General features: G+C 44.2%; 1 protein-coding gene across 5 annotated transcripts; it reads right to left on the bottom strand.

Moving 5' to 3' along the window:
• Positions 1–25,595: 25,595 nt before the first annotated feature.
• On the bottom strand, positions 25,596–123,949 carry csnk1a1 (casein kinase 1, alpha 1). Of its 5 annotated transcripts, none has more exons than XM_084331918.1 (10): positions 123,159–123,949; positions 122,647–122,753; positions 88,269–88,395; positions 87,147–87,245; positions 60,441–60,580; positions 56,283–56,361; positions 55,622–55,696; positions 54,792–54,898; positions 50,567–50,715; positions 25,596–26,323 (listed from the first exon to the last, which is right to left on the bottom strand). In XM_084331918.1, the coding sequence occupies exons 1-10, from the start codon at positions 123,279–123,281 to the stop codon at positions 26,316–26,318; spliced, it is 1,014 nt and encodes a 337-aa protein (XP_084188044.1). In that variant the 5' UTR covers positions 123,282–123,949; the 3' UTR covers positions 25,596–26,315. The 5 variants fall into 5 exon arrangements, with proteins under 5 accessions (XP_084188044.1, XP_084188045.1, XP_084188041.1 ...); XM_084331919.1 differs by having other exon boundaries at positions 50,603–50,715; XM_084331915.1 differs by lacking the exon at positions 25,596–26,323 and adding an exon at positions 46,281–48,443.
• Between the last annotated feature and the right edge of the window lie 20,230 nt (positions 123,950–144,179).

Raw genomic sequence — 144,179 nt, 5'->3', positions numbered from 1 at the left:
AGAGCGCCTAAGCTTAACCAGTGTAAAAACTTGCGGTCCCACGATTGGGCGTACATGTCACATGACCTGGCCAATCAGAGACGCGGAAACACGAACGCGTTGGAGAAAGGCTTCAAGCAGCCTGTCACGCTACATGCCCACTTCTCCCAATCCATTCACAAAACCACACATTCAGTTTTCACAAGGGCCCACCCCTCTACAACAATCAATAATTTTTTTTGATCCACTTTTTCTCCCATTTTCTATATTTTCTCCCATCCCAATTTCGTATCATCCAATTCAACCCTCCCCTGTCACGAACGCTGTTTCTTGCCTCCCACAAGCCGGCTGCAATGTGGACTAAGTCATACATAGCACGAGTCCCCTCCGGTACTTGAGGTAACAGCAGTCGCATCTTTTCACCTGCGCAGCTCGATCTCTCAGTGGCGAGGAGTAACGCGTGATTCTACTGCGCAGGCGCACCAACCGACCTGTAGGAGTCGCTGTCCACAACGCCCGATCCCCACCCATCAGTTTCCCACCCCCTAATACGCCCAATGTGTATTAGTACGGACGACCAGCTAAACTGAAAGCAAATGTGGAGCGCTGGGCTCGAACAGCCGAGCCCAGCGTCTCCAGATTTCGTGGCGAGTGCCTTGCCCACTACGCCACGTAGCCGCCCCAATCAATCAATCATTTAAGCAATCAATCAATCATTCAATCAATCAATCAATCAATCAATCAATCAATGTATTTGTATAGCCCGAGATCACATGGAATTGCTCCCATGGGCTTTACAAGTCAAGATAAGAAACATCACAATAGATCCAGAACAAAAAACACCATCAATTCCAAATATGCAACAATCCCAGACTTTCCCCAATGAAGATGAGGAACGGCTCACTAAAAACCTGGCAATACGAAGAAAAAGCGCCACAGGCGGCGTGTGGGAGAGAAACCTCAGATGGGCTGTTCAAAGGGGGGATCCCCCAACAGGACGTCGGTGATCATGTAGTGTTGCAATGGATGATAGATGGATGGAGAATAGAACATGAGAATAATTGGTATGAAACACAAGACACAACACATATATACATACATGGTAGCAATAGTATCTAAAGTACATACGAACATTTAAAAATAAACAGAGCTAAGAACAAAAGAAGCATAGGAATACGAGTGCTGGTCAAACTGAACGGCCCCTCACATGTGAGCACTCTGCCTGGTGTCTGTTCTGTCTTCCATATTTCTATGCTGCAGGATTCCCCGGCGGAGGGTTGCTGCATGAGCTCTGATTGGTGGATCAGAAAAGCCACGACGTCTTTGCTCTCTCTCATTACTCCTCTGGAGTCTGGACATGTTTCATACAACAGCTGCTTCAGTGTTTCATACAGCTGCTTCAGTGTTTCATAAAGCTGCTTCAATACATACATCTGCTTCAATACAACAGCTTGAAAAATGCCTGAGCAAACTAAAATCACTTAGATCATTTAGTTGTCATTTTGAAATGATAAACGAGCCTTAGAGGCTTCCTGACTGCACACAAGCCTCTGTGAGCCAGGTAACTCGCCTGTAAATGCCCATTAAAGAGTTAACACCTATGCTGAAATATGAAAGACACAAAATGATGACGTTATTTAGATATCTGGGTCAACGGAATCTCTGCAGCCACCCACAGCGCCACAGTGCCCTCTACTGTCAGTATCAGATACTGCAGCTTGCCACAGCCCATTTGGCCACCAGGTGTCGCAGTTGAGCGAGATAGAGGCGGAGGAGAGGGTAGGTAGACTCTCATTCTGTGATGCAGCATGCAGTGTGCACCAAAGTGATTAAATTAAAGTTCCTATCTACACAGTACAAATAGATTAAAGCTAGAGGGGGTAGTTCCTATCTACACAGTACAAAGAGATTAAAGCTATAGGGGATAGTTCCTATTTGCACAGTACAAAGAGATTAAAGCTAGAGGGTGTAGTTTCTATCTACACAGTACATGTTATGTGTATTGATAACATAGTGCTGTAATACAATTTTCTAATAAATATGCATGATCAAGTTCAAGTTCAGTGCTTTTATTTGTGATATTCCTTAATTCCACGTTGAAATTACATTATGTGTGGGGTCGCCAAACAAAAAAATCCTAAATAAAATGGGGTCCTGCCTCTGGTATATTAAAAAAAAAGTTTGAGAACCCCTGACCTAGAGGCTCTGATCTATTCTGTAATGAGGTTAGCGAACCGCACCACTCTTTGCCACTGGGTGGCGGTAATGCATAGAAGTTCAGATTCCAACCGCCACTGAATTTCGAATGAGGAAGAGGCAGTGTTGCGTCTTCTGGGTAGAAAACAAGGCGGGCTGCATTCTGTTTTCCAGATGAGCGCTGCCCTCGTTTCCTTCCCTGCAGCGAGCCCTCTGGTGACAAGGTGGAATAGATAGTTAGGACACTGCTGCCTTTCAAGTGAATGTTCTACAGGCAAGTCAGCTTGTGAAGCTTGTTAAGCTGGACGCCTGCCCACAGCGTTTGTTTCCACCGCGTTGTTCTGCTGTCCCACCGCATTCTCAGTCTGTATCGCAGGCAGTTGATAATAAACACTTGCAGTTCATTGTCGATTTTTTTTTGTGGTTTTACAGATTTCACAGCCTTAGAAGTTAGAGTAGGACACATTTTACGTGATTTTTGTATGTTTTGGTACCATGACAAGGCAAAACATAGTCACTCAGCCCCTATACTACTAGTGACTAGTCTGCCCTGAAGTGTATTACCGGTGATACCTACATCACGTATTGAGCCGTACTGTATTGTACCCATTCTGCAATCTGTTAAATAAAGTTTTCATTCATTCATTCACTCACCACTGTATTTTGTATAATACGGTTGGTTGGTCTTCACTAACGGGCAGACGTGATCAAATAATTGATAAAAAAAAGCTCTGCTCTGTAAACTACCATCCTATATCTCATCTATGTTGCCCTGGAATACTGGTTCACGCATAACACGCTCCAGTGGTCACCAAAGAAGAGCCAGAGTCCGAGTCGAGTCCCCATTAGCCTAGTCCGAGACCGAGTCCAAGTCATCAAGGTTGAGTCCACTCCACTCTGGCAGTCAAAGAGCTGACATACAAATACAAAAAAAGGTTTACGTTAAACATAAATGACAGCGGTCACCTTAATTTACTTTGTGACACGTACAATAGCCAAACAAATGCACTAGCCATCAATATCTCATGCCAAATGATTAGAGCCTATTACAAAAAAAAAAAAAAAAAAAAAAGCAACAACTGTATTTATCAATTAACAAGTCTGAGTCCTCGTCTGCACCTTCCGAGTCCGAATGCAGTCAATGCTCGAGTTCCAGTCCAAGTCGGAGTCATCAGTGCTCAAGTCCAAGTCGAGTCACGAGTCCTGAAAATCAGTCCCTGGACTCTGACTCGAGTCCTACAACACTGGCTAGGAGCTAGGACTCAGCATGTAAAGACTCATCGTCGAGTGAGCATGTAAAGACTCCTTTTAGAGAACTTTTCAGAGAACGTTGAGAGTTGTTTAACCAGTTTGGCTCTTGTTTCCATTTCTTTTCAAAAACATACCAGGAATGTAAGAGCAGAATTGGGGCTTGAGCCTGTGAAGTCAAGGACTTTGTGTACATTTGTTTAACTAAGTGATAAACTGCATTGTACTGCACTGTAAACAAGACTAACGTCTTTCTCTGGTCTGCATCCCCTTAACAATTGTGTGTATTGAGCTGTAATGTATTGTACCCATTCTGCAATGTTAATAAAGTTTTCAATTAATCAATCAATCAGCATCTTATATCTCCTGATCATGTTTTAAGGCTTTCAATATCCCTCTGGACACAGCATTTCAAAACATGGTCGACACTTAAGAGTGGAATATGGCTCAGGTAGTTGTTTTTCTCTCAATCATCTGCTGGGTATGATGGTTTTCAAAACATACTGGGTATGATGGTTAGATATATAAGAAAGATAGGATAGATGGGTATGATGGTCTTCAAAACATACTAGGAAGTGGAAACAGGGTTTGAACCCATAACTTCCTTCCTCTGTCTGCCTGTCTGTGCCCCCCCCCCCCCCCCACACACACACACATTTTAGATGCTTTATTTATGTCCACATAAATACAGAGTACATTAAGGACATAAACACTAAGCTCATTGGGAGTCATTCAATTACGTTTGTGACTGTGCAGCATTCATCGTACACATACAATATAACAAATACTTTAAGTTTTAAGTTTATTTATTTATTTTTTATTCAGGGACAGTGAACATTAATCAACAACATCAGTTTCCACATCAATGTAAATGTGCCAGAATTAGCTAATGAGCTAGTTTTCATCTGTAGTCCCTGCCTACCATGCATGTCTTTATATGGTAATTGATTCTTTGTAATCAATGAAAGTGTAAGAGTAGGACTTTTGAGGGAAGAAGCCCCCATTGTCTTCCATGGGAAACTTTATTGTTTGGCCATAGCCCACGCCATTCAACTACACACATTGGTTCGCTAGGCTAAGCTACCCATGAGTACGCCATGCTGCTCAGTTCCCTCCCAGGTGTGCTGCTCTCTCAACCCCTTAGCCCCGCCCCTCACCCATGAACCCACCAACCCCAGGGCACCTTCATCAAACACACAAGGAGCCCCGAGCTTAGTGGGCCATGAATGATTGACGGTTAAACCCCCCACTCAGTACCCACTTATCCACCCGTTGGTCCTAACTAGGGTTGCTACAATACATATTGTGTACATATTTTATTCATATTCAAATTATATGTATTTTAAAATAGACATCATTCTATTGGCTGGGTGTCTTACCCCGGTTTACCCAATTAAATAAGAATGTGTTAACTAGCCTGGAGTGAGTGAGTGAGTGATTGAGTGAGAGAGAGAGCGAGAGAGAGTGATTGAGTGAGTGAGTGAGTGAGTGATTGAGTGAGAGAGAGAGGGAGAGAGCGAGAGAGGGAGAGAGAGGGGGAGATAGAGGGAGAGATAGAGGGAGAGAGAGAAATGGAGAGAGAGAGAGAGACCTTCTGGTGATTTTCCACTGAAACTATCTGACTATCACAACTGGTCTGTCTGGTTAGACTTGGGAGGGGTTAGTGTGTGTGTGTGTGTGTGTGTGTGTGTGTGTGTGTGTGTGTGTGTGTGTGTGTGTGTGTGTGTGTATATTTCTACTTAAGTTGAGTTTGGGAACTAATAAGTGAGGACTTTTTGACCTATACAGGTAACAACATGTTTGCTATTTGCTGCATGTAACAAAAACCTACATACACCAGAGACATACACACACACACATACAGTATATACATATACACACACACACACGCACATACACAGACTTTTACACACACACACACACACACCTGGGGGTGAACCTGCTGAAACATAATATAATGATTCAGAGAAAGGGAGCGGCTCAGACACACACACACACACACACACACAGTAATCATTCGTACCTGAGCATTAAGCCAACAGAGACACACCTTAGTTGGGTGCAGCTCCAATAAACTCTTTACTGACTCACTATACTTTCAGGAATGCACACACACACAGACATGCAGCGATAGACAAGCACAACGTATATGTGTGTGTGTGTGTGTGTGTGTGAGTGTAGGTGTGTGTGTGTGCAACGTATGTAAACTGTATGCGTGATCCAGCAGATGTCAGCCAGCTGTTAGGCCCAGTGCATGCTGGGTAGTTTATATACGGTGTAAGGTGAGAGGTCACCAGATGACATCACAGACCAGTTGACATCCTGCCCCCACTGGGTCTGATGTCTGGCTGGACGTCCATGGGAACCCAGTCTGAGTCTGTCCCTAACTTCTACATGTCCAGAAAGTTACAAAAAAAAAAGAAAAGACAATTAGCCCTTTCACTACCACACTACAGAAGGTTAACCTTTCACTACCACACCACAGACGGTTAACCTTTCACTACCACACTACAGAAGGTTAAATAAGGGTTAACCTTCTGTAGTGTGGTAGTGAAAGGTTAACCGTCTGTAGTGGTAGTGAAAGGTTAAGCTTCTGTAGTGTGGTAGTGAAAGGTTAACCGTCTGTAGTGTGGTAGTGATGGGTTAAGCTTCTGTAGTGTGGTAGTGATGGGTTAAGCTTCTGTAGTGTGTCGTAGTGTTGGGTTAAGCTTCTGTAGTGTGGTAGTGATGGGTTAAGCTTCTGTAGTGTGGTAGTGAAAGGTTAACCGTCTGTAGTGTGGTAGTGATGGGTTAAGCTTCTGTAGTGTGGTAGTGATGGGTTAAGCTTCTGTAGTGTGGTAGTGATGGGTTAAGCTTCTGTAGTGTGGTAGTGAAAGGTTAACCGTCTGTAGTGTGGTAGTGATGGGTTAAGCTTCTGTAGTGTGGTAGTGAAAGGTTAACCGTCTGTAGTGTGGTAGTGAAAGGTTAACCGTCTGTAGTGTGGTAGTGATGGGTTAAGCTTCTGTAGTGTGGTAGTGATGGGTTAAGCTTCTGTAGTGTGGTAGTGATGGGTTAAGCTTCTGTAGTGTGGTAGTGATGGGTTAAGCTTCTGTAGTGTGGTAGTGATGGGTTAAGCTTCTGTAGTGTGGTAGTGAAAGGTTAACCTTCTGTATTGTCACAGTGAAAGGGTTAACCCTTTGGTAGTGTGGTAGTGAAAGGGTTAATGCCAGTCGCTAGGCAGAGCTTTGAGTTCATAAGGGCATGTTTAGCCCTGTGGCTGTCAAACCTGAGTGGCTCATAGTTAAGAGCGTGAGTGTGAGTAGTTTGTCTTGTCTTACACCCTGAACAATTATCCGACAATTTACTACTATTGTGTGTGCTGCCATTTTGGCGCCTCCATTACTCTCGCTCAGTGCTGGTAGGTCAGGGTGCCGCCCAAACCATCCTACTGGCTGCTACGACCAAACCAACCTACTGGCTGCTACGACCAAACCATCCTACTGGCCGCTACGACCAAACCATCCTACTGGCTGTGTTCAGACCACCAGGCTGTGCTGCGTTCAGACCATGATATGGCCTCGCTTTGTGATACTAAAAATACAATAAACAGCTTTCTGCATCAAGTCCTGGGCTCTTGCTTCACAAATGTACCTTCGCTAGAAAGACAATCATATACTGTATAGACTAGGATCAGTCTGGTGGACTGGGTGTGTTGCCAGACAGGTGGACTGTGTGTGTTGACAGACAGGTTGACAGACTGTGTGTGTTGACAGACAGGTTGACAGACTGTGTGTGTTGACAGACAGGTTGACAGACTGTGTGTGTTGACAGACAGGTTGACAGACTGTGTGTGTTGACAGGAAACCCTTCTTCCTCCATGTCTGTATGTTTAAGCTATTTCTCTGTGCAATAGATTAGAAGAGAAGCGCAGCCCAAAGAGCCACGTGAGTCACAGAGAAGCTGGAGTCGTATCGATGGTATGGTATGGTATTTATTTTAGACAGCAAAACATATACAGATCATTACTCACATATTTGCTTTTGTCAAGGATAGGAACGAAAAAGGTGCAATTGATTGTTGATTGATTTTATTGATGGATTAAAAACACACAACAAGGATCCAAAGGATAACATGAGAAAGAGTAAAACCCTTATTTCCGTCATGGTCCCAGGGCTGTTAGGCCACAACAAAAACACGACAATAACACAAAACACATACATTTAAAACATTAGAAGACTAACCTATCGCTAAAATTGTATACCCCACAATAACTAAAAACGGATTGGAAACCCATTCAAACTATAGGGGGCTATTCCTCTATTCTGTCCATGAGCCACTTCCTGACGCTTCTCTTGAAGCTGTGGAGGCTCGAGCTCTGCTTGATGGGGATAGGCAGCTTGTTCCAATCCTGGGCTCCAGAGAAAGTAAGGGAGCACTGGCCCAGTTTGGATCGGAAAGAAGCAGGCTTCAGGTTTGCTATGCTTGCTCTAGTTCTGTGGTTGTGGGATTCGTTGACCGGGGTGAAGTAGTTCTGGAGGTATCTAGGGGACCTTTGGTTTATAATATTGTGCACTATGTTCAGTCTGAGCTGGGTAAGCCAGTTTAGCTCCTGAAAGTGACTCCTCCCTATGTGGGTGCGAGGGCCAAGACCCATTACCACCCTTACCAGCTTATTTTGGGAAACCTGAAGCTTCTTTTTTATGGTCACTGACAGGCCCTCGAACCACGACACGCTACCATAGTCAAAGTGGCAGAGTACTAGGCTATTTGCTAGTAGCCTGAGGCTATCTCTGCCAAGGAGGTTGGCTTTCCTAGCTAGGTACCTGGTGCGGGCGTTGACTTTGCCCAGTACTTGGGAGGCCATAGCCTCCCCATCTAGGCTCCCGTCTATCATACAGCCTAGATACTTCGCTTTTTTTTTTGCTGTTTTAGGGTTACAGCTCCTAACTGGATGTTAAACTCCCGTGCTTTCCTGAGCTTGGGCTTGGAGCCTAATAGTACTGCCTCTGTCTTACCTAGGTGAAGAGAAAGCCTGTTGTCCGAAAGCCAACTGCTGACCCCTGCAAGTTCTTCACCTAGCATCTGTTCTAGTGTGTTCTGATCCTTGTGTGAGACTAGCAGGGCTGAGTCGTCTGCAAATAAAAACAAGTTACATGAGCATGCTGCTGACATGTCATTTATGTACAGTAAAAAAAGGAGAGGTCCTAGCACGCTTCCTTGTGGGACCCCACATACAATGGGCTTGGCCTCTGACATAGTGCCACTGACCTCAACCCGCTGCACCCTGTCAGAAAGGTAGGAAGAGAACCATCTGACCACTGTCTCAGACATACCCAAGGCCTTAAAGGGGAACTCCACTTTTTTTGGAAATTAGCTTATTTAACATCTTCCCTGGAGTTAGACAAGAAGATGCATACCTTTTTTGTCTCTGTGCGTGCATTTTAGCTTTGGGAATAGACGCTCCGTTAGCATAGCTTAGCTTCATCACTGGAAGTGAGGCAGGACAGTAGCCTTACAGTGCCTTACAGTGTATTGCAAGGTCTGACATTGACCAAACTTGATATGCATGACCTTGGTGGGCTCTAGGTCAACTCCTGAAAAGGGGGTCAATGTCAGACCTTGCAATCAAAAGTTAGGGGGCGCACTGAAATTATGGCAAGGGTTATTAGCCCCCTAACTTTTGATTGCAAAGTCTGACATTGACCCCCTTTTCAGGAGTTGACCTAGAGCCCACCAAGGTCATGCATATCAAGTTTGGTCAATGTCAGACCTTGCAATACACTGTAAGGCACTGTAAGGCTACTGTCCTGCCTCACTTCCAGTGATGAAGCTAAGCTATGCTAACGGAGCGTCTATTCCCAAAGCTAAAATGCACGCACAGAGACAAAAAAGGTATGCATCTTCTTGTCTAACTCCAGGGAAGATGTTAAATAAGCTAATTTCCAAAAAAAAGTGGAGTTCCCCTTTAAGCTTGGAGAGCAGTAGGTCATGGTTCACTGTGTCGAAAGCCTTCTGTAGGTCTAGAAGAACTAGCCCACACAGCTTACCTGAATCTATCTCCTTCCTGATACTGTCTGTAAGATAAAGAAGACATGTTTCAGTAGAGTAGGACTTCCTAAAGCCGGATTGGAGGTCATACAGGAGGTCATGGCTTCTTGCATATTCCTGGACTTGTTCATGGACTACCTTCTCTAGGACTTTGGATAACACACTTAAAATTGAGACTGGTCTATAATTGCTGGGGTCAGATTTGCTCCCTTTTTTATATATAGGGATGACTTTGGCATTCTTGAAGTCGGTGGGTACCTTGCCTAGGTTCAGGGAGAGGTTAATAATATGGGTTACTGATGGAGCTATAACTCCGGCTGCATCCCTCAGAAACCTGGCACTGATGCCATCTACACCGAGGACACGACCCCGAGTCAGACGCCTCTGGTTTTAGCTCCGCAACGATGTACACACTTTTAGTTATTATGTTTGTTTTTTCTACTTTTTTATTTAAAGCAACACTGGCGGGTACGTCATACGACCGTCAGACACTTATGGACCTAAACCCCGGGCTCAAAGAGGAGTTTGGAGACACTTTAGACCTAGAATGGCCAGCAGAAATCAGACGGGAGAATGGCGGCAAGGAAAAGAACAAAGGGTACGGCAGGAAGAGACACAGAGGGAGACGTGGAGGTATTAGGCTGAGACTAAAAAGAGCTGCTTACCGCCCAGAAATTCCATCCATCTTTCTGGCGAATGCCCGTTCGTTGGAGGGTAGGATGGATGACCTTAGGGCGAGGGTCCGGTTCCAACGGGAGATGAGAGACATCAACATCATGTGTCTCACGGAGACATGGCTCACGTTGGCGACTCCGGATCATAGCTTTGGGAATAGACGCTCCGTTAGCATAGCTTAGCTTCATCACTGGAAGTGAGGCAGGACAGTAGCCTTACAGTGCCTTACAGTGTATTGCAAGGTCTGACATTGACCAAACTTGATATGCATGACCTTGGTGGGCTCTAGGTCAACTCCTGAAAAGGGGGTCAATGTCAGACCTTGCAATCAAAAGTTAGGGGGCGCACTGAAATTATGGCAAGGGTTATTAGCCCCCTAACTTTTGATTGCAAAGTCTGACATTGACCCCCTTTTCAGGAGTTGACCTAGAGCCCACCAAGGTCATGCATATCAAGTTTGGTCAATGTCAGACCTTGCAATACACTGTAAGGCACTGTAAGGCTACTGTCCTGCCTCACTTCCAGTGATGAAGCTAAGCTATGCTAACGGAGCGTCTATTCCCAAAGCTAAAATGCACGCACAGAGACAAAAAAGGTATGCATCTTCTTGTCTAACTCCAGGGAAGATGTTAAATAAGCTAAGACACTTATGGACCTAAACCCCGGGCTCAAAGAGGAGTTTGGAGACACTTTAGACCTAGAATGGCCAGCAGAAATCAGACGGGAGAATGGCGGCAAGGAAAAGAACAAAGGGTACGGCAGGAAGAGACACAGAGGGAGACGTGGAGGTATTAGGCTGAGACTAAAAAGAGCTGCTTACCGCCCAGCAATTCCATCCATCTTTCTGGCGAATGCCCGTTCGTTGGAGGGTAGGATGGATGACCTTAGGGCGAGGGTCCGGTTCCAACGGGAGATGAGAGACATCAACATCATGTGTCTCACGGAGACATGGCTCACGTCGGCGACTCCGGATCATAGCATCTCTCCCTCGGACGCCTTCACCGTACTACGTGCAGATCGAACGGCTGCCTCAGGAAAGAGCATCGGCGGCGGGGTCTGCCTCCTCACGAACAATTCCTGGGTTAATCCCGAAGGGGTGCATGTTCTCTCGAACTCGTGTTCCCCGGACATGGAACACCTTTCTATCCTGTGCCGTCCGTTTCACCTCCCCAGGGAGTTCACCGCGGTCATCATGACCGCCGTATATATTCCCCCACACGCGAATACGGGCAAAGCGCTGGGAGAACTACACAATCACCTCAACAGACACCAGATCAAACATCCAGACGCAGCGATGGTAGTGGCCGGCGATTTCAACCAGGCAAACCTGAAGAAAGTGATGCCGTCCTTTTTTCAGCACATCGCTTGCTCCACCAGAGGGAAGAACACACTCGACCACTGTTATTCCCCGTTCAGAGCCGGCTACAAGGCAGTAGCCGCTCCGCCATTAACGGGGTCCTCAAGCTCGAGCGACCACGACTCCATCTTGCTATTTCCGGCATATCAACAAAGATCACGTGACGCCGTCGTGTCACGTGAGACAAAGAAGTGGACCGACGAATCAGAGGCCACGCTCCAGGGCGTGTTTACAGACACGGATTGGGATATGTTCAAAGGAAGCGCCAGTGACGTCAGCGAGCTCGCAGACACAGTGGTGAGCTACATAACAACAATAGCTGATGGTATTGTCCTCAGGAAAATGGTGCGGGTTTTCCCAAACCAGAAACCGTGGGTGGACAGCACTATTAGAGCAGCTCTGAACTCTCGCACCACCGCCTACAACCTGGGTAGAGAGTCAGGAAACATGGAGGAGTATAAGGCTTCAGTCTATACTCTACGCAAGGCTGTTAAACTTGCTAAGAGGACATATGCTGACAAACTGGAGACACAAATGGCACAAAACGACACAAGAGGATTATGGCAGGGACTGAAGACAATAACTGACTATAAAGTCAGCGCCCCCTCAATGGGGAGCGACGACGCCTCCCTCGCGGACAAGCTCAACACCTTCTACGCTCGGTTTGGTGTAGACAGTGGCGCTGCTGGCTCTCCGGCTAGTGACGTCACTGGCGCGCCGGCTGTTGTGGAGGGGGGGGGGGCAACCGCGGGGGGGCGGGGACGCTCTCTCGTTGTCGGAACACAGTGTGAGAAGAGCATTTATGCAGGTGAACACCAGGAAGGCTGCTGGCCCAGATGGCATAACAGGACGCATACTCAAGTCCTGTGCCAACCAGCTGGCCCCAGTGTTCACCGCCATATTTAATCAATCCCTGGCGGAGTCAGTGGTCCCTGCCTGCTTCAAGATGTCTACCATCATCCCTGTACCGAAGAAACCCTCCCCAACATGTCCAAATGACTACAGACCGGTGGCACTCACCTCTGTGGTCATGAAATGTTTCGAGAGGCTGGTCAAGGACCACATTTGTGCCTCCCTCCCCAGTGATATGGACCCTATGCAATTTGCATACAGGACAAACAGGTCCACCGACGACGCGGTCTCCCAGGTACTGCACAGCACCCTCTCACACCTTGACCGTCAGAAGGGGGGCTATGTGAGACTGTTGTTCATTGACTACAGCTCAGCGTTCAACACCATAGTCCCCACCAGACTGGTGGACAAGCTGATCGAGCTAGGTCTGAGCTCCGCCCTGAGCGCCTGGGTACTGGACTTTCTGAGCGAAAGACCCCAGGCGGTCAGGGTGGGGGGTCAGACCTCCAACACCATCACCCTGAGCATCGGGTCCCCCCAGGGCTGTGTTCTGAGCCCCCTGCTGTACTCACTCTACACACACGATTGTGTGGCCAAGTTCAGCTCCAACTCCATAGTGAAGTTCGCAGACGACACGGTGGTGGGGCTGATCTCGGACAACGACGAGAAGGCCTACCGGGAGGAGGTTGAGGTACTGGAACGCTGGTGCCAGGACAACAGCCTGCTGCTGAACATTGGTAAAACCAAGGAGCTGATCGTGGATTATAGGAGAGGACAGCAGGAGACGCACACACCACTGATGATTAACGGGGCTACCGTGGACAGGGTGAGCAGCTTTAAGTACCTGGGGGTCCACATCTCAGAGGACCTGACATGGTCAACACACATAGACACAGTAGTAAAGAAGGCGAAACAGCGCCTCTACCACCTGAGACAGTTAAGGAAGTTCAGAGTATCGGGGAAGATACTCCAGTCCTTCTACTCAGGAGCTGTAGAGAGCATCCTGACCGGAAACATCACTGCCTGGTATGGAAACAGCACGGCACAGGACAAGAAGGCCCTACAGAGAGTGGTGCGATCAGCCGAGCGTACCACGGGTATTGCACTACCTCCCCTGCAGGTTCTATACAACAAGAGGTGCAAATCCAGAGCCTGCAGAATAATGAAAGACCCCCACCACCCCAATAACAGCCTGTTTCAGCTGCTGAGGTCAGGCAGACGCCTGCGAACCCCAGCTACTAGGACAGAGAGGCTTAGGCTTAGCTTCTTCCCCCAGGCCATCAGAGTCCTGAACAATGAACATTGAGTACCACAGAACACTGAACTATCTACACATAAGCACACATGAGCACACACACGACACGCACGCTGTGCACGCTCACACACTAGCAGCCACTTCAACATGAGCGGGCACACACTCATGCGCACACACTCACACTTATTGCCAAAAGGAAAAGCCACTTTAAATCAGTATTAGCAACAGTAACAGTGTATTGCACTACCAAAGCTACCTAGCATGTCCTATATGCTCTGTAAATAACTATGTACAGATACCGATTTTGATGTCACACCATGTTACCTGTTACCTGTTATTGCAAAAAAAAAATTGTATTGGATTCTATTATATGTTGTACCCACTGTATTGCACATCGTTGCGGGCAAGACCACCCGCATTTCATTGTATACTCGTATGCCGAGACAAATAAAACTCTTGACTTGACCTGTGGCCTTCTTGATTTTGAGCTCACCCAGCATCGCAGCCACTTTGACTACTGACACCTTGCTTAAGGAGAACGAGTTTGCCTTAACCCCTCGTTGGCTATAGTAGTTGGTAACAAAGTCATCACCAAACTGCTCTGTCTTGGGAGGTAGGTTAGAGACAAGCTTACCTGCTACCGATGTAAAGAAGTTATTAAAGATTGTGGCTACATTCTTTTTTATCAAACTCCATTCCCTTGTCTGTGGACAGGCCTATGTTGGACTCAGTAGTCCTTTGGTTGGCATCGCCCCCACAGCCTAGCTGCTTGAGGGTTTTCCACAGTTTAGTTGGGTCATTGCTTCTCTCCTTGATGGTTTATGCAAAGTATTCTCTCTTAGCTATCCTGATCTTTTCCTGAGTCTGGTTCCTGAGTTTTTTGAAGTGATCAAAGTCAGCCTGATCGTGAGAACGGTTAAACTTGGCTAGAGCAGAGTCCCTCCGTTTGATACTATCACCTATGGTGTGGTCAAGGTGTGGTCAACTTATTTACATCGTTGTCCTTGGATGTCAAGGATGCTTGAAAAACAACACATACAACTCATTACAGTAAATCATTCACAATTATCACTTTTGCATAGTAATAATGGCACAACCCTTAATTAATACAAACATGCACATTTGTTGATACATGTTCATTCTAGCCTTGAGTCTATGAGTCTTTGAAGCACCCCGACGGAGGGGGTAAGGGGAGGGAGGGAGGGCGGTAAGAGATTCCGGTTTTGACTGATTACATTTGCCATCAGCTAGTGCCGGTGGGAGGGATTATTTTGACTACAGTTGCCGTCAAGGGAAGGTATTAATGGCTTGGGAGGTAGGTGACGAGACAGCCTTGGGTTACGCCCCTCCTGCTCGTGCACATCGCCAGGCGTGGGGGGGGGGGGGGTTGGGTTGGGATTGGGGGTGGGGGGGCCTGCCATCCATCTTATCTTCTCCAGACAGCTGCACCTCGTTCCTGGCACGGCTCCGCTGAGCTCCATACTCCCGTCCTGACCTCGTCCTTGATTTCACAGCAGAAGGGGATGGGGGGGGGGGGGGGGGGGGGGGTGATACTTGCAGCCTGAGCCAGATTTCTGCCATATGATTAAAATTGGGTTAATTTAGATTAATCATACCCAATGGTATGACCTATTGATCATATCTATTCTCACGTCCCTAATTTCCTTCGTGATGTCCAGAATGGTCTGAGACCGTGACTGTTCGTCTGCATGGTTGGCACATTGCAGAGTGTTGTGGTCACCGATCTTTTTGAACAGTCCCACCTGGTTGGCTTTTATCCCAGCCATGTCACTAGCCATAGGATCAAGCTTCCTCCGAATTAGATTGAAGCAGTACCAGATCCAGCTGCTGACGGCGCCCAATCCGATCAGCATGACAATGAGTAGATATACGTCCTCTATCGTGTATCCCGCCTGATAGCTCCCGAGTGGGCAGAGTGGATCTTCCGCATTCTGCCTCCTCGTGGAGAATATGCGATCAATCGCTGTAAAAGCCCAGCTTACTAGATCCATATTACGGTTAAAAGTTGAGTCGCTTCTGTTGCAAAAAGAAAAGGTTTTTAGTCAGCACGGCCGAATGGTTCCAGGGAGGAATGGTTCCAGGGAGGAATGGGAGCTGTAGGAGGCCGGCACGGAGACTGAGACGGCCGCAGGGGAGGACAAGAGAAAGGCCTTGAGTAGGTCTTGGAGAGGGAGGGAGAGGGAATAAAAAATGCGACTGTCTCTGGGAAGGGCTGGAAAGGATACCGGTTCATGAGAATACGTGCCTAGTGCCTCAAAGACTGCTCTACCTCTACCACCTCATGACCTCAAAGACTGCTCCACCTCTACCACCTCATGACCTCAAAGACTGCTCCACCTCTACCACCTCATGACCTCAAAGACTGCTCCACCTCTACCACCTCATGGCCTCAAAGACTGCTCCACCTCTACCACCTCATGACCTCAAAGACTGCTCTACCACCTCAGAGGACCTGACAACACCAACCCCAGGGTGCTCAAGGGGTGCACTGGACAACTGGCGGCACCATTCCAGCACCTTTTCAACCTCTCCCTGAGGCTGGAGAGGGTGCCCCAGCTATGGAAAACCTCCTGCATTGTCCCGGTTCCCAAAAAGGGGGCGCCCAAGTTCCCTCAATGACTACAGGCCGGTCGCTCTGACGTCACACGTCATGAAGACCTTTGAGCGGCTGGTCCTTCAGCACCTCAAGCCCCTGGTGAGTGACTCCCTGGACCCCCTGCAGTTTGCTTACCAGGAAAACATTGGTGTGGAGGATGCCATCACCTACATGCTCCACAGGGCCTATACACACCTGGAGAGACCATCACCTACATGCTCCACAGGGCCTATACACACCTGGAGAGACCATCACCTACATGCTCCACAGAGCCTATACACACCTGGAGAGACCATCACCTACATGCTCCACAGGGCCTATACACACCTGGAGAGCCCATCACCTACATGCTCCACAGGGCCTATACACACACCTGGAGAGACCATCACCTACATGCTCCACAGGGCCTATACACACCTGGAGAGACCATCACCTACATGCTCCACAGAGCCTATACACACCTGGAGAGACCATCACCTACATGCTCCACAGAGCCTATACACACCTGGAGAGACCATCACCTACATGCTCCACAGAGCCTACACACACCTGGAGAGACCATCACCTACATGCTCCACAGGGCCTATACACACCTGGAGAGACCATCACCTACATGCTCCACAGGGCCTACACACACCTGGAGAGACCATCACCTACATGCTCCACAGGGCCTATACACACCTGGAGAGACCATCACCTACATGCTCCACAGAGCCTACACACACCTGGAGAGACCATCACCTACATGCTCCACAGGGCCTATACACACCTGGAGAGACCATCACCTACATGCTCCACAGGGCCTACACACACCTGGAGAGACCATCACCTACATGCTCCACAGGGCCTATACACACCTGGAGACGCCATCACCTACATGCTCCACAGGGCCTACACACACCTGGAGAGACCATCACCTACATGCTCCACAGGGCCTACACACACCTGGAGAGACCATCACCTACATGCTCCACAGGGCCTACACACACCTGGAGAGACCATCACCTACATGCTCCACAGGGCCTATACACACCTGGAGACGCCATCACCTACATGCTCCACAGGGCCTACACACACCTGGAGAGACCATCACCTACATGCTCCACAGGGCCTACACACACCTGGAGAGACCATCACCTACATGCTCCACAGGGCCTACACACCTGGAGAGACCATCACCTACATGCTCCAAAGGGCCTACACACACCTGGAGAGACCATCACCTACATGCTCCAAAGGGCCTGGACTCAGGTCGTTTGACGTGTGCAACCGACTGCTGCTATCTTTCTACCAGTCGGTTGTAGCCAGCGTCCTCTTTTTTGCTGTGGTGTGCTGGGGGGGGCAACATCAACTCGAGGGACTCCAGCAAGCTGAACAAGCTGGTGAAGAAGGCTAGCTCAGTAGTGGGTGGTGAGCTGGATAACCTAGAGGTGGTGGCTGAGAGGAGGATGAGAAAAAAGCTAGAAGCCATCCTGGAGAACCCCTCTCACCCCCCTCTACGAAGAGCTAGCCAGAATCAAGAGCACGTTCAGCCTAAGACTCATCCCCCCCGACACACCACAAACCGCCTGGGCCGGTCCTTTATACCGGCAGCCATCAGGCTCTACAACAAGGGGCTCGTGCAGCCGGATCTGTTGCCAGAACTATCACTGTCACAACTCGGGACTTGAGGACTAGAGACTCACATCACCGTACTGACTACCTTGTATTTTGCACTAGAGACTAATATCACTGGACTCTCATCACTGGACTATCTTGTGTTTGTACTTTTTTATATTATATTATATTGTATTTGTATCTATACTTTAAGTGTACATATAGTGTATATAGGACTGTGAATCTATGTGTAGTATCGTATCCTTAAGAATATGTGCATATTGGTTGTGCGTGGGGTGGGGGGCTTGGTGGCATGGGAGGTAGCGGGCTTGGCTCGGTGGGGGGGAGTATTGCCCCTCGCCCCTCTACTGGGTCGGGCCCAATCAGATTCAAGATGCCTGTGTCGCTGAGTGCTGGACCCCGCGTGGGACGGACCTGGGATGCGGGGGAGCCCGGTTTCTAGGGGGGGGAGGGTGGGGGTTCCTCTCGCGGGGGTCTAGGAGGATGAGCGCAGCCGAGTTCAAGGGGCCTACATCATTGTACTGTTGTGTTATTGATGTTATTGTATATGTTGTGTTGTATGTTTAAAAAAAAATATATATATGTGCATAATCTTGTGTCATTTTTGCAATTGTACATATCTAATTTACATGATTAGAAAAATTATGGTCAACTTTATATTACCAGCTATACGTTAATATAATTAACGAAGTTCACATTGACTGTGAGATGGAGTTGATTAGACAGGAAGTTAAGAGCGGAACCATGTAGTTCAGGTGATGCGCCAGGTCCCCCTAGGTGACGGTTTCCGCCCTCTCACGCCAGAGGAGTTTCTGGAGTAAACTGAGCAACACGTGTCTTCACTCCTCTTGATCATATCCTATGCTTTCAGGTCAGTACACTGTGAAAAGTACCGAAAACACTATCGTTAGAAGTCATAAGGTGAAATGAGTAACAAGAATTGTGAAATGAGTTGAATGTTTAACGTCAGTAAGAATATAAAATATGTTATGCACGCACATTGTGATATGCATTGGCCGCGAGGGAAGATGGCGTTTTCCACGTTATCAGATACTAGCAGCGCATACCTGCCGCTGGGGTATAAAAGACGTTATATTATTAAGGTACATTGTGACTTGTTTATTCAATGCTGAAACCTGAGCGCTTGATTATAATGTGAAGTAAGGTCGTTTGACTATAATGTGAAATAAGGTGAACGAACGAAAATATGGAATAAGGGTAACCACTATCCCTGAAAATGTGTCTGAAGGCCGCAGTATGCATACGTCACCAGGACGCACATGTCATTATACACCTCCAGTCAGAGCTGAATGCTAATGAGACACCATTTTGTGAAGTTTTAATAAAAGCAAATGATTCAAGGAAAGGAATATTTCCCATGAAGTTTAAGAGCAGTCTTAAACTACCCCAACTAGGTTACGGTAAAAGTAGGTTTGACTTTAGTGCTCTCTGACCTATGGACATTGGTGACATGTGGCGACCTGTTGTTTCAATAGCACATTGTAATAGTATTTAAATTACTGTTCAAGCCTTTGGCTAAAAGCGGAATAGTTAAGCTATTTCCCCCGCTCTCTCTCTCCCTCCCTCTGTCTTTCCTATCCCCTCGCCCCCCTCGTTTAAAGGTGTGATCTTACATTGTGAGTTATCCTAAAAGCTCACACATGCACGTGTAGAGTGAATGTTTGGTATTACAGTAAAGAGAAGTGTGAATATGTCGCTTATGATTTGAGTGAATATCTGAACAACTATCGACATTGAACCAACAGGAGAAATGTAAATGAACAAATATGATTGAACTGAAGGTTTTGATAATGTACATGTAAATAATGAAAATACGATGTTTCTGATAAAGAATGTTGAATTGAGAGCTATTTTGTTGAAATAAAGTTTCTGGAGTAAACTGAGCAACACGTGTCTTCACTCCTCTGGATCATATCCTCTGCTTTCAGGGAGTGAATGGAGACCGGCTGCGAACATGATTTGTTCCGGTACCCAGTAGCCCATTGGGACCGGTAACATATGCATCCCCCCCACGCTGCTTTGATACCCGAATTTCCCCAAGGGGATCAATAAAGGATCATCTTATCTTATGTCAGCTCTTTGACTGCCAGAGTGGAGTGGACTCAACCTTGATGACTTGGACTCAGACTAGGCCGGGTAATGGGGACTCAAGACTCGACTTGGAGTGACTACTTCAATTACTAGTTTAACTACAATTTGTAGTAGTTGGGTGGTAGTACATTCAAATCTCATTCGCTTTTTCAGTAGTTAACTACTTTGGGTCATGTACTGTAGTTTAGGTAGTTCATTACAAACTACATATTTACATAGAAATTAAAGGGGCACTTCGCCAAAAAACAATGCTGATTTATCTTGCATAATTTCACACATCGAAAAACTCTAAACGGCTATGCACAGATTAATTTAGTTTATTGAGAGTAAATTACTTTGAATATAGCCACTAGTGATGTCATCAGGGACATTGAATCCTTGTCGTATTAATTACAGCTCAATTAATTTATAAGGTAGCAGTCCCTATAAGACAAGGTATTGATTTTTTTTTCATTCATGGGGCTGTAATTAACACAACACACGGATTCAATGTCCCTGATGAAATCACCGGTGGCCATATTGAAACTCTCAATAACTGTCAAACTAAATGTGAGATTATGTGTGAAATAAATCTGCAGTTTTTTGGTGAAGTGGCCCTTTAAGCATTTTCCTGCTTCCAGTCCTTAGAACTCAGTCAGAACAAGTCAGGTTTTACCTTAGACACCAAGTCTGCATCACTTCAGTTGTGCTACCTGTAAATGAGATCCCAGACTCAGATTGTGATATTATTCAACCATGTAGTTGAACTACTTATTGAAAGCAGTTTTAGTTTTACAATCTAGTTTCTTAACACTTTGGATGCTACTGGTGAACATGGTTGAATGCCAGCACCCACTTCAATGATAGCGCTGTGAACGCATAATCTATGTCTTAAATTATGTGTCAAAACATTGTCAAAACGGATTGTTTTTTTTAATCGGTTCATTTCAGTTTGATAGCATTTTGAAAAGCCCTCGTTTTCTTGAAAGTTTCAGGAAAATATAAAGATTCCGTGATAAACGGCATTTACTGGAATATTCTGGAATACACAAAAAACGTAATTTTTCGGCAATTTATTAATCGTTTTCAAATAAACGCTAGATTATCGATAGTATATGTGTACTTATGCACGCTAGAGACACGAGCTAAAAAAGCTATTGTCTCATTTCCTGATCAGCGCACACACACACATAGGGCAAACGCTGATATCTGTGAAAACAGATCCGATTATCCTGGTAAAATAGATTCCTTACCTCAGATCAATGTTCTCCAAAAAGATTATTCCAATTCCTGATTGCCATTCCAAATATCGATCGCGTTTATTGATTCAGCGCTGGGTACTGTAAATATGTATTCCACGCTGTTTTCCGGCTCGGCAATCACTTCGATCTCTTCGGATGGCTTGCCGGAAAAGTAAAATGAGGAAACTGGATTCCCCCCCCCCCCCCCATCAGTCTAATCCAATGGGGTGCAGTTACACAGGGAGAGACGATAGGGGGCGGTATTTTCCCAATGGAGCTCAGAGAGAGGTTGCTGCACTAGCGTGAGGCTAGATTGATGAAATATGAATTCAAATCGCTAATAAAAAAAAAGACAAACAAACGCTATATTGCGTTGCTGGCATAAAACGGTCAGCATGAACTAACGTCATATAGAGTCGCTGGCACTCAAAGTGTTAAGAGTACTTAACATGTTCGCTGTTTAGTAGCTCGTTTGGCAAACTCGTTTTCCCTAAACAGTCTATGTGAGATGAAGACCCCACCTCCCCAGGTTAGCTCGTAAACACGTCATACCATGATTTATTTGTAACTATAGAATGAGTTTGACGGTTCCTACCATCATCTGTCAACACAGAACCGCGCAAACCTTCACTTAAACACAAAGGACGTTTTGAAAAAGCAGTCAGTCTACATGGATTTTCTATTGTTATATAGTGCTGTGTGAACAAATCCAAACAACCAGTGTCATACATGTATCAATAAAACACGCCTGTATTTCTGAATACCTATTAATTTCCTTACACCACCTACAATATACGACTAATGAATTTACAAGTCGTTCTTATCCTTTGATGTCACTCTTATTTGACAAGATGTCGTCTCAGGGAGTTTGGTTGTTACAGTAGATACGAGGTCTTCCCAAAACAATCCTTCATTCTATGATTGACACCAAATTGGCAATCTTATGTATTACGACTTTTATATATTTTGTTATCAATATACTCACTTTTGTATGCAAGTTTTCATAAAAAGAATGTATTGTCAAATGTGATGAATAGTTGGTCATTTAGATTCAAGTTTTTTTTATCACAAGAAATAAAAAATAAATATAGGCTATATATAGGACGAAGACATACATTTATTATGTTTTCACGTAAAATGAAAAGAAAATGTATTTTTCAATGCCGTTAATTACCAGCTAATTTTGCACCAGGTCAGATATAGCGGCAGTTAAGGAGAAACATGCAATTTTGAGATAGTAACATTTTACTATCGAGACAATTATTGTAGTTGAGAAAACAGAGAGAATGGATCCTAGAATCAGAAGTCACTCATAACTTCTAGTGAATGAAATAGTGACTATTCCCCGTTTCTCTGGAGACCGGCTGGGGGTCCATGGACCGCATGTTGAGAAGCACTATAGTGTAGCCAGTCAGTGGTTCCTGCTGTTTGGACATGAAGGGTCGCTACACTTAAACTCCATGAGCTGAGTGGATGAGAGGATAATGGAACAAATACAATAACATGATCATCAACACCAGGTCCACAAACTGCCATTTGAAGCCATTTTTTAATATGTACAGATAGAAATCCTGGAAGAATTTTTTTTTGTTTTGTTATTCATTTCATAGTTATTTTTGTTAGTTTAAAAACACCACCACAAACACCTACAACTAGCCGTCACCACCCCAACCTTTCCACCACGACCACGGCACGGATGTCTTCCGTTGGTACAGACTCGACACAAACACCGGCCGAGGAACTACCAGACCTTTTGAGGATGAAAAACCTTTAGCCCATGAACACGCTGCGTGGAGTTTCTGGAGTGGGAGGGAACAGGTGGGAGTCTGGCAGGTGAAAAGGCCAGAATACACAGGCTACATGTTCAGAAAATGTAGATGGTCATTTTACATGTAACAACTATGACCAACAGTATTTAATTTTTTTTTAACACGATACTTTCATTTAGTGCTTTTTATCACACTATGTTAGCACTAGAGATGCAGGTAGGAATACTGGTACTGGATACCAGACCAAAATAAAAAGTAGCGGAGAAATTCCCCCAAACCAGACACCAAGAGTGAAGTGTGACAGGTCAGAAATAAAAATCAAAGAAAAACAAATTCTCTGCATTTTTGACTCCGATGTTGAGATGTTTTAAACAGACGGTAAAAAGTGTGTTCTGCTAAATGCAGCATCGGCGCCAAACCCTCCAGGTTGCCCTGGTTACCACTGCATTTAGAGCCCTCTATCCGACAGGTGTGTCACAAGAGACCAGTAAAGCCCCATATTTAATGAGGTTGTTAGGCAACCACTACAATAAAAGCAGACATTTGGAGAACGTAACTTTCAAATGGAAGGTTCCCACTTCCTGCTCTCCAAGCTAGGAGGAGAAACAAGGAGAGGGCGGTGTCGTCACCAGATAGAAGGCTGTGGCCGGGACACACTTCCTGCTCTCCGAGCTAGGAGGAGAAACAAGGAGAGGGCCGTGTCGTCACTAGATAGAAGGCTGTGGCCGGGACACTTCCTGCTCTCCGAGCTAGGAGGAAAAACAAGGAGAGGATTGTGTGTCGTCACCAGAGTCTGGAACGGGGAGCGATTGTTATTCCCAGGATGTGTTCTACGATCCCAGTTCAGTTTCTCATGACATCTCCTCATCCTCTAACCAGATCCCAGCTGACCGGTCGACGCGTCCGTGTGGTGGCGGCGATGGTTGGAAAACCAGGAAGGAAAAACGAGGACAGTGACCTCAGGGAAGGTCGAGAACTAGGCGCATGTACGGCAGAAGCTCATAGGATTGTGAAGAGACTGGCTTCTCCACATTAAAGGGATAAAACATGCTGCCCTACAGGTTATTCTCAACTCATTCTCAAGTAGTTTGGGACAAAACCTGTTACTCCTCGACATGTTGAAGGTGTGTTATTAGCAGGGCAGGGCGACACGACGGTGCCGTTAACACACAGGGTGTTGAAAAGCGGCGCCACACCTGGCCATGTGTTGAAGTGGATATACTTCCTGGCATTGTAATAGTCCCAGTTCTGGGGCTCCTCCTGTGATGCGTGTGTGTCCAGTCCTCGTTGTTCCCTCTGAGAAGTGGGAGAATGAGAGCCTCAGCCACAGCCAGCATCAGCAGGTCGTCTTCAAATCATAGTCAGGGGACAAGCTGTGTCTGACAAGTCATAGGCATTTATTCTGACATGCTAATCGGGAATAAATTACACTGTGTAGAGGAGAAGAGGAGCCCTGCTGTAGCAACCCACTCAGGAGGAGGAGAGAGGAGGAGGGAGAGGGGAGAGAGGAGAGGGGAGAGGGCAGAGAGGAGACAGCTGGAACAGGAACAAGACACCTTAGCTCTGAGACGGTCTCTGTCCCCCATCAGTGCCGTCAACACACCTGGGAGCTGGGAAGCTTCTGCTCTCCAAAACAAGGAGAGGACGCCGTCACCATGAGAGTTATTCTACCTCTCCGTTGACATCACTGTCCTCTCCTCGGCTGACGAGCCTCCACAGCTCCCAGGCGGCAAGAGGACAGAGAGGCTCTTCATTCAAACATGTTTTTAGAAGATAAGACTCCAGGTGAGATCTCTGACGTCGTTTGTCGTCACGGTGACAAAATGAGAAAAATAAATCAATAAAAAAAACAACCTCCAGAATGGTTTGGTCCTGGAGACAATACTTTGCGTCTCTGCCATTAAAACATTAAATAAACCAGAGGGGGGGTCAGCACAGGTGAGGTTTCCCAGAGTTTTTCTTAGCAGGGTAGAAAGCAACCAGCAAGGGGGGGAAAATATTAAATAAAAAAAAAAAAAAAACATTCCCCCTCCCTCCCCGAAAACATCGGCCAATGCAACGACAGGGAGACAAAATTATACAAATGAAAAGTTAGTTATCCGATAAAATACATATATAATATAATGTATAAATATATATTACATATATTTATATGTAATATAAAAACCTTTAACGGGGGGGGGGGGGGAGGGAGGCAGGGGGAGGAGGGAGCATGTCTGTTTAGTAACTAAATGACTGAAATAAAACCAGGTGAAAAGGCGACACAGAACTCTCCGGAGAGAAGAACAGGAAGCTAAAAGCTCCTGATGCCAGGTGTTCCAGGTGTTATGTTCAGGTGCTCGGCGGAGAATGACTTGTGCTTGGTGGTTTGTTGTGGTATTCCATGTTTTTTTTTATTGGTTGGTTGGTAGACTGTTCCATACCATTAGATTTTACAATAGATTTAATAAGAATAATGCAACGCTCTAAAAGAGAGAGGGAGAGAGAGAGAGAGAGAGGGAGAGAGCCAGTAAGAACTGAACTATCATCATATAGACTGCTGTGGGCGGTTGCCATGGTAACACAGCCACTTCTATCAACAGGCACACGCCTAATCACCATAGGAAAAAAAAATTTAAAAGAAAACAAAATTAAAGAAAAAAATAAACAACAAAATGAAATAGAGAAATCCAACATTTTTGCGTTTTTAGTAAATAATACCCAAGGTTTCCATCGTCCATTCATTCGTTTTCAGAAACAACAAAAAAAGGAGAAACATTTTTTTTTTCATTTTCTTTTTCAGTTTTACATTTCATTTCTGCTTGGAGGGGGGGGGGGGGGGGGTAAAATCAGAGGAGTGGAGCGAGGGAAGACAGACGTTTCTCATTGGGAATGGGGGGAGAGACGGGGAGATGGAGAGGGGAAGGATAGAGAGTGGGGGTGAGACAGAGAGAGGGGGGAGAGGCGGGGGGGGGAGATAGGAGATAGAGAGAGAGGGTCAGCCAACCATTCGCCTTTTTAACTTTTCTGTTTCTGGGGAAACCAAACAAAAAGACAAAATGTCGGGGGGGGGGGTTCTACAGCTTCCACATCCCAAAAAAATTAAATAAAAAAACACCTGCCTTTTAATTTTTCGTTCTTTCACCGAGAGGAGAGTTTGATAGTATATACATACCGATATATAGATATCGCTGTGTATCTATATATATATATCCATTACATAGATAGTAATTATGCAAGGAGAGAGAGCGAAGAGTGTCTGTCTGTCGGGTTTTGGAGGGAGAGAGAGATAGATAGATAAGAGAGAGAGATAAGAGAAAGAATGGCGAGTGAGTGGTGGTCCTGGTTGCCATGGTTACGCTGCCGCGGGGGGCCACTCTGCTCCGCCTCCACTTCAGACACACACACCTCTTCAGAAACCTGGAGAGAGAGAGAGAGAATCCATCAGCATCAGCATCACAAGCAGAGCGACTAGTCGTCCAGCCTTCCTGTAGGACAGGGACGGTGTTAATACAGAGGAAGGAGGAGGAGAACGAGAGGCTGTTACAGACCTGGGACGGTGTTAATACAGAGGAAGGAGGAGGAGAACGAGAGGCTGTTACAGACCTGGGACGGTGTTAATACAGAGGAAGGAGGAGGAGAACGAGAGGCTGTTACAGACCTGGGACAGTGTTAATACAGAGGAGCGAGGAGGAGAACCAGAGGCTGTTACAGACCTGCATATAGTTAGTTTATCACTTGAACCTGGAAGTCGGGTAGGAACAGATTTGTATAGAAAGGAAAGTAGTGTTCAGTGGTGAGTGACCTCACAGGGGGAAGGAGTGGTGAGTGACCTCACAGGGGGAAGGAGTGGTGAGTGACCTCACAGGAGGAAGGAGTGGTGAGTGACCTCACAGGGGGAAGGAGTGGTGAGTGACCTCACAGGAGGAAGGAGTGGTGAGTGACCTCACAGGGGGAAGGAGTGGTGAGTGACCTCACAGGAGGAAGGAGTGGTGAGTGACCTCACAGGAGGAAGGAGTGGTGAGTGACCTCACAGGAGGAAGGAGTGGTGAGTGACCTCACAGGAGGAAGGAGTGGTGAGTGACCTCACAGGAGGAAGGAGTGGTGAGTGACCTCACAGGAGGAAGGAGTGGTGAGTGACCTCACAGGGGGAAGGAGTGGTGAGTGACCTCACAGGAGGAAGGAGTGGTGAGTGACCTCACAGGGGGAAGGAGTGGTGAGTGACCTCACAGGGGGAAGGAGTGGTGAGTGACCTCACAGGGGGAAGGAGTGGTGAGTGACGTCACAGGGGGAAGGAACAATGAAAGGTGATACATGACTGACATTATTATGATAAATACATAACACATTTTAAATCTATTATATCCATCAGGCTAGCAGGTGTGGCCAACAATAGAAACGCCTCCCCTATCCCCACTCAAATTCAACCCACACATCAGACCACAAACTAAATAAATGTAGACAAAGTAGAATACCAAGCGGGGCTCTTTTGGCATCACAGATTCTACCTTTAAGATTCCAAGGACAGATCAATGATCAAATCAACAACCAAAACACACTGTGGTAACTACTAACTAGCCGACTCCAGATAGTTCTACACCTCCATAGTTGTCCTGCTTTGAAGTAATACTGTATGATTAGCCTCCTGCTACATGTATGCAGAGATAATCTAAGAAAACTGCTCATATGAAAATGAACCATGACAATTCTCTGCACCTTTCACCTTTTTTATAATCTTGACGATTCAATGAAGATGGATTGAAGGTGAATAAAGCAGGGAGGTTGTGTGTCTGTAGAGCGGTTGTGTGTCAGGGAAAATGCCACGTCATCCTTTAGCCCTGCTCTCCCTCACCCTCCTCTTTTTGCTTTATCATCCCCCCCCCCCCTACCCCTTTTCTCACATTTATGCTTCCTAACAGTGGAAGAGTGAAGTGCAAGTCATACGCCTGGGTTAAAAGGTGCATGGTGTAGTTCTGGGGGTGTGCAGATGACAAGAGGCTGCTCCCACCTGGTCCGGTCTGGGTGATCACATCACTAGTCACTCTGAGTGCAGGTGTGAACGCATCCAAGACGCATTGAGATCCGATCACTCGGGCCACATGTGGAGGTGGTCTAGGCATCATATGACCACGTTCTATTAATGTGGGCCACATTGAAGGCCCGCCTAGTCAACTGTGTGTCACATCCTCTGGGTCTTTCTGTATAGTTCTGCTAGAAGGTGAAACTACCTGCTCTCTTTCTGCCTCCTTTTTCTCATCTCCAGTTGCTTTTCAAGTTGCACAAGCCGACTTTATCCATGATGTCTGAATTTTTCTAAACACCCACATATAGTCCTGTTCGCTGTATACAAATATACCGTGTTCGAGCCAATGGATCGGATTGTTTAGATCAGGGGTTCTCAAAACTTTTTTATACCACGATCCCATTTAATTTAGGATTTTCTTTGGCGACCCCACACTTAAAGGGGAACTATTTTACTATTTCTTTCACTATTTGGGCACTTTTACACAATTCCTGTGAGTCTATGGAACACCTCTGTAATATATATATATTTTTTATTCATTGTTTTGTATTTCTAATCAAGTCCTCAAAAACAGCATTTTTCTACCTCAAGATCTCGAGCCGTTTTGAGCCTGGGCTCCAACCACTGTGTGCAGCTGTTCTTGTATCTCAACATTAACATGCAGCGGTGTCTTTCTGACATCACATATCGCGCACATTTTCAAATGACTCAGTTCAGTGAGGGTGAATATTGTGAGAGGAGAATTGGAAGAATGCACCATTTTGAGAATTTTGAGACATAGATCATATTAATATAAGTTCACATAGCTAGGAAACAATGCTAAACACTCAAAAAGGCCATTTATAAGATAGTTCCCCTTTAATGTATTGCGTAATTTCAACGTGGAATTAAAGAATATCAAAATAAAAGCACACGTTGTTGAACTTGATCATGCATATTTATTAGAAACTTTAATTACAGCACTATGTTATCAATACACATTTATAAAACGAGGCATATTTAGCCAAAATATGTTGCCAGAACATTAAATTATTCACCTACCCATGACCCCACTTTGGGTTGCGACCCGTAGTTTGAGAACCGCTGATTTAGATCACTAGCATGGCTAACAAATGCAAATATACTGTAGTCTGCCCCGTTGTTCTGACCAGGATTATGTTCCTTTTGCTCCCTTGATGCGCGCGCACGCCAAGTCTGACGTGGACAGCGAACAGGTCTATAGGCTGTATTAGGAGGACAGCCACTCTTTCAAAACTTCCTGTTGAACAAACCTAAAGTATAAGAATTCTTTATGTTATCAGAATGTGGGCTCATCCTGCGCTTTCAGCAGACTCTGCTATATTAGGTTCTACATGGAAAACAATTTAATTACCAATAATTTCCCTCCGGTCATTAACACTTTGATTGCCCAACCCGAGTTTTCTCTGGTTTACCCCCCCGCGGGTTGAATGCCGATCACGAGAATATTCTTTTTTTCTTGTTTTTTTATTTATTATCTGAATTGATATTTCATCAACCGAGTCTACCGTTGGAAAATCAGCCACACCAGGCGCTCAGATGTGAAAAAAGCGCCCCCTATCGTCTCCCAGATGGTAATTCACCCTTTTGGATTGGACTCAATGAAAATGAATGAGAAAAAAAGACCCGGACTCTTCACTCTGGAGCCTCAGAGCAGCGGGGATTACCGTACTTTTCGGACTATAAGCCGCGGCTTTTTCCCCCATTTTTCTACCCTGCGGCTTATATAACGGTGCGGCTTATATGTGGACAAAACCCGAAAATCGAAATATTGCTTTTTTTTACTGCATTGAAATGTTATTTATCTGTTCCCTTATTTACTTAATACAATTTGTAAATGAGTTAATTCTTGTTATTTGTCCGACAGTATTGTGTCCGAATGGGAGTCATTCTCTGTAGAGGTGGGAACTTAAAGCTCAATATAAGAACGGCCATGCACCACCACCCACAGAATCGAGAGAGCAATCAATCTGTCAATCCTTTCCGTGTCCGGGCCGGGTGAGGTTTCCCGTGTTGAGTCAAATTAAGCCGCAGGCTCCACTCCTTACATATGGTAATTAAACATTAAAACACATGCAGCTTATAGTCCAGTGCAGCTTATATATGTACACATCATTCAATTTAGCTGCTGCGGCTTATAGTGCGAAAAGTACGGTATGTGTTTTTACAGTATACGCGTGAGATCAATAAAAAGAGATTTTTTTCTAATGGCGATCAGGCATTGGAATAATCCATTTGGATACCATCTGATCTCAGGTAAGGAATCTATGTTACCAGTCTTAGGATAATCAGACCTGTTTTCACGGATATATAAGCGTTTCCCATATGTGTCCCCCAGGCTGTTTGACTGTGCGAGCGGTCAGGAACTAGGAGAAACGATTTTCAGCTCGCGGCACGAGCGTGCATGCGTACACATATACTATCGATAATCTAGCGTTTATTTGAAAACGATTCATATAAATAGGCAGAAAAATTACAATGTTAGAATATTCCAGTAAAGGGTGATTATCATGGAATGTCTTATTTTTTCCGTGAAAACGAGTGCTTTTCAAAATGCTAGAAAACGGAAATGAACCGATAAAACAATCTGCTTTGACAATGTTGACTGGAAAATGAGTCTTTGATAAGCGACGGGCAGATTAGACACATAGCCATAATTTAAAACATAGATTAGGCGATATTAACATTAGAGTGGTGCTGGGCATTCAAGGGGGTAAAAAGGAATTAAGCTTGGGCTCTGAAAGTGTTAAAAGGTCTCCTCCTGAAGGTTATCAATATCTCTCCTGTGTGTTGCCCTGGTTCATCTCTCCTGAAGGTTATCAATATCTCTCCTGTGTGCTGCCCTGGTTCATCTCTCCTGAAGGTTATCAATATCTCTCCTGTGTGTTGCCCTGGTTCATCTCTCCTGAAGGTTATCAATATCTCTCCTGTGTGTTGCCCTGGTTCATCTCTCCTGAAGGTTATCAATATCTCTCCTGTGTGCTGCCCTGGTTCATCTCTCCTGAAGGTTATCAATATCTCTCCTGTGTGTTGCCCTGGTTCATCTCTCCTGAAGGTTATCAATATCTCTCCTGTGTGTTGCCCTGGTTCATCTCTCCTGAAGGTTATCAATATCTCTCCTGTGTGCTGCCCTGGTTCATCTCTCCTGAAGGTTATCAATATCTCTCCTGTGTGTTGCCCTGGTTCATCTCTCCTGAAGGTTATCAATATCTCTCCTGTGTGCTGCCCTGGTTCATCTCTCCTGAAGGTTATCAATATCTCTCCTGTGTGTTGCCCTGGTTCATCTCTCCTGAAGGTTATCAATATCTCTCCTGTGTGCTGCCCTGGTTCATCTCTCCTGAAGGTTATCAATATCTCTCCTGTGTGTTGCCCTGGTTCATCTCTCCTGAAGGTTATCAATATCTCTCCTGTGTGCTGCCCTGGTTCATCTCTCCTGAAGGTTATCAATATCTCTCCTGTGTGTTGCCCTGGTTCATCTCTCCTGAAGGTTATCAATATCTCTCCTGTGTGCTGCCCTGGTTCATCTCTCCTGAAGGTTATCAATATCTCTCCTGTGTGTTGCCCTGGTTCATCTCTCCTGAAGGTTATCAATATCTCTCCTGTGTGTTGCCCTGGTTCATCTCTCCTGAAGGTTATCCAGTATCGTCTCCAGATTGTTGCTCCACAGACACTTCTTTTAATTGTCGTTTGTTGAGAAAACGTCACTGATACAAATCAACCACTTGTACAACTGATACAAGGCAACCAAACCTGTTTTAGGCCCAAATCAATGGCTACAACCTTCTTTTCTCGAGTTATGGTAGGGCTACGAGTTATAGCCCATTTGGTTTTCGAATGTTGATTAACAACATTAATGGTGTTCCTTTGCCATAATAATTATGAATATAACACCAAATAATGGTGTCAGGTTGGGAAACAGTTTAATTTAGGCGTGCTTACTGAATTATGACAATTTTGACTGGTAGCTGAAGTTAAGCCTTAAAAGCAAATACATTTTCAGAGAATTGTCTATTCACAGGACATAACATTCAGGAAAAATATGAATCCCTAGTATGGAATGAATATGCAAGTTAAGTGCTGTGAGACTTTATGAGATAGGCCCATCAGCTAGAGTCAGATCAAGTCTTAACAAGCCCTAACAGAACACAGTGGTGTAATTAGCCATTGTTTTAATCTCTATAAACCAGAGACTATTATCATCACCGTCACAGAGAGCCGTCCTCTGGACTCAGACACCAGTGGAGGTCTTGACCTTGAACCAAACTTCTTCTCAAGTCTCTCTTGGTCCTGGCCAGTCAGGAGGACAGTGTCTCTCTTGGTCCTGGCCAGTCAGGAGGACAGTGTCTCTCTTGGTCCTGGCCAGTCAGGAGGACAGTGTCTCTCTTGGTCCTGGCCAGTCAGGAGGACAGTGTCTCTCTTGGTCCTGGCCAGTCAGGAGGACAATGTCTCTCTTGGTCCTGGCCAGTCAGGAGGACAGTGTCTCTCTTGGTCCTGGCCAGTCAGGAGGACAGTGTCTCTCTTGGTCCTGGCCAGTCAGGAGGACGATGTCTCTCTTGGTCCTGGCCAGTCAGGAGGACACTGTCTCTCTTGGTCCTGGCCAGTCAGGAGGACACTGTCTAACAGTATCAGTCGCTCTTGGTCCTGGCCAGTCAGGAGGACAGTGTCTCTCTTGGTCCTGGCCAGTCAGGAGGACAGTGTCTCTCTTGGTCCTGGCCAGTCAGGAGGACACTGTCTCTCTTGGTCCTGGCCAGTCAGGAGGACAGTGTCTCTCTTGGTCCTGGCCAGTCAGGAGGACAGTGTCTCTCTTGGTCCTGGCCAGTCAGGAGGACAGTGTCTCTCTTGGTCCTGGCCAGTCAGGAGGACAGTGTCTCTCTTGGTCCTGGCCAGTCAGGAGGACAGTGTCTCTCTTGGTCCTGGCCAGTCAGGAGGACAGTGTCTCTCTTGGTCCTGGCCAGTCAGGAGGACAGTGTCTCTCTTGGTCCTGGCCAGTCAGGAGGACAGTGTCTCTCTTGGTCCTGGCCAGTCAGGAGGACAGTGTCTCTCTTGGTCCTGGCCAGTCAGGAGGACAGTGTCTCTCTTGGTCCTGGCCAGTCAGGAGGACAGTGTCTCTCTTGGTCCTGGCCAGTCAGGAGGACAGTGTCTCTCTTGGTCCTGGCCAGTCAGGAGGACAGTGTCTCTCTTGGTCCTGGCCAGTCAGGAGGACACTGTCTAACAGTATCAGCTACAGTCAATAAGTGTTGATAAGATCTTAACTCTTTCACTACCACACTACAGAAGGTTAACCTTTCACTACCACACTAACAGAAGGGTTGTAGTGCGTTAGTGAAAAGGTTAACCCTTTGTCGTGTGGCAGTGAAAGGGTTAACAGTCTGTAGTGTGGTAGTGAAAGGGTTAACAGTCTGTAGTGTGGTAGTGAAAGGTTAACCATTCGGTAGTGTGGTAGTAAAAGGTTAACCATTTGGTAGTGTGGTAGTGAAAGGGTTAACCTTCTGTAGTGTGGTAGTGAAAGGGTTAACACTTTGTTGTGTGGCAGTGAAAGGGTTAAATGTCTGTGGTATGGTAGTGAAAGGGTTAACCGTCTGTAGTGTGGTAATGAAAGGGTTAACCTTCTGTAGTGTGGTAGTGAAAGGGTTAACACTTTGTTGTGTGGCAGTGAAAGGGTTAAATGTATGTGGTATGGTAGTGAAAGGGTTAACCGTCTGTAGTGTGGTAGTGAAAGGGTTAACCTTCTGTAGTGTGGTAGTGAAAGGGTTAACACTTTGTTGTGTGGCAGTGAAAGGGTTAAATGTCTGTGGTATGGTAGTGAAAGGGTTAACCTTCTGTAGTGTGGTAGTGAAAGGGTTAACAGTGGAACACTGAAAATAGGCAGCAGTCAAAGTCTGGGTAGAGAATCCGGTGGAGTGGGTTTGCATCAGGCAAGGCACACATAAAGTCTGGGTAGAGAATCCGGTGGAGTGGGTTTGAATCAGGCAAGGCACACATAAAGTCTGGGTAGAGAATCCGGTGGAGTGGGTTTGCATCAGGCAAGGCACACATAAAGTCTGGGTAGAGAATCCGGTGGAGTGGGTTTGCATCAGGCAAGGCACACATAAAGTCTGGGTAGAGAATCCGGTGGAGTGGGTTTGCATCAGGCAAGGCACACATAAAGTCTGGGTAGAGAATCCGGTGGAGTGGGTTTGCATCAGGCAAGGCACACATAATAGTATGTAGGTCATCATAGAATGGACAAAGAATGCAGGCATTATGCTGCATTGGTTTCTGGTCCGAGGTGGGAAATACGTCACCTCTGAACAACATGCGTTCAAGCTACAAAGCCAGATAAACATGGACGCTCACGCTAAACTTTTGTGCCAATTGCTTCTTGCATCAACTACAACAGCAGTTCTCAAACTACGGGTTGTGGGTAGGTGGCAAGCAAAAGAAATAAATATATATATATATATCAATATTTATTTTAGTATTTTTTTCCTGGCAAAATATTTTGGCTAAATATGCCTCGTTTTATAAATGTGTATTGATAACAGTGCTGTAATTAAATGTTCTAATAAATATGCATGATCAAGTTCAACAACGGGTGCTTTTATTTTGATATTCCTTAATACATTTAAGTGTGGGGTCGCCAAAAGAAATTCCTAAATAAAATGGGGTCGTGGTATAAAAAAGTTTGAGAACCCCTGAACAGCGAAAACATTAAAGTTCATCCATGTGAGTGGACACGTCACATGACACTGAGGTGGGGGTTGAAGACTAGGAACTCAGAGTTTGTTTTATTTAGCAAGTAAGGACTAAGGAGGTCGACATTTATGACCGGAGTCATAATCTAATGCAACATTATGTTTATATAGGAAGATGGTAGCAAGTCTGGACTGAGAACAGAACATCAGGTCCTATTCTTCACATGGCCTGTGACCCCAGCAGATACAGACACCTATCGGGGCGACAGTGGCTCTGGGAGGTAGAGCAGTCGTCTGGTAATCCGGAGGTTCCCGGTTTGATTCCCGCTCCTTCCGGGCAGCGTGTCAAAGTGTCCTTGAGCAAGACACTTAACCCCTAATTGCTCCCGATGAGCAGGTTGGCACCCTGCATGGTCGCCTCCGCCGTCGGTGTGTGAATGTGTGAGTGAATGGGTAAAATGTGAGGAACAAATTGTAAAGCGCTTTGGATAAAAGCTGCTATATAAATGCACCATTTACTTATCCCTTACTTACACCTCAAATGTTGACGGCGTAAACAAATACGATTATCTTGTGTGACGGGACAGACAGATATGGACTATTGAAATATGCAGTTCCTAAACGACTCCATGACCTCCAGTTAGCAGGGGTGATGCAGTGCTACGTATGCTAACCCCTAACAACACAACCTCGCTTCTCCATCCTAACAACACAACCTCGCTTCTCCATCCTAACACAACCTCGTTTCTCCATCCTAACTGCACGACCGGCCTCTCTCTCTGACTCATTATATTTCTCTCAATCCCTGACTCATTCGCTCTCTCTCTCTCTTTGTCTCACTCTCTTTCTAGCTGAGTCATTTAGGCTTGAGGCCAACATCCAGACAGTACAGAGAGTTCAGGTCTCAACATGATCATGACAGACAGACACAGAAAGACAGTGACAGAGAAGAGAGAGGGACACATGCTGACAGAACGACACAGACAGACAGGGACCAGTTGATTTAACAAGAACAACCAATCACACTCCGTGGACAATGTGGTATTGTTTTGTTTATCGTTGCAGAGGTAAATTTGGTAATACACTGTAATATGGATTTCAGGCAGACGGAGTGAGCACTTCCTGTTCCGTCACGGCCGGACGCCAACTGAGTCAGGTGATCTTCTACAACATGTGCAGGAGAAAATGTACTATTCTCTTTTTTTTTATCCACTTTTTCTCCCATTTTCTATTTTTCTCCCATCCCAATTTCGTATTTCCAATTCTCCCCTCCCCTGTCTCGAACGCTGCTAGACCATGCCTCCCACTGGTCGGCTGCAGTGAGGACCAAGCCTTGCATCACGTGTCCCCTCCGGTACACGAGGAGGCAGCCGTCGCATCTTTTCACCTGCACAGCGCGATCTCTCAGTGGCGAGGAGTAACGCGTGGGAGGCTCACGCTGCCCCCGATACTTCCTGATTCTGCTGTACAGGCGCACCAACCGACATGTAGGAGTCGCCGTCCACAACGTCCAATCCCCCACCCACCGGCTTTCCCACCCTCATTGTGTTAGTACGACGACCGGCCAAGCCGGTAGCAACGCAGAGAACTGGGCTCGATACCAGCATCTCCTGCGTTAAGGCCTCTACATGCTACAGCAACTTCAAAGCAACTGCAACACAACATCGGCGCGATTTCAGCGCGGTTGTTTTAGAGGGTCTTGTAGACTGTGTTGCTTGGACGTTGCGTACATGTCCCCAGAATCTAATCTGAACAACCGTTGCGTTGATATTGCGTAGCAGTGATTGGTTGGTTAGCGAATGGGGGCGGGGCTGTCATAGAATAATATTAGTCCCGCAGAGAATAATATCCTCCATTGTTGAAGCCAGCGTTGACGCTAAATAATCAGCGTCACATAGCTCGCCTTTTTCTGAAAACCCAAGCACATATTGTTCCATAGCATACGCCTTCAGTTGATCATGACAAATCCTCTTACCTTGACGATTAAAAAGCCTCCATAATTTAGTAAATAAAGATGTAGCCAGCCAGCTAGCATTGGGTCTATTCAAAATGCTATCCACATTAGCTACATTAGCTAACCAAGTAAATACAATGGTATCCGTCCTGAGGTAACGTTAAATACAACGTTTGCTAGTCGAAATGACTGGACACACACAGGGACAAGTTAAACATCAATCAAGTAATTTATTCCAATAGGTAGTTTGAGCTGCATGTGAGCCGAGGTCCTCTCCATTGGAAACTAATGATGTTACGGTAACGTTAGCTCGAAAAGCACAGAAAGTCAAGCTGCTAGCAACAGACACTATAACACTTCCGGTCGGGGGTTTTCAAAATAAAAGAGCGACGTCTAAAATCACCGGAAATACGTTTATTTTGTACATTATCCAAAGTTAACACGAACCTAAACTAACTTTAGATTAGTTTAGGTTCGTGTAACGTTAGATATTGTAAAAAATAAACGTATTTACGGTGCTTTTAGACTCGCTCTTTTATTTTGAAACCCCCCGCCCGGAAGTAAAAATTATACTTATTTTTCTGCTTTTATCAATGGGTTGGTTGAGAAGGGAAGCGTCATCTATCTAGGGAACCTAGCTACATACGGGGTACAATGTTACATAGGCTGCGCGTTGATTTTGCAGAAGCATAAAGGTAGAGTGTCTGCAACACCGTTGCTTTGTCGATGTTGTGTCGAAGTTGCTTTGAATTTGCTGTAGCATGCAGAGGCCTTTAGTGGCGAGCGCCTTGCCCACTGCGCCACTCAGTGGCCTAAAATGTACTATTCTCAATGTCAAGGCTCTGACACCTACCACCTAGACACTCTACCAGACTACTGACACTCTACCAGACTACTGACACTCTACCAGACTACTGACACTCTACCAGACTACTGACACTCTACTAGACTACTGACACTCTACCAGACTACTGACACCAGACTACTGACACTCTACCAGACTACTGACACTCTACCAGACTACTGACACCAGACTACTGACACTCTACCAGACTACTGACACTCTACCAGACTACTGACACTCTACCAGACTACTGACACTCTACCAGACTACTGACACTCTACCAGACTACTGACACTCTACCAGACTACTGACACTAGACTACTGACACTCAACCAGACTACTGACACCAGACTACTGACACTCTACCAGACTACTGACACTCTACCAGACTACTGACACCAGACTACTGACACTCTACCAGACTACTGACACCAGACTACTGACACTCTACCAGACTACTGACACTCTACCAGACTACTGACACTCTACCAGACTACTGACACTCTACCAGACTACTGACACTCTACCAGACTACTGACACCAGACTACTGACACTCTACCAGACTACTGACACCAGACTACTGACACTCTACCAGACTACTGACACCAGACTACTGACACTCTACCAGACTACTGACACTCTACCAGACTACTGACACCAGACTACTGACACTCTACCAGACTACTGACACTCTACCAGACTACTGACACTCTACCAGACTACTGACACTCTACCAGACTACTGACACTCTACCAGACTACTGACACTCTACCAGACTACTGACACCAGACTACTGACACTCTACCAGACTACTGACACTCTACCAGACTACTGACACCAGACTACTGACACTCTACCAGACTACCGACACTCTACCAGACTACTGACACTCTACCAGACTACTGACACTCTACCAGACTACTGACACCAGACTACTGACACTCTACCAGACTACTGACACTCTACCAGACTACTGACACCAGACTACTGACACTCTACCAGACTACTGACACACTCTACCAGACTACTGACACTCTACCAGACTACTGACACTCTACCAGACTACTGACACTCTACCAGACTACTGACACTCTACCAGACTACTGACACTCTACCAGATGAGCGCATCAAACCCCCCCCCCCCCCTTTCATGCATTCATGATGGAACATAATACCTATCATATGCATTTGATGTTTTAATTGTAGCGTGTGTAGGGACGGAACGCCAATACATTTAGTATAATACACGTTGAGGTCTATTACCAGCCTCCCAGGAATTACCCGAGACCGCTCTGAAACGTACTTATATTCACCACGGTATTTAACAGGAACGTATGGATGGATTATTTTTTTAATTTTTTGCATCTTGACCGGAAGAAACTCAGTGTCAAATGACCATATTATTGTATCCATAGCTATAATATAGAATATAGTTATAGCTCTGCAAACAAGGTGAAGGACTCCTATCGTTTACAGCGTGGCACTGAATAGATGGGCCCCGAAAACAACGCAGGTGTTAAAGTGTTAAGTGTGGGGTTGCCAAAAAAAAATCCTAAATAAAATGGGCTTGTGGTATAAAAAAGTTTGAGAACCCCCGATCTAGACACTCTACCTGACTACCGACACACTACCAGACTACCGACACACCCTGACTAATGAAATCCTACCCGACTACTGACAAGAGGCCATTGAGTTATGCGTTGGGTTTCACATGTCGATAGTTAAGAGTAATTTGACTGAATAGTAGGCAGAGTGTAGCATCAGCTTTTCAGACCAAGTGTCCTCTCCTAGTGAGCAGGGGGAGAGGGGCAGACCCAGGTCAAAGGGCAACATGTGAACCCCTCCATCTGCCAGTTAAACATAGAACCAGCACACACACACACACGTCACTGCTACAAGACACTGACATGTACAGACACACAGCAGTCAGACAGATAGTGCACGTAAGTCTAAGGCCCTGTCCACACGAGCGTTTGGATTTAATATGACCGAAGTTTGAAAAAATAAAACTCCGTCCACACGGTGAACACAGGTGAAGAACCGTGTATAACTGCGTACTCACGGCAGAGCTGGGAACCCAGCAACCGATACATTTAGTACAATGCCAAAACAGTAGGCAGCGATGTTGTTCAGACATGAAGGCCATTTCAACCAATCAGAAAAGGCTGAACGCTCACTAAACTTCCTGTTGGGTCGCGATCTGCCATTAATTCACTGAAGAAGAAGAAGTAAACTTCCTGTTTAGAAGCACAGCTGGACCCTATTGATCATTTTGCCAACGGAACATATATTTTCAGCAAAGAAAGAAACTGCAATAAACAAACGGATACATTCACTGTGTTCTGCCTCTCATTTTGTTGATGAAACAAAACCATCAGCAACACAATTTACCACCAAGAGCGGATAGTTTAGTCTCACAAAAGACCGCCGGTGTTGTTAGCTACATGCTAATGTGAATGGCTATATCCATGTATAGTATATAGCTTAAATGCTAACGTAATGTGGTAACGTTACCGATATGAAATGGATGTAAACGTTATTTAACACATTGCAGAATGGGTATAATACAATACGGCTCATTATACAACGGCATGCAAATTTCTCGATTCTGATTGGCCATTTACACGTCTTTATTGGCAACAATCCACGGTCCTGGGCTCAGGACCCGCCCACAACCGAATCACATATCACTCCCCGGCTCACTCCGGGAGAAAACAAGATCGCGGACAACAAATGGTTATGTTGAAAGCACCATAACGACTAAATATGAAGCGATTCTGTCAAGGGGAATGTGTTAGTCCTTTAAACAATGTTGGATGATGTAATTGATGGGTCTTGAGTCAATCTAGAACAAAAGAAAAATCGCAGATTGATTGATTGATTAATTGATTGATTTAAATTTCTTCCTTCCTACTTTCTACTGACTGCAGCGTTCTCTCTCACACTGTCCGACGCTGGCGTACCCACAAACACACACACACATACACACACACACACACACACACGCACGCACACACACACACACTGTGACACACACACACACACACTCCTGTCTGCAACAGCGGGGGAGTCAGACTGAGAGAGAAGCAGCGCTGTTTTAAGTGAGCATGGTCTATTGAATTGATTGATTGGTTGATTGCTAATTTTATTACTGTACCCCTGGTTTCCAACTGGTTAAGTTTAGGCTAAAAGAAATAAATAAAAAAATAGGGCGAAGAAAACGTTTTTTTCCTATAGGGCAAAGAAAACGTTTTAATTTGTTTTACCTACTTTATATAGAAGCATCTAAGAATGAAGTTCTATGGAAAGTAGGTCTGCATTCCCTTAACAATTGTGTGTATTGAGCCGTACTGTATTGTACCCATTCTGCATCTGGTAATAAAATTTTCAATCAATCATTCCAATAATACACAGTTGGATGTGTTAGTTGGTTGGATGCACTTCAAGCTGCTTCCACATGAGGCAACTTCTCTCAATCATTCCAATAATACACAGTTGGATGTGTTAGTTTGGTTGGATGCACTTCAAGCTGCTTCCACATGGAGGCAACTTGTCTTTTTTGTAGTTGTGGGAACTACTTTTTCTGGCGGATGGTTTTTTCAATAAATCTTCGATTAATGTGTGTTTATTGTATAGAAATAAGGTTGGATGAATCTGGCAGTTGTATAAAAGCTTTACACCACTTGTAGTCGTGATTTGTGACCAATAAACCATGCCTAGGGGGGTCTAACGACCACCCCTAGGCATGGTTTATTGGTCACAAACCACTCCTGCGCGTGATGTAATGCTTAAATACAAACAATTGTTAAGGGGATGCAGTCTGGACTGGGTTCCTTATAACAATAACTTGACAACACATGAGTTTAGTTTAGCTGCAGCTACATGTTTACTCTCAGCGTCAGGTCAGGAATGCGACAAGACATCAGTCGATCACAACACTCTTCAACACAGACGATACGTTTCGAACAAAAGTTTGTTACAATCATTTTCATATAACGCTACTTGGGACAGCTCTGCTGTAAACACTGGTGTAGTTGGCTCTGCTATAATCTCTCTACCCCGCGGTCTGCCGTGAACATGGGAAATAATTGCGACAGCTCTGCTGTAAACACTGGGAATAACCTCGGTTGCTATGCCCACACGCAACTGCAAAACCGCACAACTTCACCCTGGCCACCGGTTTCAAAGACCGCGGTTGCAGTGTAGCAAATCCCCGGTTGTGTGTGGCCGAACAGTGCAACTGCGCACATACAATCATGGTTATATTAAAACCAGCGTTCGTGTGGACGGGGCCTAAATGTCAGTCCAACAGTCAGCATGTTAGTGTCATGTAAACAGAGCCGGGTGCAACAGACCACTCAGCAGCTGTGTGTGACATGTGTGTGTGTGTGTCACTGTCCGCCCAGAGTAGAAATGGTAGAGCACCACAGTAAGCGCGTGCATGTGTGTGTCACGACCCAGAGTAGTAATGCTAGAGCACCACAGTAAGTGTGTGCACGTGTGTGTGTGTGAGAGAGGGAGGGAGAGTGTTGTTCCTATTGTGCCTTTTTGGCCCTTCTATTTTTCTCCCATCTCCCAATTTAGTCGTTATGCCAATTCCCTTCCTGGTCATTGCATTGCCCCACTGTCTCGGTCTGGGGAGGGTGTAGACTACGACATGCTGCCCTACTGTCGGTCTGGGGAGGGTGTAGACTACTACATGCTGCCCTACTCTCGGTCTGGGGAGGGTGTAGACTACCACATGCTGCCCTACTGTCGGTCTGGGGAGGGTGTAGACTACCACATGTTGCCCTACTGTTGGTCTGGGGAGGGTGTAGACTACCACATGTCTCCTCCGATACATGTGGAGTCACCGACAGCGAGGAGTTTCACTGGGGGAACGTAACGACCAGGACGCGTGAATACTTTCGGCAGCCAACATGCCCTTCCGCGTTGCTCCGATTGGCCGAGCGCGTGCATGCGCATGAGCCGCGACACGCTCTCCTCTGCTAGGCAGGAATACTAAGCTCCGCTTAACACAATTTATACAAATGGAAGTATTGATTTCGCCGTAACAAATCATTAAAAAAATATACCGTTAACTGGAATATGTTGTGCCTTTACACATATGTTGGATTATGTCATTGGTTTGTCATGACAAACCAATAAAAAAAATTGCGAATTAACCGGTGGCTACAACAACACACAGTAACTACATGCATCATTGTTTACAATGAACGGTGGGGCTAATCGAAAGGACTGGACACGGACGCGTTAAACAGCAATCAATTAATTTAATATAACAGTCCGGTTCTGTGTTTGTTTGTGTCTCTAGATTGTTGGTGAACAACTAACACGTCCGTGTCCAGTCCTTTCGATTAGCCCCACCGTTCATTGTAAACAATAAAAATTGTATGGTTGAAACATGCAAACGTTCAAACGCACGCACACACACTAATAAGCATTGGAGGCTTTTAACCAGGGCCGGACTGGGGAAATCATTCAGGCCAGGAAATAGTGCAAAATATAGCCCCAGTCAGGCGACTTTTTAACACATCTGGCACCAATAACGTCGTACAACGTGTTTCAAGGTCATACTAATTCTGCCAAACCACGCCATGGTATTCATAATTCCCTCACCCAGCCTCGGCTGATACAGCGAGAGCCTGCACAACTCTGCAACGCTTCAATACTGCCGCCTGGTTGATGATCGGCGAGTTACAACCGGAAATGGATCTCTGGTGATCTCCATGCATCTGGCAAATGCGTCCGGCACTCACATATTGTTGCGGGACTCTAGACACACATCCTTGTATATCGATCGCTGCCATAACTCAATAATCGATATGATTTGGGCGTTTATTATTATACAAACCGGAAATGGATCTAGTAGATCGCCGTCAAATAAGTGGGATCTTTTTCCTCCAGTCTAATCGGCGAACGGTAAGAGGACGCTGACGTCATTTTCAGCGTGTTTGTTTATTATTATTAATGCAAACTGCTCTGATCAATATATCACCCATACCACATAAAGCATTTACTGGCGATCACGCAAATCACGCAACAACCAGGAAGGGGGTTGGGAATTGGCATAACGACTAACAGTGGGATGGGAGAAAAATCGGAAAAAAGGAGGGGGGAAAGATATATATATAAAAAAAAACAGGGGGTCTGGGCGTCCCCCACCAGGAAATTTTTTGTTACAAATACTTAATTTCCTGCATTCTGGTGCAGGAATCTATTTTATTTGTACCCTTTAAATGCCAGTGTTTGTGATGTCATCACAAATTATTGTTAAAAAACAGGCTAGCATATGTATGATTAGCAACAACACAGATTTTTATGGATTTTCTGTTTTTTTGTAATTGATAAAAAATACAATCTTTTATTCAACTTCAGCCCTGATCATAACACCACATATTCATTTTATAATTCTAACCCTTTAAATGCCAGTGTGTGTGATGGCATATATTTGCAATATATCAAATGCAAAGTAGATTTTTCTGGGAGGGATTATTACAGGCTAGCATGCGTCAATGATTAGCAGTTTTTTGTAAGGGTCCTGCCTCCACCAATCACATGCGGCTCCCTTTGTGTGTGTGTGAGAGCAAGAAAGAGAGAGAGAGATAGTTCTCCAACTTGTGTGAGTTGCAGTGATCTCCTGGTTGTTCCCCACCTAGGTTATCTAACTATTGCGCTGGTGCAACTAGAAACACTGGCCTGGCCTGCTTCTAAGTTCAGTGGCCTGTCTGCATAAAAAAATATATTTATATATTTTTTTTTTATCATCCGACGACCCCCCCCCCCCCCCCCCGCGGCGGCTCGCGACCCCCACTTTGGGAACCCCTGCTCTACGCTACCCAGCCGCTCCTAGTGCTTAGTCCTCTACGCCAGGGGTTCCCAAACTTTTCAGGCCGTGACCCCCAAATAACGGTGTCAGAGAGCCGCGACCCCCACTATTATAAGAGGTAAAAAAAAGATTTTTTTTAATAAATGGAAATGTATGGTTGAAACATGCAAACGTTCAAACGCACACACACTAATAAGCATTGGAGGCTTTTAACCAGGGCCGGACTGGGGAAATCATTCAGGCCAGGAAATAGTGCAAAATATAGCCCCAGTCAGGCCACTTTTTAAGCAGGGGGTCCCCCACCAGGAACATTTTTGTTACAAAGACTTAATTTCCTGCATTCTGGTGCAGGAATTATTTTATTTGTACCCTTTAAATGCCAGTGTTTGTGATGGCATCACAAATTATTGTTAAAAACAGGCTAGCATATGTATGATTAGCAACAACACAGATTTTTATGGATTGTATTTTATGGAGAGAGATAGATATATATAGTGAGTGAGAGCATGGCAGAGAGAGAGATAGTGAGTGAGAGCATGGCAGAGAGAGAGAGAAATAGATAGTGAGTGAGAGCATGGCAGAGAGATAGAGATAGATAGTGAGTGAGAGCATGGCAGAGAGAGATATATGGTGAGTGAGAGCATGGCAGAGAGAGAGTGATAGATAGTGAGTGAGAGCATGGCAGAGAGAGAGATAGATAGTGAGTGAGAGCATGGCAGAGAGAGAGATGGAGATATATGGTGAGTGAGAGCATGACAGAGAGAGAGACAGAGATATATGGTGAGTGAGAGCATGACAGAGAGATAGTGATAGATAGTGAGTGAGAGCATGGCAGAGAGAGAGATAGATAGTGAGTGAGAGCATGGCAGAGAGAGAGATAGATAGAGTGAGAGCATGGCAGAGAGAGGCAGAGAGCGATGGTAAATGAGAGAGAATGACCGAGATAAGAGAGAGAGCACGTCATTAGTAAATCCTATTTATAAGTGTTACCGGTGCCAATACTGGGCATCAGGAGAGAGAGATCGAGTGGGAGATGGTGAGAGGACTGGGGGGGGGGGGGGGGGGGGGTCATAATGGTGCAGCCCTTTGTCAGGGCCGTGTAGCTCAACCTACCACTTACTATTGTATTGTGTAGCTCAATCTACCACTTACTATTGTATTGTGTAGCTCAATCTACCACTTACTATTGTACTGTAGCTCAATCTACCACTTACTATTGTACTGTGTAGCTCAACCTACCACTTACTATTGTACTGTAGCTCAACCTACCACTTACTATTGTACTGTAGCTCAATCTACCACTTACTATTGCACTGTGTAGCGCAACCTACCACTTACTATTGCACTGAATGTGGTCCTTAATTACGTCCTCATTTCAGCTGACCTATATTTGCGTGTATCATATGATTTTGTCGACACCATCTTCAAATGCGTCCTCATTCCTGAGAGGATAGAGCAATGCCCTCTTTGTATAGTAGGTTTTCTTAACTGGGGCTGGGAAAGCCTCTTTAGTAGTGAAAAGTGAAAATGGCCAGATCTCTGGCTAAAATTAACTGATTGGAAGACTTTTGTATCTTCTCTGTAGAGCCTCAACATTATGAAGGAGTAACGCAACATTGAATAACTCCTTTAAGACTTATTTTTTACCCTCAGGAGGCAAATGGATTAAATTAAATCTATCACTGACATATCTTGGTCCTGACTTCTAGATGAATAAACATTTCTATTCAGCATTTAGTTAGTAAGTATTGAGGTCTAGATTAATACATTTCTATTCAGTATTAAGTTAGTAAGAAGTATTGTCTTCTAGATGAATAAACATTTCTATTCAGTATTTAGTTAGTAAGAACTAAGAAGTATTGACTTCTAGACGAATAAACATTTCTATTCAGTATTTAGTTAGTAAGAAGTATTGACTTCTAGATTAATACATTTCTATTCAGTATTAAGTTAGTAAGAAGTATTGACTTCTTTATGAATAAACATTTCTATTCAGTATTTAGTTAGTAAGAAGTATTGACTCAGGAAACCATCATTAGGCAGTGGGTTGTGCTTAACACCCATTTATTGGCTTGTAATTACAGGCAAATTTTTCCAAAATCACGAAAAAAAAAGACAATAACCAGTTATTTGTTTTCAGTTCACCACCACCTTGTATCAATAATGTTTATTTATTTATTTTTATAAATAAATGTTATTATTTTTAATAAACATTCAGACTGTTTGGTATTCAAATTCCTATAATGTTCATTCCAACAGCCTGAGTATTTGCTAATACAATAGCTGAGATATAGGTCCAAGCAGTTTCCTAGCAACAAAATTTCATTGAAAAAGGTCAATATGGATGAATCGTTGGCAAGTACATGCAAAACATGCAGCATGTCTAACAAAGCACACCAGAGGATGTATGCAGCAGGTCTGTAACAAACCAGAGGATGTGTCTTCTATGTAGGTCTGTGGAGCCAGCAGGGACATCCTGTCTTTATTTTTCTGTTACACTATCCAGAGTGTGGTGCAGTATGGTACGACTGTCTAGTATGGTCTAGTATGACTATTTCAGTATGGTATGACTACATTTCAGTATGGTACGACTGTCTAGTATGACTGTATTTCAGTATGGTACGACTGTAGTATGACTATTTCGGTATGGTATGACTATTTCAGTATGGTACGACTTAGTATGACTATTTCAGTATGGTATGACTGTATTTCAGTATGGTATGACTGTATTTCAGTATGGTATGACTGTATTTCAGTATGGTATAAGTGTATTTCAGTATGGTATAAGTGTATCTCAGTATGGTATAACTGTATCTCAGTATGGTAGGACTGTATTTCAGTATGGTATGACTGTATTTCAGTATGGTATTTCAGTATGGTATGACTGTATTTCAGTATGGTATAACTGTATTTCAGTATGGTATAAGTGTATCTCAGTATGGTATAACTATCTCAGTATGGTATAAGTGTATCTCAGTATGGTATAACTGTATCTCAGTATGGTATGACTATTTCAGTATGGTATGACTGTATTTCAGTATGGTATAACTGTATTTCAGTATGGTATGACTATTTCAGTATGGTATGACTGTATTTCAGTATGGTATGACTGTATTTCAGTATGGTATAACTGTATTTCAGTATGGTATGACTGGACTGTATTTCAGTATGGTATGACTGTATTTCAGTATGGTATTTCAGTATGGTATGACTGTATTTCAGTATGGTATTTCAGTATGGTATGACTATTTCAGTATGGTATAAGTGTATTTCAGTATGGTATAAGTGTATTTCAGTATGGTATGACTGTATTTCAGTATGGTATTTCAGTATGGTATGACTGTATCTCAGTATGGTATAACTGTATCTCAGTATGGTATAAGTGTATCTCAGTATGGTATAACTATCTCAGTATGGTATGACTGTATTTCAGTACGGTATAACTATATCAGTATGGTATAAGTGTATTTCAGTATGGTATAAGTGTATTTCAGTATGGTATAAGTGTATTTCAGTATGGTATAAGTGTATTTCAGTATGGTACAACTGTATTTCAGTATGGTATAACTGTATCTCAGTATGGTATGACTGTATCTCAGTATGGTATGACTGTATCTCAGTATGGTATGACTGTATTTCAGTATGGTATGACTGTATCTCAGTATGGTATAAGTGTATTTCAGTATGGTATAACTGTATCTCAGTACGGTATAACTGTATCTCAGTATGGTACGACTGTCTGGACATGTTGCGTTGAACTGAACTACTGTTGTACCAGACATCTCTGAACTGCTCCAGGATTGTTTGGCAGCCACTTAGGCAGCAGGTACACGTTGAGACTGGTGCATAAGATCTGATCTGACACCAGCCACGCTCTAAATGGAGAGAACACACTTATGTGCTTTAGGCTCCCGGTTACAAAGTCAATGACATTTTAAGCCGCTGAATAGAGTCTATGCCATGTGCAATAACCAAGTAGGTGCAAAAACAATCTGTATTGATGTGTTGTATTGGTATATATGGATTTGCTACTATTGTTTTGTAATGTTATATATTGTGGGACCCAAAATAAACAGGCCTGGGGTTTCCATTTTGGGTCCAGAGTCCTAGCTTAAGAAACCAGGCTTCCATCCCCTCTACGTGCCCTGGCCCCACTCCCAGCCACTGCTGTAGGGCTTTCTCCACCCGCCTGCGCTGCTGAAGGGGGGGAATCAAACAACTCTGTTAAATCACTCATCAACAACAACACCACATGATAAAACATCATGGACATGACATCAACTTTAATTAAAAAGGAAAAATGTAGTGTTTTCATTGACTAGGGCACCGATCATATTGTGGTGAAAAAGTTTCTACTTTGACATTCAAGTTCATATCGAAGAATGTCATGTTGGCGTTCCTCGTTGAAACCAAGGTAGCTAGCTTGTGGCTTCGCCCCCTGGCTTCAACGAGAAAAGACGCGTGTCTGTTCATTTGAGTACTAACCCAGAATCTCTTTTCCCTTACATTTTAGACAGCCACAGTGAATTATCCCTTTTTATCATTATTTACCAATGGAGCCCCATTCTTAAGCTTGGCAGACAGGGTTGGACCATGACAGAACACGGTTCTAATGTTAGTCAGACGTTGGTTAGAACCTCTTGCTTCTCCCTCCACAAGAGCGTTCCACCAAGTACAGAGCAGAGCCATACGAGACAAGAGTTCAGCAAACCTAGCAACAGGACGCCACGTTGACACCTACGTAACAGAACGGTAGTGTATGCAATTATCTTCTGTCTCAGGAAGGTGTTCATATTTTCTAAACAACTTCTGGACAACATAAGTTGATAAAAGCAGGGCTTGAAATTAAAGGCATTACAGTACAATAGAGTTTTAGAGACAGTCCCAGGGGGCATCACAGTACAATAGAGTTTTAGAGACAGTCCCAGGGGGCATCACAGTACAATAGAGTTTTAGAGACAGTCCCAGGGGGCATCACAGTACAATAGAGTTTTAGAGACAGTGCCAGTGGGCATCACAGTACAATAGAGTTTTAGAGACAGTCCCAGTGGGCATCACAGTACAATAGTTTTAGAGACAGTGCCAGGACAGTCAAAGGTCTGGTGTCATGTTGACTTCTTGCCATTACAGGGAGGTTTGTCCCGGTCTTCAACTGATCTTGTGTTCAAACGGTGTGTGTTTTAGCTGATCCCAGCGTACCTTACTAAACACCATTTTCGCGCGGCCATTGATGTTGAAAAGGGGTGGGGGAAATTTCAAGACATTGCGTAACTTGCAAGAGGAGTTCTCAAGGGACAACATCAATCGCAGGGCGGAATATCTTGAGGTGGATGTCTCGGCTTCTAAAATTCCTACGGGTTAGAAATTCTCCACTTGGAAACCGTGTACGTTTTCTAACCGCAGTTGTGGTGAAACCGGTTCATCCTGACACGATCCCCAATGGCAGTGTGAACAGCGTTTAGTAAGGTAGGCTGAGATATGCTGAAAGACACTGTACACGTCTATAAATACACAAATAGTTAAAGATGGGGACAATGCCCACTAGAAGTCAAAATGACACCGGCACGGTCCTCGAGGACGTCGAGAAGAAAGGCCTTCAATGTGGCCTCCTTTTATCACCCGTCGTTACAAAGCAGGTTTGCCCAACTCTCGCCCAACGTATGACTCTGGTAAAGATTGACAAGTGTTAAAAAGTTCAGGAACGTTTAGAATGTTGGAGCGGAATCAACAGGGTCAATCATGGAGAGGGGAAGAAAACAAAGAAACCCATCATCATCATCGGCATAAACCCGTGTGGAAAGGGGAGGGTTAATAATGATAGATGATTGTAGAATCAGTGTGTGATGATTGTAGAATCAGTGTGTGATTTCAGACAGTGTAAGAAGAGCAGAGAGCGGGACAGATATCAGGGCAGCAAAGTTAGTAGTCACATTGCCCAAGGACGTCTTTGCTTCGGCAAGACAGACCAATTGAATCCATTCTCTCTCTTTTTTATTTTCCATTATTCTACTTTAGTGTTGGAGAGGCGCCTCGCCTCCTCCGGGAGCTAAACACAACGTAGTTCTGTTTCACTACATGTTTCTGATGAGAGGGAATGTTTTCCAAATCTTTTTCTTAATACTTAGGGGGTGGAGCTGCTTTGGGTGTGAGGCTTGATGGGATGTTTGTTTGGATAGAACAATAACAATAACAATAATAATAATAATAATAATAATAATAATAATAATAATAATAATAATAAATACAAAATCATCAATAAATAGTTGTAATGAGCAATTGGTGTCTCTGTAAAAAACGTCGCTTGGCTGTTGGCTACTAACCTTTCATGTTAGGCTTGGGTTTGTCAGTTTGCTTGCCTGTGGGGGTTTGCGCCTGCTGGCCCTGGCCCCCGGAAGAGGCTGCCTGCTGGGCCGCTTTCTGCTTCAGCATCGTCCAGTCGAACGTGTAGTCGTACTGGTGGTTCAGAGTCCTGCAGGGAGACAAGAGGTTAAACACAGTGTAGTCGTACTGGTGGTTCAGAGTCCTGCAGGGAGACAAGAGGTTAAACACAGTGTAGTCGTACTGGTGGTTCAGAGTCCTGCAGGGAGACAAGAGGTTAAACACAGTGTAGTCGTACTGGTGGTTCAGAGTCCTGCAGGGAGACAAGAGGTTAAACACAGTGTAGTCGTACTGGTGGTTCAGAGTCCTGCAGGGAGACAAGAGGTTAAACACAGTGTAGTCGTACTGGTGGTTCAGAGTCCTGCAGGGAGACAAGAGGTTAAACACAGTGTAGTCGTACTGGTGGTTCAGAGTCCTGCAGGGAGACAAGAGGTTAAACACAGTGTAGTCGTACTGGTGGTTCAGAGTCCTGCAGGGAGACAAGAGGTTAAACACAGTGTAGTCGTACTGGTGGTTCAGAGTCCTGCAGGGAGACAAGAGGTTAAACACAGTGTAGTCGTACTGGTGGTTCAGAGTCCTGCAGGGAGACAAGAGGTTAAACACAGTGTAGTCGTACTGGTGGTTAAACACAGTGTAGTCGTACTGGTGGTTAAACACAGTGTAGTCGTTCTGGTGGTTAAACACAGTGTAGTCGTACTGGTGGTTAAACACAGTGTAGTCGTTCTGGTGGTTAAACACAGTGTAGTCGTACTGGTGGTTAAACACAGTGTAGTCGTACTGGTGGTTAAACACAGTGTAGTGTAGTCGTACTGGTGGTTAAACACAGTGTAGTCGTACTGGTGGTTAAACACAGTGTAGTCGTACTGGTGGTTAAACACAGTGTAGTCGTACTGGTGGTTAAACACAGTGTAGTGTAGTCGTACTGGTGGTTAAACACAGTGTAGTCGTACTGGTGGTTAAACACAGTGTAGTCGTACTGGTGGTTAAACACAGTGTAGTCGTACTGGTGGTTAAACACAGTGTAGTCGTACTGGTGGTTAAACACAGTGTAGTCGTTCTGGTGGTTAAACACAGTGTAGTCGTACTGGTGGTTAAACACAGTGTAGTCGTACTGGTGGTTAAACACAGTGTAGTCGTACTGGTGGTTAAACACAGTGTAGTCGTACTGGTGGTTAAACACAGTGTAGTCGTACTGGTGGTTAAACACAGTGTAGTCGTACTGGTGGTTAAACACAGTGTAGTCGTACTGGTGGTTAAACACAGTGTAGTGTAGTCGTACTGGTGGTTAAACACAGTGTAGTCGTACTGGTGGTTAAACACAGTGTAGTCGTACTGGTGGTTAAACACAGTGTAGTCGTACTGGTGGTTAAACACAGTGTAGTCGTACTGGTGGTTAAACACAGTGTAGTCGTACTGGTGGTTAAACACAGTGTAGTGTAGTCGTACTGGTGGTTAAACACAGTGTAGTCGTACTGGTGGTTAAACACAGTGTAGTCGTACTGGTGGTTAAACACAGTGTAGTCGTACTGGTGGTTAAACACAGTGTAGTCGTACTGGTGGTTAAACACAGTGTAGTCGTACTGGTGGTTAAACACAGTGTAGTCGTACTGGTGGTTAAACACAGTGTAGTCGTACTGGTGGTTAAACACAGTGTAGTCGTACTGGTGGTTAAACACAGTGTAGTCGTACTGGTGGTTAAACACAGTGTAGTCGTACTGGTGGTTAAACACAGTGTAGTGTAGTCGTACTGGTGGTTAAACACAGTGTAGTCGTACTGGTGGTTAAACACAGTGTAGTCGTACTGGTGGTTAAACACAGTGTAGTCGTACTGGTGGTTAAACACAGTGTAGTGTAGTCGTACTGGTGGTTAAACACAGTGTAGTCGTACTGGTGGTTAAACACAGTGTAGTCGTACTGGTGGTTAAACACAGTGTAGTCGTACTGGTGGTTAAACACAGTGTAGTGTAGTCGTACTGGTGGTTAAACACAGTGTAGTCGTACTGGTGGTTAAACACAGTGTAGTCGTACTGGTGCTGAAACACAGTGTAGTCGTACTGGTGGTGAAACACAGTGTAGTCGTACTGGTGGTTAAACACAGTGTAGTCGTACTGGTGGTTAAACACAGTGTAGTCATACTGGTGGTTAAACACAGTGTAGTCGTACTGGTGGTTAAACACAGTGTAGTCGTACTGGTGGTTAAACACAGTGTAGTCGTACTGGTGGTTAAACACAGTGTAGTCGTACTGGTGGTTAAACACAGTGTAGTCGTACTGGTGGTTAAACACAGTGTAGTCGTACTGGTGGTTACTGGTGGTTAAACACAGTGTAGTCGTACTGGTGGTTAAACACAGTGTAGTCGTACTGGTGGTTCAGAGTCCTGCAGAGAGACGGAGTTGCCAGACTAAACTGAACTAGTCCAGACCGTGGAGCCTGGTGGACAGACGGAGACAGACACACAGGTGGGAGGAGACAAGAGGGGAGAGGAGAAGAGGAGAGAGGGTACAAGGATAGGAGAGGTGGTAGGACATAGGAGAGGTTCTTGTTCCTGAAGATGATATATTTCTATGTGTTCTTGTACCTGAAGAGAATATATATTTCTATGTGTTCTTGTACTGGAAGGATATATATTTCTAAGTGTTCTTGTACCTGAAGAGGATATATATTTCCAAGTGTTCTTGTACCTGAAGAGGATATATTTATACGTGTTCTTGTACTGGAAAAGGATATATATTTCTATGTGTTCTTGTACCTGAAGAGAATATATATTTCTACGTGTTCTTGTACTGGAAAAGGATATATATTTCTATGTGTTCTTGTACCTGAAGAGGATATATATTTCCAAGTGTTCTTGTACTGGAAAAGGATATATATTTCTAAGTGCTCTTGTACCTGAAGAGGATATATATTTCTAAGTGTTCTTGTACTGGAAAATGATATACAGTGAAGGAAATAATTATTTGACCCCTTGCCAATTTTGTAAGTTTGCCCACTGACAAAAAAATTAACAGTCTATCATTTTAATTAGGGATGCTCGATATTGGCTTTTTTACCGATACCGATATACCGATATTGTCCAACTCTTAATTTCCGATACCGATATCAACCGATACCGATATATGCAGGGTTTCCCCCCCCCCAAAAATGGAATAATTTCAGGTAATTAACATTACATCTCTTGTTGTGGAATTAACACAACATTATGCATACTTTTGACAATAAATAAAATCAGAATCTGTTCTTACTTGCTTGCCTGGGTAAATAAAGGTTATAGAAATGTATAATTTTTATTTTTATTTTTTTTAAACCGATACCGATATTTTCCGATATCACATTTTAATGCCGATATCGGAAATCGGACATCCCTCATTTTAATGGTTTATTTTAACAGTTTGAAATAGAATATATATTTTTAAAGAAATGCTGAAAATCACATTATATAAAAAGATATAAATTGATTTGCATTAGATTGAGTGAAATAAGTATTTGATCCCCTACCAAGCAGCAAGAATTCTGGCTCTACAGAGCCGTTAGATCAGTCCTCTCACGCCTTGAGGGATCAGCCCAGAACATGGGAGAAGCTGGTTAACGATCTCAAGGCAGCTGGGACCACAGTCACCAAGATGACCGTTGGTAACACACTACACCATGATGGATTAGCCTCATAACGTATAAGGCCCGTTTTGCACGCCACGGCACTTTGCGAGCTTCTACCGGCTCGGGCTGCATTTTTTGCCGAACATATAATATACCGTTCTGAACATATAATATACCACTCGGAACATATAATATACCGTTCTGAACATATAATATACCACTCGGAACATATAATATACCGTTCTGAACATACAATATACCGTTCTGAACATACAATATACCGTTCTGAACATATAATATACCACTCGGAACATATAATATACCGTTCGGAACATAATATACCGTTCTGAACATATAATATACCGTTCTGAACATATAATATACCGTTCGAAGCGAGAGACCGGCGAGCATCTTTTTACAGGCCGCGCGTCAAATGACCACGTCGGACAGTATACGCTCGAGAACTGACCAATCACTGCTGATGTTATAGTGATTCATCAGTGGGCAAACTTACAAAATCGGCAAGGGATCAAATAATTATTTCCTTTATATTACTACGTGCTGCTCTTGTACCTGAAGAGGATGCGGAACAGTTGGCGCAGGTACATGTAGTCAGGCGCCTCCTCGAAGCGCAGGCCGCGGCAGTAGTTCAGATACATGGCAAACTCTGCTGGGAAACCCTGGAGACAGAGAGACAGGAAGGAACATAAGACTACACCTCACTTTGACTGGACGACGATCATCATAACAGGTAAAGGATGCTAAAGATAAAAGGATACTAAAGGCTAAAGGATACTAAAGGCTAAAGGATACTAAAGATAAAGGGATACTAAAGGCTAAGGATACTAAAGGCTAAATGATACTAAAGGCTAAATGATACTAAAGGCTAAAGGATGCTAAAGATAAAAGGATACTAAAGGCTAAAGGATACTAAAGGCTAAAGGATACTAAAGATAAAGGGATACTAAAGGCTAAGGATACTAAAGGCTAAATGATACTAAAGGCTAAATGATACTAAAGGCTAAAGGATGCTAAAGATAAAGGGATACTAAAGGCTAAATGATACTAACGGCTAAATGATACTAAAGGCTAAAGGATACTAAAGGCTAAATGATACTAAAGGCTAAATGATAGTAAAGGCTAAAGCATACTAAATGCTAAAGGATAGTAAAGGCTAAAGCATACTAAATGCTAAAGGATTCTAAAGGAAAAAGGATTGTAAAAAAAAGGGTGCAGCTACATTGATCTGACATAAACATGACATAATAAATAATGTATCTATGTAATAATAATGTATCTTCTGTTACGGAACCTCTATGTAATAATAATGTATATTTTCTATGTGATAATAATACATGTTCTTACCTTACAGAGAAGCTCTAAGTGATGATACATGTTCTTACCTTACAGAGGATCTCGACAGGGGTGGACATCTTTTTCTCTGAGATCTTCTCGTACTTCTGCTTCTTGGTGGCAGCCTGGTGAAAATACAGACCATGATAATCAAATTAATTCAACAATGATGTGGACACTAGTACTGTTAGCACACCACTAAACATACACACACACCTACCTCAACACACATGTACTGTTAGCACACCACTAAACACACACACACACACCTACCTCAACACACATATACTGCTAGAACACCACTAAACACACACACACACTATTCAACACATGTACTACTAGCAGCACACCACTAAACACACATGTACTGCTAGCACACCACTAAACACACACTACTCACACACATGTACTGCTAGCACACCACTAAACATACACACTCCTACTCAACACACATGCCAACTACTACTACTACTCAACATGTTATTAGCACACATGGAAACTACTACTCCTCAACATCCAACATGCTATTGCTAACTACTACTCAACATGTTAGCACAAATGTTAACTACTACGACTTGTCCTCAACATTGTGTTCATTCTAAGCGCTCTATGTCCTGCTCTCTTAGTAGAATTATAACTACAAGTCTTAGGGACAAGACATGTTTAGGGGCATACCACACACCCACACCCACACACACACACTAGGTGTACCTTTAATCCCTGCCAGGGAAGGCTGGTTCTGTTGAAGTACATCAGCACGTAGCCTAGCGACTCCATGTCGTCACGACGACTGGGGAGAAAAACAAACAGCAGGTTTAGTTGAGGAACACATGGAAATATGGATACAATATGCTTCAGTACACTTAAGATGGCTGCCGTCAAGAGCATCTTGCACAGAAACAGCATGGATACAGTCGGCCTCGGTACACCCAAGATGGCTGCCGCAACATGCTTGATAATGTTGTCATGGAAACCAGCATAAACACCCCACCTGCCAGTCTCTCTAACATAAACACCCCACCTGCCAGTCTCTAACATAAACACCCCACCTGCCAGTCTCTAACATAAACACCCCACCTGCCAGTCTCTAACATAAACACCCCACCTGCCAGTCTCTAACATAAACACCCCACCTGCCAGTCTCTCTAACATAAACACCCCACCTGCCAGTCTCTCTAACATAAACACCCCACCTGCCAGGGTCTAACATAAACACCCCACCTGCCAGTCTCTAACATAAACACCCCACCTGCCAGTCTCTCTAACATAAACACCCCACCTGCCAGTCTCTCTAACATAAACACCCCACCTGCCAGTCTCTCTAACATAAACACCCCACCTGCCAGTCTCTAACATAAACACCCCACCTGCCAGTCTCTAACATAAACACCCCACCTGCCAGTCTCTAACATAAACACCCCACTTGGCAGTCTCTAAAACATAAACACCCCACCTGCCAGTCTCTAACATAAACACCCCACTTGCCAGTCTCTCTAACATAAACACCCCACCTGCCAGGGTCTAACATAAACACCCCACCTGCCAGTCTCTAACATAAACACCCCACCTGCCAGTCTCTCTAACATAAACACCCCACCTGCCAGTCTCTCTAACATAAACACCCCACCTGCCAGTCTCTCTAACATAAACACCCCACCTGCCAGTCTCTCTAACATAAACACCCCACCTGCCAGTCTCTAACATAAACACCCCACCTGCCAGTCTCTAACATAAACACCCCACCTGCCAGTCTCTCTAACATAAACACCCCACCTGCCAGTCTCTAAAACATAAACACCCCACCTGCCAGTCTCTAACATAAACACCCCACCTGCCAGTCTCTAACATAAACACCCCACCTGCCAGTCTCTCTAACATAAACACCCCACCTGCCAGTCTCTAACATAAACACCCCACCTGCCAGTCTCTAACATAAACACCCCACCTGCCAGTCTCTCTAACATAAACACCCCACCTGCCAGTCTCTCTAACATAAACACCCCACCTGCCAGTCTCTAACATAAACACCCCACCTGCCAGGGTCTAACATAAACACCCCACCTGCCAGTCTCTCTAACATAAACACCCCACCTGCCAGTCTCTCTAACATAAACACCCCACCTGCCAGTCTCTAACATAAACACCCCACCTGCCAGGGTCTAACATAAACACCCCACCTGCCAGTCTCTCTAACATAAACACCCCACCTGCCAGTCTCTCTAACATAAACACCCCACCTGCCAGTCTCTCTAACATAAACACCCCACCTGCCAGGGTCTAACATAAACACCCCACTTGGCAGTGTCTATCAAACATAAACACAAATTTTACATGGCAGTTATATGATCCGTATTGTGTAACTCTATATAATATAATAAATAAAAGATAAAAACAAGACTAGGCCACATTAGTTAAGGCAGACCCAGCCAACACACTCAGCATGTGTGTTTCCACAGTGAAGAGCCAGCCACCCGGCCAGTCTGGGACATCGTCCTCCGCTATTGTAGGCTGGCCCTTCGGGTGAAGCCTGAAGGCGGCTGGTCCAGTGGCTGTCCAGGTTAACGTTACTAGACTAGGTGGTAGTAAGTTAACCGTCTACTGAACAACTCTTATACACCCAACAGATGGAGACATGCATCATCTAAATCACAAATGTATAAAAATGAACGGGGTTAGGCCCATCTGAAAATGACAGACCATCACAATATTAATTGCTCATAAAGGTAAAGACCTCTTCTATACCACTGACCACTAAATGAGATCTGATCACAATGCAGACAAAGGAAAAGGCATAAATGGAGTCCATCTGCCTCTCAGCCCAAATACTGGCCTCATAGAATAGAATGGTTAAGTACTCGGCCTCCCTCTTAGCCTTCCTATAGTCCTATAGTCTCAATAAAGTTGTAAAAACAAAGTAGTAAAAAACATGAGACAAAGGTCATGAGACTGACTCAACCCGTCTCCCCGTAGGTCTGTCCCAGAGCAGGTTTCTAGGTCACTGGGAAGAGAAGCTTTGAGTGACAAGGCCACTGACTAATGACGGCCGTGTGCTCTGGGGGGATAGACCAACGACAGAGCAGCCTGATCCCCCTGTGACACGCCCCCCTGGGGAATCATCAGTGGAGGACTGTGTGTATGTCTGACCAAGCGAGAACGAGCGTGTCTCAGTGTGTGTGTGTTTGCATGTACATGTGTGTGTATTCCTGTGTGTGTGTGTGTGTGTGTGTGTGCCACCTCGTTGCCGTCAGCAGTGACTGTAGGCCAGTGGCCAGTGTTGCAGTGACCCAGATATGAAGCTCTAGGAATCTCATCTCTCTCCGTCTCCGACAGTCTCAGTTATGTACATCTGTGTGTGTGTGTGTACGTCTGTGTGTGTGTGTGTCCCTCACCCTCTTTCACAAACAGAATATGTAATATGAGCGGACAGTCATTTTGTGTTAAAAGTAGGGTTGGGTACCATTCACATTTGAACAGATACCTGTGAATCGATACAGATACCCAACGGTACCTTTTTTTCTGTACTTTAGTCTCTAAAAATGTAATCTACCTACCTCAGTTGTAAAAAAAAATGTCCAAACTTCAAATAATTATGTATTGTGCGTGTGAATGTTGACGTGAACGTGCGGCACACTTCATAGGTTTCGTTTCGCTGTAAACTAAACGTTGACGTCATCGGATAAAAAAATATATATATAATTATAATACTTTTTTTTACAGTACCGAAATGTGGCACCGGTGGATCTCACGTGAATTGGTACTCTGTAGAACCTACGTGATTCAGTCGGTACCCTTAAAAGTACCGGATTCGGTACCCATCCCTAGTTAAAAGGTTCAGGATTATTCATACAGCCGCTGCGTTTACATGCTCTGGTTATCGTGTTTAAGGCACGTAGGGCTGAACGACCACTTGGCGAAAAGAATATCTAAACTGCGATGATTTTGACTGCTTTTGCAACAGAGACCTTTCTCCGAGTGTTCAGAGGCCCATTTGTCCAGCCCTGAAAACCATGTGTCCGACAGAAAACACCTTACTTGCCATTTATTCCTTGCCTGCTAAAAGGAGGTGTGCTGCGTTGTCATAAATAACTGCATTGAGTGTGTCTGTGTGTGTACCTTTGTTTAATGCAGAGGTGTGCGTTAATAGATGCATTGTGTGTGTGTGTGGTCACCTCCGTTCGATGCCAAGGTGTGCGTTAATAGATGCATAGTGTGCGTGTGGTCACCTCCGTTCGATGCCAAGGTGTGCGTTAATAGATGCATAGTGTGCGTGTGGTCACCTCCGTTCGATGCCAAGGAGTGCGTTAATAGATGCATAGTGTGTGTACCTCTGTTCGATGCAGAGGAGTGCGTTAATAGATGCATAGTGTGTGTACCTCTGTTCGATGCAGAGGAGTGCGTTAATAGATGCATAGTGTGTGTACCTCTGTTCGATGCAGAGGAGTGCGTTAATAGATGCATAGTGTGTGTACCTCTGTTCGATGCAGAGGTGTGCGTTAATAGATGCATAGTGTGTGTACCTCTGTTCGATGCAGAGGAGTGCGTTAATAGATGCATAGTGTGTGTACCTCTGTTCGATGCAGAGGAGTGCGTTAATAGATGCATAGTGTGTGTACCTCTGTTCGATGCAGAGGAGTGCGTTAATAGATGCATTGTGTGTGTGTGTACCTCCGTTCGATGCCAAGGTGTGCGTTAATAGATGCATTGTGTGTGTGTGTGTACCTCCGTTCGATGCAGAGGAGTGCGTTAATAGATGCATTGTGTGTGTGTACCTCCGTTCGATGCCAAGGTGTGCGTTAATAGATGCATTGTGTGTGTGTACCTCCGTTCGATGCCAAGGTGTGTGTTAATAGATGCATAGTGTGTGTGTACCTCTGTTCGATGCCAAGGTGTGCGTTAATAGATGCGTAGCGTGCCGTGCCCGTCAGGTTCTTGTCTTCTCTGTAAGGGATGTGCTGCCGCGTCCGGTTGTCACGGTACTTCTTAGCCAAACCGAAGTCAATGAGGAACAACTAGAGAGAGAGAGAGAGAGAGAGAGAGAGAGAGAGAGAAACGGAGATCTGGTCAATGTTACATTCATCACACTAAAACTAAATGTTCATGTACAAAATCAGATCTCCTCAGAAATATGGAAACAATTTATTGCTAGGTATGTGTGGGAACGCCATTGATAACGCCAGGTACGTATATGGGAAACATTCATTACCAGGTTCGTCATGTATCATTGATGATCGATGATGTCATTAATAACCTAGTAATCTGTGTCATATGATCAGGGACTGTGGCTCTTATCTGGTCTTATGTGTTTCACAAAAGGGGGTATGCGTTTAACAAACGGGGGTAAGTGTTCCGCTAGAGGTATGTGGGAACAGTGCACGGGGTACACAAGACGATTTCTTTAATAAATACAAAAAGAAATAAAGCCTTGGTCAACCCCCAATCATTTTGACAGGTTCTCTTTCCGGCTTCTAAATCTACTTTGCAGTACGAGAGCAGTGTGTGACGTGACAGACTGGACAGTATCCATGGTGATTCTAGTGGGATATGGGTACATTTCCTGATTCAGAATAGCAAGCGCCATATTTAAATAAAAATAACCTTGATGTAATAGCTGAAACAAAAATTCTATGAGCCCACAAAGTGAGTCACTAATTAATTGTCAATGGACCAACGCCAAAAAGTGTCACTTGACTCGATGCTTGATTTTAAGCGTAGGGGGACAGTTGACCGTGTTTAAAAGACAATTGACTGAACTGTCCAAGATCATTGGAAGAGCATAATGTAATTTCTGTTTTAGGGCAGATTATGACTTTAGAGAGCAGATCTGTGGGAATAACTGAGAATACCCATCTCTGTTTCTCTGCTTTGAATCACAAGTTGCACATGTGCTACTTTTTCCAGTGTTCCAATGTGGTTTTAGTTTATTTTTAGGGGCACATGATAGTAAAATAGTATCACTGCAAAAGCACAACACTATGTGTAGGAGAGACAGGAGGACAGAGCAGAGGCTCACTAGACAACACGTCTCCCGTTAGTCACACTGTTGTTGTAGCAGCTCCAAAGCTTCTCTACATATATACCAATACATCGTGTTTATTGGTAATTTTTTGTGTATATTCTGGTATATAGTCCTCCTCTAGTTGTTCATCAAGCTCTAAAACAACATTATTTTGTTCTGCCTCTGCTTGATGATGACCGTCTGTTTTGTCGTCCCAGTTAGGTCCTAGTTCTACTGGTCTGTTTTGTTGTCACCATAACTGGAGACACGAGGGGCGGGATCCACAAAGAATGGATTGCACGGTGCTAATTGCACCCTTACTTACAATTCATTATGAATTGAAAATGGGGGACCCTGATGTAAACAAGACGAAAGTCTCTCTCTGGTCTGCATCCCCTTAACAATTGTGTGTATTGAGCCGTACTGTATTGTACCCATTCTGAAATCTGTTAATACAATTTTCAATCAATCAATCACCTGCGCGGTCATTCAGGGGTTCAGCCATTTCAACATTTTGTTGTTCGGTTGAAATTATGTTTGACATAACAATTGACATTTCGAAGGGGCGGCTGGGTGGCGCAGCGGACTAAGCGCTCGTCACCAACGCGAGAGACACTGGTATTGAATCCGGCTGTCAGCGTTGCCTTCGGCTTGGGCCGGCCGTCATACTGGCTCAATTGGCAGAGTCAGCGGGAGGGAAGCCGGTGGGGTGGTATTCTGGTCGTTGTAAACAGCGACTCCTACAGGTCGGTCAGGGCGCCTGCACAGCGAGGAAAGGAGATGGTGAGGGTAGTGTGAGCCTCCCACACATTACACCTCACCAATGAGAGTCCGCGCTGGCAGGTGAAAAGAAGTGGCTGGCTGACTCCGCATGTATTGGAGGAGACATGTGATAGTATCCATCAACCCTCCCTAGACCGACCAGTGGGGGGCACATGTGAGCAACGACCGTCGACCAGGAAGGGGAGGGGGGAATTGGCATGATGACTAAAATTGGGATGGGAGAAAAACACGGAACAGGAGAAAAAGTGGATAAAAAAAAATTGACGTTTCGAGGGGCCATGTTGAAACAACTAAGCTCATTGAATGATTCCACAACTAATTCAGCAGTCATACAGATTATTATTTTTGGGAGACTATTGAGAAGGGGGTGAGCAGGATGGCCCTGCCAGGCAGGTGTAGCTTCTCACTGCCCACGTCTTTATTCCACTATCCAGTTCAGACCTCCGCTACTGAGCCAGGGATTCAGATGTCTCCACTTCTCTATATGTCAGGACAATTAACTCTGCCAGCCGTCATGTACTCCTCTCTTCCAATCGTCCACTTCCTCCCAAAGAAATCCTCCCACTTAGGGCTGAGTGACATGGAGGGAATTAACATCACAATAAACACAGGTCTTAATCTATTAGCTCTCAAGGTGCCGAAATGTGGCACCGACTGATCTAACGTGAATCGGTACTCGTAATTCGGTCGGCACCCTTAAAAGTACAGAGTTCGGTACCCAACCCTAGTTGCAAACATCATCAACTATCTACCACTATGAACCCCGTCTGTATCTTCAAACCTAAAGGCTACCGATACACCGAACATGCATGGCGTGTGTGTGTGAGAGCGAGAACACGTATAGGTCTGAGTGTGTATTCATATTACATGTTGTGAAATACTGTTGTCTTGTATCCAAAAACTGTTTGTGTACCCAATAGAGGGAGAGAGAGAAGAGAGGAGAGAGTCACTAAACAAGCCTGTGTGTGTGTGTGTGTGGGGGGGGGGGGGGCTCTATAAATAAAGCATGTTTGCAGCGTCACTCTAAATAGCGACAACCAGCCAGAGAGACTGTATGGCCACAGCTGACAGCAGCCACACAGACACACACCATTGATGCCCTGAAGCGCGTAATGCAGGCAGCTCTAACCACGCGGTGGGCGGGTTTCTGCAGCTCTAACCACACGGTGGGCAGGTTTCTGGAGCTCTAACCACGAGGTGGGCGGGTTTCTGCAGCTCTAACCACGAGGTGGGCAGGTTTCTGGAGCTCTAACCACGAGGTGGGCCGGTGTCTGGAGCTCTAACCACGAGGTGGGCAGGTTTCTGGAGCTCTAACCACGAGGTGGGCAGGTTTCTGGAGCTCTAACCACGAGGTGGGCAGGTTTCTGGAGCTCTAACCACGAGGTGGGCAGGTTTCTGGAGCTCTAACCACGAGGTGGGCAGGTTTCTGGAGCTCTAACTACGAGGTGGGCAGGTTTCTGGAGCTCTAACCACGAGGTGGGCAGGTTTCTGGAGCTCTAACCACGAGGTGGGCAGGTTTCTGGAGCTCTAACCACGAGGTGGGCAGGTTTCTGGAGCTCTAACCACGAGGTGGGCGGGTTTCTGGAGCTCTAACCACGAGGTGGGCAGGTTTCTGGAGCTCTAACCACGAGGTGGGCAGGTTTCTGGAGCTCTAACCACGAGGTGGGCAGGTTTCTGGAGCTCTAACCACGAGGTGGGCAGGTTTCTGGAGCTCTAACCACGAGGTGGGCAGGTTTCTGGAGCTCTAACCACGAGGTGGGCAGGTTTCTGGAGCTCTAACCACGAGGTGGGCAGGTTTCTGCAGCTCTAACTACGAGGTGGGCAGGTTTCTGGAGCTCTAACCACGAGGTGGGCAGGTTTCTGCAGCTCTAACCACGAGGTGGGCAGGTTTCTGGAGCTCTAACCACGAGGTGGGTAGGTTTCTGGAGCTCTAACCACGAGGTGGGCAGGTTTCTGGAGCTCTAACCACGAGGTGGGCAGGTTTCTGGAGCTCTAACCACGAGGTGGACAGGTTTCTGGAGCTCTAACCACGAGGTGGACAGGTTTCTGCAACTCTAACCACGAGGTGGACAGGTTTCTGGAGCTCTAACCACGAGGTGGGCAGGTTTCTGGAGCTCTAACCACGAGGTGGACAGGTTTCTGGAGCTCTAACCACGAGGTGGGCAGGTTTCTGGAGCTCTAACCACGAGGTGGACAGGTTTCTGCAACTCTAACCACGAGGTGGGCAGGTTTCTGGAGCTCTAACCATGAGGTGGGTGTGTTTCTGCACGTACTGCCCTGCGGGATGAAGGCTGAACAGCTGGCAGGTAGGTTGAGAAGAAAATGCATTCATAAATAATGTTCTGTGGAACTCAAATCTATAACTTTGTGTAACTGCACGCAAACATACTGCAGGACTACTGGAGAAGATTTACACCATGTTGGAGGCGATATCATCCTGTATTCAGTAAGGCTGACCCCAGATTAGTCGAATAGTCGACTAATTGATTGAAAGGAGCCGTAGTCAACTGCCAACCTCTTACTCGAATGCAAAAACATTAAAAAAAATGTTTATCATTCCAAAGCAAAGAGGCCTAGAAGCGTGGCTAACGCTAATGGTGCGCATACCAGCGAGGCTAACTGCCTAAGAAAACGGACACAGAGGCACTGAGAGGATTTCACCCGTCTAATGAACACACTAGACAAATGTCAAGATGTATCCATCAGTGGACCAATTGCATGCTTTCGCAGAGGACAAGAAGCCTTCAGTCGACACCTTCAGACATTAACACTTTCTGTGCCGTTCACGTAGTTCTACGTTTCTGTGGCCCGACCGTTGAGTGCCAGAAACGCAGATCTACGTTTCTGTTGAGTAGTTTCTTTTATTCGCTATCGCCATTCATAATCCATCGAGGCACCTTGTGCATGCTCTCCTGAATGTGTCTGAGATCGCAGACGGTCAATACCACCGCCTAACGCCCTCAGGCCGCTATTGCACTCCATTTGAAACGATGTGGTTTGTTTTCTCTGCCGAGCTGCGGCGGGTTCTAAACACTCGGGAAAAACAAGCGCTTATATGGATGGCATGGACAACTGACCCCGCCCGCCCGTTCATGTGCAATGCTGGATAACGTCGGAGACAGGATCGCTGTGGATATCTGGAATGGCGATCAGATAATTGGATTCTTCTTTTTGCAGTACATCAGAGACAAGGTAAGGACTCTATATTACCAATCTTGCGTTGATCCGATATTTTTTTCCCCCGCGATCGAAGAGTGTCTGTGTGGTATGTGTGTGTGCTGTGTACCGTTGGTCACATCACGGCACGGATGGGCGCCCCGCTCCAAACCACCTTTCATGCGTGCATGATGAAAGATAATACCGATAATCTAGCGTTGATTACAGATTGATTGTTGATCCAAGCGAGGAATGGCAACGTGTTTATTGAATTACACAAACACTGTTTTCGCGTCTTTTCCTGGGATTACTCAGAATCACTCAAACTATACTCATATTCACCATGGTATAATAAAACGGAAATGTACGGATGAAAAAAAAAAAATCCGTTTTTTGCACGTTGACCGGAAGAAACCCACTGACAATCGACGGCGTTATTATAGCTATAATATAAAATATAGGTTTAGCTCTACAAACAAGGTGAGCGCTTACATGGGGTTAATGGGTGGCAAGGCCTATGCACTTCCCGGAAGGGGCGTGGCACCCAATGTGTTAAGCACCCACACAGCCCAAATGGAAAAAAATTATAATAATAAAAATATATATATATATATATTTGCATTCAGGGGGGTAGTCGACTACCAGTTGACTATCGACAAATGTTGGCAAATCAAAGTAGACTATACAAACCCTTAGTCGGGGACATGCCTAGTATTCAGATAAGCTTGAGAAGGGCGAATTCAGGGTAAAAGAAAATCAACCAGTGACTCCAGACACAAGTGAGAAGGAGGACAGAGCCAGCACTGCCTCAGGAGAACAACCAGTGAGGAGGAGGACAGAGCCAGCACTGCCTCAGGAGGAGAACAACCAGTGAGGAGGAGGACAGAGCCAGCACTGCCTCAGGAGAACCACCAGTGAGGATGAGGACAGAGCCAGCACTGCCTCAGGAGGAGAACAACCAGTGAGGAGGAGGACAGAGCCAGCACTGCCTCAGGAGAACCACCAGTGAGGAGGAGGACAGAGCCAGCACTGCCTCAGGAGAACCACCAGTGAGGAGGAGGACAGAGCCAGCACTGCCTCAGGAGAACAACCAGTGAGGAGGAGGACAGAGCCAGCACTGCCTCAGGAGAACAACCAGTGAGGAGGAGGACAGAGCCAGCACTGCCTCAGGAGAACAACCAGTGAGGAGGAGGACAGAGCCAGCACTGCCTCAGGAGAACAACCAGTGAGGAGGAGGACAGAGCCAGCACTGCCTCAGGAGAACAACCAGGGAGGAGGAGGACAGAGCCAGCACTGCCTCAGGAGAACAACCAGTGAGGAGGACAGAGCCAGCACTGCCTCAGGAGAACAACCAGTGAGGACAGAGCCAGCACTGCCTCAGGAGAACAACATGTGAGGAGGAGGACAGAGCCAGCACTGCCTCAGGAGAACAACCAGTGAGGACAGAGCCAGCACTGCCTCAGGAGAACAACCAGTGAGGAGGAGGACAGAGCCAGCGCTGCCTCAGGAGAACAACCAGTGAGGACAGAGCCAGCACTGCCTCAGGAGAACAACCAGTGAGGAGGAGGACAGAGCCAGCGCTGCCTCAGGAGAACAACCAGTGAGGACAGAGCCAGCACTGCCTCAGGAGAACAACCAGTGAGGACAGAGCCAGCACTGCCTCAGGAGAAGAACAACCAGTGAGGAGGAGGACAGAGCCAGCACTGCCTCAGGAGAAGAACAACCAGTGAGGAGGACAGAGCCAGCACTGCCTCAGGAGAAGAACAACCAGTGAGGATGAGGACAGAGCCAGCACTGCCTCAGGAGAAGAACAACCAGTGAGGAGGAGGACAGAGCCAGCACTGCCTCAGGAGAAGAACAACCAGGGAGGAGGAGGACAGAGCCAGCACTGCCTCAGGAGAAGAACAACCAGTGAGGAGGAGGACAGAGCCAGCACTGCCTCAGGAGAACAACCAGTGAGGAGGAGGACAGAGCCAGCACTGCCTCAGGAGAACAGCCTTCACATCAGTCAGTAAGAAGAAGCAAAGCCTCCAGACACAGGATGGGAAGAACTTGACTAGGCGAGCTACGCTTTTGCCGAGAACAAAGACTGAAGAACGCCAGAGAACACAGGGCTTCTATTGTCTCATATCTCAATACAGAACCACTGATGCTCAACTTTCCTCGTTGCCGCTGTCAAATCGTCCCAAGTTATTAGCGGTTACTGTTGTATTATTCAGATCTACCCATTTATGCCTACTACTGAACCACACATCCTCCCAATAGGAGTTCACTAGAACAGCGGTTCTCAAACTACGGGTCGCGACCCAAAGTGGGGGTGTGGGTAGGTGACAGTTGCGCATTCGCAAGTAAATAATAATAAAAAAAAAAATCTATAAATTTTTTATTTATGTTCTGGCAACATATTTTTGCTAAATATGCCTTGTTTTACAAATGTGTATTGATAACATAGTGATGTAATAAAGTTTTCTAATAAATATGCATGATCACAACAACGTGCGCTTTTATTTTGATATTCCTTAATTCCACGTTGAAATTATGGGATACATTAAGTGTGGGGTCGCCAAAGAAATCCTAAATAAAATGGGGTTGTGGTATAAAAAAGTTTGAGAACCCCGCACTAGAAGATATATATTACATCGACAGCAGATGTAAAAGCTGTATACTTGACAGGTAACCTAACTTACTGGTGGGATTCAGGCCATGGTTACACTGGTGTAAAACAGCAATGTTCTATTTTCGAATGATTACGCTTGCATGTCAAAGTTAAAAAGAAACGCAGTTTTGGCAGGAAAACACGCTTTCCTAGTGGCAACGCTCAAAAGGTGTTTTCGTTTTGGAAACTCGCCGACAATGGTGCCATGTAATTTGCGCGAGCTGGATACGGAGCCGTTCTGCCCAATGCCCATGCGCAGTAGAGACCCGCACGGTTATTTCCAGTGTTTACAGCAGAGCTGTCCCAAGTAGCTGCGGCTACCAACGTGTTGTCAAGTTATTGTTATAAGGAACCCAGTACTCCAAACTACAACAGTCTGCATTCCCTTAACAATCGTTTGTATTGAGCCGTATTGTACCCATTCTGCAATCTGTTAAATAAAGTTTCATCCATTTCTACTAGCGTTAACGTTACTATGTTAATAGCCTCGATGCTAACTATATACATGCTAACAACTAGCTAACAACATCGGAGATCTTTTTGTGAGACTAAACTATCCGCTCTTGGTGGTAAATTGTGTTGATGTTGGTTTTGTTTCATCAACAAATGAGAGGCAGAACACAGTGAATGTATCCGTTTTGTTTATTGCACTTTCTTTGCTGAAAAATAAATGCTATGTTGGCTAAATGGCTCACGCGGTTATTTAAAGATGGTGGATTGTTGTTTTTTAGCAGGAAGTGTGGTGGCACGTTCAACCTTTCTGATTGGTTGAAAATGGCCTTCATGCTTGAACTACATCGCCACCTACTGCTTTGGCATTGTACTACATGTATATACATCACTGTGCGCAGGAGGCCAAACGATGTCTAACTTGCCTGCCATTATGTAGCGTTCTGAAAAACGAAACTGAAACTGAAAACGAAAATGACCCTAGTGTAACCGCAGCCTCAAAGTAATGCAGACTATCTTTTTAACTAGCCATGTTCCAACTGAGAAATGTAAAAACAACCTTGACCATCAACCAGCCAGCCAGTAAGCCAACCATTAAACCAGCCAGCTAGTCAGCCAGCCAATCAGCCAGCCAGTTGTTCAGTCTTCGAAACATTCCCTCTCGAGACACAGTATACATCTACCCCACTCCCTCCCTCTCTCTCTAACGGTAGACATCTGCCCCCGCCCCTCTCTCCTTATCCCTTGCTTTCAGCCTGCCATTCACACATTGCTCGACTCTGCTACTCTCATTCCAGTTCCCTGGAAGCTTGTTCTCTTCTCTCTCTCTCTCTCTCTCTCTCTCTCTGCCCTATTGTTTGGCCAGCTGCCAGAGCACTTAGCTTGACCGTTAGATCCAACATGTCTGCCAGCTGCACTCCGTAAGTGGAGGATTTCCACATAGAGCAGCTGTCACCGTAGGGTCCAACATGGCTGCATTGGCTCTGTGTATGTTTTGAAGAGGGACCAAGTGTGCACACATCCAGGCGGAATTATTCAGGTGCAAGACAAATAATCTTTCATTGCACGGTACAAATGAGGTGTGCAAGCTCCCAATAAATACTGCTCTTTTTTTAGTTAATCATGTTAGTTTCAAGGGTAGGAATGGATCTTATCCCAGCACAAGATTGGGAGAGGAGAGTCCTACCCCCTTGGGATTTCCCTAGCAGCTGTCACAGTAAGATCCAACATGGCTGCCAGTTGCCCTCCGAGTGGAGGACTCCGAGTGGAGGACTCCATGCGGCAGACGTAACCGTGGAGATGTGTAGCTTTGTGTCGACACTAGGGAAATCCTAGATTGCAATTTCTCACATGAGCCCATTTGGTATTTGTCAAAATGTTCCACACCGGCTCAAACTGGACAACACCCAAGCTTTTAATTAGCTTTAGTATTGTCTACCTATATCCAAACCACAATGTTTAAATTTTTTTTTATAAACACTGGTGGGAAATTAGGCTTCTAAGGAAATAGTTTGTTTTATAGCCTAACAGGAAAATCCTGACTGTAACTGCTACATCTGGAGGTGATGGACCAAAGCGATTTGATGCGAGATTCTGGAAGCTTAAGTTTGATCTGAATCCAGATTTTGCCCGTTCACCATGTTTCCCACAGGTACCACAGACTCAAGCAACGGAACAAACTGAACACATGCAACACAGAACAGCTCGCTGTGGTACTTGTGTGGTGGGCTGATTTGACATTTTGGTGGGATGCCATGAATTAAGTCCATGAATGTGAACCAAGGCAGACACAAATCCATAATTTCTTAATGTGGATGTCTGCTTACCGTAGTAACAGAATACTCTTTACAGATGACCAGATTCACTAGTCAAAGCAGTAGACAAGATAGAAACCATGAGCCATGTGAACTGAACCCAGCGGTCTACAGCTGGTCTCACGTCAGCCCACAACTGGTCTCAACTGTCTGCCTTGGGCTACACGCTCTCCACAGAGGCAGACCATGTTTTACCAGAGTGTCTTCAGGGACCCAGGACTCCAGAGAACCCAGAGAGAAGACCTCGGCACTGGGGTGTCCTCGAGGGAACTTCCATGAACAGAAGGCCCACTCCTGTCGAGTCTAAAAGCCCCAGTGGCCACGCAGCCCCCAAAATGATGTTTGAGAACCAGGAGTTTATAGACTACCACTGATTAGACTAGGCGACACAGGGACCCTGGAGGTAGAGCAGTCGTCAGGCAATCCGGAGGTTCCCGGTTCGATTCCCGCTCCTCCCGTGCAGCGTGTCGATGTGTCCTTGAGCAAGACACTTAACCCCTAATTGCTCCCGATGAGCAGGTTGGCACCTTGCATGGTTGCCTCCGCCATCGGTGTGTGAGAATGTGTGAGTGAATGGGTAAAATGTGAGTAACAAATTGTGAAGCGCTTTGGCTAAAAGCGGTATATAAAAAAAAAGCAGCCATATCCTCAAACAAGTCAGTGTGACATCTACTGGTGCAATCTGACATTAGTGCCGGTGCTTTGGCCTACAGAAAATTATCATAGCAGAGTCAAAGAAGCAGGGCGACGTGTCCTAAACCAAGACCGACGGGTAGCGTAGCCTCTGTGCCTCAGGAAGCACTCTGGCCATGTTAACTTAAGCTGTTAGCGTCACAGTCTAGTCTAACAACGTCCTGGCAGCTTGGCCAGAATGTGCTCCCAATCTCAATATACATTTATCGTGTACTACTTGCCTTCATGTAGGACAGTACGATGTTTACCGTGTAGTACTTGCCTTTATGTAGATATTTACCGTGTAGTACTTGCCTTCGAGTAGGATAGATCGCCCTGCTTCTTCTTTGACTCCACTATGCCATTTTTCCCAATGGTATGTGGCGTCAGCGCCGAAGCTCTGACACTGCCATGTTAAAAGCTAGCTGGCTCAAGTCCCAACCTGCAGTCTGTTCTTCTTCTCGCGGTGTTGTGTTGGTTCTGGTGTCTAGCGCCACCCTGTGGTGGTTAAGTGAACGAGGCAGCCTGCAGGCTTTACTACTCGCTCAAAGTGATCCAACGTTTCCATTCCTAGGGCCCCTCGCTAGTGGGACTAAATATATATTGAATAGTTCCATTTGAAATCAAATGGATTCTTAAAATAGCTAAATCAATCATTTAATCTACGCTTTCTTTCAGTGGATGTGTGAAGACCTTTGCTAAATGTTATTTCGACCGCGCCTCCCGGCCTGCAGATCTCTCTAGGTTCGGTTGGAACTACTACAGAAACTCAATTGACATCTTTTGACAACAATGGCAAGTGCTGCCCCTCTGAAACCAGTGCCATCAACCATAATCAGTGCTGATACCCCAGGGCTATCATTCAGATCTACATTCATGAAGGATGGTTCACCATCTTTTACTGCCTGATACATAACTAGTTATATATCTACTACTTTTCAGAAGGGTATCATTCATCAGTTACATTACCTCAGTTATAAATCAACTACTTTTCATAAGGGTATCATTCATCAATTACATTACCTCAGTTATAAATCAACTACTTTTCAGAAGGGTATCATTAATCAATTACATTAGCGCAGTTATAAATCAACTACTTTTCAGAAGGGTATCATTCATCAGTTACATTACCTCAGTTATAAATCAACTACTTTTCAGAAGGGTATAAGCTCTTGATAGCTCTGCAATATTATGATGAACGTCTCCATAATTGCAGGGAAGGTTAAAGGAACATTATGTGAAATCTGCTTGCCTTTTCCAGAGTCAGAAATACCTATTTCCTCTCAGTGCGTTCAGTAGAAAGCTATCCGGATGCAAGCTAGCCTAGCTTAGCACAAATGAAGAGGATATGGACCACTAGCCTAGCTTAGCACAAATGAAGAGGATATGGACCACTAGCCTAGCTTAGCACTAATGAAGAGGATATGGACCACTAGCCTAGCTTAGCACAAATGAAGAAGATATGGACCACTAGCCTAGCTTAGCACAAATGAAGAAGATATGGACCCCTAGCCTAGCTTAGCACAAATGAAGAGGATATGGACCACTAGCCTAGCTTAGCACTAATGAAGAGGATATGGACCACTAGCCTAGCTTAGCACAAATGAAGAAGATATGGACCACTAGCCTAGCTTAGCACAAATGAAGAAGATATGGACCCCTAGCCTAGCTTAGCACAAATGAAGAGGATATGGACCACTAGCCTAGCTTAGCACTAATGAAGAGGATATGACCACTAGCCTAGCTTAGCACAAATGAAGAGGATATGGACCACTAGCCTAGCTTAGCACAAATGAAGAGGATATGGACCACTAGCCTAGCTTAGCACTAATGAAGAGGATATGGACCACTAGCCTAGCTTAGCACAAATGAAGAGGATATGACCACTAGCCTAGCTTAGCACAAATGAAGAGGATATGGACCACTAGCCTAGCTTAGCACAAATGAAGAGGATATGACCACTAGCCTAGCTTAGCACAAATGAAGAGGATATGGACCACTAGCCTAGCTTAGCACAAATGAAGAAGATATGGACCACTAGCCTAGCTTAGCACAAATGAAGAGGATATGGACCACTAGCCTAGCTTAGCACAAATGAAGAGGATATGGACCACTAGCCTAGCTTAGCACAAATGAAGAGGATATGGACCACTAGCCTAGCTTAGCACAAATGAAGAAGATATGGACCACTAGCCTAGCTTAGCACAAATGAAGAAGATATGGACCCCTAGCCTAGCTTAGCACAAATGAAGAGGATATGGACCACTAGCCTAGCTTAGCACAAATGAAGAGGATATGGACCACTAGCCTAGCTTAGCACTAATGAAGAGGATATGGACCACTAGCCTAGCTTAGCACAAATGAAGAGGATATGACCACTAGCTTAGCACTAATGAAGAGGATATGGACCACTAGCCTAGCTTAGCACAAATTAAGAGGATATGGACCACTAGCCTAGCTTAGCACAAATGAAGAGGATATGGACCACTAGCCTAGCTTAGCACAAATGAAGAGGATATGACCACTAGCCTAGCTTAGCACAAATGAAGAGGATATGACCACTAGCCTAGCTTAGCACAAATGAAGAGGATATGGACCACTAGCCTAGCTTAGCACAAATGAAGAGGATATGGACCACTAGCCTAGCTTAGCACAAATGAAGAGGATATGGACCACTAGCCTAGCTTAGCACAAATGAAGAGGATATGGACCACTAGCCTAGCTTAGCACAAATGAAGAGGATATGGACCACTAGCCTAGCTTAGCACTAATGAAGAGGATATGGACCACTAGCCTAGCTTAGCACAAATGAAGAGGATATGGACCACTAGCCTAGCTTAGCACAAATGAAGAGGATATGGACCACTAGCCTAGCTTAGCACAAATGAAGAGGATATGGACCACTAGCCTAGCTTAGCACAAATGAAGAGGATATGGACCACTAGCCTAGCTTAGCACAAATGAAGAGGATATGGACCACTAGCCTAGCTTAGCACAAATGAAGAGGATATGGACCACTAGCCTAGCTTAGCACTAATGAAGAGGATATGACCACTAGCCTAGCTTAGCACAAATGAAGAGGATATGGACCACTAGCCTAGCTTAGCACAAATGAAGAGGATATGGACCACTAGCCTAGCTTAGCACAAATGAAGAGGATATGGACCACTAGCCTAGCTTAGCACAAATGAAGAGGATATGGACCACTAGCCTAGCTTAGCACAAATGAAGAGGATATGGACCACTAGCCTAGCTTAGCACAAATGAAGAGGATATGGACCACTAGCCTAGCTTAGCACAAATGAAGAGGATATGGACCACTAGCCTAGCTTAGCACAAATGAAGAGGATATGGACCACTAGCCTAGCTTAGCACAAATGAAGAGGATATGGACCACTAGCCTAGCTTAGCACAAATGAAGAGGATATGACCACTAGCTTAGCTTAGCACAAATGAAGAGGATATGGACCACTAGCCTAGCTTAGCACAAATGAAGAGGATATGACCACTAGCCTAGCTTAGCACTAATGAAGAGGATATGGACCACTAGCCTAGCTTAGCACAAATGAAGAGGATATGGACCACTAGCCTAGCTTAGCACAAATGAAGAGGATATGGACCACTAGCCTAGCTTAGCACAAATGAAGAGGATATGACCACTAGCCTAGCTTAGCACAAATGAAGAGGATATGGACCACTAGCCTAGCTTAGCACAAATGAAGAGGATATGGACCACTAGCCTAAAACTCTGGTGTTTTTGGCCAACAGCTAGGCTAGCTGTATCTGCATTGGATTCCATTTATTTGGTAAGCGAATTTCCCATAATGGTGACGTGTTCTGTTCCGTGTGGTTGTAATTGTATTTCTTGTCACACAACATGCAGTGTACCTTGCCGTGGCGATGCCTCTGTATCTCAGGGTGCTGCCGTGACAACAGAGTCCCAGGTGTCTTTGTTATGGATAATCCCTTTTAAAATGTATCTCTATGAGAAAAAAAACCTCAGCACTAAGAACAGTCCCCTAATTTTACTCATCTTTCCATCAACTTACATCTTAACTTTTAAGTAACTAATTATTTTAGTGTGCGTTCCAAAGTGTGTCAACGTGTGCGTCTGCTTCAATGTTTCTGTCTACATGTGTGTCTGCTTCAATGTTTCCGTCAACATGTGTCTGCTTCAATGTTTCTGTCAACACGTGTGTCTGCTTCAATGTTTCTGTCAACATGTGTGTCTGCTTCAATGTTTCTGTCAACACGTGTGTCTGCTTCAATGTTTCTGTCAACACGTGTGTCTGCTTCAATGTTTCTGTCAACACGTGTGTCTGCTTCAATGTTTCTGTCAACACGTGTGTCTGCTTCAATGTTTCTGTCAACACGTGTGTCTGCTTCAATGTTTCTGTCAACACGTGTGTCTGCTTCAATGTTTCTGTCAACATGTGTGTCTGCTTCAATGTTTCTGTCAACATGTGTGTCTGCTTCAATGTTTCTGTCAACACGTGTGTCTGCTTCAATGTTTCTGTCAACATGTGTGTCTGCTTCAATGTTTCTGTCAACATGTGTGTCTGCTTCAATGTTTCTGTCAACATGTGTGTCTGCTTCAATGTTTCTGTCAACATGTGTGTCTGCTTCAATGTTTCTGTCAACACGTGTGTCTGCTTCAATGTTTCTGTCAACACGTGTGTCTGCTTCAATGTTTCTGTCAACACGTGTGTCTGCTTCAATGTTTCTGTCAACATGTGTGTCTGCTTCAATGTTTCTGTCAACACGTGTGTCTGCTTCAATGTTTCTGTCAACACGTGTGTCTGCTTCAATGTTTCTGTCAACACGTGTGTCTGCTTCAATGTTTCTGTCAACACGTGTGTCTGCTTCAATGTTTCTGTCAACACGTGTGTCTGCTTCAATGTTTCTGTCAACACGTGTGTCTGCTTCAATGTTTCTGTCAACACGTGTGTCTGCTTCAATGTTTCTGTCAACATGTGTGTCTGCTTCAATGTTTCTGTCAACATGTGTGTCTGCTTCAATGTTTCTGTCAACACGTGTGTCTGCTTCAATGTTTCTGTCAACACGTGTGTCTGCTTCAATGTTTCTGTCAACATGTGTGTCTGCTTCAATGTTTCTGTCAACATGTGTGTCTGCTTCAATGTTTCTGTCAACATGTGTGTCTGCTTCAATGTTTCTGTCAACATGTGTGTCTGCTTCAATGTTTCTGTCAACATGTGTGTCTGCTTCAATGTTTCTGTCAACACGTGTGTCTGCTTCAATGTTTCTGTCAACACGTGTGTCTGCTTCAATGTTTCTGTCAACATGTGTGTCTGCTTCAATGTTTCTGTCAACATGTGTGTCTGCTTCAATGTTTCTGTCAACATGTGTGTCTGCTTCAATGTTTCTGTCAACATGTGTGTCTGCTTCAATGTTTCTGTCAACATGTGTGTCTGCTTCAATGTTTCTGTCAACATGTGTGTCTGCTTCAATGCCAGCAAAGCGTCATTCCTCTCACCATGCAGCACCAGCCAAATGGAAAAACACAAACAAAATAAACATGAAAGGAAACATGAAAAGTAAACGGAAAGTGTTTTGCGGCAGCGGCACAGCAGTGGTTAATGAAGATGGATTCGGGGGGGGGGGGTCTCCACATTCTTAATATGAAATATAAATGTTGTTTGTTCACTATCCTGTGTTTTAATGTGATGTCACAATGCCCATATTGCATCCCTCCCAGTTAGCGTTCCGCTTCGTTCAGTTTGGGACACAAAATGGCACAAATGAAAACAATCCCATCCTTTAGGGGAGGGGAAAATGACCCCCCCCTCAGTTAGATATGAACAAATGGCACACTTGTATGCTGTAGCGGCTGCAGTGGAAGGTTTAGCTACATGGTGGCTCGGCGGGTGGTGTCGTGGTAAAGGTTCACACCTGGTTTAATCCTGAGTAAGATGAGTCCTGAGTGGTACTAACAGCCAAGCTTCGTTTCCTCTTCCCCACTGCTGAGTCTAAACACTGGGGACAGCAGACAGAGGGGCAGGGGTCAACAACACAGCCTCCAACCTCCACAACAGACTTAGCACAAGTAGAACCGACACTTAGCCCATGTTCATTCACCTGGGTTGTTTTTTTTGGTACACCCAAGATGGCCACCTCCATCTAAAAAAGGTACATCTAAGATGGCTGCTGTTAAAGAGTTTTAGACTTGTCATGGGCGGGAGTGAACAGGATTGTCGGTTCCACTCCTACTAATTCTGCCAAGACAGACAGAAAGCCCCACTAAAGGCCAGCACAGACAGGCAACACCACGGCTCAGAAAAAGACCAGGAGAGAAGAGGGGCAGGGAAAGGGGGAGAAGGAGGAGTAGGAGGGAGAGAGCCCATGGCTGTCCATCGTCCACATTACAGAGAGGAGCCTCCTCTAGACTGGGGGCATAAGGCCTCATTTACACTGAGAAAATAAGATTTCTTTCACATCCACCATCTCTGGTTTAAGACGGATATATTTTTGAAGAGTCAAGAGGCAGAATCTAACTTTAAAAACACGTCTTGAATCTTGAACAAAGGTAATTTGGAAGCCAGATTCTGATTGTTCATCCTACAAATACATCTCTCCGACTAGTCCTCTTGTGAGCAAGATGTTAAGAAAACATTTGCTGGCTTTGACCATAACTTTCACATATAGGCACTGAGGCAGAATATAGGCTACCATTACTGACCAGACGTTACAAATCACAATGCCGTCTGTTTTAGTTGAAACAGAAAATAAGAGGGAGAGAGATTTCTTTTCAAGCGTGTTTTGCGTTTGAATAAGCAGCGGTGGTGGTTTTGCTGGTGATATAGCAGCGTTTTAACACTAGCAGTGCCTTGCAGTATGAATCTTTACACGTTGACAAGTTAACCTTAGCCCTATTTTCTGAAAATCCGCCTAAAAATACATACCCAAGTAAATGGAAGATTGCTCCACTTCTACAAGGGCCATTTGCATGTTCTTGGTATCTAGGGACATCTATGGATCTCAGGGAATGTATTCCCGGTGTCAGAAATATTGTGTCTGTTACTAGGCTTGAGTAAATTGTGATGAAACAAGGATAATATAAATTATGATTTTTGCATCTTTGACAGTGAATAACACCATGCTAATAATGACTAGACATGAACAACTGCTACTGAGCCCGTTCAGCACCTTCTTGCGATCATGTGTACAACAAATCTAAGCAAATGAATAAAGGGAAGATGATTAAACAGAATGTTTTATAGATACAGTACTGAATTCTGCCATCTGTGCACATGCAATTTGAGATATTATAGAATATAGAATATCAGGCCTATAAATGACCTTATTATAGCCATGTTGCACATCTATGGATCGGGCCAAATCTTCTTTCCAATGCCAGAGTTCAATTTGGATTTAGTATCACCAGGCGTGCAGCAAGAACTGTGAATGAAATCTACTGTAAGTACAGTTATTTCTTTATAATGGATATGGCTCTACCATTTTGAATCGGTTTTCAACGCGGATTGTTGCTAAACGTTCACAGAAGGTAGACAAACTAACTGCCAATAACGTTCAGTTTTGTGGTAGATAATCCTTAAAAATCATCCACAATCATTTGCTTGCAGGAAGCTGGCACAAGCTGGGTAATGTTGTTTTTCGAAATTTCAACGCTCATTCAAAGCTCAAGGTCTCGTCTCCTCATATGACTACAAACAGTTTTGCGGCGCGGATAAAAAATTGCGGATAATCACTTGTAAATGAATGCATTTCAAAAACGAATATTTCACTAATAACACTTTAACCTATTGGTAAACAAACGTATTGCTGAAAATATACACTATGAATGCTGTTTTGACAGGATTACGGTCTTTACTCTTGGCTACATTTGAAAAAAAACTCAACATTAATCCATACAGTCTGTAGACATGGATTTATGACGTGATGTCATCTGCGGTCTGCCGACAGACCGCTCGGGCTAAAGAGGTTAAAAGCTGTATGCAGAACTGACCTCTAGGCACCACTAGGGTTAAAACGGAACAAAGCCATTACCTAAGATGGACACTCTAGTAGTACAAGCCAGGAGAAGCTTTCTCTAAATACTCTCCCTCCCCCAACCGTAGGGACTCTGGGACGGGAAGCGATGGATCTGACAAGCCCATCTCTGACCTGGGGAAGAGCGGGCAGGAAGAAGCCTATCTCTGACCTGGGGAAGAGCAGGCAGGGAGAAGCCTATCTCTGACCTGGGGAAGAGCAGGCAGGAAGAAGCCTATCACCTGGGGAAGAGCGGGCAGGGAGAAGCCTCTCTCTGACCTGGGGAAGAGCGGGCAGGGAGAAGCCTATCTCTGACCTGGGGAAGAGCGGGCAGGGAGAAGCCTATCTCTGACCTGGGGAAGAGCGGGCAGGGAGAACCCCATCTCTGACCTGGGGAAGAGCAGGCAGGGAGCAGCCTATCTCTGACCTGGGGAAGAGCAGGCAGGAAGAAGCCTATCTCTGACCTGGGGAAGAGCAGGCAGGAAGAAGTCTATCTCTGACCTGGGGAAGCGGTAGCTACTGGCTTGGTTTAGTAGAATCCCTCTGGTTTGGCCTTTCTAGGCTCCGGTGCTATGGCTAGGTTTGGTCTAGACTGCAAGGCTGTGGATATAATATATAATATGATTTGGTCTGGGTTTGGTCTAAGCTAGAGAGGAAAGCATGAAGAGCAGAGCCGTTTGAGTGTATAAAGGCCTGAATATACTTCCCGCAACCGTGGATGCGCGTTGGTAAGCGTGATGTAAATCTCTTCATTTGACCACGATTCGATTCGATAAATTTTCAATCAGTTAATTCCCTATTTTTTTTTTTAACACAAACCAAATGTGGCTGGGGGAACTGATTCATTCAGCATGAATGGACTATAGGTCAATAAAAATAGAAATAAAAAATTTAATTTTGATTATAGTCGATTCTAACATATTCAAATCGATGCATCGATTCTAACACATTAGAATCGATGCATTTCGATAAAATTGGGTAATTTTCGTCTCTTGTCCGCACCATATACGCGTGCCTGTTAGATTTTGTGACCGCGTGAATATGCATGCGGATATGCGTGCCGACTCCTCGAGTATATTCAGGGCTTTAGGCTGACCGATACTATCACACAGAATCTCATAGAAGGTAGCTCTATCACACAGCATCCGATAGAAGGTAGCTATCACACAGAATCCGATAGAAGGTAGCTCTATCACACAGCATCCGATAGAAGGTAGCTCTATCACACAGCATCCGATAGAAGGTAGCTCTATCACACAGCATCCGATAGAAGGTAGCTCTATCACACAGCATCCGATAGAAGGTAGCTCTATCACACAGCATCCGATAGAAGGTAGCTCTGGGCAGTCATTAGGTAACAATAACCATACTAATAGAGAAGCAAGGAATACAATGGATACAATCCAAGTCAACAAAATAGCAGCTGTTCTACGCAGAGTCCCGACATAAAGGGAGAGTAGTTTTCACGTCTTCAGCTACAGCCGTGTTCCTCAACAGATCTAGGTCAAGTCAACATGTCCTGATAAATAAACACTTCACTTCCTGTCCACTATATCTGGGCTAAAACACAGTCAGGCCACAGTCAGCACAGCCATGAGGCCCGTTATAACGTCTGTTCAGAGGCTTCTCACACAGGGCCCCATCCCCTCCATTCAGCAGCATGGGAAGCATCACACCCAGGTTGAGTATCTAAGTCAATCTTTGACCCATTTAAGGTCTAGGGGAAACCAACAGTTAACGTCCTACAGAAACTATTATACCTCCAACAATTAAGACATTCAAGGAATTAGGAAGAACGAGGGGCAAAGACAAAGACACTAGTAAATTTTACTGTTGAGGCGTGGATTTGTGACATTTTGGCTTTTGATCCAGCCAATGTCAACGCTTAAGTTAGGATAAAAAAATAAAAAGAAACTTAACAATCACAGATACAAGGTTTCTTCAGAACATCAACAAAATGTGATCTTACATCTTGGAAAACAAAACTCTAGCTTTGGCTACGACACTTATCTTATCTCAAGTCGCTCAAATCTCAAGTCAAAACAATAAAGCACATGTTAAGAATGTGCTGAGAGAAAGAGAACCAGAGTGGGGCCTGGCGGGTTGGGTGGAGCTGGTTACCAGGGAGACGGGGTGCTTGGCTGGGACTGCTTAACTACCTCACTGGTTGACTGACGGAATGTATGGCAGAATGGGTTGCTGGTTGGTTGGCTGGTTAATTGGCTGACGAACTAGCTGGTTACCAGACTGGTTAAGTGCATCTCTTGACATGTATTGCTTGTCAGAGATAATAATCAGTGTTGACCAATAAAATGAAAGGAAGCTGTTGGCTGGCATTCACACAGACACACAATGGAAGATACACGCCGAGCACCAGAGAGCACTGCAAGAAATGGAACATAGGCTTCAGCAAGGCTGGATATTCCAAGAGCGCCAATAACTGGGTGACCCCAGGGTGACCCCAAGGAGACGGTTCTGAGTGGGATCTGGTTTATGATACAGTTCTGGTTTGGGTTCTGCTTAGACAGAGCCAGGTCAGCTTGTCTGATATTGTTGTCGTTGTTGACACACATCTCGTGCTTTAACTTAGCCAAATGTTGCCTGTCTGCAAGGGCTCAGTATAGGGAAATACAGAATATACAGTATTAGCAGGCAACTGGGTAATATAAACTTCTGAAACCATCAAATAGAAATCACCAGGTAACAACAAAACGTCTTTGTTGTTCTGTGGGTAAAGAGAGAATCAGGGTGATTATCAGAACAGCATGCAGAGACAAGAGAGGCCTGGTGGACCCCGGGACACATGGGTTAGACCAGGAGGAGAAGCCTGGTGGCCCCCGGGACACATGGGTTAGACCAGGAGGAGAAGCCTGGTGGCCCCCGGGACACATGGGTTAGACCAGGAGGCTGTTGGGAGGCACTGAACCCTTGGATAACTAATGGTTCCATTACTTGTAATGTAACTTAATATTACTACAATGTGATGTAATGCTGGGAGAGAGGCCTGCCGAGGGCCATGGTAAAGATCCCCTTACACACGTCATTGACACACATCCTTTTAGTACTGTGAAATTCTGTCCAGCAATGCATCTTGGGTAATGTGTGAGTTCTGTGAAATGTGTGATTTGAAGAGCTTGTAACCAAGTCCAATTTCTGGAAAATGTGATGCACTTATTAATGGTGATTCTAACATTCCATTTGACTGAAACACAGAGGAGCACATTTAAGTGGGCGTGGCTAGTGATTTAGAAGCAGTTTCCTGGCAAAAAGAACAAAAAAGTACATTCTAAATCATTCTGTGTGAATGCTGCTGCGGCCAGGCGAACCGGGAAGCGACAGGCAAATAATGGGCCACAAGACAAAAAAGTGTTAATCCAGACCATAACACGCGGACAAAAGCTTCAATCATCAACAACAACAAAAGTGCCATCCCTGAGCATTTCCTATGCTTGATTAATATAGTACCCATAAGGCCCAGCATGTAGTGACTAGGGATGATTTTGAATGTTCGAATAGTCGTGCCAGTCTCAACATTCGATTTATGTCAGGCGACAAATATATATAATTAATATTTTATTAAAAAAAAAAAATGAAAATTTTATTATTATTTTTATATTTAGAGGCAGCCTAATTTTCATAGCCTAATTGATCTAAAAGATGCACATGCCAGGGCTTGACATTAAGGCTTGTCCTATTGTCCGGGACAAGTAAAAAAAATGGTCGGACAAGCATAATATAATTTAACTTGTCCGACTGGACAAGTATATATATTATATATTTAAAAAAAAAAAAAAAAAAATTATATATACCGGTATATATTCCCCAAACGAATAGTAACGTTATTCCATCTGATCAGAAAGTGCCTGTATCACAGTGTCACACTGGAAACTCTCAATCTCTGTACGTCAATATTACTTGTCCTGGACAAACGGCGAGCGTCTTCTGAGTGCTCGCTTAGTTGACACTGACAGTAGCACGAGACCCGCGAAAATATCAGAATGTTTAATAGAATGTTTAATAAAAGTTGGTTATTTTGTTGTTACCTGTTGATCTAATGTGCTAAATTATTTCAAATAAAAATACAATTATTTATTTGAATGGTGTTATTTATGGCAATAACTATACCGTAATAACAACTATACAACTATAGGCGTAGACCAGGGTTTCCGATTTATTGTCGGTCAGCTGAGCCGATCAACGTTCTGAAGGATTATCTGAAGTGCCTATTTATGTTCAATAGTAATACCCTTTGATTTTAATGATCCATTCTATTAAAAATAATGACTCAATGTAACTGAAACTGAACATTTTAACTGAATTGGGGTTGAATTTTCACATCTGACGTCAATTTCAATTCCATCCTACAATGATTTCACATTGATCCAGCCGATCAACGTATGTAGTATTCAAAACGAATGCCTTTGCTGGCGGTCAGAGCATAAAGAAAACTAGCAACATTTTTTTTTTAATTTGTTTTTTTTCATAATCAACTTTGCCTCTCTTTGTTAACTACAACAAGCAATGCTGTTTGTTATTTAAGATGAGGTCGGACTCGGCACCGACAGATTTGTGTTCATTGTGCTGCTTTTATAAAGCCTCAAATGACGGCTTACAATATTTCATGAAAGCAAAGTGTTTCGTTTGTCTAAGAATTAAAAAAGTTTAAACTTTACAGCAATGGCAAAGTTGAACAAAGTGCTGTACAAGTCCCACAATATAAATAATTTTTTATTAAAAAAAAAAATGTATTTATAATTTTATTATAATTTTTTTTAATCTTGAAGCTTCGAATTAAAATCGAATATCGGCCCCGAAGCTTTGAATTCTAAAAAAAAAAATCGAAGGTCAGCCCTAGTGTCCAGGTGAGCAACGCAAATGACTTTAGCAAAATTCACATAGCGCTCCATAACTCAGCTTTTCAGGAATTGGCCCGGATCACTCTGAAACTATACTAAATATTCACCACGGGATAACACGCGAACGAACGTATACATGAAAAAACGAACTGCCTTTTACATGTTGGACGAGAGATAGTTACTGTCAAATGAGCCATAGCATTGTCTCCATAGCTATAATATAGAATATAGTTATAGCTCTGCAAACAGTGACGCATCGTGAAAATAGGCAATGTAAAGCGGGCCCATTGACTACACAGGATGAGGATAATAGCCGGCGCTCAATCAGTTAAGAACAGTAGACTAGGGGGAGCTCCCGTAGCTCACCGCATATCTCGGCACTATTTCTGCGTCGGGGAAAACCGTGCTCGTCACGGATCTGGGGGACACGAGTTCGATTCCCGGACCCGCCGTCATTTCTCAGAATGTCTTCCCCTGCTCTACATCCCATTTCAACCTGTTTCTGTCGGTCATGCTTGACCAGAAAAGCGATAAACGCTAAAAAATAAAGTAAAAAAAAAAAAAAAAAAACAGTAGACTATTGGAAAATGATTTTGGTCAGTCATGCACATCCCCGGTAGTGACAACATCACACTGGGATGGGTTTCAACAAAATGCTGGGAAGCATAGAAAACGCTCAAGGACCGTGAAGCTTTTGCCTGCTGCGTGTTTAGGTGTGGAGGATTAACCCTTTCACTGCCACACTACAGAAGGTTAACCCTTTACTATCACACTACCGACGGTTACCGCCGGTAGTGTGATAGTAAAGGGTTAACCTTCTGTAGTGTGGCAGTGAAAGGGTTAACCGTTTGGTAGTGTGGCGGTGAAAGGGTTAACCCTGGTTCTGGTGACTCGTTCAGTGCCCACCTGATGCTGCCAGGCTCTCTGAACCAGGCGGCAGGGCCATAACAACTCTGACCACAGGACTCGGTGAGTAACATACATATCAATTACACTACTAGTAAGCATTCCATACAACTTGAGATGTCCAAAAATCCCTTTAAGATTTGTATCCCTTTACTTTAACCCTTTCACTACCACACTACCGGGTTAACCCTGTCACTGCGACAATAGAGAAGGTTAACCCGTTCACTGCCACACAACAAAAGGGTTAACCCCATCACGACCACACTACAGACGGTTAGCCGTCTGTAGTGTGGTAGTGAAAGGGTTAACCTTCTGTAGTGTGGTCGTGAAAGAGTTATAAATATTTTCAGTAAGGTCACATCAAATTGTGTGAAGACGGTCCCAGTGTTGTAGTCAGGTGTAACTGTGTCTCTGTGAGGCCCCAGTACGTCTACCATGAGAGCATCACGCCAGCTAGATTTGAGCCGGATGATTCTCCATATTCAACATATTCAGGCATGCGATGAGAGCAGCACCGAGAGGGGAGCGTGGAGGCAAACAGGAACCTTCACTGAAAATAAATGGAAGTTGGTCATTAAAAAAAAAATTAAAAAAACTGAAATCCTAGTGGACAAAACTATTACATCCCTGATGTGCTACGTTCTGGTCAGGAGACTCCAGTCATTCCATGGAGCAGGACTATGTGGAGACGACACTGAGGCCAATTCTATCCATCACTATCTCTGAACCAAGGTGTCAGTATGTGTCCAGGGGCTATGATGGTCTGTATAATATTATGTATAATATATAATATATAATGACTCTAGCTGTATCTAGGTCTATGGTTGTCCATTATACTAGTGTACAGTAGTGTGAACAGGGCTTACCTTACTAGTGTACAGTAGTGTGTACTATAGCTTATCTTGTTACAGTGTATACTGTATAGTAGTGTGTACTATAGCTTATCTTGTTACAGTGTATACTGTATAGTAGTGTGTACTATAGCTTATCTTGCTACAGTGTACAGTAGTGTGTACTATAGCTTATCTTGCTACAGTGTACAGTAGTGTGTACTATAGCTTATCTTGCTACAGTGTACAGTAGTGTGTACTATAGCTTATCTTGCTACAGTGTACAGTAGTGTGTACTATAGCTTATCTTGCTACAGTGTACAGTAGTGTGTACTATAGCTTATCTTGTTACAGTGTACAGTAGTGTGTACTATAGCTTACCTTGTTACAGTGTATAGTAGTGTGTACTATAGCTTATCTTGTTACAGTGTATAGTAGTGTGTACTATATATTATCTTGCTACAGTGTACAGTAGTGTGTACTATATATTATCTTGTTACAGTGTATAGTAGTGTGTACTATATCTTGTTACAGTGTACAGTAGTGTGTACTATATCTTATAGTGTGTACTATATCTTATCTTGCTACAGTGTACAGTAGTGTGTACTATATCTTATCTTGCTACAGTGTACAGTAGTGTGTACTATAGCTTATCTTGTTAGTGTATAGTAGTGTGTACTATAGCTTATCTTACTACAGTGTACAGTAGTGTGTACTCTAGCTTATCTTACTAGTGTATAGTAGTGTGTACTATAGCTTATCTTGTTACAGTGTACAGTAGTGTACTATAGCTTATCTTGCTACAGTGTATAGTAGTGTGTACTATAGCTTACCTTGCTACAGTGTATAGTAGTGTGTACTATAGCTTATCTTGCTACAGTGTATAGTAGTGTGTACTATAGTTTACCTTGCTACAGTGTATAGTAGTGTGTACTATAGTTTACCTTGTTACAGTGTATAGTAGTGTGTACTATAGCTTGTTACAGTGTATAGTAGTGTGTACTATAGCTTGTTACAGTGTATAGTAGTGTGTACTATAGCTTACCTTGCTACAGTGTATAGTGAGTGTGTACTATAGCTTGTTACAGTGTATAGTAGTGTGTACTATAGCATACCTTGCTACAGTGTATAGTAGTGTGTACTATATTTTGCTACAGTGTATAGTAGTGTGTACTATATCTTATCTTGTTACAGTGTACAGTAGTGTGTACTATATCTTGTTACAGTGTACAGTAGTGTGTACTATATCTTGTTACAGTGTACAGTAGTGTGTACTATATCTTATCTTGTTACAGTGTACAGTAGTGTGTACTATATCTTGTTACAGTGTACAGTAGTGTGTACTATATCTTGTTACAGTGTACAGTAGTGTGTACTATATCTTGTTACAGTGTACAGTAGTGTGTACTATATCTTGTTACAGTGTACAGTAGTGTGTACTATAGCTTACCTTGTTACAGTGACGCCCGATGCCCATGAGGAAGTTGTCTGGCTTGATGTCTCTATGGATGAAGTTCTTTGTGTGGACATACTCAATTCTGCTGATCATCTGAAAGACAGACGAACACGGTCAAGACTCACTCATTTTTATACTGTAGTTTCAATCATCTGGATAGACACAGAGATGAACTTTATATGAGACTTCCAGGAGAAGCCATGATGATAGCCATGTTTTTTTCTAGAAAAGGTTGTGTGTGAGGGCGACAGGGAGAGTGAGGGTCTGCTCTCTGGATGCCGGCATCTTGATTCAAATGTTCAAAGCGTTATTTTCACTAAAAGCCGTGTTTAATTCAACATGTCAGCGTCCACTGAACTTTTGACAAATTGGAACATTTCAACAGGTAAAAATATCTAAAAGAAATCCGTGTTGAATAGTTTCATTTCAGCAATTCGATATACACTCTTGAAATTCTGAGATTGGTCTTTTAATCTATGCCTTTTTTCAGTGGATGTGTGACGATTTTCGCTAAACATAATTTCTAGTACTAGTATTTCTATGTAGCGAGCGTAGTGTAGCGTTATGTATAACAGCTTTGATATGTAGCGAGCGTAGTGTAGCGTTATGTATAACAGCTGTGATATGTAGCTTAAAAAAAATCTAACCCTAACTAACCTTACTGTCATGCACTTGTCCTAATAAACTAACCTACACTGTAGCACTCAACACTTGTTGCTCAGCTGATAGAGTTGTGCCCTTCCTGATGACTTGTTGTACAGAACTTGTAAGTCGCTTTGGATAAAAGCATCAGCTAAATGACTAAATGTAAATGTATATAGTTCATATTCACGACGCTATAAAATGGGAACGTATCGATGAAAAAATTATTTATTTAAGGCATATTGAAGGGACGGTTTATAGTGTCAATTGCCAATGACAATGGACAGATAGCAATAATATAAAGTATAGATTTAGCTCTACAAACAGCCTCACGCACAATGAAAGGTTGTTATGATAAGCTGGCCTTATAGAGTGAGATTAGACGGATCCCAGTGGCCCCGAAAGTGTTAATGTACTCTGTATTTATGTGGACATAAATAAAGCATCTAAAATGTGTGTGTGTGTGTTATTTACCTGGTCAGCCAACATGAGGACAGTTTTCATGGTGAAGCGCCTGGAGCAGAAGTTGAACAGGTCCTCCAGACTTGGACCCAAGAGGTCCATCACTAGGACATTATAGTCCTTCTCCTGACCATACCACCTGAGAAACACAAATATATATATTATAGTCCTTCTCCTGACCATACCACCTGAGAAACACAAATATATATATTATAGTCCTTCTCCTGACCATACCACCTGAGAAACACAAATATATATATATTTTAGTCCTTCTCCTGACCATACCACCTGATAAACACACATATATATATATTATAGTCCTTCTCCTGACCATACCACCAGAGAAACACAAATATATATACATTATAGTCCTTCTCCTGACCATACCACCTGAGAAACACAAATATATATTATAGTCCTTCTCCTGACCATACCACCTGAGAAACACAAATATATATTATAGTCCTTCTCCTGACCATACCACCTGAGAAACACATATTATAGTCCTTCTCCTGACCATACCACCTGAGAAACGCATATATATTAAAGGTGGACGCTTTGCTAAGATTACAGTTCGGTTCATATCACGTTTTTTGGTTCAGTACGGTTCAGCGGGAGGGAAAAAAACATAATTTCTAATTCAAATAATGTTTGGTAAATAAAGATAAAGGTTCAATAAAAATAAAGGTTTTGCCTAATGCATTAGTTGCATTGAAGGCAACTAATGACTGACGCTATAAACTGAAAAACACAAAGTAAATATACAGACACCAGTGTTTCCTCTACTAGAGGCATCGTGGTCCCTCAGGTGGGGGAGACTAATAAATACACCCTAAAATACTTCAGGTCACCAGTGTTTCCTCTACTAGGAATCTCTTATCTCAACGCTGCTAGTCTGTAATAAGGAAATCACTGGAAAAAGTCCCAAACTTGGGTTTCCACTATGCAAGGGGAAGTGGAAACACCCTACAGCAGGAGAAACCACTTTATATCAGACTGCTTCAACCACCCTACAGCAGGAGAAACTACTTTATATCAGACTGCTTCAACCACCCTACAGCAGGAGAAACCACTTTATATCAGACTGCTTCAACCAGTTGTGAACAAGAACCAGTTTCTTCCAAAGCTCTGGTTCTAATAGGGCCTAAAAGAAAAAATTGTTTGGTTCCGGTTGCAGACCGACCCTGCCGATTTAGGTGCGACCCAATTTATTTTATGAGTTTAAAAAAATGAATATTAAAAATGTAAAAGATAATTTTTTTTTCCAATAAAGTTTCATAAAAATCTTAGTCAAACCTTTAGTATTATGTATTAAACATGCTGGCAGAGTACATGCATCCATGTTGTCGTGAACATTTTAATTAAATAAGTGCTCCGAAGAGCCCCGGCAAAAGCCCCAGTGAAGAGCCCTGAAGAGCCCCAGTGAAGAGCCCTAGTGAAGAGCCCCAGTGAAGAGCCCTAGTGAAGAGCCCCAGTGAAGAGCCCCAGTGAAGAGCCCCGGCAAAAAGCCCCAGTGAAGAACTGGAGGAGGCATTAGCAGTGCATATGTCACGACTCCTCCTTTACAGGTTGACTGACAAAGTGAGTTTGACTGGGGCGCCCTCGTGGCGCATACCATAGTGCCTCGCGCACCTACGCGGCCGACCCGGGTTCGATCCCAGCTCCCGTCGTTATTTGTCGCATGTCCTGTGTGACCAATAAAGCTGCTAAATGCTAAATGCAAAAAAAAAAAAAAAAAAAAGTGAGTTTGACTGAGTTTTACGTTACACAGTTTAGATCAAGTGTGTCTGAGCTGACCCAGGGAGCGAAATTAACTTTTTGACTCACCGGCCAGTGGCGGGTAGATGGGAAGAGTCTACCCGCCAAGCATATTTCTTACCTGCCAAAATATTTTTGATTAAAAAAAAATATATATATATTTTATAAAAAAAAAAATTGAAATAAAATATATATTATATAATCATACTTGTAGTTGTATTATCTGCGAGACATCGCCACCACGCAATAAGTCAAAATGCTTGCTATCTGCAAACAGCTCCACTGTCTGTGTGTATACTTGAGTAGCCTCCAGCTCCAGCAAGGATTCTCCGGCCCTGCAGCTAGACCCTATATTCAGCTAGACCCTACATTCAGCATGCAAGGATTCTCAGGCGATGCAGCTGGACCCTATTTATAACGTTACGGTTCCTTTGTCAAATCACATTCAACATGCCCTCAGCTAGAATACGCATTCAATCAATGTTATAAGACATTGATATCAGGAGCTATCTGTAGCTACTGCTAGCCCGGTAGATAACGTTAAGACAATTTAGTTTACTGGGACAGATAAGATCTAACGTGAGCTAGCTAAGCTAGCTAACGAGGGAACGGAGGTATTATGCACTCGAGTCGACTATTGCTGGAGCATTTGTTGATATCAGCAGCCATCAGTAGCTAGCCAGCTAGATACCGTTAGACAATGCCTCGTCATGTATTAAACTAAAAGTGAATAGTTGACTGGGTCATTGTTTAAACAGTAACGGTAGCTCAGCCCGCATATCGCAATGGTGGCGTTTCAGGAAGTAAACAAGCCAAATGAGAGCTTCCGATTGGTCATTTGCTTTCTTTCTCACGAAACCAGTCACGTCACTCTACTGTGATTGGACCGTTGACTTGAGTGCAATGTGGGACTTGTAGTTTAACGATCTCGCGGCGGAGAAAAATAAGACGAGAGCGGCTATAATCTGTACTCGCACAATCAAAATAAGAGTATCGTTATGAACTACACGTCTACACGCCACACGGCGGGCAGCCCTCTAAGTGTCAAGCGCCAAAGGTAAAAACTGACCGCCCCTGGCGGGCGGCGGGCTTTAGTTTCGGTCCCTGAGCTGACCACTGTGTTTAATTTGCTGCTCTGCAGGCTGGGGTCACACCTCTGTTGGACATGCACGCATGCACGGCACCGTAGCAACTGTTGCTGAGTAACCGGTCTCTTCAAGACACTAGCTCCTTGACAACCTGTGGCTTCAAGACACTCCAGCCACACAAAGAGACAGGGGGGGCGAGAGGTCTATCTTTGGACTGCCTCACCGTTGCCTCTGCTTCCTACAGCCCCGTCCACGGCCATACATGGCTTAAAACACACTCTCAGCGCCGGAGCTTAATCCGCGAGATGGCGCTAGTATGCCACTGCTGTAAGTCAATGAGGGGACTGAGAGTGCTTAAAATATATCTTAAATTATAGCTATGGGTCTAATACACCCGTCGATTATCAGTGAGTTGCTTCCAGTCAACATGTACAAAACGGATTGTTTTTTCATAGGTACATTTCCGTTTTATACCGTTTAGAATATGAGTATAGTTTGGGTGCTTCCGAGTAATTCCAGATAAAGACGCGATAATAGCGCTTTAGTGGAATACACTAAACACGTTGTAATTTTTCGCCTGATTATCGAATCTTCCTGAAATCAACGCTAGATCATCATCATTATTATCCTTCCTCGTGCAAGCATGCAATGTGGTTTAGACCGGCGCGATGTAATGCAAAAGAAATAATCCAATTATCTGATCGCCATTCCAAATACTGCTCGTGGAGGTCCGTACCACATTACCGACCGTTTCACAATGACGAGCGGGCGGGGTTACTGTTCCAATGCATCGTTGTATCTGCCTACCTCGCCTGAGTATTTAAACCCTGCCCTCAGATCGTCCCAGAAAAGAAACTACACCATTCCCAGTGGAGTGCAATACCCGCTGGAAGGCGTAGGCTGCGGTATTTGCCCTTTTTTTCTTTTTGCCCTCAGACCATTCCCAACGATAACATCAGGCTGGATGGATGAAAATGAATGGATATCGCTAATAAAATAAATAATGATTAAAACCAGACTATACTCGTGATTGGCGCCCAAGCGATGACGAGTTAACCCGACTATCATCGTGACTGGCGCTGAATGAGTTAAAGGACCTGACAGAATATCACAGTAATGGCGGCCCTCACTGCTCAAATCCTCCATTCCCAGAAAGATTTAAAAAAAGAACACACCAACAACATCATGGGAGATTCGCTTACAGTCATCTCCAGCAACCAGAAGATAGATACCAATTTCCTCTTTGCGTTCAGTTCAGTTGAAACTGAAAGCTGTCCGGCTGCAAGCTAGCTTAGCACAAATGAACCACTATGATTTATTAAAAAAATTGCAGTAATACACAATCTTTCATGCACTGTTAAAAACATGAAATAAACACAAAAAAGTGCAACAAAAGTGCAACTAGGGCTAAAAACCCAATGAAATAAAATAATAAATGCTTCTTAGCAGATTTCTTAGCTTAACTTAACAGACCTATGTTTGGGGGAACTAATGGGATAACTGGGGTTGCAACAAAAGTGCAACTAGGGCTAAAAACCCAATGAAATATAATAATAATAATAAATAATTATGCTTCCTAGCAGACTTCTTAGCTTAACATAACATACCTACGTTTGGGGGAACTAATGGGATAACTGGGGTTGCAACAAAATTGCAACTACGGCTGAAAACACAATGCAATACAATTATAATAATAATAATAATAATAAATAATATATCCTTCTTAGCAGACTTCTTAGCTTAACATCCCAGGGAACTAATGGGATAACTGGGGATGTTGTTTGCTCCTGATAAGACTAGAGTCTCAAAGTCTGGGGTGATGGTAGACAAAGCAACTCTGAGGTCATGCTCAATGTCCAATATGTTCCTCTGCTTTGTCTTCAGCTGAACCAGAGCTGAGAAGCCACTTTCACAAAGATAGGTAGTGCAAAAAAAAATATTACAAAAAAAAATAATAATAACTTTAAATTTGTTTATATACACACATCCGCGACCCACTCAAAAAGGCCCTGCGACCCACTTTTGGGTCACGACCCACCAGTTGAGAAACACTGTACTAGACCACCACTACTAGGGGTGGGACGTTTCACAAAACCCACGGTTCGGTACGTACCTCGGTTTTGTGGTCACGGTTTTCGGTTCGGTTCGATATATTGTTTTTTTTTTTTTAAATAAAAAATAAATAAATAAATGTAACTCAAAAATACCAGTTTGGCAGTTTGACATCAGGCACATCATTTTACCATGAGGAGGAAGTGTTTACAGCCTTAAATAATGTTTGGCACACAAAGACCGAACTGACATACATCAAACTAACACACACACACTGTACTGTTTAAAAACAACACTGCTCTGTTCATTCTATTTTTAAAATACGTACATTATCCGTCTACATTTATTTAGACTAACATTATTTAAATATTGAGTGCAACTGTCTGTGGTGGATTACGTAATACGGTGAGTTGGAACTATCTATGGGTTGGCGCGGGTCCCCACGGACATTTTAGCGTGTGGGACCATCAGTTTAGGAGGAGTTCATAACATCAACAAGCAGCACGAAAGCAGCAATAGTCCCGGTTGGAGTTAGTAAAACAGTTGTATGTTAGCCTTCTTGGATGTTGAATAAACGCCTATCATTGTCTTTAAAGGGGAACTATTTTACTATTTCTTTCACTATTTGGGCACTTTTACACAATTCATGTGAGTTTATGGAACACCTCTGTAATTTATAATTTTTTTTAATTCATTGTTTTGTATTTCCAATGAAGTCCTCAAAAACAGCATTTTTCTACCTCAAGATCTTAAGCCGTTTTGAGCCTGGGCTCCTAAACCACTGCGCCGCCTGAACATTATCATGCAGCGGTGTCTCTCTGACATCACAAATCAGCACATTTTCAGATGACTCAGTTCAGTGAGGGTGAATATTGTGAGAGGAGAATTGGAAGAATGCGCCAATATGAGAATTAGAGACATAGATCATATTAAAATAAGTCCACATAGCTAGGAAACAATGCTAAACACTGAAAAAGGCCATTTATAAGATAGTTCCCCTTTAAACACCCCGCCTCTCATTTCCTCCTCTGCTAGCTAGTAGCTACGGTAACATTTAATTGACTATTAGCTGGGGCTAGTGCTACCATAGTTAAAACGTGCGTAGTGTTGTACAAACTGCTAACGCTATGGCAAGATGTGTGTAGGCCTATGTAATGTTAATGGCTATGTTTTTAAAGTCGTAATGAAGATTGATTTATATTGTGCTTGCCATTTTTACACAAACTGACTAGCACCTGGCTGCAGTGCAGCCATTGCTCACCTCTCCCGGCTCCGCCAAATGAAGTTTTTTTTATTATTTGCGCATCCCCGGAACCATACAATACACAGACACAGACGCCCCGAACCGTGGAGGTCGTGCCGAACGGTACACGGTTCGGATGCGTACCGGCCCACCCCTAACCACTACTGAACTAGATATGCACACTTCTACTGATGGGCGAGAGAGGAAAAGCAATACAGAGAAACAAAAAAGAGGTCTGATGATGTTGGTCAACACGCTATTTCACAACACACCAGTGATGATGTCAACAAGGACTCTGACCAAGCAAACACTCACTTCATCCATCAATACTGCCCTGCGCGCACAGACACACAGCGCAGGAGACGTGTGTAGACCCTTTACTGTTTGTAAACAGTGCCACAGGGTTGCGACAATAACAGCAACACCGTGGTCATGTGATGCACACAGTGGGGTTGAGCTGATTACCATCACCAGGACTCTGCTTCACGTTAAGTCCACCCCCTACAAACCCTTCTGTCAGCCCCGTCCAACAAACGGACACTCCTCATTGAGAAATAATTAAACAAACAAACATTGACGGACATACAAAACCATCGATAAGCCCTAATACACAAACACAGATGATTCAGTGAGTCTCCCCTCTCTCAGTCTCTTCCTTTCGACTGTGTGTGTGTGTGCAGTGTAAGCTCTCCTCCCACTAAATAGAACAGGGGTTCTCAAACTTTTTTATACCATTTTATTTAGGAATTTCTTTTGGCAACCCAACACTTGGGGCTAGATCCACAAAGAATGGATTGCACGGAGCAAGTTGCACCCTTACTTAAAATTCATTATGATTTGAAAATGGGGGACCCTGATGTAAACAAGACGAAAGTGTTTCTCTGGTCTGCATCCCCTTAACACTTTCAATGCCAACAACGCTATATGTCGTTTGTTCATGCCGACCGTTCATTGCCAACGACGCGATATGTCGTTTGTTTTTTTATTAGCGATTTGAATTCATATTTCATCAATCTAGTCTCACGTTAGTGCTGAAAACTCTGAGCTCCATTGGGAAAATACCGCCCCCTATGGTACTGCACCCCTTTGTAATGGATTGCATGAAAACACATGGGGGAGGGGGGGAATCCAGCTTCCTCATTTTACTTCTCGCGCAAGCCACCCGAGAGGATCGGATTCATTGTGGACCATCAGAACAGCGTGGAATACATATTTCCAGTACGCAGCGTTGGATCAATAAACGCGATCGATATTTGGAATGGCAATCAGGAATTGGAATAATCTTTTTGGAGAACATCTGATCTGAGGTAAGGAATCTATTTGACCAGTCTTAGGATAATCAGAACTTTTTTCACAGATATATCAACGTGGGCCCTATGTGCGTGTGCTGATCAGGAAATGAGAGAATTGATTTTTCAGCTCGCTTCTCTAGCGTGCATAAGTACACATATACTATCGATAATCTAGCGTTTATTTGAAAACGATTCATAAATAGGCAGATTTTTTTTTTTTCTTTTTGTATTCCAGAATATTCCAGTAAAGGGTGATTATCATAGAATCTTTATATTTTCCTGAAACTTAAAAACGAGCGATTTTCAAAATGGTATAAAACGGAAATGAACCGATTAAAAAACAATCAGTTTCAACAATATTGACTGCAAACAAGTCATTGATAAGCGACGGCCAGATTAGACACATAGCCATAATTTAAGACATAGATTATGCGTTCACAAATGCGAGTGCTATATCATTGAAGTGGGTGGCGGCATTGAAGGGGTTAATACGGAAAGTGTTAACAATTGTGTGTATTGAGCCGTACTGTATTGTACCCATTCTGCAATCTGTTAATAAAATGTTCATTCAATCAATCAATCTGCACGGTGATTGATCGAATGAAAATTTTATTAACAGATTGCAGAATGGGTACAATACAGTACGGCTCAATAGACACAATTGTTAAGGGGATGCAGACCAGAGAAAGACTTTCGTCTCGTTTACATCAGGGTCCCCCATTTTCAAATCATAATGAATTTTAAGTAAGGGTGCAACTTGCTCCGTGCAATCCATTCTTTGTGGATCTAGCCCTTAATGTATTGTGTAATTTCAACGTGGAATTAAGGAATATCAAAATAAAAGCACACGTTGTTGAACTTGATCATGCATATTTATTAGAAATTTGTATTACAGTTATCAATACACATTTATAAAACGAGGCATATTTAGCCAAAATATTTGCCAGAACATAAAAAAAAAAATATATATATATATATATATATATATATATATATATATATATATTGATTATTATTATATTTTTTTTAACTTGCCCATGCTCGACTCCACTGAAATAGAGGACCACTGAAATAGAGGATGCATCCATATGCCAGAGTGATCGCTCTGGCCCTGAATCTTATTGACTTGGGTGTAAATTGTTTCTGTTCATCTTGTCGTGGTAATAATAATCGCTTATTAACTCAATGGCCGCCAACAACGATTTAATACGCGTTTGTCCGCCAATCGAATAACACCAACCACGTATATATAAGTTATTGGATCGTTATTTCTTTTATTCGCTGTTTCCATTCATAAATCATCCTGGAAGGCTGTGGTACTGTGTGGCAATGTGTCTGAGATCGCAAAGGTCCAATACCGCCGCCTGGTGGTATGCGGCCGATGTCGCACTTCCTTTCTGACTGTATGGGGCTGTGTCATTGAAAGTCATCCGGGCGGAGTTTTCTTGTAACGTGGATCAAGATCTTCACCCTATCGCATTGAATCGCTTTCGGGACGCCGGATTCATTATGCTGTAAGGGGTTATGGCGTGGGCCAAATGGTAGTGATGCACCGATGTGAAAATTGTGGCCGATACCGATAACAGATATTAATATTGCTTTTCTGGCCGATACCGATATTTACCGATGTCGATATCTCTGTATAGAAAACACTTTATGATAATCAAATAGAGCTATTTTCCAAAACGCATACCTTTTTTACTTTTGTAACTTATTTTCAGAAATGACTGATATTTTGAAACTATTTAAGGTCAAAACATGTAAAAGAAAAAAAGATTTAAAAAAAAAAATATATAAATAATTTTAATTTTAATTTTGTAATATTGGCCCTATCTTGATAACGGACCGATACCGATGTGTAAAAAAAACTGCCATATCGGCGGCCGATATATCGTGCATCACTACCAAATGGACATACGATCTAGCAGATGACAATCAAATAATTGGAATATTCTTTTTGGAATATCATCGGCCACAGGTAACAGCAATTTAACGTCAATTTCAGCTTGGTTGTCCATTGTTTTCATAGCCATCGCCCTGATCAACGTATGCTGTTGTAGGGCTGGACGGTATGGTCTAAAATTTATATCACGGTAGGGCTGTACCGAATCAAAGCTTCGATTGAAGTATTCGAACGAAGCTTCGAATTTCTATTAAAAAAAAATTTACTTTAAAAAAATTATTTGAATCCTCAATTTGAATAAAGTGATTAATCTGATTAAATTCGTATTTTTCTTTTATTAAATCAACTTTCTTTAATGAATATAACTTCATCAGTTTCGTCAACATAAATAATCCAATAAGGGCACGGTTAGTATGAAAGTGATGGTGACGTCTTATAGTATAATATTATAATATTAGTGTAGCCTAATCTTTAACGGCAACTGTGAAGAAAACCCCCATTGGTTTAAACAGATTGAATAGACACAAAAATTTGAATGTTGATTTAGAATTCTAATGTCAACATTATGATCGAAGCTTCGAAGCATTCGGTACAGCCCTATATCACGGTATAATTTGAAGCATAGACGGTAACGGTATAGATCACTGTATATTCATTTATCTTAAAATGTCTATATAAATGCTTCTGAAGGGGTAAAACACTGGCAGCTATTACTGTACTCTTGTATTATACTACTAGGACATATTTCACATAGTACAGAGGTATTTTAAGAACATTTATTGTGCAAAACTGCAATAGAACAATGCAAAACCTTTTCTCAAGTTACTTCCATCTCTAAAAAAACACTTTTTTCATGAAATACAATCAAATCAAGCGGCACAAAGTGAAAATAAAAACTACTGCAGGACAGGAGGTTTCTTTCCCTCAAACAACTCAAACATGTTTGACAACGTAGAGAGAGAGCGTGATGTAATAGGTTTGAGTTTGAGTGTCCTAAGTTGCCGTAGTTGATGATGTCACACCAGGATGTCATTGTCAACACAGAGTTGGAAACGAGAGCAGCCCAATGGATAAAGCGATATAAAGAAACGAATAGCCAATAAATGTGAAGTTATCTTTGGACCTCTGTCGTCAAGCCTCGTCAATATAACCCCCCCCCCCCTTTCCTCACTAATGAAACTGGTGCTGCAGAGTCACGTTAGACCGCTAGCTTAGCGGCTAACGTTAGCCCGTTGCTGCGCTAAAGCAAGTCTCCTCTCAGCCTCCTTAGCCTAATTGAAATGCCCAAACTATATGGCAAGGTCCGTGAGCAGGTGGAGAAAAACTCAGTACAATTAAACACTATGCAACGACCACCACTGCAAACTTCGAGTGAATCGTCAAGTACCGTTAACGTCATTGCTACTGCTGTGACTAGCTGCTCTAGTCTACCGGTCACACAAGGTATGAAGGTATAGTCAAAATCCATACCGTAGCGCAAATTAATACCGTTTATACCGTATATACCCCTATGCTGTTGTACTAACAAATGCCGTTATTGACAATCAATTAATCAGAAACGACACCCCCCCCCCTTTCATGCATGCATGATGGGTCATAATATACCGATCATATGCATTTGAATTTTTTATTGTAGCGTGTATAGGGACGAAATGCCAATGGATTAAGTATAATATGCGTCGGGGGCTATTACTAGCCTTCCAGGAATTACCCCAGACCACTCTAAAACCATACTTATATTCACCACGGTATAAAACGAGAATGTATGGATGGAAAAAATATTCCTTTTTCACATCTTGAACGATAGATACTCGATGTCAAATAGGCCATAGTATTGCATATATAGCTATAATATTTAAATAGTTATAGCCCTGCAAACAAGGTGAGTCTCCCACCGTTTACAGCGGTAGCGGTAGCTACTACAGGATGAGGATAATAGCTGGCAGTCAATGAGTTAAGAATTCAAGTCCCCAAAAAGTTTATTTCAATGATTGAATGAATTCAACTCAAATAAAATTCTTAAGTTTGATCTTTTTGATTGCCCGTTGCCTCATTTTTAACCCATTTAGACCTGAAACACCTGCTAATCATTATATAGCCTGCAGTGCATATACACACAAATGTGTTTCCCGGTTTCAATGGTAGCAATAAACAGCTCAATAGAATAAAAGGGGATGCAAAGAATAATTTAAAAAATAAAACCTTCATTATACTTTAATTAAACTGCCGAACCGCTGGGAGGAGTTTGCTTTGTCCACGTGGTAAAAAAACATCCACACCGTCGCAGCCCTACATTGACATTTTGGGATGTGCAACACCACGTGGTTGTGTGTGTTGGGGTCAGGGGTGATGACCTGTGCCGACAGGCTGTCCGTGCAGCACTTCCACCCACAAGGCCCCCCAGAGTCGCTCATGATCAGTTCAGATGAGGAAGTAGAGTTTCTGCCTATAAGGTGACGTCAACTAAAACAAGGGTTTATGGAGCAGAGAAAAAACACTGACCTATGAACACCACACATACACGCATCAGGTACCGTTAGGGATGGGTACCGAATCCGGTACTTTAAGGGTATCGACCGAATCACGTCGGTACTACAGGAGTACCGAGTCACGCGAGATCCACCGGTGCCACATTTCGGCCCTACAGACCCATCAGAGAGCGGCCACAGACCTACAGACCCATCAGGGTGCGGCCACAGACCTACAGACCCATCAGAGAGCGGCCAGAGACCTACAGACCCATCAGGGTGTGACCACAGACCTACAGACCCATCAGAGAGCGGCCACAGACCTACAGACCCATCAGGGTGTGACCACAGACCTACAGACCCATCAGAGAGCGGCCACAGACCTACAGACCCAGGGTGTGACCACAAACCTACAGACCCATCAGAGCGGCCACAGACCTACAGACCCATCAGAGAGCGGCCACAGACCTACAGACCCATCAGGGTGTGACCACAGACCTACAGACCCATCAGAGAGCGGCCACAGACCTACAGACCCAGGGTGTGACCACAAACCTACAGACCCATCAGAGAGCGGCCACAGACCTACAGACCCATCAGAGAGCGGCCACAGACCTACAGACCCATCAGAGAGCGGCCACAGACCTACAGACCCAGGGTGTGACCACAAACCTACAGACCGATCAGAGAGCGGCCACAAACCTACAGACCCATCAGAGAGCGGCCACAGACCTACAGACCCATCAGGGTGTGACCACAAACCTACAGACCCATCAGAGAGCGGCCACAGACCTACAGACCCATCAAGAGAGCGGCCACAGACCTACAGACCCAGGCCTAACAAAATTAATAGTTGGTTTCAGGTTGCCGACCGACCCTGCCGATTGAGGTGCGACCCAATATATTTTATGAGTTTAAAAAAAAAGAAAAGAAAAAAAGAAAAAAATAATAATAAAGTTTCATAGAAATCTTAGTCAAACATTTAGTATTATGGATATTAAACATGCTGGCAGAGTACATGCATCCATGTTGTTGTGAACATTTTAATTAAATAAAGAAATTCCCTATCCATAGTCGCCGTGGGAAAGAATTAATAAAAAAAAAAGAAAAAAAAAAAATTCCCTACCTACCCATGGCCAAACTGACAACCAACCGGCTGAAACCAACTATTAATTTTGTTAGGCCACAGCAGGGTGTGACCACAGCCCTACAGACCCATCAAGAGAGCGGCCACAGCCCTACAGACCCAGCAGGGTGTGACCACAGACCTACAGACCCAGCAGGGTGTGACCACAGACCTACAGACCCAGCAGGGTGTGACCACAGACCTACAGACCCAGCAGGGTGTGACCACAGACCTACAGACCCAGCAGGGTGTGACCACAGACCTACAGACCCAGGGTGTGACCACAGACCTACAGACCCAGCAGGGTGTGACCACAGACCTACAGACCCAGGGTGTGACCACAGCCCTACAGACCCATCAAGAGAGCGGCCACAGCCCTACAGACCCAGCAGGGTGTGACCACAGACCTACAGACCCAGCAGGGTGTGACCACAGACCTACAGACCCAGCAGGGTGTGACCACAGACCTACAGACCCAGCAGGGTGTGACCACAGACCTACAGACCCAGCAGGGTGTGACCACAGACCTACAGACCCAGCAGGGTGTGACCACAGACCTACAGACCCAGCAGGGTGTGGCCACTCCCTGCTCAACTCACAGCACAGGAATGACGAGCCCTGGGCTGGGCACACATCAAAGCTGCTCCAAAACAACATTCCTGACATCACAGAACAACATCTATGACAGAGAAGCGAGCAGCACCAGTTCCAACATGGGCCACACTACCCGGACCCAAACATACGCCGAGACGAGGTGCGGAAATCGCATTGCGTGTGTTAAAGGCCAACTTGCATGTTGTATTTTTGTTCAATAAACAATGTGGACTAGGCCAACGGTGACTTTCATGACGAAGGAAAAAATATTTATTGAAATTGACCCAGTTTTAGCGTTTTTATCAAACATTTTGTCTGCCCAACACAATCGCCACTAGGCCTGCCACGATAACACATTTTGCTGGGCGATTAATTGCCCCCGAAAATATCGCGATAAGCGATATTATTGCGACCGGTTAGAGAATTTTTTTTGAGAAATTTATTTCCCAAAACTTTTATTTTGAAGCCCACCGCTCCGTCTTTTCCGGTTTTAGACTTTTATTTTGAAGCCCACCGACCGGACCGGAAGTATTGTTGTTGTTGCGATTATCCTAAGCAGAACATATGAGCCGACAACATGTCTCGTCCGGTTGTTTTTGAGCTAATAACAAATGTTGAGATTGTTGGTGAACAACTAACTTTAGGTTAGTTTTAACGTTAGCTACTAACGTTAGATGCAGCTACTACAGGCAATCAACGATGAGGAGGAAGCGTCAAAGCAGTATATAATAGAATAGCTGTGGTGCGTAGGCACTGCAGCACGACTCGAAACTACCGGTGTGTTATAATAAATTAATTCGTGTTTAACTTGTCCCTGTGTCCAGTCCTTTGACCAGCCCCACCCGTTCATTGTAAATAATGATGCATGTAATTGTATTAACGTTATTCTGTGTTGTACTTGTAGCTATGCTATACGTTGTATTTCGTTTGTTAGCTAATGTTGTTAGCATGGAATGAGAATCAAAGCTCTATCTTTCATCTTTATTTAGCAGTCCAGTTTCTCCGGGCAGTAGCGAGTAACTACTTGGGTCTAAAAATAGCTAACGTTACACTACAAATAATGCTACTTGGTTAAAAGGAGCCACACTATTGAGAAATGTAGTTAAGCTGTGGCGTTGCCCCACGGGGCTCCCGTGCTGTACTCTAGTAACGTCAGCGACCCGCCTCCCAACACGGACAGTGACTGACAAGCGGCACTGGTTCCGCCTCATTAAAACAAACGCGCAAATAGCAATTAATCGCGCCCGTCAAAATCATTGCATTCATTTTAATTATCGCAGCAATTAATCGATTTATTGCTTATCGCGGCAGGCCTAATCGCCACGCATGTGGATATTTTAATCAATGGTTCATAACGTGCGCGTGTAATCGAAATGATGTCGTCACAAGAGGTGCAGGGCACCAGGGGGCTCTGAGAGTCACACACAGCTAGTGGCAGGCACTGCAGGCAGAGAGCCTTGCTACTACTAGCCGAATGAAAATGTATCCGTTTCACCTAACAACACTATTGCTCCGTGATCATAGCCATCCATCTCTAAAGCTAACCACTATTTGTAAAAGCCACAACCACGTTAACATATTTGTAATAATGTAAATCATTGTGTCGTTGTACATATTGTCAGTTAGAAGCTAACATAGCTTAGCTTGGTAGCTATTGTGCTAACAACATATCCCGACGTCCGGCTCGCTGGCCGGCATGAACGCACAACCGAAAATGGTTCTCTCCCGGCAGGACACCCGCGAGAACGGGGGCACACAAAGAGGAGAGAACCACCCCAAATCGGGCACTCATGCCGGCCGACAAGCCGGACGCCGCGGCACGTTGTTAGCACAATAGTAGCCCACTGTGATGCATCGAGTGGGCCACCATTGATCAACATGCAGCGACATGTAGCTTGCATGATGCGTGTGCAGTGCTTTGCCACACAGGTCTGAGAAGAGGACCTGCACATGATTTTACTCGTTCCCCAAACTCCTCTACATGCCCCGATCTAAAATGGTTCACGACAGTAGACATAATGCTAACGTTAGCCAGCGCCATATATCGAGTAGTACTATGACCCGGACGGGCATAAGGCATACGTTTCCTGAAGTGACGTCACGGCCGTGCTAGCGTCTGATAAGCTTTTAGATTTGCTCGTGCATGTTATTCGTGCGTGGACCCTTTTAACCATTTCTGAGTGAAATTTCCGGCGTCAAATGGAAAAAAAAAAAATTAAATTAGATACCAATGATGTAAACTACCCATAATTGCAGAGTAGGGTTTAACCTGCAAGTTGGCCTTTACGCAGTGTGGAGCAGCTATACGTTTGATCAGAGAGGCTGTTTCCCTGGTTATGGATGGAACTACAGTAACTCTGATGGAACAAGATTCAGCTAAACTCATATAAACTTAGCCACAAAACAAATGTAAAGTAACGGAGCCACGCTGAAATCTGTACAGGCCCCGAGAAGAGACCCAAAGCAAATCAGTCTGAAGTGCTCCCATTAACTTGGCATTAGTTGTGTGGCTTAACTAAGGAGGACCTGGGTATCCGGTGTGAAACACAGCATGGATTGTGCTGTGGACTTGACATAATCAATGAGCAAATAGGGTCAGGGGTCTAAATTCTAAACAGACCCTTTAAGGAAGTGGGTTTGTGACCAGAAGGTCATGTGGGGCAAGTGAATGAATAATGCTCTCCCCTCCCTCAACAGCAAGCCACTCAACCCCATACAGTGAGTGTGAAACCGGGTGTTTGATATGTTGATCAAGCCACTCAACCCCATACAGTGAGTGTGAAACCGGGTGTTTGATATGTTGATCAAGCCACTCAACCCCATACAGTGAGTGTGAAACCGGGTGTTTGATATGTTGATCAAGCCACTCAACCCCATACAGTGAGTGTGAAACCGGGTGTTTGATATGTTGATCAAGCCACTCAACCCCATACAGTGAGTGTGAAACCGGGTGTTTGATATGTTGATCAAGCCACTCAACCCCATACAGTGAGTGTGAAACCGGGTGTTTGATATGTTGATCAAGCCACTCAACCCCATACAGTGAGTGTGAAACGGGGTGTTTGATATGTTGATCAAGCCACTCAACCCCATACAGTGAGTGTGAAACCGGGTGTTTGATATGTTGATCAAGCCACTCAACCCCATACAGTGAGTGTTTCAGATTTTTAAGACAGTACATATCAGTAAATGGACTGCATTTATATGAGCATGTTTATTTAAAGGGCTTTAAAACTCATACCTCATGCTCACTCATACCAATGCCAACCTCCTCGCCAGGAGCAGTTGGGGGTTCATTGTCTTGCTCAAGGAGGACACTTCCGATACACTGGCGGGAGGAGCCGGGATCAGAGTGATGGTACCCCATGAATAGGGCTGGGCATCGCCACCGATTTCCCTAATCGATTCGATTTCCGATTAAATTAGATTCCGATTCACATGGTCCGGAATTAATGTACTTTTTATTGAAACATTGGCTTTTGCATATGTCACGACTGGGTGATGTCTCAGTAAGTGGTTTCGTAGATTTGTTGTATTTCCACAATCATTATCTATGTCCATCACTATAGCCAATGGAAATGCTAGACTAGATCACTAGATCACTTTGAGCTAAATTCATCAAAGCTCTGCTGGTAATCAAACAGGGAAGCCTTTGTTTGGTCAATGTGCTACTGATAAAATCGGTGTTTGTGTGAGTTACAGGAAGCTTCAGCCTGTATGACACGGACAGTCATTTCCTCTGTGGCCAAACCTCAGCTACACACACAATGCTGGTCACAAACAATGTAAAGGAAAATACAGCTTTAAAAGGAACATTACAACATGTTGCTACAACCACGATTCTCCAATATAACCGTCAACATAACTGAAATACTCTATGTATTTTTGCATGGGATATAACTTTTAACTACATTGATAATATTGCACTATTGGTCAATGCAGCCCCCCCCCCCCCCCATGCAGTCGCTATGCACAAGCTACGGTCGGAAATATCAAATCCTCCCTCCCGACAGTCGCAGCTTCAGATACAATCGAGCAGAGTTCAGATCACACCATTCTAGCCCTGATTCTCCACCCGCCGACAGCTTTCAGCCCCAGATCAGAGGCAAAGCGGCGTCCGCTCGGCATGAGCACGTCGGCACTCCATTGCTATGTGTGAAATGTTCCGAGACGCGACCCGGGAGGCTCGCCGACGCATCACAGACGCCCGACAAATATCAAGCAGGTTAAGTATCTGGAGCCCGTCTGCAGAGCGAGAGTTATCTCCGTCCCTGGGAGGACGAGGCCGCCCCCGCGTCTACTTGAGATTGTGATGATTTCACAAACTTCAATGCCGTAGGTAGCACTTGAATGAAAGTGTCATATTCTGAATATCCACAATGAGAATATGAAGGAGAATAGCAAGTGGAGAGAGAGAATGATATCTTTTTTTTATCCACTTTTTCTCCTCTTTTTCTATTTTTCTCCCACCCCAATTCCACTGTGCCAATTCTTCCCTCCCCCGTCTTGAATGTTGCTCGCATATGCCCCCCACTGGCCGGTTGTAGGGAGGATAGAAGCCTTGCATCACGTGTCCCCTCCGATACACGAGGAGGCAGCCTGTCACATCTTTTCACCTGCCAGCGCGGACTCTCATTGGCGAGGTGTAACGTGTGGGAGGCTCACACTACCCCTGCCATTTCCTGTCTCTGCTGTGCAGGCGTCCCCAACCAACCTGTAGGAGTCGCTGTCCACAATGTCCAGATTACCACGCATCGACTTCCACCCGCTAATTCTGCCAATTGAATTAGTATGACGGCCGGCCCAAACCGGAGGCAACGCCGTCAGCCGGTGTCTCTTGCGTTGGTGACGAGCGCAATGTCCGCTGCGCCACCCAGCCGCCATAGAGAGAGAATGATATCTGACACAGAACAGGCAGTGGGTGTGGCATGAGGAAAAACAAAGAAAGAATGACCGCTCATTCTAAGAGACAGAGAAATGGCTAAAACAAAAACCACCATCAAAGCCTGCGTCTCTTCCCAGTTCCCGCGTGTGATTTAGGATCCAGTTATAATCATTACTTCCTACCTGACCCAGCTTTCTTACACAGGAGAGTAAACGGCAGAGTGTGACCTGCAATGTGTAACATTGACATTACAGTTTGAGGCTGCGGTTACATTAGGGCCATTTCATTTAGTTTCATTTCGCTTTTCAGAACGCTGCGTATTGGCAGGCAAATTAGAGTTAAGTTAGACGTAGTTTTGTCTCGTCTACTATATACATGTAGTACAATGCCAAAGCAGTAGGTGGCGATGTAGTTAAAACATGAAGGCCATTTTCAACCAATCAGAAAGGTTGAACGAGTCACTCCACATCCTGCTCAAAATCTCAGAAAGCCACCATCTTTATACCTCGCATGAGCCGTTAATCACTGTCAAAACTTTTCACAAAAATCATTCCCTCTTATTTTTGTATAAAGAAATCTTCCATTTCAGTGAATCTGGGACAGACTGAACTCGACTTGAGAATAAAAAGTTTGGTTGTTATAAAGATTATTTTGTCTATGAAACTCACATTTTACCATATACTAGGGATGTCCCAATTTGATTTAAATGTATAAGCTATATTAACCCGATCAAATTCCCCTCCTTAAAATATCAATTTAAACTATTATAAAGGGAAAGCGGTGATGTAGGCCATATATTTTCTTTAAGCAGAGCTACTGAATTACCACTCATCTTACCTACATTGGATACGAGAGAGAGGAGAGGAGAGAGGAGACTGTTCCTGTTATCTATGTCCCTGGGAGAACGAGAGCGTCTCAAAAGCCTGTTTCTCTGCCTGCCTCACCACCCAGCCTGCAGCAGCAGAGGGTGGGGGAGGGGAGAAAGAGCGAGAGAGAGAGAGAGAAGGAGGGGGAGGGGGGTCAGGATCAGCAGGTTCTACAGGGAGTTCCAGTCCTCCTCCCTCTGTTCAGAGCAAGCGAGAGATCCCACAGCAAGCTGTCTGAGAGCCAATACACAACCCAGAGACACCCATGAGCTCCCCAGCGCTGCCATGTTAACATCATATCATCCTGAATGTAGCTGGTAGAGACATCTGCTATATCTGTTCAGTACATACTACACTGTTCAGTACATACTACACTGTTCCATCTGTTCAGTACATACTACACACTGTTCCATCTGTTCAGTACATACTACACTGTTCCATCTGTTCAGTACATACTACACACTGTTCCATCTGTTCAGTACATACTACACTGTTCCATCTGTTCAGTACATACTACACACTGTTCCATCTGTTCAGTACATACTATACACTGTTCCATCTGTTCAGTACATACTACACTGTTCCATCTGTTCAGTACATACTACACACTGTTCCATCTGTTCAGTACATACTACACACTGTTCAGTACATACTACACACTGTTCCATCTGTTCAGTACATACTACACTGTTCCATCTGTTCAGTACATACTATACACTGTTCAGTACATACTACACACTGTTCCATCTGTTCAGTACATACTACACACTGTTCCATCTGTTCAGTACATACTACACACTGTTCAGTACATACTACACACTGTTCAGTACATACTACACACTGTTCCATCTGTTCAGTACATACTACACACTGTTCAGTACATACTACACACTGTTCCATCTGTTCAGTACATACTATACACTGTTCCATCTGTTCAGTACATACTATACACTGTTCCATCTGTTCAGTACATACTACACACTGTTCCATCTGTTCAGTACATACTACACTGTTCCATCTGTTCAGTACATGCTATACACTGTTCAGTACATACTACACACTGTTCCATCTGTTCAGTACATACTACACACTGTTCCATCTGTTCAGTACATACTACACACTGTTCAGTACATACTACACACTGTTCAGTACATACTACACACTGTTCCATCTGTTCAGTACATACTATACACTGTTCCATCTGTTCAGTACATACTATACACTGTTCAGTACATACTACACACTGTTCCATCTGTTCAGTACATACTATACACTGTTCAGTACATACTATACACTGTTCCATCTGTTCAGTACATACTATACACTGTTCCATCTGTTCAGTACATACTACACACTGTTCCATCTGTTCAGTACATACTACACACTGTTCCATCTGTTCAGTACATACTATACACTGTTCAGTACATACTACACACTGTTCCATCTGTTCAGTACATACTATACACTGTTCAGTACATACTAGGGGTGGGAATCATCAGTTTCATCACGATACGATACGATATCGATTCTTTGGACAACGATACGATATTTGCCGATATCACAAAGTCTGCCACGATACGATACGATTCAATTCAGGTGCCTGCGATCGATATGAGGCGATATTATGTGCCCATTTAACACAATCAGTCACATTTAGATCAACTAAAAAAAGGCTACCGAAATATCAATTGATGTATTTATTTTTGAGCTCTTCCAGACATTTAAATGAAAAACAATCTATTGTTTTTAATACAAATAGACCTCCTGTTCACCTTTGTTCTTTATATATTGAGCTTTAACACAGACACACACACACACAGTCCCCCACAGCCCCCACCCCTCCTCCTTCCAAGTCCCCTCTTCACTCTCCTGTTCTCTCTCACGGTTAGCTGCTTAGCTTTTAAGCAGCCAACGCGACGTTCATTTAGATATTTAACGCGACGTTGGCATAAAGGAATGGTGACGATGCAACGCCTGTTATATGCATTTGACCCGTTGCGGGGAAAAAACTGCACAGACTTATATCTGCTCGCAAAATAGACGCTCTGTAGTGCTTTACAGCAGACGCAAACACTGCTGTAATGTGTACACGGAGTTTCACAATACTGCACTGGGCGCCGGCGGATATGACTCGCAGGGATTTTCAAAATAAGAGTATCGCAATATGAATCGATCTTTTTACGTTGCGTCGATCCTATTTGATTAGATCGATATATCGATCTGGATCGATGTATTGTCCCACCCCTAGTACATACTATACACTGTTCCATCTGTTCAGTACATACTATACACTGTTCCATCTGTTCAGTACATACTACACACTGTTCCATCTGTTCAGTACATACTACACACTGTTCCATCTGTTCAGTACATACTATACACTGTTCCATCTGTTCAGTACATACTATACACTGTTCAGTACATACTACACACTGTTCCATCTGTTCAGTACATACTATACACTGTTCCATCTGTTCAGTACATACTATACACTGTTCAGTACATACTATACACTGTTCCATCTGTTCAGTACATACTATACACTGTTCAGTACATACTATACACGGTTCCATCTGTTCAGTACATACTACACACTGTTCCATCTGTTCAGTACATACTACACACTGTTCCATCTGTTCAGTACATACTACACACTGTTCCATATGTTCAGTACATACTATACACTGTTCCATCTGTTCAGTACATACTACACACTGTTCCATCTGTTCAGTACATACTACACACTGTTCAGTACATACTACACACTGTTCCATCTGTTCAGTACATACTAGACACTGTTCCATCTGTTCAGTACATACTAGACACTGTTCCATCTGTTCAGTACATACTATACACTGTTCCATCTGTTCAGTACATACTATACACTGTTCCATCTGTTCAGTACATACTACACACTGTTCAGTACATACTACACTGTTCCATCTGTTCAGTACATAGTACACACTGTTCCATCTGTTCAGTACATACTACACTGTTCCATCTGTTCAGTACATACTAGACACTGTTCCATCTGTTCAGTACATACTATACACTGTTCCATCTGTTCAGTACATACTAGACACTGTTCAGTACATACTACACACTGTTCCATCTGTTCAGTACATACTATACACTGTTCAGTACATACTATACACTGTTCCATCTGTTCAGTACATACTACACACTGTTCCATCTGTTCAGTACATACTATACACTGTTCAGTACATACTATACACTGTTCCATCTGTTCAGTACATACTATACACTGTTCCATCTGTTCAGTACATACTATACACTGTTCCATCTGTTCAGTACATACTAGACACTGTTCCATCTGTTCAGTACATACTATACACTGTTCCATCTGTTCAGTACATACTATACACTGTTCCATCTGTTCAGTACATACTAGACACTGTTCCATCTGTTCAGTACATACTAGACACTGTTCCATCTGTTCAGTACATAGTACACATAGGGTTCACAGTGTCCCCACCGCCTCTCATCATCATAAAGCATCTTGTGAAACCAGTGTTCGTGGTGGAATCCAGACCACTCCTTACAGATAAGGTGCCAACTTGGAATTCCTGGTAAATATCACTGGGTGCTTGTTGCTCATTTGCACATTTAATAGATCCTTGTATCTCAATGAGGGTAAAGGTGCAGAGATGCAGCAGAGACATTTTCAGTAGTTTATCAACAATTTGGTGGAAAACCCATATTTAAATATGAATTGTGGTGGAGATCGTTAAGTGACGACGTAACGATCAGTTTACTAAAATAATTGACTAAAAAGGTAAAATACACGCTAAAATATAATGTTATATGGTACAGACAAATATTTATTAACCCTTTCACTACCACACTACAGAAGGTTACCCTTTCACTACCACACTACAGACAGTTAACAGTCTGTAGTGTGGTAGTGAAAGGGTTAACCGCATGTAGTGTGGTAGTGAAAGGGTTAACCGCTTGGTAGTGAAAGGGTTAACCGCTTGGTAGTGTGGTAGTGAAAGGGTTAACCATTTGGTAGTGTGGTAGTGAAAGGGTTAACCGCTTGGTAGTGAAAGGGGTATCATCAAGAGACCAATTGTAGAGCTTTTTTTCCATTGAGATCCACGGGTTCTCCTGGTGCTAAAGAGAGACACAGCCCTGTGGTTCAAATGCTGAAAGTAATACAAGTCGGCAGTCAAAGGGTTACGCAATGACCTGAAGGCGCTAAACACACCCTTAGAAATCCATATCCATAACGGTTACCTAACACAAAGCCTGCCTCGTCGGGAAAAGGTGTGTGTGTTCGAGTTCAGGTTTCTATTAAGCCACCCTACTTCCATTGTCTCCACATAGCTATGTGCCAGTGGCTAGGGTGTGTGTATCAAGGCTCCTCTTCATTTAGCCATGTTAGTAGTGGTGTGGTCTGGATCACAGGACTGTGACTGTGGGTATAAGTATGCCATTGGCCGATTTAAACTGCCCAGGATGATTGTGATTGGTTTAAAGAAATTCAAACAAGCCAGAGCGTTTCCCCCTACAGTGGAATGATAATACATTCAGCCAGACCTCTCCAGTGATGACACAGGAGAGATGAACCAGGTGAGACAGAGAGAGATGAACCAGGTGAGAGAGAGATGAACCAGGTGAGACAGAGAGAGATGAACCAGGTGAGACAGAGAGATGAACCAGGTGAGACAGAGAGATGAACCAGGTGAGACAGAGAGATGAACCAGGTGACAGAGAGATGAACCAGGTGAGACAGAGAGATGAACCAGGTGACAGAGAGATGAACCAGGTGAGACAGAGAGATGAACCAGGTGAGAGAGAGAGAGATGAAGCAGGTGAGACTGAGAAAGGAAGCTATGGGGAGTGTACCAGCAGAGAGAAAACAATTGTAGCAGTTTTCCTAATTTGTGAGCTCACACATGGTGATGACAGAGGCCACCACCACAGCTAGCCTCCACTAAGGCCCATGTTAGACTAGTGTTTTTGTAGTCGTTTTTTTTAATACGTTTGAATACGTTTCATGTCCCTTTTACACAGAAATGCGTTTTTTGGCGGATACGTTGTGGCCCCTACTGAAACGCTAAATTGTGTTTTCCGTTTTTGAGCAGCGCCAAAACTCGCCGACAACAGTTGTGTAGCCTTCACGGAGCCGTTGTTGCGAAAACGCCCATGCGCAGTAGATACCATCTGCGTGCCCTTCCGGTGACAACAGAGTGTGTGTGTGTTTGGGACAGAGCTCCGTGTCCCAAATAGCTGCAGCTACCATGTGTTGTCAAGTTATTGTTATAAGGACCCCAGTCCAAGCTACAACAGTCTGCATTCCCTTAACAATTGTTTGTATTGAGCCGTATTGTATTGTACCCATTATGCAATATGTTAAATAAAGTTTACATCCATTCATTCTGCTAGCATACCGATTGGTTGAGCACTGCCACTGGCTAACATGAGCTAGCGTTAGCTATCAGACCCCGTTAGCTCAAAGCTCCTCTTTCAACTTAACAAGCATTAAACAAAATGGCCCAGTCATCTATTCACCTTTGTTTAATACACACAGCCAGGGGAGGAAATTAAGCCACTTTACTGGCCAAATGCTAGTATTTTTTACGTTTGGCTGGTAAAAAAAATCAGATACCCGCCAGTTGGCTGGTAAGCCAAAAAGTTAGTTTCCTCCCCTGCTGGCGAGTATATCTGTCTGCAATCACTGCACTGGCAAACGGTGCGCGTCTTCTGAGTGTTCGCTTTAGTGGACAGTTGCCACGAGAGCACTGCACAAGACCACCCGCGGACATATAATGTTTAATAAACGTTTGCGCAGTACTGGCCAACCCGCGGACATATAATAATAAAAGTCCCGCGGTACTAGGCTAGCCATCAGGAGCACTCGCAAACAGATAACGTTAAACACAGCAGAAGATGGAAAACAGACAGACTGACCAACGGGGAACTGCATCCAACCCTAGTACAACCCTCGAGTATAAGTTACTAAGGACACATTTAAATCACAGAGGTGTAATGTTAGTCTACTGGAACTGTATACAGTGGTTAGCTTCTAGTTAGCGTTTTAGCTATAGCTGCTTGCTAGCTAACGTTAGCCCTGTGTGCTCAAAGCAGCCAGCTAGGTGTATCTGTTATGACTATAATGTTTCCAAAAAAGCACCGGACTACGACGTAAGGTTAGACATTTTATTTCATGCTCAAAAGCCCCTGGCTTGCACATCGCAGTCACGAAAGGGGCTAGCTCAACCAGTGCACTGTGCACAACAGCACACCAACCCAACTGACGTTACCACAACACTTGACGGTACTTCACAGCACTGTCGTAAGACCACCGTGCTGTCTTAAAGGCACAGTGTGCCTACCCAGATACATACACAACATTGACACGGCTTGACATACAAAGAAGTAATTATCACAATTAGCTATTTTTTTTGTCTGGTAAAAAATCTGTTTGGCTGGTAAAAAAAATCAGATACTCGCCAGTTGGCTGGTAAGCCAAAAAGTTATTTCCTCCCCTGCACACAGCGTTGTCTCTAATGTTATCTAACTACTGATAGCTCCCGATATCATCAGTTTGGTGCTGGCTAACTAGCGTGAGCTAACGTTAGCTTCTAGCCACAATGCTATACTGTTATAATGGCATATTCCATTGACGTTAGCATGCAGCTAACAATGTAGCTACCGATCTTTTTTTAGACTAAACTATCCGCTCTTGGTGGTCACTTGTGTTGATGTTTGTTTTGTTTCATCAACAAATGACAGGCAGAACACACAGTGAATGTATCCGTTTTGTTTATTGCACTTTTATTAAGACTTTGCTGAAAAAGAAGTGCTGCAATGGGTAAACAGGCAAAGATGGTGGCGCCCGGCGCCGCCTTGTTGACTTTCTTTGCAGGAAGTGTATTGGCACATTCAAGTTCTGATTGGTTGAAATTGCCTTCATGTTCGCCACCTACTGCCACGGCAGTGTACTACATCACTGTGCTCAGGTGACAAAAACGAAAGTGTGACTCGAGGCTGCTACGTTGCGGCGAAAACTCATCTGACAATGAAGCGAAAATGAAACGAAAGTCTAACCGCAGCGTAAAAGTGCTCGCTTTTGACACTGAAACAGAAATCTCACACAAACAGAAGTCACGCTCTGAAATCCTGTGAGGGGTGTGTGTGTGTGAGAGCCTGGAAAACAAACAACAGTGGAAGCTGGACCATGCGAGTTGGAGGACGATTCTATGGAGTAACATTGCCACATTTGTTGCGTTGGAATACCAGCAGCTGTAATACAGTAGTCTGAACACATACTCACTTAGACACAATCTGTCCCACGGGTCGTGGGGAAATCACCAGGGAATCACCAGGGTGCAGTTCTCATGGTGTTGTGTGAGCAGCTGGCAGAGTTCTGATGGGATGTTATTACACTGGATCTCCAACATCAGTACCAGGCCCATATCAGCTTCACTATGGAACTGTTCTGATCAATTGATAGATCTATATATCACTTTTTTTTTTTAAAACTAGGATAGGGGGCAAAATACCAGGACATCCCCAGATCCATTAGTTTGACTGAACAGGATATATAGACTTAGACTTTTTACATTTGTCAGACTGACTCTTGGCATCAGACATAAGTGCCTGAACTGTTTCGTTATTTTTTTTTACCCCGTTTGAGTTTAAATGAACATGATTTAAAAAAAAAAATGAATGTTGACCTGTCATATGTACAATTAGTTCATGACATATACGACCATTTCCACCGCATATCATTTGAGTCTGTCAGCTTGATATGCTGTTAGCTTAGCAATAGGCTTGTTCAAGATGGGATAGGCGGACGCAGATCTGCGCAGGTTTGACTACCGCCTCGCCAAGCGCGTTGCATGACGGTTAGAATGTTGTCCGATTTGCTCTGAAAATCTGGCGAGGCGAGGCGCGGAACTCCCGCGGGAGCGAGCCACAAGCAGCCTTCAGAGCGAGGCTCCACAGTACCTCTCAGCCGGCTGCTCCCGGCTGGGAAGCGACTTGCTACGGTCGCGCAAAGCGCCTATTGGCTCAGAAAAGTTGTCAGTCACCAGCCATGTGACAGCCAGGGAGCTATGAGACGTTTGATTGATTGAAAACTTTATTATGTTATGCGTTATCAACTTATCATCATATCATCATGATAAACTTCAAGCTGTCAGACACACACGCACACACACATACAGCAGTGTGTTGTGTGTGCGTGCGGCCAGGAGCGCGCAACAAGATGGTATACATTATGGTATATGAATAGTATATTCCACTGTAGCAGTATATGGTGTGCTGTACATTTGAATCTGATCTAATTTTGCACACGGCCATTGCATTATAATGAGCTGGACAGGTGTGTAATGTGTGTGTGGTGACGTGAAAGCGTATCTGCCGCGCGAGACTAGGCGAGAGGCTCTCGTGAAATCGGCAGTGTCCGCCCTCTTAACTCCTCCCCCGGCTTCACTCGGCTACTCTCGTCTACTAGTCGAGGCAAACCGAAATCCATCTTGAACAAGCCTATTGTCATGACTAGCTAGCCACAATGGCCGATGGTCTCTTGACCATGACTAGCTAGCCACAATGGCCGATGTTCTCTCGTCCATGACTAGCTAGCCACAATGGCCGATGTTCTAGTTAGGTAACGCCAGCTCCTCCATCAAGGCAGTTTTTAATACAGTGGAAACTGATATACAACACTGTACATATGACAAAAGATTGACGCCACTTTAACTTTAATTGTTAAGTTTGAACCTGGAAGCAGGGTAGGAAAAGTTTCCCCCAGAAGTTAATTAGCAGCAAATAGGTTATCAGCCCATCCCAAGCATGGCATCTTTCAGAGACAGGGACAGGGCGAGAGGGACAGAGTGAGGGGGACAGAGCGAGAGGGACTGAACGAAGTCCAGGACTAGAACCGGAGTGGCTGGAAACCTTTGTCACAATGTGATGCAGAGAGGAATCCTGCCTGCCCGCTCAACATCATAAACCGCCACAGGACCATAAATAACCTGGCCATCCAGAATTCTGATTGGATAGTATGGCTGGGCCATTAGTTGAGTTTCAATTTAAATTACGATCTAGGCCTCCCAGTCATGAATACAAGACAATCGAGATACAACTAGTATTGTGCTGCATGCCGTGTTGCCCTCATCTTGTTTTGTGTTGTAAATGCAGCGCGCCCTCCTTCACACCCTCACTCCGTGCCTCCCCCATCCAAGCAGTAGTTTCAGCTGGTGTTGAGTGGAAGGGGGGGGGGGGGGGGGGAATGACACGTTCCTCCAGTTACTTTGAAATGGCTTTGGAGGGAACCATCCACAATGCTGCCTGCGGCTATAATGTCCCTAGAAAACCAACCAATATACCAAAACAAACCAATATATATACACACAAAATAAAAATGTGGCATATATATATTTATAACAAATCAAAATTAACCAAGATGTATAACGAACCAAATCGAACCAATACATTCATAATGAACAAAAACCAACCAATACATTCATAAAGAACCAATATAATACAGTAACTGGTTCCTACCTACATTATGGCATGTAATAAATGGTTCTACACTAGCTACATAATATCAAACCACTAGTACCATGTTACTCTACCCAATAATCACAGTTAAAATCACTCTAGTATATACTGTGATACAACAGTGATATATAAATATCACTAGATGTTATTAATATCACTATAAATATCTCCACTGTGACAACGATAAGTCTCTCTCTCTCTCTGTGAATTTGGCCCAGTAACTGATAGCAACGCCCCTCTATCTGTGAACTCTTATTGTTAAATACATGCCCCTGGTCATCTATAGAGATTTCGTTGTGGAACAAAAAAAATGTTTGTCCACCATCCTCCTTGTTGAAACAACCACAAAGCAGCTGAGGTCCTGAACCGGGCCCAGTGTCTACCAGCCCAACAGCAGCATTAACACTTTCAGTGCCACTCACGAGATTTCTCGGTTTTTTTTATAGGTGGTTGCATGCCACTCACGAGATTTCTCGGAATTATTATTATTATTATTTTTTTGCGATCTGAAAAATTATTGCATCACCCGAGCCTACCCGAGTATAGCCGAGGGGCGCCGGCGATCACTGTGGAAAAAAGCGCCCCCTGTCGTCTCCCAGATGACATAAGTGATTTTGGAATGGACTCAATGAAAATGAATGGGGAAAAAATCCGGTACTCCACATTTTCCAGTTCACTGATCCAGCCGGGGTTACTAGAGTTCATTCTGGAGCCTCAGATCCCCGCGGATCATGGAGTTCTACTGTATCGCGTTGGATCCATACACGTATCGATTTTTTCGAATGGTGATCAGGAATTGGAATATACCAGTTGGATACCATCTGATGTCAGGTAAGGACTCTATGTTATCAGTGGTAGGATAATCAGAGTAAGTTTGATGAAGTTATAAGCTGTTTTGTGAAATGTCTTCTTTCGGTTTCACTGTAAAAGTCCGTGAGGAAATCAACGGAGCGATTATCAGTGCGCGGCCGTAATGTGCATGCGTGCACGTATAATATTGATCATCTAGCGTTTATTTGAAAACGATTCATAAAAAGGCAGACGAATATCAACGTTGTGGAATATTCCACTAAAAGACGATTTTCATAGAATGCTCCAGAATGAGCTGTTTTTAATATCAAAACGGGGGCTTTTCTAACTGCTCTGAAACGGCAACGACGCGATAAAAAAACAATCTGCCTTCACAGCACTGACTGGAAAATAGTCTTTGATAATGCGATGGGCAGATTAGACACATAGCCATAATTTAAAACATAGATTAGGCGATATTAACGTTAACATTGGCGCCGATGGTGGCATTCAAGCGGTAAAGCGGAAAACCAGGCGTGGCGCTGAAAGTGTTAAGGAGAACAATGTCTTCCTACTGAGAGTACAGTGGTGGAGTACATTGCTTCCCCCACGAGGTATTTTATCCTGGCATACATTGCAGATGGCATTTGTTGCATCTGTCTCAGACACTTTGTAATAGTTCCACACCGCCGACATGTTTTAGGTTAGATAACATGCCAAAGACCAAAGACTACCTGGAGACGCACAGTAGAGAAAGAAAGAAAAAAGGCAGGGTGGAGCTCATGGCCTGAAGCAAGAACAATGGCAGCTGACCGGGAGAAGTGGAAACGCTCTGTGAAGGCCTTATGTGCCACTAGGCACGAAGTGGATAGGTAACAGATAACATGCGACAATGACACCAACTACGCTGAGAATTGGCTCATGTTTTTCCGCATCATCGATCGGTTTTCGCAATCGGCGATTAGAAAGCATTATCGGAATTCCCCAATCTCATATTTATACTGAATATCAGCCGATACCGATCGCTGGCATCCCTAATAAATATCTATAGTCGGCAATAATTACATTGGCCATCTCTCAATCCAAACTATAATTATTTAGGCCAAACTATGACTTGAATTATAGGCCCTGTTTCCTAATCCAACATGGGTCATGGGTCTACTTATGTGTTGGATCCACAAATGGTCAGATTAGCTGTATGTTCCAGGTTGAACAGTTTATGAAACCAGGGGACTGACATGGGAATGCCATGTCCTGCTGCTCGTATAGCTGGTCAGAAATAGAACCAATCTCTTCTCCCACTGATGACACCATCCTCTCTGGGATCAGTGCAAGGCCAATACACCATGCCACGCAAACGGCCATTACCTTAACCCTTTCACTACCACACTACAGTGAAAGGGTTAACCTTCTGCATTGTCACAGTGAAAGGGTTAACCATTTGGTAGTGTGGTAGTGAAAGGGTTAACAACCAACACTGCTAAAACACTAATTCTTTAAGCAGAACCTGATCCCAAGTGACAAGTCATCGGGGGAATAAGGCTGTGACCTTTGAACTTTTGCCCTTTCCTTCAGGAACAAAGTCAAAACACAAGGCCAGAGCCGAGCTTCAAGGGCCCATTCATGCGCGTGCGAAAGCGTGAGAGCATGCCATGCGTGCAACGTCGCTGCAACCCTGGTAAACACAACATCTTTTAAACGTGAGCCCTGGTAAACACAACATCTTTTAAACCTCAGCCCTGGTAAACACAACATCTTTTAAACCTCAGCCCTGGTAAACACAACATCTTTTAAACGTCAGCCCTGGTAAACACAACATCTTTTAAACGTCAGCCCTGGTAAACACAACATCTTTTAAACCTCAGCCCTGGTAAACACAACATCTTTTAAACCTCAGCCCTGGTAAACACAACATCTTTTAAACCTCAGCCCTGGTAAACACATCTTTTAAACGTCAGCACTGGTAAACATATCTTTTAAACCTCAACCCTGGTAAACACAACATCTTTTAAACCTCAGCCCTGGTAAACACAACATCTTTTAAACCTCAGCCCTGGTAAACACAACATCTTTTAAACGTCAGCCCTGGTAAACACAACATCTTTTAAACCTCAGCCCTGGTAAACACAACATCTTTTAAACCTCAGCCCTGGTAAACACAACATCTTTTAAACTTCAGCCCTGGTAAACACAACATCTTTTAAACTTCAGCCCTGGTAAACACAACATCTTTTAAACGTCAGCCCTGGTAAACACAACATCTTTTAAACTTCAGCCCTGGTAAACACAACATCTTTTAAACCTCAGCCCTGGTAAACACAACATCTTTTAAACGTCAGCCCTGGTAAACACATCTTTTAAACGTCAGCCCTGGTAAACACAACATCTTTTAAACCTCAGCCCTGGTAAACACAACATCTTTTAAACTTCAGCCCTGGTAAACACAACATCTTTTAAACGTCAGCCCTGGTAAACACACAACATCTTTTAAACTTCAGCCCTGGTAAACACAACATCTTTTAAACTTCAGCCCTGGTAAACACAACATCTTTTAAACTTCAGCCCTGGTAAACACACAACATCTTTTAAACGTCAGCCCTGGTAAACACAACATCTTTTAAACGTCAGCCCTGGTAAACACAACATCTTTTAAACGTCAACCCTGGTAAACATATCTTTTAAACTGCAACCCTGGTAAACACATCTTTTAAACGTCAACCCTGGTAAACACAACATCTGTTCCAACTTCAGCCCTGGTAAACACATCTTTCAAACTTCAGCCCTGGTAAACACAACATCTTTTAAACGTCAGCCCTGGTAAACATATCTTTCAAACGTCAGCCCTGGTAAACACATCTTTTAAACGTCAACCCTGGTAAACACAACTTTCAAACCTCAGCCCTGGTAAACACAATGTTGTGAACCACTGCCCTATACACTCCTGCATAGACCACCGTGTCATGCAGGGGCGCACACATGACATACACACGCAGCTGCCCACCGACGTATGACGTGCGACCGACTTGCAGCATGTGAAAGTAAGGACACGTGTAGCGTTACCAGCACAACACTCACATTTCTGAACATACCATTATATTAATTATGGCATACGTTTCTCTCCTTGCCCGACAGAACCCAAATGACAGAATGGACAGGTGGCTCAGTATCCAAAGCGGGTCCCATAAATCTCTCTCTAAGGACCATGACTCACAGGATACTTTGAGGAAACGCACATGGACAATTAAATGTACTGCATTTATATAGTGCTTTACAACTTATGCGAGACATTCACCCATACACACAAATCGTTGGCAAAGGTTGCTCATCAGGAGCGGTTAGGAGTTAAGCGTCTTGCTCAAGGACACTTTGACACAATGCCAGGATGAACCGATGTTATCCATATTAGCCGTGTCCAGGGGGTTCAGTCATACACGTTGCCGGGGATCAGGCATGCCTATGTGTACAGCGTTTGACCAATACCACTACCTGCATTATCCCTGCTAGAAACTGTGGAAGTCGGCTACACTGTTATTCTGTGGTGGACCGTATGGCATTATCAAGTTTAAAGGTTCCAAGTTTTTTGCTGAACCCACCCCCCCCCCCAAATGTGGATATACCCCTCTGTTTCAGTCCTGTTCTCAATTTGCCATTTCTGTGCATTACAGGCATGCCACTTTTACTAAAGGTGTTGCAGATCATTTTCGGTTCAACTTTTTAGGTAGAAGAGAGAAAATGTACGAGCAAGCCACAATTTTGTACAAACATTTGTCTAAACATAGATCTTCATATGAACATGGGTCATTATTAACCATGTCGATTGTGGCTGCAATTCTGAATGGCTTGTTTCAATAAGGAGGGTTATTGTCCCAGCTGAACTGCACTATGTACATAAATGTAAAACATTTTTAAAAGTCAGTGTTGGGACAACACCGCATTGTGTGTATGGAAAAAAAACGTTAAAAAAACACAGGAAGTAGGGGCCCTAAGAATTAACCGGAGCGAATATCACTTTGTCACTGTGACACTTTTAGGCCAAAGTGTAAATTAACCCCCTATTGGTGCATTGTTACATTTAAATACGGATAATCTGTCCAGACACTGGAAGAATTTGAATGTAAACGATCCCAGTCTGGCCTCCCTATTCCCCCAATGAACACAACGCTTTGCTGCCCGGCTCCTGTGAGACTAGTAACACATCCCTCCATATGTCGAGCAGCGCTCACACTTATTATTCTCTCGAACAGAACCAGACACACTCCTCTATACACCTGGACGTTAAACAAGGTAACACGGCACTTCAACGCTGAAGTCACCTTGAGAGAGAGAGAGGAGGAAAGCACTAGAGAGGCCCTGTGAGTGTTGTTTTCACTGCTGCTGTGCCCCGCCGCCATTTTCTAACCGGCTCTGAGAGAGGAAGACATGTTGGGAGCAAACACAACAAAAGAGGAGCGGCCATTTCCACCCGTGGAGCCGAAGATCTGCCTCATCCTGTTTCTCTACACGGTGCGATCCTACGTGTTGAGCTACAGAAAATAACCTTTACCTTCGGTGTAAAGATAAAGAGTTTCTTTTTGTACGATTAAAAAGGATAGAGAGCTGTAGTAGTCCATTAGAATGGGACGTGGTGGAGGATCCGGCAGGCTACCATACATAGGCAGCACTCAACAACCACACAACTGGCTTAACAATAAACAATATCAACAACACACAATAAACAAGACAATATGATCCAGATGACTCGTCCCCACAGAACAGTGGAATAGGAATGGGTTATAACAGCATTATTATTTACCGTATGTGTGGGATGCCGACCCCTCCTTGTAAGATTTTGTACAGTTTGCTTTCATATAACAACTGTGGGTGTCTGGCTTTCTGTGATTCCAATTTCACCGCTACCTCCTACAAGGAGAAGGGAGAAACAAAACAAAAACACAAACACAAGAGCGATGATGGGGTTACGACGTTTTCACCGAAACAAAGAAAGTTTGGCCATTTCCAGGCCTCGACACTAGTACCAACGGTGTTAGCTTGTAAACGTTTGTAAATGACACTATGTGTGTGTGTTTAAGATCAACAAGTGAGTCGTGTGTGTTGTTGTCGCCAACTAGGATGAACAATAATCAACATGTTATTTGGGCACTAGAAGAAGGGATGAGACTAAACTATCGAGTCACAGCCAGGTAACAGTTATAGCAAAGAGTCAGACTGGCTTTGAAGCACAAGACACGTTCCATATCCAAAGGTAACTTAAAACAAAAGGGGTTATAGTAAGAAGAAGAACAGCTAAAGATCACGTTTTAATACCTCTCCGTTCGTGATGTTGATCGCCAGGTAAATATCACCGAACGACCCCGATCCGATCTTCCGGACCAGCTTGTACTTCCCACCGACTATGAACTCGGCCTTCGAGCCGCTGCTGCTCGCCATGATAACAATATCCACCGAAATCTTATCGAGTTCCACTCGATCTCCTCACACCACACTTTATATAGTCGCTTCTCTTCTCCTTCTCTCTCTCTGTGGGACCAACTCTCTCCCGGGTGTGTCAGCAGAACATACAGAGTCCTGACGGCGACACCGAGAGTCGCCTCCTGTTTTTACTACAACGACTCGACGGGTCGCTGGTAGCGGCGAGCTATAGCCTGACGGTGGAAGAAGACAAAACGGTACTTTCTACTCGATGTATCCACGGACCCGGTAGAAAAACATTCGTGGAAATACCACCACTTCGAAAAAAGCGATGAAAACGCGTGTTTAAAACGACGTGTGTTCGTCCCGACGATAACTCCGTGGAAGCCGCCAGGTCGATCCTCCGGCGCCTCGAAGTGAAGCAGCTACTTAGCGTGGAGCTAACAACGTTACCGACACGGACCACCGCGACCCGCTGGTGGAGGGGCGGCGACGACGACAAGTCCGTTTTTATCAAAACCCCACGATGGTGAGTTTCTTATTTAGCAACACTCCTCTATCCTCGAAGGACGTTTTTCGACTAAATTCAGGGGGGTCGCAGCTTTCTTTCAAAGCGCAACCCACTCAGTCCGCCATCTTCTGCTCTCGCCTTGTTCCTCGGTTGGTCTCCTCCTCTCGAGCTCGTGAGCTGCTACTGGCTACAGTCCCGCGAGAGCGCTCTGACACAACACTACTCGCTAGTCCCGCGAGGAGTAGGGTATATCTGCAGAGCCGCAAGCCCAACGTCTGGGCGGGGCTTCGTGGCTTGGACTAGGTTTGAGGCGGGTATTCTTGTCTTTCACTGAGTTCCCGTTCCCGAATAGTTTGTGAGGGGGCTTTCTCACTGCCATTCGGGGTCGAATCAGCTCCGAGCCTCCGCTCCTCGTTCCGTCCTTGGGTGCGAACTCCCTCCCCCTCTAGTTTGCGTACACACTGCAGTCTTGGTGCGCTCTGGGTATTGTTTACGCCGGTTTGCGTTTTGAACGTGTAAGCTTGCCGTAGGCGATGATGTCACGCTCGAACGTCAACACAGAAAGAGTTTAATATACGGTGGTGGAAACTGGATGCTGATATAAAGAAACAAATAACCAATGGAACTGGTGTCGTGGAGTCTGCTTTGAGCGTTTTCCAGGGTTAACGCTAAGCTAATGCTAGTTAGCTTACACTAACGCTAGCAGCTAACATTAGCCCATCGCTCGCGGCAATTATATTGAATGTCATTGATCTACCGGTCGATCACGGCCGACTGGTTGGGCACCACTGATCTAATAGAAATAAATGCATTCGAACAAGAAACCAATGTATAGTAGACATAGCAATGACAAAAAAAATGCCAGGCCTAATGCGAGCCAGGGAAGTCTTGTGCTTGTAACGTGGCTTCATGTTTTCAGCCGTGAGGCTCAACATGCTTGTTTGGTTGAGGTCTGAACTCGCCAAATTGCCATGGGTATTGTCCAGTTGTTGCTTTATGTTTTTATCTGCCCAAAATTCAAGCAAGCATGAAAGCATTACAGTAATGTCGTTGTGTGTGTCAGTGTAGCCGGTGTGATCTTACTGCGTTGTGTTTGTTTCGATTCGACCCCTGTTAAGGGATCACCCTGAGTGGGAGTTGAACCCCGGTCTCCCGCGTCGCGGGCAGCATCACAGACCACTATACCAAGAGGTGAATTCACTTCTTGCTACTGGGTCTGGATGCCTCTGGGGAGTGAGTTTACTTGCAGTACTGCTTAACGTCCACAGCCACTTCACTTACTGTCCCTCGTGACTGTGGATAGACTGCGGTACCTCCGTTACATCAGCAAGTTGATACAGCAAGCCTCTCCTGTGTTTTGGTACAAGCTTGCACACCACGCCCCCCGCTCCCACTGGCGCGCACCCGGAACCACCTATTTCAGCGGTCCAGGTTTGGAGCAAATCAGCGTCCCCGGGGACGGGGGGCGCGTTCTCAGTAGGACGGACACACCCTTTTCTGGTGCGATCTGGCTCTGATTCGACCCCGAATGGTTAGTGAGAAAGCCCTGTTAATTAGCACATGGTCTATCTGGTTCTTGGTCTTCCCGTCCGGAGATACCCACGTGGCCTTGTGTATATTCTTATGTGGGAATAGTGTTCCAGTAATGACTAGCTTGTTCATGTCAGACATTTCACTCAGTCTTTCTCCGTTGTCGTTACGCTTTCCGATCCCGTGCTTGCCCATCACTCTTTCGTAGCCCTGGTTTTCATCTCCCACTTTGGCGTTCATATCCCCGGTGATGATCAGCATGTTGTGTATGTTCCTGCTGTCTGGGACGTCTTGCAGTCTCCTGTAGAACTCATTTTTTACTTGATCCTCTGCATCTTCTGTGGGTGCATAGATGTGGACAACTGTGAGCTTGATGTGTTGGGAATGGCTTGAATTATCCTTTCACTGACTGGTGTCCAATCTATCAGTGCTCTTGCTGCTTTTTTAGACATCACTATGCCCACACCTTGTCTGTGGTTGTCATAATCTCTTCCTGAGTAAATTATGGATTCTCCGGTTGCAAGCTCCACTTTTCCTTGCCCCGTCCAGTGTGTTTAGCTGATTCCTATGATGTCGATTCCTCTGGTTGTCATCTCTCTTGCTACTATGGCAATATTGCCGCTCCTGTACAGTGTTCGTACGTTCCAATTCCCAATTTTCATGGTTTCCTTCGGATGCACTAGTGGCCTATTTGGCTCAAAGGCGTCCTCTCGGCTTTGGCCCTTGGGTGTCATGGTGTCTCTCCTGTTGCAAGAAGGACTGGCTATGGCGTCTCGAAGATTGTGTGAATTTGCTCTGTTTCTGGTTTCTGTAATAAAAAGTTTTTCCGGGAGCGCGTTATCGGCCCTCAGCCCAACCCCCAACCTGGAGGACCAGTTGGATCACTCTTCGTCTGGTCTCTCTCCTTCGACCTGTTCGGCTTGGGTGACCCTGCTAGGAGTACAAGACTCCTGCCGACATAGCTCTAGGGGTCATTGAGACGCACAAACTGCCCCACCGCGTTAAGGTGGTGATCCGTTGGAGCAGTAAACTGTGGATACCAACAGAAGGTAAACATTACTTTGAACTATACAGTAATCCAGAACTATTTCATTGCACTGTAAATAAACTGATTTTATAGTATGTCACATCATTCATGTCTTTCACATTCTACTAAAAAGTGAATCAAACCATAAACAAGGTGGCCTGTTGGGATGTTAGATCCTAATGTGAAAAACTGATTTTATATGTCATGTATGTCATGTTATGATTCATTGAAAATGGGGGACCCTGATGTAAACAAAGGCCTCTGCATGCTACAGAAACTTCAAAGCAACTGCAACACAACATCGACAAAGCAACAGTGTTGCAGACATTCTGCCTTTATGCTTCTGCAAAATCGATGCGCAGTTAGTTTAACTAAAGTTAGTTTAGGTTTGTGTTAACGTTAGATAATGTACAAAATAAACGTATTTCCGGTGCTTTTAGACGTCGCTCTTTTATTTTGAAATCCCCCGACAGGAAGTGTTATAGTGTCTGTTGCTAGCAGCTTAACTTCTGTTGCCCGTTTCTGTGCTTTTCGAACTAACGTAACATTAGTTTCCAATGGAGAGGAGAGAAAGACCTCGGCTCAAACATGCCACGAAGCGCCACCTCAAACCTAGTCCAAGCCACGAAGCCCCGCCCAGACGTTGGGCTTGCGGCTCTGCAGATATAACCTATTGCTAGTCCCGCGAGAGCGCGTCTGACACACAACACTACTGGCTAGTCCCGCGAGAGCGCTCTGACACAACACTACTGGCTAGTCCCGCGAGAGCGCTCGGACACAACACTACTGGCTAGTCCCGCTAGTCCCGCGAGACACACAACTGGCACGGCGGGCGGGCGGGCGCGCGCGCAACTGGCTGCAGCAGGCAGAGGCCGAGCCGTGACGTCAGCAATCTGTTGACTGGCGGAAGGAAGGAAGCTCCTCCCTCCTCCACTCGAAAAAACAACATGACAATTAAATCGTTTTTGGCCGGGGGAATTACATTTCACCTGCCGCCCTACTACACTGTTGTTGATATTGTAGCATTATAACATACAAACATTTTAAATGCTCTCATCTACACTCAGAAGACAGATATTGGGCATAAATAGCATCAATCATCATCCGTCTACTAATGGGTTTTCCACGTAATGTTAATGTGTGGCAACAGAAATGATCTGTGCAAGACATTAATAGTCTAAATCAATGGAAATATCGGAGACGTTTATTTGCAGTTTTCCCAACTGTATTATAACATTATTGTACTGCATTTTTATTCCGGAGATGATGATTCGGTAGCTTGGTCAGTCAACTGGCCCCACCTGGCGGTATAACATTCACACCGCAAACACAAGGGTCTTTATGGCGCGTGCAGTTTACAAAACTAACTCCAATCTCGAGTTTGAAAATCAGTATTGTAGGTCTAATGCAATGTGATGTATGTGTTTCTTTGTTCTCTTTACTAATAATAACGCACCATTTAAAGGGGACATATTGTAAGTCTATCTTAACAATAGACACACACATAACTGAGGATAAACAGGGCTACCGTGGACAGGACAGGGTGAGCAGCTTCAAGTACCTGGGGGTCCACATCTCAGAAGACCTGACATGGACAACACACTTATAGACTCAGTCGTAAAGAAGGCGAAGCAGCGCCTCTACCACCTGAGACAGTTAAGGAAGTTCAGAGTATCTGGGAAGATACTCCAGTCCTTCTACTCCGGAGCTGTAGAGAGCATCTTCTTGACTGGAAACATCACTGCCTGGTATGGAAACAGCAAGGCACAGGACAAGAAGGCCCTACAGAGAGTGGTGCGCTCAGCCGAGCGTACTACGGGTATTGCACTACCACCCCCCAAGCTGATGTTCTAGCCAACGGTTCGCTAGTTAGGTAACGCCAGCTCCTCCATCAAGGCAGCTTTTAATACAGTGGAAACTGATATACGACACTGTACATATGACAAAAGATTGACGCTACTTTAACTTTAATTGTTAAGTTTGAACCTGGAAGCAGGGTAGGAAAAGGTTCCCCCAGAAGTAAATTAGCAGCAAACGGGTATCAGCCCATCCCAAGCATGGCATCTTTCAGAGACAGGGACAGGGCGAGAGGGACAGGTAGAGAGGGACAGAGTGAGGGGGACAGAGCGAGAGGGACTGAACGAAGCCCAGGACTAGAACCGGAGTGGCTGGAAACCTTTGTCACAATGTGATGCAGAGAGGAATCCTGCCTGCCCGCTCAACATCATAAACCGCCACAGGACCATAAATAACCTGGCCATCCAGAATTCTGATTGGATAGTATGACTGGGCTATTAGTTGAGTTTCCATTTAAATTACGATCTAGGCCTCCCAGTCATGAAAACAAGACAATCGAGATACAACTAGTATTGTGCCGCATGCCGTGTTGCCCTCATCTTGTTTTGTGTTGTAAATGCAGCGCGCCCTCCTTCACACCCTCACTCCGTGCCTCCCCCATCCAAGCAGTAGTTTCAGCTGGTGTTGAGTGGAAGGAGGGAGGGGGGGGGGGGAATGACACGTTCCTCCAGTTACTTTGAAATGGCTTTGGAGGGAACCATCCACAATGCTGCCTGCGGCTATAATGTCCCTAGAAAACCAACCAATATACCAAAACAAACCAATATATATACACACAAAATAAAAATGTGGCATATATATATTTATAACAAATCAAAATTAACCAAGATGTATAACGAACCAAATCGAACCAATACATTCATTTTTTGTTTTGATCCACTTTTTCTCCCATTTTTTCTATATTTTCTCACATCCCAATTTCGTATCATCCAATTCAACCCTCCCCTGTCACGAACGCTGTTTCTTGCCTCCCACAAGCCGGCTGCAATGTGGACTAAGTCATACATAGCACAAGTCCCCTCCAGTACTTGAGGTAACAGCAGTCGCATCTTTTCACCTGCGCAGCTCGATCTCTCAGTGGCGAGGAGTAACGCGTGGGAGGCTCACGCTGCCCCCGACACTTCCTGATTCTACTGCGCAGGCGCACCAACCGACCTGTAGGAGTCGCTGTCCACAACGCCCGATCCCCACCCATCAGTTTCCCACCCCCTAATACGGCCAATGTGTATTAGTATGAACGACCAGCTAAACTGAAAGCAATGTGGAGCGCTGGGCTCGAACAGGCAAGCCCAGTGTCTCCGTCATTCGTGGCGAGCGCCTTGCCCACTACGCCACGTAGCCGCCCCCGAACCAATACATTCATAATGAACAAAAACCAACCAATACATTCATAAAGAACCAATATAATACAGTAACTGGTTCCTACCTACATTATGGCATGTAATAAATGGTTCTACACTAGCTACATAATATCAAACCACTAGTACCATGTTACTCGACCCAATAATCACTGTTAAAATACTCTAGTATATACTGTGATACAACAGTGATATATAAATATCACTAGATGTTATTAATATCACTATTGCAATAACATCATTATTGCACAATCTCGTTCTATTGGATTCTTATTATATTATTATATATTACTAGTGTAATATACAACTGCCTCTTTGAACTGCTGCGGTCAGGCAAGCGATACCGGAGTCTCAAGGCGAGCACAGAAAGACTCAGAAGAAGCTTCTATCCCCAGGCCATCAGGCTGCTCAACGAACAATAAACACTACCAACAACCATCAAATGCACATAGCACACACATCCACATGCACACACTCACTTAAACAAACAACACACTGCAGCACCCACTCTCCACACTTTATATTTATTGATAAAGGATTTGCACTACAACTCGTACACCTTACTGTAAATTGTACCTAAATTGTACCTCATCCCATTTCTGCTTTGCACTATATAGTATTATATATTAGTACACTGCATAGTATATTGTATATTATATGGTAACTCAGTTACGTCTATTCTGCATCGAACATTGTACATATGTCTATACTGAACACTGTGACCTCATTTTTTTTACTTCTAATTTACATGCTATACTATGTTATTTTATTTCATACTTATCTTGTCTAGCACAGTCTCTGGAGCGTAACAGTAAGAAGCATTTTGTATAAAAGTATTCTGTACTTCTGTATGACAACTATTAAAGAAACTTGAACTTGAAACTTGAACTTGTATTATGCACAATCGTTGCGGGCAAGACCCCCCACATTTCATTGTATACTTGTATGCCGTGACAAATAAAACTCTTGACTTGACTTGACTTGACTTGACTTGACTTGACTTGATAGAGGCCTTGCATGGAATGTTTATTCTTTCTTCCAACATGTCTGCCTGTAACTATTGGTAACGCATTTAAAAAGAAAACGCCACATTACAGATTAGAGACTTTGTTCTTTGGTTTCTAACTCCTCCCTCAACTCTGGGGTGGTTCCCAAGCCAGTCACACCATTCATAAAATAAAACAACAACCCTGAACCCCACCGTCATAGATAACTATCGCCCTGTCTCTCTTCTCTCCTTCCTTTCTAAATCACTTGAACGTGCTGTATCCAACCAATTTACTGATTATCTATTACAGAATGACCGCCTAGACCCTAATCAGTCAGGCTTCAGGACTGGTCATCCACAGAGACGGCCCTCATAGTGGTCACAGAGGCACTTCACTTAGCATTAGCGATGGACCTCTCCTCTGTCCTGATTCTCCTGGACCTGTCGGCAGCCTTCCACACAGTCAACCATCAGATCCTCCTCGCAACCCTTGCAGGAATGGGAGTGGCTGGCTCTGCGCTGGCATGGCTGGCATCCTACCTCAATGACCGCTCCTACCAAGTATCATGGAGAGGGACCCTGTCGGCCCCCCGCCCCCTTCAGACGGGTGTCCCCCAGGGCTCTGTCCTTGGACCCGTCCTCTTCTCCCTCTACACCTGCTAGGTCCCTTCCAGACAAAAGAAGCCACTCAACTCCTTGTCCAATCAACAGTCATGTCTCGTCTTGACTACTGCAATGCACTGCTTGCTGGTCTACCGACCACTGCCACCTTCAACTCATTCAGAACGCAGCGGCCCGCCTGATCTCCAACCTACCAAAGTCAGCCCATGTCACCCCACTTCTTAGAGAGCTGCACTGGCTCCCACCTCACGAATCCGCTTCAAGGTCCTTGACCTAGCACATCACGCAGCGAAGGGAACGGCTCCCGCCCACCTCCGGTCAATGGTCTCTAACTACACACCCTGAAGACCCCTCCGCTCTACATCTTCTGGCCGCCTCAGACCCACTCCTATCCGAGCTCCGGGAGGGTCATCAAAGAGAAGCCGGCTATTCTCAGTCCTTGCTCCACAATATGGTGGAAGGGAAAAAAAACACTAACCTTCTTACTGTCTTCTACTATCACTATAACCACAAATTAATCTTCCTTGCCTATATTACTACCTACTATACTAATATGTCTCTACTACTATGCACTCAACACGGCAGCACCCAAGTTTCTGTTGGATTGGATGAACATTGTTACTCAGCTGAAAGAGTTGTACCCTTCCTGCTGACTTGTCGTACAGAACCTGTAAATCACTTTGGATAAAAGCGTCAGCTAAATGACAAAATGTAAATGTAACTGAAATAATATTATTAAAGTTGTATACACAGAATGTATCATCACAGACTAGAGTCTTGGTTCTTCTGTGTCTGAATATAGTTGTATGTACAGAATGAATCATCACAGATTAGAGTCTTGGTTCTTCTGCGTCTAAATATAGTTGTATGTACAGAATGTATCATCACAGATTAGAGTCTTGGTTCTTCTGCGTCTAAATATAGTTGTATGTACAGAATGAATCATCACAGATTAGAGTCTTGGTTCTTCTGCGTCTAAATATAGTTGTATGTACAGAATGAATCATCACAGATTAGAGTCTTGGTTCTTCTGCGTCTAAATATAGTTGTATGTACAGAATGAATCATCACAGATTAGAGTCTTGGTTCTTTGGTTTCTCATTTAAATTTAGTGTAAGATATAAAAGCAGATATATCAGTCTGGTAGCTGGTGTCAAAGTGAATGATTTGACTACTGGTTGGTCCCCAACGTCCTCACATACTCAGCTCTATGAATCATGCTGCTGTATCTGTATCTAAATGTACATTTATCTAACAGAAGTTATAGTTATAAAGTAGTATTCTATCATATTATAAAGAATAACTTTAACTTAGTTCAGGCAGTTGGACCCTCATTACCAGAGCTTTTCCTTTCTCTCTTTATTGACATGAAATACACGAGCAGTTATTGTCAAAGCAAATAGTAACAAAACAGATGCAGCCCGTAAGAAAATAAATTATCAAAATGGTAAGTTGTTCAAATTAGTCAATCAATCAATCAATCAATCAATCAATCAATCAATCAATCAATCAATCAATCAATCAATCAATCAATCAATTGAAAACTGAAATCTCTGTCTTTCTCTTCCTCTCTCTCTACCTGTCTCTCTGTATCTGAAAACAAGGGTCCAGGAAGACAGACAGATGGACACATACAGCTAATCTCATTAGAGAGATTTTCAGAGAGAGGATCAGGGATTGTTTTATTCAAACCGAGGACTGCTCATGAACGGTCAAATGTGAACTTCCTACCATCTAGTTAAGCCAATTGACGATGACAAAACCACAACTGTAAGAAAAGTAGAGATTCTGAACCAATTGTCTTCCGTTCTAAGTCACAAGACTCTGAATTGAAGTGAAGTAAATAACGGTGTCCAAGGACCATAAGAGACCAAACAGTCTCATTATATGGACAGGAAGTAGTCTCCATTGTGTAGAATAATGAGAAGAACTGGGGATAATGACTAAGTGGTCGGGTGCAGCGATAGTCACAAAACGGAGAGTAAACACAGACAGTATTGCTGTCCATCTGTCTGTCGTTGAATACGAGACCTTATACAACGGCATGCACATTTCTCGATTCTGATTGGCTGAAACAGTCAATTTACACGTATGTATTTGTCATAATCCCACGATCTTGGTCCCAGGATCCGCCCACAACCAAATTACTATCACTCCGCTGTGCGACTTTGTACAAAAAAACAAGATGGCGGACAATAATCTTTACAAATGGATATGTTGATAGCGTCATAACGACTAAATAAAAACCGATTCTGTCACGGCGGATGTCTTAGTTCTTTAAACAATGTTGGATGATGTAATTGATGGATCATGAGTCATTGTGGAACAAAATAAAAATCGCACGAATTGATTGATTGATTGCAATTTTTTTTTAATTTTTCTTTTCTTTCTATAGAAGCAGCTGGTAGGTGCGCTGTTTTAAGTGAGCATGGCCTATTGAATTGATTGATTGATTGATTGATTGATTGATTGATTGCTAATTTTATTACTGTCCGCCTGGTTTCCAACTGGTTAAGTTTAGGCCCTCTTTCGAAGTTGGTTAATGTTAGAGTTTGTCTTTAGAGCAGGGCGATAGACCACCAGCCCTGATTCCAAACTCTAACCATAACCAAATTCGAAAGAGGGCCTAAACTTAACCAGTTGGAAACAAGGCGGACAGTAATAAAATTAGCAATCAATCAATCAATTCAATAACCCACACTCACTTAAAACAGCGCACCTCCCTGCAGCTGCTTCTATAGAAAGTAGGTTTACAAAAAATATATATATATCTTATAGGGCAAAGACAACCTTTTTTTCCCTATAGGGCAAAGAAAACTTATTTTAATTTGTTTTACCTACTTTCTATAGAAGCATCTAAGAATGAAGTTCTATAGAAAGTAGGTTAAAAACTAAAGAAAAGTTGGATGTGTTAGTTTGTTGGATGCCTAGGTGGAAGAGAGTTGGATGTCTTAGTTTGTTGGATGCCTACAGTTGGATGTCTTAGTTTGTTGGATGCCTAGGTGGAAGACAGTTGGATGTCTTAGTTTGTTGGATGCCTACAGTTGGATGTGTTAGTTTGTTGGATGTCCTACTGAGAACAGTTGGATGCACTTCCGAGCTGCTTCCACATGGAGGCAACTTCTCTTTTTTGTTGTTGTGGGAACTACTTTTTCTGGCGGATGGTTTTTTCAATAAATCTTCAATTAATGTGTGTTTATTGTATAGCAATAAGGTTGGATGAATGTGGCAGTTGTATAAAAGCATTACACCACTTGTAGTCGTGGTTTAATTTTCACAAACCACTCCTGCGCGTGATGTAATGCTTAAATAAGAGATGTATATATTGTGCACATATGATGTATGATTGTGCCCCGTGCCATCGGAGTCACTATGAATTGAAAATGGGGGACCCTGATGTAAACAAGACAAACGTCTTTCTCTGGTCTGCATCCCCTTAACAATTGTTTTTTTTTATCCACTTTTTCTCCCATTTTCTATATTTTCTCCCATCCCAATTTCATATCATCCAATTCAACCCTCCCCTGTCACGAACGCTGTTTCTTGCCTCCCACAAGCTGGCTGCAATGTGGACTAAGTCATACATAGCACAAGTCCCCTCCGGTACTTGAGGTAACAGCAGTCGCATCTTTTCACCTGCGCAGCTCGATCTCTCAGTGGCGAGGAGTAACGCGTGGGAGGCTCACGCTGCCCCCGACACTTCCTGATTCTACTGCGCAGGCGCACCAACCGACCTGTAGGAGTCGCTGTCCACAACGCCCGATCCCCACGCATCAGTTTCCCACCCCCTAATACGGCCAATGTGTATTAGTACGGACGACCAGCTAAACTGAAAGCAAATGTGGAGCGCTGGGCTCGAACAGGCAAGCCCAGCATCTCCAGATTTCGTGGCGAGCGCCTTGCCCACTACGCCACGTAGCCGCCCATCCCCTTAACAATTGTGTGTATTGGGCGGCTACGTGGCGTAGTGGGCAAGGCGCTCGCCACGAATACTGGAGACGCTGGGTTCGCCTGTTCGAACCCAGCGCTCCACATTGCTTTCAGTTTAGCTGGTCGTCCGTACTAATACACATTGGCCGTATTAGAGGGTGGGAAACTGATGGGTGGGGATCGGGCGTTGTGGACAGCGACTCCTACAGGTCGGTTGGTGCGCCTGCGCAGTAGAATCAGGATGTGTCGGGGGCAGCGTGAGCCTCCCACGCGTTACTCCTCGCCACTGAGAGATCGCGCTGTGCAGGTGAAAAGATGCGACTGCTGTTAGATCAAGTATCGGAGGGGACTTGTGCTATGTATGACTTAGTCCACATTGCAGCCGGCTTGTGGGAGGCAAGAAACAACGATCGTGACAGGGGAGGGTTGAATTGGATGATACGAAATTGGGATGGGAGAAAAAATAGAAAATGGGAGAAAAAGTGGATAAAAAAATAAAATTGTGTGTATTGAGCCGTACTGTATTGTACCCATTCTGCAATCTGTTAAATAAAGATTTCATTCATTCATTTTCATTCATTCATTCATTCATTCATTCATTCATTCATTCATTCATTCATTCACATTCAGTCAGAATCGATGATCTAATTCTACAATGTGTGTAGGGGAAATGTACTGTTCTCGTGTGTGTATATCGCCACCTAGAGGCTCTGATCTATTCTGTAAATGAATGATCCCCATCACTCTTATACACTAAGTGGCAGTAATGTGTAGAGTTCAGCGTTCAGAGTTCAGCTCTAATTCTCAAAGACACTCTGACGTCACGAGACCGCTGCCATCTTAATTTAGGGGACAGCCAACGAGTAGCCTCCAGCTGCAACCGCGGAGCCCCTCACTAGACGCTGTGGCAGGCGCGCGCTGATTGGCGGAGAGTACGGAAGTTAGCGCTAGCGTCACTCCACATTGGGCCTAGCCCCTCCCCCTTGACCAAGCTCGGTTGAGACGTGCGGTTGGAGAGAGGGTCGCGGCCAGGAATTGATTGATTGAAAACTTTATTAACAGATTGCAGAATGGGTACAATACAGTCAAATACTTCCCCAACCCTAACCTTAACCTCTATGGTTGAGGGCCTATGTTGCTTTGTTACAGGAAGGATTACCAGCCCTGACTGTCACTCTAACCTTAACCTCTCTTAGATGAGGGCCTAAACCTATAACCAGTGTTGTGTTGCTGATATCAAAACTGGTTGCACGCACGCTAATGACGCCACGTGCACGTGCGCTCCCGTTGCAGGCACGCTAATGACGCTACGTGCACGCGCGCTCCCATTACCTAACCCTTAAGAGAAACTTCCGCTCTCTGTGGCTGCCACAGCGTCTAGTGAGGGGCTTAATAGTAGTAACATATAAACATGAAAAAAGCATGTAGGCTACTTGAAGTCTCCAGTGCACATACACTGAGGATGGACTATACGGCGAAGTAGCTAGCAGCTAACATTTATCTGCTGTTTACAGCCTCACAGCCAATAATTAATTTATGACTTAAATATTTGTTCCTTATTCTCACCTGTTATGAAATGGGTAGAGCAGACATACGTATGATTTGACTTGGGGGACCAGTGTCTGCTTTTATCGACTCTCCCGTCTGCGTATATGTGTGCCCTCTTGATAGCCGTAAGCCACTTTTTCCTCTGTGTTGCCTCAACTGGTATTATATAAAACTTGAGTTTTGATTTTGTTATTGGTACAAAAAGTCACACAGCAGCTCTTTGGCATTTTGATACACTGAACAAAATGACCCTTGATTATGTTTAATTTGCCGCTTTCCAATCCGTTTTCTGCACTAAATGAAGCGTAAACAATGTACCAGGAGTGAATCTTTCCCCCATGCCACTGTTGCGTAGCAACAACAGACAGGAAGTTGACTTCGAGATTCGTGTGGTGGTTGTGGGAACGCATTGGCTGTACTGTGTAGCTAGGAACCACCCCCTCTAGCTTTAATCTCTTGTACTGTACTGACACCGTAAAGTATGTGTATTTTATTGTGACAATTAATAAACAAACTTGAAACTGTGTAGATAGAAACTACCACCTCTAGCTTTAATCTATTTGTACTGTGTAGATAGGAACGATTGATTGATTGATTGATTGAAAACTTTATTAACAGATTGCAGAATGGGTACAATACAGTACGGCTCAATACAGACAATTGTTAACACATTCCCCGCCGACGAGTTAACTCGTTGTTACCCGCCAATCGTTGGGCGCCAACAACGAGTTAACTCGTTGTTATGATCGTTATTTCTTTTATTCGCTATTGCCATTCATAATTCATCGGGGCAGCCTGTGCTGGCTGTTCTGAGTGTGTCTGAGATCGCAGACGGTCAATCCCGCGATCGAAGCTGTCTGTGTGGAATGTGTGTGTGCTGTGTCCCGTTGGTCATAATGAATGAATGAATGAACGAATGAATGAATGAATGAAAACTTTATTTAACAGATTGCAGAATGGGTACAATACAGTACGGCTCAATATACACAATTGTTAAGGGGATGCAGACCAGAGAAAGACGTTTGTCTTGTTTACATCAGGGTCCCCCATTTTCAATTCATAGTGACATTTATGACATACACAACATACATGACATTTATGGCATAGGGACATACATGACATACAGGTATTTAGTACTGTTACATTTGTGACATATACGATTATGCAAATATACAGTACTGTTACCCATAGATCCTGACAGAGTATATACATATGATGGGGAGGGCACTGTACATTATTAGGGGGTGGGTGGGTGGGAGAGAAATATACATACGGTGGGGAGAGAATATATACATACGGTGGGGAGGAGACTGTACATTAGGAGGGGGTGGGTGGGGGGCGGCTACGTGGCGTAGTGGGCAAGGCGCTCACCACGAATGCGGAGACGCTGGGCTCGCCTGTTCGAGCCCAGCGCTCCACATTGCTTTCAGTTTAGCTGGTCGTTCATACGAATACACATTGGCCGTATTAGGGGGTGGGAAACTGATGGGTGGGGATCGGGCGTTGTGGACAGCGACTCCTACAGGTCGGTTGGTGCGCCTGCGCAGTAGAATCAGGAAGTGTCGGGGGCAGCGTGAGCCTCCCACGCGTTACTCCTCGCCACTGAGAGATCGAGCTGCGCAGGTGAAAAGATGCGACTGCTGTTACCTCAAGTACCGGAGGGGACTTGTGCTATGTATGACTTAGTCCACATTGCAGCCGGCTTGTGGGAGGCAAGAAACAGCGTTTGTGACAGGGGAGGGTTGAATTGGATGATACGAAATTGGGATGGGAGAAAATATAGAAAATGGGAGAAAAAGTGGAAAAAAAAAGGAGGGGGTGGGTGGGTGGGAGAGAAATATACATATGGTGGGGAGAGAATATACATGCGGTGGGGAGGAGACTGTCTATTATGAGGGGGTGGGGGCACGGCACGGATGGGCGCCCGCTCTAAACCCCATTTCATGCTTGCATGAGGAAGGATAATACCGATAATCTAGCGTTGATTTCAGGATGATTCGATAATCAGGCGAAAAATGACAACGTGATAAGTGGATTCCACTAAAGGGCTGTTTTTGCATCTTTTCCTGGGATTACTCAGAATCACCCAAACTATACTCATATTCACCACGGTATAAAACGGAAATGTAGGGATGAAAAAATTATCTGTTTGACTGGAAGAAACTCACTGACAATCGACAACGTTATTAGATCCATAGCTATAATATTTAATATAGTTTTCAGCACTGCATACACGGCATTCTCCTCATTGAACAAAGCGCTGGCACACAACGGCCCAATGCCCAACTACCCCCTCTAGCTTTAATCTCTTTGGCTGTACTGTGTAGATAGAAACCACCACCTATAGCTTTAATCTTTTTGTACTGTGTAGATAGAAACTACCTATAGGAGCCAAAGCACTCATGAGTTATACCTTATTTCTATTGGCTTAGTTGCCTACACTGTTAAAGTCTACATTTCAGAATACAATGGGGCTTAGCTGTATATTTAGGTTATTGTATTATATGAATGTTTATATGTTTATTTTTATAACCTTACATTGAAACGGCATTAGGAATATTGATTGGATTTAGATAAAGTCATTGAACAGTCTTATTTGTCATAATAGAACATTCTAGAACATTTGTGATGTCACAGTATGATGTCATAATCAAACATTCTAGAACATTTGTGATGTTACACTTTATGGTGTCATAATCAAACATTCTAGAACATTTGTGTATCTATATATATTCAACAATTCTCGTTAGGGAATTTGTTCAGAATCCTCTTAGGTGTTATAGGTGCCAGGAGTTTGGCCATATAGCTATCATGTGTAGGAAGGGGCAGAGGTGCGCTAGGTGTGGCGGGGAACATGACTATGGGAAGTGTGGAGAGGGAGTGAAGCCGAGGTGCTGTAGTTGTGGTGGGGAGCATAGTGTAGCGTTTAGGGGGTGTGAGGTGATGAAGGAGGAGGTCGAGGTGATGAAGAAGGAGGTCGCGGTTCGGAGAGTGAGAAGGGAGGGTAAGTTGTCGTATGCTGAGGCGGTTAGCAGGGTAGGACAGGGCAGCCAAGAAAGGGTGCAGGGGGTTGGAGAACGGCATTTGGCAGAGAGGGTAGAGCAGGAGGATAGAGAGAGGGTAAGGGAGGAGAAATTTGGTATTGTGGCCTTCGTGGCAGGGGTAGTTACTGGTCTGGCAGAGGCGATAGAACATATAGGGTAAAGATGATTGTTAGGATAGCGGTTCAACATTTGGGAATGGAAGGTCTGAAATGGGAGAAGGTGGTTAGGGAATTGGGTGAGGGGGCTGAGAGGGACCAAGCAGCCCAGAATAAGATTGCAGGGGGCAAGGAGGGTCCCGCGGAGGGGGGCTCAGACAGGAAGTAGCAGCATTAGCTGCACTCCAATGGACAATGTAGGGGATGACGGGTTCCAGTAGACTGCGGGAAAAGAAGAAGAAGAAGAAGAGCCCATCAAAAGAATTGCGGAGGGCAGTAATACGCCACGATGCGTCTACACTGCCGGAAATTCAAAAAAGAAAGAAAAGAAGAAAGAAGATCTCATTGTGCATCATGAAACAGTACTGAACAGATAGACTAAACAACATAGATTGAAGCCTGAATTTCTAGACCAAGGTGCCTTGCCTACCGTTTTGCTGTGGAAAGAGCCGGCAAGTTGATATTTACAGCTTTCAGGTGTGGAGGAATTTTGTCCACTCTACTAGTAAGAAAACTCTGTTCCAAGAGGAAAAAGGAATCAACACGAACTACTAGAGCGCTGAAAGAAGGATAACAACAAATGTCGGAGCCTAGGAAGGTTAAAATGACACAAAAGGCCCTCTAGCTGATTGATTGATTGATTGATTAATTGAAAAGTTTATTAACAGATTGCAGAATGGGTACAGTACAATACAGCTCAATACATACAATTGTTAAGGGGATGCAGACCAGAGAAAGACTTTCGTCTTGTTTACATCAGGGTCCCCCATTTTCAATTCATCATAACATATATGACACACACGACATACAAATAGACAGTACTGCTACATCTATACACTTATGACATACCAGATTTGCAAATACAGTACTGTTTGTGATACAAAAACTGTACATTGGAATACTGACAAAGCCATACTTGGTCATTTACTGTACAACTGGGTTAGGACATTTGTAGGGGCCAGTTTCGAATTGCAGTCTCCCGTAGGTGTTCTTTGAGAGTGTTTTTGAAAGTGGGTAGTGATTCACATTCCTTTACAGCTTTGGGTAGGGCGTTCCACATTGATGTGGCATAATTGCGAAACGTGTTTAGTCCCTTGTTTGAGCCGAATCTGGGTTTAACATGATTTGTGGAGCTCCCTCTGGTGTTGTGATCGTGGTATTCACTGACCTTTGGGAAGTATTTTGACATGTACATGGGTACCTTGGTCGTGTAGTGTATCTTGTAGACCAGGCCCATTGCAAGTTGCTGTACTGTCGTCTACTCTAAGCCATCCTAGGTTGTCAAAGTGGGCAGGGGTGAGGTGGGTTCTAGGAGTCAGGTCAAGCAGTAGTCTGACTAGTTTGTTTTGAGATGTTTGTAATTTGGTTTTTAGTGCCTTTGAGGTGCTTTGGTACCATGAGGTGCAAGCATAGTCGTAGTACCCTTGAATGAGTGCTCCTGCCAGAGTCTTCAGGGTATTCTTGTTTACCAGAGAGGAGATCCGGTACAAGAATCGAGTTCGTTGGTTGACTTTTTTTTATTACATTGGATGCCATTTTGTCACAGGAAAGAGCGCCGGACATGAGAGCGCCGGACTTGAGAGCGCCGGACCTGAGAGCGCCGGACCTGAGAGCGCCGGACCTGAGAGCGCCGGATCTGAGAGCGCCGGACCTGAGAGCGCCGGATCTGAGAGCGCCGGACTTGAGAGCGCCGGACCTGAGAGTGCCTGACCTGAGAGCGCCGGACCTGAGAGTGCCGCTCTGCAGATGGATGCTTCTCCTTCTGCTAGACTATGATTGACAGGTCAAAAGACTCCTCCCTTCTTGAGACTTCCTGAATCTTCTGGAAGTGTACTTGTTTGTATTTACATTGGACATTATCTTGTTACTTTGCATAGCCCTATGAATATGTCAGACTGCTTTGTCTTCTAAAAGACCGTACCCACTGTAGGGTTTCAGCAGTTGTACTGTGTTGCCACCTGCTCCTTGGAACATAGACAGACAGACCAGACAGAGTATCCCGTCTGAGTCCAGAACAGAGGTTAACAGATTATAACTTTATCTCAATTGCAAGCAATATAGACAGCATATATGGTTAATATTTGCCATTTACCTCTGCTAGATCACATTTATCAATGCACATGCGATTTGTTTTTTTGTGATAAAATGTGATGTCTGTAAAAAGAAAAATCCAGTATAATCAAGACATGAGTGGAATAAATCATGTTTATCTTGAGAAATATAAATGAAACAAGGTTGAGGCAGACAGTGAACCTTTTGTGAATTGTTCAATGAACACCACGTATGTAATATAAATATGTAGGGGGGGGGGGGGGGGGGCACAGTGTGCACTAAATGAAAATGTGTTCTTTTATATGTTCTTCACAGAAAATGAGTCAAGGTAAAAAAAATTATTCATTGTATAATTTCTCTCTTAGTAAACATTGAAAACGGATCCCACAGACCTGAACACCACACAAGGGATAGTTCAGATTTATTTTAACCCTAGCCCTAGTTCTTACTTACCAATGCTGATGTTGATCAGTGGAGTCCTTTCACAGCACAATCCATGCTGTTCCTCATACCAGCTCTGGATAAATAAAATAAAATGTATTTGTAAGGCCTGACAACACACGTTAATGTCCCCATGGGCCGGAGACGTCTTCTTTAAACAAGTCAAGAAGAAACATCACAATAAATCAAGAACACATTTTTTTAAATAAACATACCCCACGCGAAGGTAAGGAAAAACTCACTAAAACCTAGCAATAGGGAAAAATGCACCACAGGCAATGTGGAGGAGAGAAATCTTAGAAGGACCGTTCAAGGGGGGATCTCCCTTCTTAGATGTCAGTGATAGTGTTGCAATAAAACAGGCGAAACAGTTGGTAAGCATGCACTCATATGTGTAATGAAACACAGATAAGTGCATGCGATAGCAACTGAACATTTTGAAAGATAAAAAATAGAGCTGATGGTGGATCTATTTGAGGCAAGGAGGTGGCGCAGAGAGGGTCGCATCCTCCCGGTCATCATCACGGGACGTCCAACACTCCGGTCATCACTACGAGACAGCCACTCACAGGGAGACGGGACAGGCTTTAGACAGTTTGCGTGATTGTGATGGGCGGACATAGCAATAGATACAAGTGGTAAGCATATATGTGAATAGAATAGATATATGTAGTAAGCATATTATGTGAATAGAATAGAAGTACTTAACCCAGCAATGAACTCCACGTCTAAACCACGTTGACAGACCACGGACAGAAGACGGTAAGAAGCTGATCCATGGCCTCGATGGTGCACGTAGAACAGTCACTGCAATCTTGGCCAAGACCCCGAGACATCCACCACCTTGGTCAACACTACGAGACAACCACTCAGAGAGATTGGGGGAGGGTTGGGGACGGGTTTGTTATGGTTTGTAACCGACCCCAATCGCACAACACAAGACAGGTATGGTGGTTTGCCAAGAAACAGATATTTATTGTGAACAGGGAAAAAGGGCACTGTCCCTTTAAGGGAGAAAACACAAAACACTGGAATAACACAAGAGGGGAAGGTAAAGTGCCTTTAAGAGGCGGGCAGGAAAAGGGAACACTATGGGAAAGTAAGGGAACGCCTAAGGGAAGGTTAAGGGAACGCCTTGGGACAGAGGAACTAGAGACTAGGTAAACCAGGGACAAGGAGCACTAGGGAGAGAGGACTAGGGACTAGGAGAGCTAGGGATAGAGGACTAGGGACTAGGAGAACTAGGGATAGAGGACTAGGGACTAGGAGAACTAGGGACAGAGGGGACTGAGGCCCGCGGAGGCGGGCTGGGGAACAGGGAGGAACTGGGGACAGAGAACCGCGGAGGCGGGCTGGGGACAGGGAGGAACTGGGGACTGGTGGGAAAACATCTGGGCCGCTCTGCAGAACAGAGGAGAGGGTTAATATTCAAAGGGAACAAACAGAGCAGATGCAGAACAGTCCAGATAACAAAGTAACAAAGTAAATACTATCTTCGTGTGAACAAACACACAGTGGGAGATGTAATGTCCAAAATAATATCCACGAGAGAACAAAACAGAGTGGGAGATGAAATGTCCAAACTAATAACTAAGAGAGAACTAAAGGAGGCAATACGCTGGGTGAGTGACATCACAATCAAAACTCACCCAGGCGTATGCGTAATGGTACAGGAACAGCAGCGGGAACGGGGGCAAAAAGCATTACGCTGAGTGAGTGACATCACAATCAAAACTCACCCAGGCGTATGCGTAAAGGTACAGGGACAGCATCGGGAACGGGGGCAAGGGCACTACGCTGAGTGAGTGACATCACAATCAAAACTCACCCAGGCGTAAGCGTAAAGGTACAGGG

Source organism: Notolepis coatsorum, assembly GCF_963971535.1.
Source record: "Notolepis coatsorum genome assembly, chromosome: 16".
Lineage (NCBI taxonomy): Eukaryota > Metazoa > Chordata > Actinopteri > Aulopiformes > Paralepididae > Notolepis > Notolepis coatsorum.
The sequence above is the reverse complement of the archived record's forward strand: the minus strand, read 5'-3'. Positions and strand labels throughout refer to the sequence as shown.

Excerpts from the sequence above, each read along its gene's own strand:
- csnk1a1 (XM_084331915.1), bottom strand. The coding sequence starts at position 123,281 with ATGGCGAGCAGCAGCGGCTCGAAGGCCGAGTTCATAGTCGGTGGGAAG. Across the intron at positions 88,396-122,646 it reads GTCGGCATCCCACACATACG|GTGGTATGGTCAGGAGAAGG; the intron begins GTAAATAATAAT and ends TGTGTTTCTCAG. Across the intron at positions 55,697-56,282 it reads TTCCCTGGCAGGGATTAAAG|GCTGCCACCAAGAAGCAGAA; the intron begins GTACACCTAGTG and ends TATTTTCACCAG.